We start from the raw sequence: 118,798 nt of genomic DNA, 5'->3' as shown, positions 1-118,798 counted from the left end.
GGAACAAGTCTGGAGCAGTTTGAATAATGTTTTTGACAGCCATTTGCCATGTATTTCGTGTACTCTTCCCCCATTATTTACCAAAAAGCAAGTAGTGCATGAATGCTTCTCATTCACATGATCTTCTGCCGATTTCAGTGCCAGACTGGTGGAGGGGAGAGTTTTAGGTCCTTCCCCTGCTGAGCCCCATCCTTTCCTCCCCCAAGAAAAAAATGAGCAGCTACATAAGTGTGGCAATGGCCATGTGAATGTTTTGATTTTTCTGCTTTTGCGGATGAGTAATTCTGCTTTGCTTTCCCAGAGTCCTTCCTGACAGCCTCTGCTTCACAGCAACATGACTTGCACAAAAAGCAAGCTTGCAACTCACCCCTACTAATGCTATTCAGTTGGCTTGTGTGATGCAGGTTATGTGCCGGAGCGGTGCCATTGCCTCCTCGTGTCCTTTGCGCTTGATGGACTCCAAGGGAAGCTGTAGTTGCTCCAGCCTGTAGGATTTGACAGCATGCGTTTGCCCACTTACCTCTTGGACTGCAAGCTGTGTGCTCAAGCTGCAAACCACTGTTGAAACCACTCTGTACAAGGACAAATCTTCTGTTCTCTCTCCCATTGCATGCGGTTGCAGGAGACCTGCATTGCTGCTGTGCTGTGCTTCCAGCCTGTTTTGATAGTTTTATCCTGTAATCGTATGCTCAGCTGCACACTAACGTGCATTTTTGAGCAAGGAAAGAGTGGCCGGGGCTCTGGGGTGTAAGCCAGCCTTGTATTTGAGCAGCAAGCCTTGCAATAAGGAAGCTAAAATGACTCTTAAGCATTCTTTTTTGTATTTTGCTGAGATTAGCACTTGGCTTAACTCCTTGCTTGTTTCCATAGCGACTCCATAGTAACTGTTTCAAGAACTCTGAAGTTTATTCAAGCGTTTCCAGGCTGACTTTTTATGAAAGTTTTCTTTTCTTCTGAGCTAATGGTGTGGCTGTCATTGACTCCCATTAGAATGGCTGCCAAATTGGTCCCATGCGGTATAATCCGGACTGGTGTGCAGAGCTATGCCAGCTGCACATTTGTAACCTGCCCTGGGCAAGCAAGCCCCTGGGGGGGGATCGTGTGACCTCTTGCTCATCCTCACTGGGCTGTGCCGAAACTTTTCCTCTCTAAACAACGTCAACAACATTGTGAATGTGATTTCCAGATCAAGTGAACAAAGCTCTTCAATTTGAGTGTTCAGATACCTTGATTAATTTCAGATATTCAAGTTACAGATGTGAGGAAGTGCATCCATTTTGCAGGAGTGACCCCTTTCTGTTCTGAGTTTTGATGAGCTCAATGGGGAACAAAGCTGCCACTGCTGGGAGTGGAAACTCCTTCTCAGGGCTGGTCTTGGAAGCATAAGCGATGACAAAGAAGTGTTTCTCCTGATGACTCACCTGTAGCCATGTCCAGTGTCTTCCTGTTAACCTGGGTGCCAAACTCTACCACCAACATTGCCACTTCCTGTGATACCTCACCAAAGATAAATCTTGTTTCTTCAGCTACAAAATGCATATTAATAATGGTACCTCTCCCTGGAGGTAACTGGTGCATGTTTGGCTAATGTACTCAGGCATTTATCTGAATTTCCTCACTGTAGCTGTAGCTCCTTTTCTCTGCAGGCTTTTTGGTTGCAAGGCTGTGGGAGGTGGATAGGCTATGTGAGCACCAGCTTCTTCTGTATTCTCCATCACGCCTTGAGGCAGGGTTTGAAGGGAGAACTGCAGAAGGAAGTACAGTGTGGAGAATTACAACTTTGAAGTCTTGTTTGCTTTTGCAAAGGGGGAAGGGAGGGTTTGTGACTAACCTTTATTGGGTGCAGCTCTACCAAAGGGTAAAAACAGTGTTACCTCAAGCTTCCAGGCTGTAAGCAATTGGAGCTGGTTTGTTTCCTCTGTACTGGCCAGAATCCATAGAAAAGGGCTGTGACATATTTGAGTATTGGGCCCTTGGTGCATTGAACTGCTGTCTGCGTGGAAATGAGATCATGTCTTGTCTTTCCTTGCATGAAGCTAGGATGCAGCAGGGATGAGCGAACAAGTGAGGCAGTTATGCTGACAGGTCAGGTATTTAACAGAGCTTGCTGCCAGTTTAGTAACATTTAGATCTTTGAGACCCTTTTCCAGTGGCATCTGTTAGAGAAAGAAAGAAAAGAGATAATGAGAAATAAATCTACTGTATTACAGAGACAATGAGCTCTGGATCAAAGTGGGATGGAGCTTGAAAGGTGATGTTTTCAATTTTGCTGGCCAGAGGGGTTGTGGCTCCAATGGCATGGGTAAACAATGAGAAAAGAGACAGTCTCTCTGGGAGTCAGTGTCTGACTTAACGAGCCAGCAGTTATTAAAAGAATACAGGAGAAGTGAACCGTGCTTTCTGGCTGGTAGCATAGCTTTTTTCTTCTTCTCCCTTTCTCTTGAAGATCAAAGGCCTAATTTTAGAACAAGCCCTATTTATGGACTGTTCAGCCACTCTGTCTGCTTTACTCTTGTTCTAGAATAGTGGAAAATAAATAGAGCTGGTGGGATCTCCCAGCATCCAGAGCTCATCCCTGATGCAAGGCAGGAGGGAAGAAAAAGACAAACCCCACAAAACAACAGACCTCAACCTTTCCTAGTAGAGGTTCTGTACGATTTGTCTCTGCAGAGGCAGTTCCCTTCCCCTCCCTCATCTCTCTCAGTCTTTCCTCGTGATCAGAGGCTGAACAAAACGTAACCTGTGACTGCTCTTGGTGTTCTTCCTGATCCACACCTTCTTGACGTGCTGTAGCTGCCAGGTCTGGGCAGAGTCCTCTTCCTGAGACTGGTGCTGAGTGTAGAGTTGAGTGTTGCTTTGTGTGTCTGTGCCTTATCCTCCCGTTCGTGCAGCCCAGCACCGTGTACTTTGTTGACAGTATCACCAGACTGACTTGATGCATCCAGAGCCTTTTCTGCCAGCTGGCTCTGGATCTCTGTGTAGACAATTTCGTGCTTCTCCTCAACAGTTCTTGGTGATTCCTTCCATTGCTTGGCTTTTCCATCTCCCTCTTATCCCTGTGCCCTGAGGCTGGTTTTCTGATTTTTCATAATGATGTTGCAAAGTAAACTTGGCCAAAATTTCAAGTGGCAGTCGCTTGCCTGTGGCAAGTAAGTGTGCTTATTTCTAGCTGAAACAGCACAGTGTTTCTGTAGTTTGAGAGTGAACCTCTAAGTACCCCATGAGAATGGCTTTTTTTGTTTCCTTCTTTTGTGTCAACTTTTTACCCAGTTTCCTTTGGATGATATTTCCATAGCCCCATATTACATGATACAATGACAGAATCCTGGAAAGACTTGTTGCATTCAGAGTGAACTCGTGAGAGTAATAAAGCCTGCGTCAAATTCAGCTCTGGTGGGTAAGGAAGCTGCTCTTGCTACCGGCACTCTGCTGCCAGTTAAAGGCATTCGTCATCTGAAGGCAGTCTGATGTCAGTGCTGTTGGCTGCCAGCTATATCTGTCTCCTCTCCAGGTTTTCTGATATCAAGGATCTGCACTGGTCTGAAACTTTGTCTTCAGGAGGGGTGAAGGGAAAATAATCTATGCAAAACCTCTCTGCTGGAAGTTGCGCAAGGGGTGTTTAGCTGGGGGCAGGGGTCTGTGGGTCTCTGCTCTACGCGGCTGAAGCTTAATTGGAAGAAAGCCACAGATAAGGGTGCACTGTGTGGAGCTAGAGCAGAGTTAATTCATGCAGAAAGAGCTTGTCTCGCAAGTGGGAGCACTGAGCAGAGGGAAGAAACCTCCTAAAACCCCCTCTTAACTTCCCAGGTTCCTTGGAGCGCTTTGCTGTGCGCTGTGCTGGTGGGAGCTTGTCAGGAAGCGGGGTGAAGCGGGGCAGGCTGCATAGCAACTACACTGCGCAGTGCTAACAATTCTCAAGTGGGACAGTAACAAAATCGATTTTTCTCCCCTTCAGCTTGGCAGCTCTCCAGGTGCCTGCTCTGGCACAATGAAGTGTGTAGCTGGGGAGGGAGGGACTTTGGGTTGATGTGGAGGGGGGTGATACAAAGAGACAGAAGTTTAATCATTGAACCGATCACCCTGGATGGATTTATTTCTGGACTCGATTCCCCAGGAGCTCCACTATCTCACCCTGAGGGAAATGCCTCAACTGAAGTTTCTCTAGCTCCAGCTTTGAATCAAGACCTGTTGCTTTGGAGTTACTCACAGCATCTCTGTCGCTACTGGCTCATCCATCTCCTTCAAGAAAATGTTTGCCGTCCACTTGCTAGCTTTCCATTTCACAAAGCTAAAAGAGGATCAAATCAAAAAGGTAAGACTGGCTAACTCTTCTTTCAAGATCTGTGTTACTCACATTACTGTTACTGTGGGGTCTACAGTGTGTGATGCAGACTAGAGAATGGCGTTGTCTACTACTAGAGCCAAATAAAGAAAGAAGGATTTGGAACCTAAACCAGCTGACCAGTGTGAAAATGGGTCTGGTTAAATGGTTTTCCTTGCACAGTTTTAAGTTCTCTGACAGTAAAGGAGCAAATGGTCTTCAGAAAGGAAAAGTGGTGCTCAGGGTTTTTTTTGTCTGGTATGATCTGGTGTAGTGCAGAGGGCAGAAAGGAAGCTTTTGCTGAATCCTTTTGCAAGTGTAATGTGAAAGGTGGGATTTCGAAAGCTTAGTAGGAGTAAGTCACATCATAGCAGAAGTAGGAAAACTCTTGGGATCTTTGGGCTGGGTCTTTTGGGGCACAAGAGACTATTCCAACTGCTGTTGGTGTAGGAGAAGTGCCAGTGCCTCCTCCCTGGTTGTCTAAACCTGGATGACCACCCTGGCGTTTACAGGTGTGACCTGTAATTAAAGTCAGAAAAGCTCAAGGTGGCCCAGATCTGAAGCCATCAGTACTGGGAGGGAACTGCCTAGTGGCTCTTCCCTCATCTCTACTTTCATGGCTGTGCTGTAATGGGCTTTTGGCTCTCCATCATAAGACCACAGGGGACCTGTAAGCTTCTTGGGTCAGGGGTCCTCCAATTTCTAGTCATATTCCCTGTGGGTTCTCTGTTCTCCTGGTGTCTCTATTGAGTGCTTTCTGGTGGCTGTTGCTGCCAGGCTCTGTGCTCTTGTTTTCCAGCCAGCTGGAGGAGGGGCTGCCTACAGACGCGTGGCAGTGCAGGAGATCCAAGGTCCCAGTGGGTAGAGCTGCCTGCACTGCTGAGCTCATCAGCAAAGCCAGAAACACAGGATTGTCTTCTCTGTGTTCCTTGCTTGTAGCTTGTTCTTAGGGGGACTTGCTCTTAGGGGGACTTCTTCGACTAACTCTGCTTTCAGGAGAAGTATTCCAAGAGAGTTCCTGGTATCTCAACAGCCAGATGTCCCTGACTGTCTCTCAGCTCATAGCGTTTTTATGCCCAGAGTTTAGTATGATCATAAAGGGGTCCAAATGTCCTTTCTTTGTGTGAGGGTCTCATCTAACGTCTCTCATCTAGATAGTGCTACTTCTTTTTACTCTTTGTGTGATTGGGTGAAATGAGCTCTTTGGAGAAACATCCTGAGTGTAGCTGAGGAATCACTTCCCTGAAGTTAGGACAGTGGAGAGGAGGGGTAGAAGGATTTTAGCAAAGCCATTAAAATATGAAATCTCTGTGGGAGGTGCAGACTAGCCTTTCCCCAAGGCAAGAAACCAGTGCTCTTTAGAATCCTCCTTTAAGCAGCCCTGGGTAGGCTGTGTACAGCAGAGTTGATATTTCCCTAGTTAGAAAGAAGGAATGCCTCCTCATCTCCCCCTTCTCGGGCAAATTTATTTGCTCACTGGTGGCAACAAGAATCCCTGCTTGAGGACAGTGCTGTTTGCGTAACTGAGGAAAGGCACTTCAAAACAAGGGCTGTCCTTGTGCTGTGGGAGGAAGGCAGCGAGACAGTTTGGTGTTGCAAGGCCTGGCCGTTCCTGTGCTCACAAGCATCTGAGCAAGCCCTGCTTAGGTTGTAAATCAGGCTGGAGAGTCAGCAGGCTTTCTGCCTCGTCTGTTGTCTTGGAGAGGACTGTCTCCTCCTGCGGTTGTAGGTAAACAGGGAGGGGAACTCAATTTCTGTGGGGAGCAGGGAGCTGCTGCATGCCCTCTGCAAACAGACGTGGTCAGGTTTATTACTATTTAGGGCTTTTTTTGCCCAAGAACTTCTTGTCACAGTTATTTGGGTCTATGCACGAGTGCTGCCTGTCTCCAGTCACTGTGTTGCTTTTCCTTCGGGTGTGCCCAGCAAGGCACTGCTGCTGCTTGGGCTGAGGTGATGAATCCTACACGGTGATGTGGCCTCAGAAAAGCTTTGGAGGAAATCAAGTGCTTGTGCGAAGGAGAGCTACAAAGACAGATCTAAATAAAGGGCTTTTCACGGCACAGCTGTATCCAAAGGCAGCTGCTGCTCTTTGCCAGTTGCATCTTGAACGTTCAGACTTTCTTCTGTGTGTGTACCTTTTGTTAAGTGCAGGGTCCTGACTCTTTCAGGTGGATGGATCATTGCTGACCATCAGTTTAAAATGGGGCTGTCAATAGCTAATTAGTTTGCCTCATTAATACAGGTGGCCAGTCCAAACTGTAGATGAGGCCAATTTATCTACAACCTGTGTTCTCTTCTGTTTAGACAATGCTGCCTTTTAAATCCTGCCTTGTTGCCAGAGGCACTTTTGGTGAATGTTCCTCCCGTTCACCAGACCTCCCTCTGTAAGTAGGATTGATGAAAGGGTCGGAACAGCTGAAGCAGTGCATTAGTGTAGCCTATGGTACAACAGCTGAGTGTTTCTACCAGCAAAACGTTGGAAGCTATCTCACCTTTGAGTGTTTCTACCAGCAAAACGTTGGAAGCTATCTCACCTTTCTACTCTGTCCACCACTTCTGGCCTTGAGTTTCATGTCATGAGGAGTAGGATGTTTCAGAGAGTGGACATCCAGTGGTCTGCAGCACAGAATTAGTGTGCATGTTCAGCACCAAAACCTGTGTCCCTAGTGGAAAAGCATTTGGATGTTGGCAGATTCTCCTTTTGCTGCATTAACCCTTTGTTGCACCCAGCTAGTTTCTGGGCCTCCTTATTTGCAGCTGTGTATCCAGCCCTGCAGGTAAATATCAATACAAGCAGCATGTGGTCCTGAGGAAGAAAACCTGAAGTTTTGTCCTAATCAAGCTGTACAGAAATACTGGTGAGCTTGTCTGCTAGATGATCTGCTAGTTTATGAAGTCATAGATGCTTTTGGTTCCCTTTGTGTTCAGCTGGCTTTTATTTTGTTGTGTTCTGTGAGTTATAGACCCTTAAGAAATGTTATTGTTTGCAACAAAAAATGTGTTTTAGATGTAATCCTAGAATCACAAGAGAATGGAAGGCAGAACTGGAGTGAGAAAAAGGCTTTGAGCTCCAGCCTGGCATGCCAACAAAGCTAATTGTCTGTGGAGTGAAGCAGTGGCTGAATAGATGTTTTCAGGTTGTGGCTGACACGCTTGGGTACTGACAGCATTTTCTGGACCTAATTCAGAGAGGTCAAATTCTCACCAGGTCAAGATACTGTGCAGTTCTAGTTCATTATTTGTATAGGATGGTGTAAAAACAGCTTGTCAGGAGTCTTAGGCAGTCTCACGGGCTTATGTATATTGGCAAGTTTGCTGAGCCATCAGAAAAGATGGCCAACATTTTGACAGCAAATCACCAAGGCTGCATTAAACATTTTCAAACCAAAATCATCACAAGGGTACATGTTCTGCTGATGTGCTGGAGCTTGCTTACATTGACAATCATGGGAATCTAGGTGTTGAGGCCAAAAATGAAATGAACTTGTAGGATCAGAGGGGAGGGGATGGTGGTGTAGGCGGTTTGTTACTTATGTGAAAAGAATTATTTTGCCTCCTTGGGATCTGCTTAACCTCACGTCCATCGTGTCCCATGTGGCTGGGAATGAGTGTAGTAATTCTTCTCCAGCCTAGAGCAGGGGTGCTGTTGGAATTGTAGCCAGGGGTTTTCAGAACCTTCATGTCAAACTGCACTCCTCCTGAGTAGGAAGCTAGCTGGGAAGTTCCTGCGTGTTCTCTGCTTGCAGAGCTAAAGGAAGCCTCTTCAGCAGACACAGGAGAGTCCTCCTGTAGCGTGCTCACTCCAGGCAGCTGCTGAGCAGGAGGAGGCTACATGCCCTGGGGGTAACACCTCTCCTCTTTCCAGGTTGACAGGTACCTGTACCACATGCGCCTCTCCGACGATGTCTTGCTGGACGTGATGGCTCGCTTCCAGGCCGAGATGGCCAAGGGCCTGGGCAGAGACACCAACCCCACGGCCACGGTGAAAATGCTGCCCACCTTTGTGCGCTCGCTTCCCGATGGCTCCGGTGAGTTCCCCTCCCCACCACAGCAGGGCTGGCTTAGGAGAACGACGTCTTGCTGTTAGTGTCCAAGGACGGCACAGCAAAGGCACAGGGCAGCCAGTGGCACCTTGGCTTACTGCCCATCTCACCTGGAGAAAGCAGGTGTGTATGGAGAAGACAGCAGCCTGGGGGAGTGCTGGCAGAGGAGTTTTTCCTGCACAAGCTGGATTTTGACCTGGTGCTGCTTGTTTGAGGAAAGGAGCCGATCAGTGCTCCAAAGCCAACCTCTTTCAGCTCTACATGTGGCTGTAGCAGGCTGCAGGAGCCGTGGCTGGGTACGGCAAGGGCAGCCTCTACAGCTCAGACGCTGCAGTGCACTGTGCTGCAGGTGTGGGGACGTGGGCAGTGCCGTGGCCTGCTGGTCGTGCAGCTGCAGGGTGCTGCAGGGAAACTCCTCGAATCGCAGAAGGACAGCAACGTTGTGTTCTCAGAGCTGTGACCGCTTCATGGCTTCTAGCAGCAGACTCTGCACTGCTTTATCGCTCCAAAAAGTGATCTGCTCCTGCCCTTCCTTGCCTTCTGCGTTGGGAGAACTGGTTTCTGGATGGGGCTTTAGCAGAAGACAGTCTGCTCTGCTTCTGCAGCTGGGTCCTTCTTTCCAGTTGTCCCTGAGACATGCAGTGGTGTCTCCTGGGAGGATGTGAGGTAGGATCCAAAGCCCCGACTTGTTTGGAGAATCACATACATCCAGAACAACTCTCCTGACTCAGATGGCTCCTGGCAGTGCAGGCTGACAGGAAATTATGGTTTTCCTAGGCTTAACCAGGTCTATGAATTTGTGTCTGCCTAGGGCAGGAGTCAGTGTACAGCAACAGTGCCAAAAACTTGAAGAGAACTGTTTGCTTTGTATCTTGTTTTCACATGACTTTATTCCTTCTGAAGGAAGGATTTTTCCTGCAGTTAAATGAAGAACAACGTCTTTAATGGCAAAAAGGGAACATTTGGTAGAGAGTAGCTGAAGATGAGGCAGCAGTGTGCCCAGGTGGCCAGAAGAGCCAACAGCATCCTGGCCTGGCTCAGGAAGAGTGTGGCCAGCAGGACAAGGGAGGTTCTTCTGCCCCTGTACTCAGCACTGCTCAGGCCACACCTTGAGTGCTGTGTCCAGTTCTGGGCTCCTCAGTTCAAGAGAGATGTTGAGGTGCTGGAAGGTGTCCAGAGAAGGGCAACAAAGCTGGTGAGGGGCCTGGAGCACAGCCCTCTGAGGAGAGGCTGAGGGAGCTGGGGGTGTTTGGCCTGCAGAAGAGGAGGCTCAGGACTGACCTCATTGCTGTCTACAACTACCTGAAGGGAGGCTGTAGCCAGGTGGAGTTGGGCTCTGCTGCCAGGCAAGCAGCAACAGAACAAGGGGACACAGTCTCAAGTTGTGCCGGGGGAGGTCTAGGCTGGATGTTAGGAGGAAGTTGTTGTCAGAGAGAGTGATTGGCATTGGAATGGGCTGCCCAGAGAGGTGGTGGAGTCGCCGTCCCTTCAGGTGTTGAAGCAAAGCCTGGCTGAGGCACTTAGTGCCGTGGTCTGGTTGATTGGCCAGGGCTGGGTGCAAGGTTGGACTGGATGATCTTGGAGGTCTTTTCCAACCTGGCTGATTCTATGATTTGGAGGCTAGTGCCTTGAAATGAAATTACAGAAAATCCTCTAAACTGCCTAGCTGGAACCGGGCTCTCTTCCTTTTGGTGCTACCTTCATCAAAGAGAAAAGAAATTGTAGCATAAAACCTCCTATCTTGGTGGCTGTCACTGGTCCTGAGGTCTTACATGGCATTGACCGTGTCCTGAAAGAGCAGGGAGCTTCTGAGGTCAGGAGGCTTGCAAAACTGCATGTAGTGTCATCGCTGTTGCAAAACTTCATGTTCCTCAAGGCCAACTCTGGGCAGTGCTCTTCTGACCCGCGTAACCTTTCTGCCGGTCAAGGTTATGCTGTGGGGTCAGGCTGGTCTAGGGCTTATTGACACACTGCCTATTTTAAGCATCACATTGATTTTTTTTTTCCCTATTTTTGCTCTCTTGCAAAATCCTTCTTGGTTATTTTATTTCCACAGAAATTTCCAGCTGGTTTAAACACCCCAAACTTGGCTGAATTTCCCCCACTTGCTATAGCCACCAGCTTCCAGATTTGTCACTGTTTCTGCTTTCAAATGACCCCTGCGGGGAGCATCATTAGTTTTTAATGGTCTGATAATGTCAGAGTTTACTGAGTAACCCGGTTTGTCTGCTTGCCTTTGTGATATCTGCCCGTGGTATCACAGGTGGAATTTCCTGCTTCCTTCCCCAGCAGGGCCAGTTCGGTAAAATTCATTCAGAGGCTTGGACTGTGGAACAAAGATCAAGCAAAGCTGTGCACAAGCTGCTGCATTTTTCTTTTGGGAAGGGCCTGCTGCCGTGCTTAGGCTAGATAATTGTTTTATTGTAGCAGGGAGGCCAAGCTGTCCTCCCTCTGAGGTCTCCTGCTAGAGAAGAATGTGTTTGAGCCAAGCCGACAGAACGAGAGTGCTTTACAGAATCACCTCAAGGCATTTGGAAACGCCTTCGTTGACTTGGGGTGGTAAATTAGTCTTGTCCTGCTTGAAAGCTGACTTCTGCAGCGAGGTTAAGTCTTAACATGTGTCTGCAAATCTTGCGTCCTTTTCTGGATGTAGGTAACGCTCTCCCATTTGCCTCCCTTTCAGGTGTATGGTTTTGCAGCCCCTGTGTGCTCTGATTGACTTGGAAGTCGCATTGTGCCCCTCCCGCTGAGAAGCTTGTCCCTCTGCAGCTTGAAAACATGCTGCTGTGGAAGGAGCAGGGTGGGCACAACCAGGCTGCCACATAAAAATGAAAGTAGCTGCTACATAGCAGCTAACAGGAGGGACATTGAGATGCTTGAGCGTGTCCAGAGAAGGGCGACGAGGCTGGGGAGAGGCCTTGAGCACAGCCCTACGAGGAGAGGCTGAGGGAGCTGGGATTGGTTAGCCTGGAGAAGAGGAGGCTCAGGGGTGACCTTGTTGCTGTCTACAACTACCTGAGGGGAGGTTGTGGCCAGGAGGAGGTTGCTCTCTTCTCTCAGGTGGCCAGCACCAGAACAAGAGGACACAGCCTCAGTCTGTGCCAGGGGAGATTTAGGCTGTAGGTGAGGAGAAAGTTCTTCCCTGAGAGAGTCATTGGACACTGGAATGGGCTGCCCGGGGAGGTGGTGGAGTCGCCATCCCTGGAGCTGTTCAAGGCAGGATTGGACGTGGCACTTGGTGCCATGGTCTAGCCTTGAGCTCTGTGGTAAAGGGTTGGACTTGATGATCTGTGAGGTCTCTTCCAACCTTGGTGATACTGTAATACTGTGACTTGATGCCTTTGCTTAGGATGGCCAGCTCAGCCTTCCTGGCAATGCTTCCAGGCCCACAGTAGAAGGACCTGCCGTGATGGGACAGGAGAGAGCCTGTGGCCATGGTGAGGCAGTCCATGGGCTGTGGCCTTCAGCAAGGCATCTGGGCCACGCTTCTCAGCCATCCCCCATGACAGTTGCCCTCCTGTGTTGCAGAGAAGGGTGACTTCCTTGCTGCTGACGTGGGTGGCTCCCAGTTTTGTGCCCATCTTGTGAAGGTGTTTGATGACGGGAAGCAGAGCAGACAGCTGGAGAGCAAGTTTTATCCCACGCCCAAGGAGGTCATACAGGGGAACGGAACTGAGGTAGGGCACTCAGGGTCTCTTGTGGTGATGGTGGTGTGCTTGAGAACACCTCTGCCAGGCACAGCCTGACTCTGTCCTCTCCTTTCTCCTGCAGCTCTTCGATTACATCGTCGACTGTCTGGTAGACTTCATGGAAACCAAAAACCTGAAGCATAAGAAGTTACCTCTCGGCTTTACGTTTTCTTTTCCGTGCAAACAGACCAAACTGGAAGAGGTGAGATGCAAACAGAAATACTATTGGCAACCCTAGCTCCTTGCAGAACCTAGAGAAGCTATTGCATGGAGTGTTACCCTGTGGCCTTTTTGTGGCTCCCTGTTTACATAGCTCTCTGAAGAAGGCTTGGATGGCCATTAACATGTGACTAGACTTGACTTCAAACGCTGATTTCTGACCTCAAGACAACATAGTCTCTAAGCTAAAGCTCTTCCTTCACTTAATGAGTACCCAGTTCCATAGTAACCACAAGCCCTTGTAAGAAGACTGTTAAACTCTAGAAGACATACTTCTGTGTCCTGAAGCATCTTTCTTTTTTTTGATCACCCTTATTTAGTTTCTCTTTTACACTTCATTCTAAATGGGAAAGACCTATAGCTGAGCCAGTTGAGAGGCTGCATGGGAAATGAATGGCTGATGGCCATTAATTTATGGCTTCCTATTCTAGCCTCTCTTTTGTTTTTAGGGGTCTGGGCTTTGGGTCCCAGTCCTGCAAATGCTTTGTGCTTAATGGTGGTGAGCATCAGGAAAGCCACACCACATGCTTTAAGCAAAGCACAGAGAGAAGTGTTTGATACTGTGATACTGTGTAAAAATGAGGCTTTATTACTGTGCCTCTTTAGCTATCTATCCTGACAGACACCCCAAGGTGAGATCTTCTGATGTGACTTATTATTGTAGCCCTCAGAGACACAGTGGGTTTCTCCACAGACTTGAGTTTTGATTGTCTTTCTGGCAGGTATGTGTGTTCAAGTTGGAGCTTTTGGGTCACTGGGCTGTTACTTTGCAGGGGTTTCTTCTTGGATGGACAAAACACTTCAAGGTCCGAGGAGTTCAGGACACAGACGTGGTCAGTTCTCTGCGCAAGGCCCTCCAGAAGCATAAGGCAAGTTTTGTTCCTGCAGAAGGTGAGCCTGAGTGGTCTCAGGTTGTTCTCCTTGTCAGATCAGCTCTTGGTGTGCGAGTTGGTTTTTGCAGGTTGTCCTTCAAGGACAGCCAGTAACAAATGTCCAACGTGGCTGTATGTCTACTGGAGCTGTCTCTCCCTCGTTGCTGAAGCCATGGAAGGGACTATGCAGTTGCAACTCGGGCTGCCCTTGGTCAGTCTAACAGTGCTGGCAACTGCACACTGACTAGCTGGGCTGGCTGTGACAGTGGACCAGTATGACTCCACTGTCTGGCTGAGCTAAAGGGAGTCTGTCTGGGACCTCTTTGGTAAGAAGTGGATGTATACCGTCTTTTGTAGCCTGGCTTGTGGTGGGTGCAGGTTGGGAGAAGGAAGCTATCATCTCAGCTTGGCACACTTAACTCTGCCAGGGCTTGCCTGTCCACTTCAGTCTGTGGGATGGAGTGGTAGCTGGTTGTCATTTTTAAGGTTAGCAGTAAAGCATGATTAAGTCTGCCCTTCAGCTTTGAATGCCATTATGTTTCTGTATTTTGGTAATCCTTGTTTCCTGTGTTTGGTGCTTGTGGTAATAGCCTTTAAGAAGTATGAAGCATCTTTCCATACTTTGACATTTTAATAGCAAAGAGGAAATTATTCTGTTTTCTCACATGGTGATAATGCAGCCTTCATTTTGGTTCACAGAGTCACACAGAATCACAAAATATTAGGGGTTGGAAGGGAGCTTGAAAGATCACAGGGTGTCAGGGATTGGAAGGGACCCAAAGAGATCATCAAGTCCAACCCCCCTGCCAGAGCAGGAGCATACAATCTACCTCAGGTCACAGAGGAATGCATCCAGACAGGCCTTGAAGGAGACCCCACAACCTCTCTGGGCAGTCTGTTCCAGTGTTCTGTGACCCTTACAGTAAAGAAGTTCTCCCTTGTGTTGAGGTGGAACCTCCTGTGCTGCAGCTTACACACATTGCTCCTTGTTCTACCACAGGGAGCAAGTGAGCAGAGCCTGTCCCCCCTGCTCCTGAATCCCAGCCCTCAGATATTTATTAAATCCCCTCTCAGTCTTCTCCAGACTAAACAGCCCCAGGTCCCTCAGCCTCTTCTCATCAAGCAATGCTCCAGTCCCCTAATCATCCTCATAGCTCTCTGCTGGACCCTTCTCCAGCAGATCCCTGTCCCTCTCAAACTGAGGAGCCCAAAACTGAATGCAGTAGTCATGATGAGGTCTCACCAGGGCAGAGTAGAGGGGGAGGAGAATCTCCCTTGGCCTGCTGGACACACTCTTCTTAATACACCCCAGGATCTCATTGGTCTTCTTGGCCACATCCAGTCCAAGCCCCATGTTGGAACAAGATCACCTAGAGTAGGTCACACAGAAATTCATCCAGGCAGGTTTGGAATGTCTCTAGAGAAGAAGACTCCACAGTCTCTCTGGGCAGCCTCTTCCAGGGCTCTGTCACACTCACAGTGAAAAAGTTTTTCCTCACATTTACATGGAACCTTCTCTGCTCCTGCTTGCACCACTGCCCTTTGCCCTGTCATTGGACATTCATCTCTTTCTCTGTATCAGCCTTGCTGCAACTAGCAGTAACAAAGGATCTGAAACTTCTTGCATGAAGCCTGCCCCCCTGCTAGTGTTCACATCTGAGTTACAGCAATCCTTTGATGACTTTGATTTTACCTTATCAAGAGACCTCACTATGAAAGAAAACTGCATAGCTTTGATGGAAAGGCTTTTTACTTGAGTGTGAGGTTGGCGTATGGCCTTATGAGGAGTGGCTGCATTTATCCATGTGTATTTTCTGTCCCATGTGGTGGGACGTGAACTGATCATGTAGCCCATGATGGGGTTGGTCAATGTAAAGAAGAAAAGACTCTGGGGGGACTTATAACTGTCTCCCTATATCTAAAGGAAGGATGGGGAAGGACTTTTCATAAGGGTCTCTAGTGACAGGACAAGGAGGGTATAGTTTTAAGATGAGGGAGAGTAGGTTTAGACTGGATTTTTAGGGGAGAAGATCTTCAGTATCAGGGTGGTGGGACTCTGGAATAGGTTCCTTAGAGAGGTTGTGGATGTCTCCTCCTTAGGGGTGTTCAAGGTCAGGCAGGATGAGGCTTGAGGAGCCAAGTCTACTTGAGAGGTGTTCCTGCCCATGGCAAGGAGGTTGGAGTGACTGATCTCCGAGGTCTCTTCCACTCTAAACCATTCTATGATCAGATCACGCAGCCCACAAGATAGATGTGTGCTAGAATGTCACACAATCCAAACCCATAACATGTTGCTCTTCTGGCAAACAAGATTGGATTAGGAGAAAAAAACCTGACTGGCCAAGCACTTGAGAATTCAAAGATACTTGGTGCAGGGTTGTGGGGATGGTGTGTCTCCAACTGGAGAGCATTCCTGAAGCAGACCTTCCAAGGGGTATGTCTGCCTGTTGCTTTGGCACACAGCAAGCTTTCTAAGCTGCTTTTTTTTCTCCTGCTAATTGCCCATCTTTATGCTGTTAGGACATAGATCTTGATGTCTTGGCTCTGGTCAATGACACTGTGGGAACCATGATGACTTGTGGCTATGATGATCCACGCTGTGAAGTTGGCCTCATAATTGGTAATTATTTCTGTTCACTAAGTAGTTGTTATTATTCCCCACCTCGTGTATTTAATCCTAACATATTTGGAGTAAAAAGGAGTGTCCCAGTGCAAGATAGAGCAGGAAGAACACAGGAAAAACAATGGTCAGATTTTCAAGCCTGACTGCCTTCTGTAGAGCAGCTGGTTTTATGCTGATCACATTGCCATCAAGTACCACAGTCCCCATTTCGTCTGGGCTCAGTTGTGACCAGCATACTAAACTTTTCTGCTGACTGTACAGAAAATGACCATTTGTCTGTTCAGAGAAAGCTGAATTCCTCTCATGTCTGGTAGTTAGGATCAGCTACACTTTCTACAGTGTCTCCACTTCATGCACTGTGGTGGCTTCTTTAAGGCACACAGAAGTAAACTTGACAAAGAAAAACGTTTTTAAATGAGTCAGATTAATTTCCAGATCTCTTTCACTCACTGTGGAATGATTATTGAACAAGTGCAGGTGGCTTGATAGCAGTAGCATCATCTGCTGCAAGGTTATATATATTTTCTCCCCAAGACAATAGGTTGACTTATTCCCTAGCATGTCAACTGAAGCCAGAGCAAACAGGTGACTAGTGCACACTGTCTCCAACACGCACAGGGACCGGCACTAACGCGTGCTACATGGAGGATATGAGGCACATCGACCTGGTGGAAGGTGATGAAGGGAGGATGTGCATCAACACAGAGTGGGGAGCCTTCGGAGATGACGGCGCTTTGGATGACCTCCGCACAGAGTTCGATCGGGAGATCGACCTTGGATCTCTCAACCCTGGAAAGCAATTGTAAGTGATTCCCTGGCTGATTTGCCTTGGCATTCTGAGTTCTCTGAGCGCATCACCAGCCTGTACCAGGACTCCCTTTGGAACAGGAATTGGATTAAGTGAGCTCAAGTTGAACCTGTCCTATTCAGACCTTTCTCTTCTGGGATGGGTGGGTACCCTTGACACTTCCCTGCCTCACAGGTCAAGGGGTTGCTGCTGCAGTTAGAAACAGGTGGTTACTCTGGTGTGATGCTGCAGAGGGGCAAAAGAAGATGAAGGTAAATGAAGGGCATATTTAAAGCCTGGTAGATCAAAACTGGTTCTACTAGTTCAGCAAGTCTTTTGAAAATTCTCTTTTAATCACTCACTTATCTTGAGGAACTGTTTCTGGTTCCCAGGAACTCAAAATGGCATCCCATCTACAGCTTAGCTCCCAAACCCCAGTTGTATGTGCTTAAATGTCCTCAACCTGCATAGGAACATAAGATGCTGGTACTTGAACTTTTTGTAGCTCTGGCTTGCTGGTAATGTAATCCTTCTTGTGACCCATTTCAGGTTTGAGAAGATGATCAGCAGCCTCTATCTGGGGGAACTTGTAAGGCTCGTACTCCTAAAAATGACTAAGGAAGGTCTGCTCTTCAATGGGAAAGTGTCAACAGCTCTGCTCACCAAGGGCAAGATTGAAATGAAACATGTCTGTGCAATGGAGAAGTAAGAACCTGCAATATGTTTTTTGGGGGTGACTGTTAGTCTTTCAGAAGCACAGCAATGATAGCAAACATTATAATTTGTCAGCACTGGGAACCATCCTGAACTATTCAACTTAACTTTGCTTTTGCCTGGGATAATAGTCTGTCTTTCTGTAAGCAGCAATTGGTGGGAGGGAAAGTTTTAGCCAAGTGGCTCAGCAGCAAATGTGTTGTTAAAATGCAGGTTCTTTATCATAGAATCAAGCAGGTTGGAAGAGACCTCCACATGAGTCCAACCTAGCACCCAGCCCTAACCACTCAACTAGACCATGGCACTAAGTGCCTCATCCAGGCTTTTCTTCAACATCTTCAGGGATGGCAACTCCACCACCTCCCTGGGCAGCCCATTCCAAAGCAAATCATTCTCTTTGGGAAGAACTTCCTCCTAACATCCAGCCTAGACCTGTTTAAACAACCTCTTTGGAGACCTGGGCACTTGGGGTGATTGTTGCAGTTTTCAGCTGCCATGATGTGTGAATACTGGGGTTGTGGAGAGGTAGGACAGATGCTGGGCCAGCTGATGGATGACTACTCATGTTTTGAAGAGGAATTCTTCTTATTGCTACTTCAGGAGTCATTTTCTTGTTGTCTTGAGTGGAGCTATTCTTGTGCTCTCCTCCTGTGGACTAAAGGCAAGGGAATGGATTGAAGCTTGAGGAGGGCAGATTTAGACTGGATATTCGGAAGAATTTTTTTACCGTGAGGGTGGTGGGACACTAGAACAGGTTGCCCAGGGAAGTTGTGGATGCCCCCTCCCTGGAAGTGTTGAAGGTCAGATTGGATGAGGCCTTGAGCAACCTGGTCTAGTGGAAAGTGTCCCTGCCCAATGGGATGGCATTCAATAGCTCCAAGTGCCAGGTGCTGCACTTTGGCCACAACAACCCCATGCAGAGATACAGGCTGGGGTCGGAGTGGCTGGAGAGCAGCCAGACAGAGAGGGATCTGGGGGTGCTGATCGATACCCGCCTGAACATGAGCCAGCAGTGTGCCCAGGTGGCCAAGAGAGCCAATGGCATCCAGGCCTGCATCAGGAATGGTGTGGTCAGCAGGAGCAGGGAGGTCATTCTGCCCCTGTACTCTGCACTGGTTAGACCACACCTTGAGTACTGCGTTCAGTTCTGGGCCCCCCAGTTTAGGAGGGACACTGAGATGCTTGAGCGTGTCCAGAGAAGGGCGACGAGGCTGGGGAGAGGCCTTGAGCACAGCCCTACGAGGAGAGGCTGAGGGAGCTGGGATTGTTTAGCCTGGAGAAGAGGAGGCTCAGGGGTGACCTTATCGCTGTCTACAACTACCTGAGGGGTGGTTGTGGCCTGGGGGAAGTTGCTCTCTTCTCTCAGGTGGCCAGCACCAGAACGAGAGGACACAGCCTCAGGCTGTGCCAGGGGAGATTTAGGCTGGAGGTGAGGAGAAAGTTCTTCACTGAGAGAGTCATTGGACACTGGAATGGGCTGCCCGGGGAGGTGGTGGAGTCGCCGTCCCTGGAGCTGTTCAAGGCAAGATTGGACGTGGCACTTGGTGCCATGGTCTAGCCTTGAGCTCTGTGGTAAAGGGTTGGACTTGATGATCTGTGAGGTGTCTCTTCCAACCCTGATGATACTGTGATACTGTGATTTTTAAGGTCCCTTCCAACCCAAACTGTTCTAGGATTCTTGGCTGCCTAATTGGCATGCCTTATAAATCTGAACCCCAGGAAGCAGCCTCTCAAAAATCTGTTTTCTCCTCTGGGCACCTTTTGGAATACTGTGGAAAAGAAATCACTGGTTTACAGAAACCAGTGATGATGATGCCTTGAAGGATTGTGCCCTGGTCTCCTCTCCTTCCTTTTCAGGCCAAAGTGCAATTATTGATTTCTGTGTTGCCTTAATATCTTTGCATTAGTTGATGTGTTCTTTTGGTTTTGGGATAGATATAAGGAAGGTCTGAGCAACACAAAAGAGATCCTTACAGAGCTGAACCTATTTCCCTCTGAAGAGGACTGCATTGCCGTTCAGCATGTCTGCACCATCATTTCCTTCCGCTCGGCCAACCTCTGTGCCGCTGCCCTTGCAGCCATACTGACCCGGCTGAGAGAGAATAAAAAGCTGCTAAGGATGCGAACCACTGTTGGGATTGATGGAGGGCTCTATAAATTCCACCCTCAGTAAGTAGCTGAAGAGGATTTGGTAATTTGGCCACATACTGGTGTTGCAGGGTCTCCATCTGCACGTGTATGTGTGGCTTTCCAGGGAGTTGTTGGTTTTGCTGCAGGACTGGGGTGAGGTCTGGTGGAGCGCAGAGGATCAGACCAGCTTAGTTACTACAAAGCTGTCTTAGGAGCTTCAGAACTTGGGGTGGGAACAACATGACACATGGGATAATGGTGTCTAGGAAAGAAATTCCTTAAATGAGTGCTGGGCCTCCAGGCACGCGCAATTCACTGTGGCTTTCCACTTTCCCTGCACCATGTCACACACCCTGCTTTGAATCTACACTTACCCAAACTGGAAGCTTTCTCAAACACCTCTCCCAAACTGTACGGTAGTCTGATTCCAGATGGAGACTCTTACCCTCTGAGATTGTGACTCTCCACTCTTGCCTGGCTTTTCTCCAGTGTCCCTCTTGCTGTGCACTGGCGCTTGTTTAGAGGTATCTCCATGTTCCTGTGAGCCTGCAGGTGCTGCAGAACGGCCAGAAATCAGGATCACTGTACCCATCTCCTAGACTGATTTCTAACCTTGTGCTACTCTCGACTGTGTTTCTGCACTGGCGCTGTTGGATGCGCGCACGTGAAGTAAACCATGACAAGAAACTCTCCTTTGTTCCTGTAGATATGCCAAACGCCTGCACAAGGTGGTGAGAAGGCTGGTGCCAAACTGTGATGTTCGCTTTGTCCTCTCTCTGAAAGGCAGCGGGACAGGGGCTGCCATGGTCACGGCGGTGGGATACCGGCTGGCCGCTCAGCGCAAGCAAATCGATGCTGCTCTCGCACCGTTTCTGCTGTCCCTGGACACCCTGAGAGAAGTGAAGAACAAAATGAGGACTGAGCTGGAGTATGGGCTAAAGCGAGAGACGCAAGCCAGTGCCTCAGTGAAGATGTTACCCACTTATGTTTGTGGGACACCAGATGGAACAGGTGAGGTCATTTCCTGATCGCTTGGATGTGGTTCACGGAAGTTGCTTGTCTGTTTTCCTGGGGAACTTGCCAGTTATTGTGGTGGTGCTTGCTGGCAAACTGGTGCTTCCTGCAATGTGATCTGGCTGGCCCTTCAGCCCCATGCCAGCGTGCTGGTGGGATAAATTCCATGGGGAGTGGTGTGCTGTCACTGGCACAGATGAAGTTTCTTGAGGACATGTGTCGAGAGTATGCTGTTCTGACTGATAAACACACAAGAGGCAGCTCCCAAATGAAATTCCTTTCTTCTCCTACAGAGAAAGGGAAGTTCCTTGCCCTCGACCTTGGTGGGACAAACTTCAGGGTTCTGCTGGTCAAAATCAGAAGTGGGAGAAGAAGATCAGTGCAAATGTATAACAAAATCTTTGCTATTCCTTTGGAGATCATGCAAGGGACAGGGGAAGAGGTAACCTCCACTGAATGTTTGACCAAGCCAGCTAAGGCTCATTGCATGGCATCCCTGTGAGATTTAAGTGTGTTCTCTTTTCTTCCAGCTCTTTGACCATATTGTCCAGTGCATAGCAGACTTTCTGGAGTATATGGGGCTTAAAGGTGCTCGACTGCCTCTGGGCTTCACCTTCTCCTTTCCATGTAGGCAAGCCAGCATTGATAAGGTAAGAACTGCAGCACAGAATGGGTCAAATGGCAACTGTGCATCTGCTTGGCAAATGATATAACTTTGGGTGAGGGAACTTCCTGGTTTGGATCTCCAAAGATCTTTTGAAAGCAAAAAGATCTTTTAAATCTTTTCTTCCAAGTAGACCTTTGTGAGGTTGAGAAGATGTATGTGTGTACATATATGCACATCTATTTGTACAAATCAGCCTTTGGAGGGATTTCACCTGGTTTATAGGGGGTTTATTACTCTGCTGTGCATATTAGTTGTTTCATTGGGAAGTTGTCATCCTATATGCATATGGGAGGTAGAACTTTTGCCTCTTCCATCTGGTAAGAGGTGGATGTTAGTTGGTTTTATTCTGTAAATATTAAACCCTTGTGATAGCAAAGTGACTACACATTTTTAATAGCTCAGGAATCTCTTGTGCTGCCTTAACTCTTCAGTGGAAAGGGATAACAGACTCCACCTCCTACTTGCTCAGCTGCAGTCCCAGGGTGTTTTCATGACTGTGCTTCACAGCTCTGTGTTAACTTCTGCACTACATTAGGTTCTTTTTATTGAGTGTCAGTGGGCAGAACTGAGCTTGCTTGTTCAGAAAAGCTTGGCTTTGCAATGAAGATCATATCTTCGTCTTTGCAGATCTGCAGTTACTAACAAATATGATTGAAAATAAAAATGAATAGAAATCTTGAGTATTCTGATGCATGGCTTGGATGGCAACACTCTGTGCTGGGTTAGGAACTGGCTGGAGGGCTGGACCCAGAGAGTGGTGGTGAATGGTGCCACATCCAGCTGGCAGCCAGTCACTACTGGTGTCCCTCAGGGATCAGTGCTGGGCCCCATCCTCTTTAACATCTTCATAGATGACCTGGATGAGGGCATGGAGTCAGTCATCAGCAAGTTTGCAGATGACACCAAGCTGGGGGCAGATGTGGCTGGGTTGGAGGGCAGAAGGGCTCTGCAGTAGGACCTTGACCGCCTGGAGAGATGGGCAGAGTCCAACGGGATGGCATTCAATAGCTCCAAGTGCCAGGTGCTGCATTTTGGCCACAACAACCCCATGCAGAGATACAGTCTGGGGTCGGAGTGGCTGGAGAGCAGCCAGAGAGGGATGTGGGGGTGCTGATCGATGCCTGCCTGAACATGAGCCAGCAGTGTGCCCAGGTGGCCAAGAGAGCCAGTGGCATCCTGGCCTGCATCAGGAATGGTGTGGTCAGCAGGAGCAGGGAGGTCATTCTGCCCCTGTACTCTGCACTGGTTAGACCACACCTTGAGTACTGTGTTCAGTTCTGGGCCCCCCAGTTTAGGAGGGACATTGAGATGCTTGAGCGTGTCCAGAGAAGGGCAACGAGGCTGGGGAGAGGTCTTGAGCACAGCCCTATGAGGAGAGGCTGAGGGAGCTGGGATTGGTTAGCCTGGAGAAGAGGAGGCTCAGGGGTGACCTTATTGCTGTCTACAACTACCTGAGGGGTGGTTGTGGCCAGGAGGAGGTTGCTCTCTTCTCTCAGGTGGCCAGCACCAGAACGAGAGGACACAGCCTCAGGCTGCGCCAGGGGAAATTTAGGCTGGAGGTGAGGAGAAAGTTCTTCACTGAGAGAGTCATTGGACACTGGAATGGGCTGCCCGGGGAGGTGGTGGAGTCGCCGTCCCCTGGGGCTGTTCAAGGCAGGATTGGACGTGGCACTTGGTGCCATGGTCTAGCCTTGAGCTCTGTGGTAAAGGGTTGGACTTGATGATCTGTGAGGTCTTGTCCAACCTTGGTGATACTGTGATACTGTGATATTGTGTGATACTGTGATTTCCACAGAGGGGAGGTTGTGCTGCTTAATTCTAGTCAAATATGTAGGATATTGAGCAACTGAAGTGGCTGCTGTTTTTATTGGATGTTTTTATGTCCGATGGGCTTCACAACTGCTTCTAAGTGAGGAAACAAGCTTGCTGTGTCTCAGCTTTCAGCTCACAGTTGAAAGTATAGCAATGGAACCTGGCTTTTTGTGGGGAGACCACTCAATGTGCTTTCCAAACCTACAGCATATCACTTAGGTCTTGACAAATGAGGAGGAAACAAATTCCACAGCAGTGGTGGCAAACTCTGCACTAGACTCTCACAGTAACATGTCCAATGAAATACATAATTAAAACATGGCACAAAAGGGGAGGGGTAACTGTTGGGCACAAGAGAAGGCTGATGATGCTTGGAATGTGAAGTTTTCTCTGCCTTCACCTTTTGTCTGTTTCCGTTTCAGGGGACACTTGTGGGATGGACAAAAGGTTTCAAGGCAACGGACTGTGAGGGGGAAGATGTTGTTGATATGCTGAGAGAGGCTATCAGGAGAAGAAATGTGAGCGGTCCTTTTCTGCTCTGTTTGGTGTATCTAATGCACCATCCTTCCTCCTCTGGGACCCTGCTACTGACTGTGACTTGTGTTTTAGGAGTTTGACTTGGACATTGTAGCAGTGGTGAATGACACCGTTGGGACAATGATGACATGCGGATATGAGGATCCCAACTGTGAGATTGGCCTTATTGCAGGTACAGTGACACTGAAGAGGCCACTCTTAGAAGAGAGCATGTTTGCAGGTGCTGGGCTTCACGACCTACTTTGGAATTTGCAAAACAGCATCTTTTTTTTTTTTGAGTCTGATATGTTGTGTTAATAGTCACTTGGGGTTTCTGGCAAATTGGTGTGGTCTTCAACAGAGAACGTCATAACACCTGCAGCAGGCACCATCCTGAATCTGCTGAGCTTCAGATCATCTTTCTGGTGGCACCTAGCAAGCATATACACAGTAAAAGCATCTGAAAATGGCCAAGCATGAATCCTTGTTTTGACAAGTGTATTGGTATTTACTGTGTAGCCTGGTCACAGGCTGTGCAATATCTGAGTGAATTCTTTTGGAGCTTTCTAGATGATTCCCCCAGCAGCTACCTCCAAGGTTTCAGCCATCAGAGGATGTAAGATCTGAAGCCACAATAGAAAATTAGATTCTTCTGGCTGGCTAAGTGCACCCTCTCTCTCTTTTTGTTTGGAGAACAGCTCCTTATATCAGTTAATGCAACCCAAGTGATGAGGCCTTGTTTACCATAACATTTCAGACTTGGTACTTGCTTGACTGGCTACTAGGCTCTGGCCAGTGTTTGCTTAGGCACGCAGGTTGTCATGCAAGCTTATTTGTGGTGCATTGCAACCAGACTGGCAGCAATGATGGATCAGCACTTGACAGTGACTGCCAAAGCAATTTCCCACCCAAAACAGGGAGTCTTCAATTCCTCTGTGCTGGGAACTTTCTGTGTGGGGCCATTTTTTCTTGATAATGCTCTGCTGTGCTGGGTTAAAGCAGTCTTAGCCTTACTCCTGTAAGAAATTGAGAGATCTTTGAAACTTGGGTTGTGGGGAATAGATCTTTTAAGATGATCACTGCATTCATCTTCCATCTGCTTCAGCTGCTGTTTCACTTTTTCTGGCTGAAGCCTTGCAATTTATTTCCTCCTAGGAACAGGCAGCAATGTGTGCTACATGGAGGACATGAAAAACATAGAAATAGTGGAAGGAAACGAAGGGAAAATGTGCATCAACACTGAATGGGGAGGATTTGGTGACAATGGCTGCATCGACAACATCAGAACAAAATATGATACAGAAGTAGATGAAGGTTCACTAAACCCAGGGAAACAGAGGTAAATATAATGGTACTGGTGCTAAGAGCCCAGTCAAGTCAGTCTTTTGAAGTGCACTGGCTGCTTTTTAGAATGTGCTTTTTGAGTGATGTCCCGGGTTGGGGGAGGTTCCCCCCGGGGAGAAGTCAACTCAGCACAACACAAAACCCTTCTTTTTTGAAAGTCAGGGAAAGATAAAATTGTATTTTCTTATAGTATAACAATGTAAAGAGAGATAATAACTAGAGAAGGAAGGAAGGGAAAAAACCAATACAATAACCTTAAGGGAGATGGGGAGGGGTCAAGCGGCGGCGAAGCAGCAGAAGCAGCAGTAGCCAAAACAGCAGCCGGGGAAGATAGGTGAAGCTGCAGCAGCAGAAGCCAGCAGGAGAAGGGGAGAACAAACTGTACTTCTAGACATTAAGTTCGTGATGCTCCAATGAAATTATATTAATTTATCTATTGTTGCCATTTATGTGGCCTATCCCTGGAATGTTCATCTCTCCCCTATGTCTGAGCTAGAGGATCAGCTCAAACGGCCACAAGTGAATAATCAGAAAGGCAATTTTAATATTACATCTCTTTTGTTGCACGGTAAGCAATGCAGTTACCCAGAAAAAATTCAAAGCCAAGCATTGTTTCTGTTACCACAGCACTGATCTCCTCTTAAGGTGATTTGCAAACAGTGCAGCTCTTCAGATTTCTCTGTTAAGTGTAGGCCTTGCTGTGCTCCTCCTCTTGGAGTGTTTTCTTAAAGGTAAAATACAATTTGTGCAAGATGATGAACTGAAATTGCCTGTTCTTTGTTTGGTAAAGACAACATTGATTACACATGACTCACTGATAAATGCATGAGTGGAACAGGGAAATGTTTTGCCTCGGTGTGAGTTCTGCTTTTAACACTGTGTTCTGTTTAATATTGCAAGGTTTTATTCTGATTCTGTTACTTTTTAACATCAGGAAATACCTTGTTTGCACTTGGAGTCATAACAACAGATTATTTTGATGACTGCAAGGTGGAGTTCAGTGGCTATTGCTCTGCAAGCTTTTCCTCCTTTTTTCACAGAATCAGTCAGGGTTGGAAGGGACCACAAACATCATCTAGTTCCAATCCCCCCTGCCATGGGCAGGGACACCCTACCCTAGATCAGGCTGGCCACAGCCTCATCCAGCCTGGCCTTAAACACCTCCAGCCATGGGGCCTCAACCACCTCCCTGGGCAACCCATTCCAGGCTCTCACCACTCTCATGCTGAAAAACTTCCTCCTCATAGCCAGTCTAAATCTCCCCACCGCTGGCTTTGCTCCATTCCCCTTAGTCCTGAGAGCCTAAAAAGTCCCTCCCCAGCTTTTTTGGAGGCCCCCTTCAGAGACTGGGAGCCACAAAAAGGTCTCCTGGGAGCATCCTCTTCTCCAGACTCAGCAGCCCCAACTCTCTCAGTCTGTCCTTACAGGAGAGGTGCTCTAAACCCCTGATCATCCTCGTGGCCCTTCTCTGGACACACTCCAGCATGGCCACATCCCTCTTGTAAATAGGGGCTCCAGAGCTGGAGTTGAGTTGATAGGACTTCTACTATGTATGCATTTAACACTCATCTCTTTCAAATCACTTTTTTTTCCTTTTAATGTCATAACAGGTATGAAAAAATGACCAGTGGAATGTACCTAGGTGAAATAGTGAGGCAAATTTTGATCGACTTAACCAAACAAGGGCTGCTGTTCAGAGGACAGATTTCGGAATCGCTCAGGAAAAGAGGCATATTTGAAACAAAATTCCTGTCTCAGATCGAGAGGTAAAGTTGTTAGGTTTACTTGATTTAAATCCCTTAGGGCTTCTGGAATCTCTGGAAAATAATCCTCAAGTATGTGGAGCCCTTTCTTTCAAGAAGTCCATTCTAGTTTTCTTCTTTGTGCACCTCCTGCCCCATCTCCAGAATAGAAGCCAAAAGCGAGGAACTGAGGGAGTTCCAGAATTATTCTGCAATGCTGTGAATTATCTTTTCCTGTCCACATAACTGTGCTGTCTTGGATGTCCTAGCATCATTATACTTGGAATGTTTCTTGTAGGACTTAAAATACTACTTACTTATAAAGTGCTTGATGTACAAATACTCAGTGAATATGTGGCTACCTCTGTGTATCTGCACATGATTGCAATGACCTTCCAGGCCATTTGGAAACTCTTTCTACTGATGAAAACCTTGGATAATAGTGTCTTAGCCATGAGATAAAAAAAAATAACATGTCAGGTAGCTGATCTGGCTCAGCTCCTTCATGACTTTGGGAGTTAGGTGAATAACTACTGTTTGTGCCTTCTGGAAATGTAGCCTAACATAGTAAAGGGCATGCCAGCAGCATGGTTTCAATCTGAATGCTGACTGAAGTCTGCCTTCAAACAGTTGGAGAGTTGTTGAAGCGGTCCCATGTCCTTTGAGTTATGGCTGAGTCCCAGCTGTAGGGCTGGTATTTGCATGCTTGCTGAAGCTTCCCCTCATGCCTTGCTGCTGCATGTACTTCCCCTGTGCAGTGACCGGCTCGCTCTCCTCCAAGTCCGTCGAATTCTGCAGCAGCTTGGCTTGGACAGCACGTGTGAAGACAGCATCATTGTGAAAGAGGTGTGTGGAGCTGTTTCAAGAAGAGCTGCTCAGCTCTGTGGAGCAGGACTGGCCGCTATTGTAGAGAAGAAGAGAGAAAACCGAGGTGTGGAGCACCTGCAAATCACTGTTGGAGTAGATGGAACTCTGTACAAGTTGCATCCACAGTGAGTACCTTGGAAGCACTTCCCTGTACCAGTTCTCTGTCAATATGGTAATAAATAAGAGAGGGGATTAAGATCTAACATATTCCCCTGCACCCTGACATTTCCCTTGCCTAGACAAAAGATCAAAAAATGCAAAGTCAAGTCCAAATAGCTCTGTCAGGCTCTTTTTTCTCTAGGGTGTTGGGTGAACTTGCTGTTACAATATTTCTTTTCCAATGTTTGAGGGGATTTTTGCAGTAACTGGGTGTCCCAGATGGAAAGCTGTGTTGAATTTTTGGAGCTGGGTCAATATTTTGTGAGCAAGGTGTGGAAGGAGATGCATTAGCTTTTGAGCTGAGAGAAGAGAGCTTCCTCTGATCTCTAAAGGCAAGGGACCTTTTCTAGTGGGAGATGTCCCTGCCTATGGCAGGGGGTTTGGACTAGATGATCTTTGAGGTCCCTTCCAACCTAAACCATTCTGTGATTGTGTGGGAGAGTCTAGCATCGTGCTGAACAAAACTAAGGTGGAGTAATAGAAATTAAAATCTAATGGTGTGCAGAAACCTGTCCCCCTCATGGTGTGCAGAAACCTGTCCCCCTCATGGTGTGCAGAAACCTGTCCCCCTCATGGTGCAGAGAAACCTGTCCCACTCATGGTGCACAGAAACCTGTCCCCGTCATGGTGCGCAGAAACCTATCCCCATCATGGTGCACAGAAACCTGTCCCACTCATGGTGCAGAGAAACCTGTCCCCCTCATGGTGCAGAGAAACCTGTCCCCCTCATGGTGCACAGAAACCTGTCCCCCTCATGATGCAGAGAAACCTGTCCTCCTCATGGTGCAGAGAAACCTGTCCCCCTCATGATGCAGAGAAACCTGTCCTCATGGTGCAGAGAAACCTGTCCCCCTCATGATGCAGAGAAACCTGTCCTCCTCATGGTGCAGAGAAACCTGTCCCCCTCATGGTGCAGAGAAACCTGTCCCCTCATGGTGCAGAGAAACCTGTCCCCCTCATGGTGCAGAGAAACCTGTCCCCCTCATGGTGCAGAGAAACCTGTCCCCCTCATGGTGCGCAGAAACCTGTCCCCATCATGGTGCAGAGAAACCTGTCCTCCTCATGGTGCAGAGAAACCTGTCCTCCTCATGGTGCAGAGAAACCTGTCCCCGTCATGGTGCAGAGAAACCTGTCCCCGTCATGGTGCGCAGAAACCTATCCCCATCATGGTGCGCAGAAACCTGTCCCACTCATGGTGCAGAGAAACCTGTCCCCCTCATGGTGCAGAGAAACCTGTCCCCCTCATGGTGCAGAGAAACCTGTCCCCCTCATGATGCAGAGAAACCTGTCCTCCTCATGGTGCAGAGAAACCTGTCCCCCTCATGATGCAGAGAAACCTGTCCTCATGGTGCAGAGAAACCTGTCCCCCTCATGATGCAGAGAAACCTGTCCCCCTCATGATGCAGAGAAACCTGTCCTCCTCATGGTGCAGAGAAACCTGTCCCCCTCATGATGCAGAGAAACCTGTCCCCTCATGGTGCAGAGAAACCTGTCCCCCTCATGGTGCAGAGAAACCTGTCCCCCTCATGGTGCAGAGAAACCTGTCCCCATCATGGTGCGCAGAAACCTGTCCCCATCATGGTGCAGAGAAACCTGTCCTCCTCATGGTGCAGAGAAACCTGTCCTCCTCATGGTGCAGAGAAACCTGTCCCCGTCATGGTGCAGAGAAACCTGTCCTCCTCATGGTGCAGAGAAACCTGTCCCCGTCATGGTGCAGAGAAACCTGTCCCCCTCATGGTGCAGAGAAACCTGTCCTCCTCATGGTGCAGAGAAACCTGTCCCCGTCATGGTGCAGAGAAACCTGTCCCCATCATGGTGCACAGAAACCTGTCCCACTCATGAGTAGGGTGAAAAGCAAATGGAAGAGAACCTGTGGAGAGCCAGTGGAAGATGTTGGCTTAGGTTATGGTTCTTTGCTAATAGATAAATACAAAGATCCAAGACCAGAATGCAGCTGCTAAAATGTTCTGTTCTGTCCTTTTCCTTCCAGCTTTTCTAGGGTCCTGCAGGAAACAGTGAAGGAGCTGGCACCTCAGTGTGATGTGACTTTCATGCTTTCTGAAGATGGAAGTGGGAAGGGAGCTGCCCTCATTACAGCAGTAGCAAAAAGGTTGCATAATGTTGGACAGAAGTGAAAATGAGAGGTCAAGTCATTTCAGCACTGCCAGGCGTGCGCACTAGAGTTGATGAGTGGTGATTCAGGATAGCTTGGCTAGGCACCAGTACACAGGTACCTGTTTTCAGGGAGCAGCTGGTTTTTGACCAACCAAGATTGTGGAATTTTGTTCTTTGTTAACTTGGATGAAGTGTTTCTGCTCCCCACTGGCATTATGTCTTGGCATACTGCAACCTACTTGGTTCTGTAGCTCTTGCAATGCGTCTGTAATGCACATGGGAGAGTGAAAACAAAACAAAATAAACCCCAACTGTGTCTTTTTGCAATGGTTCAATGAAGCTACTGCACTACAAGTGAAGTCTATCACCAGTTTCTTAGGGTTTTTTGGTGTGTTTTAGTTTTGGCTTGGCCTGGCTCAAGGGATGTTGAGATGCTGTTGGCACACCTGTCTAGTGGGCGTATTTCTTCAGCACTTCAAAGGTTTTACAATAAATCAACAGGTAAAATAAAAGTAATGGACTTTGGTCAGTGATGCTTCCCCCTCTGCTACCTTGGTTGCGAGTTTATCATGATGTAAAACTTTTCTGGGTGCAGCAGGCGTGTTTGATAGATGAAAGTAAAGGACAAAAATGTGATTCCACAAAACGTGTGTCAAAAATACATCAGTGCGTCTCAATGCGCATAAACCTCAATCCACACTGCCTGGATTCTGGCTGTGACTGAATTCTTTTGATGCTGGGGGCATGAGGGAATGTAGGAGCTGCTACAGGGTCTCCTATGTCTGTGTCAGGGCTACATAGAGATTATCAGCTCTGTCCTTGGGTCACCAATTTAGCTCCATAGAGGAAAAAAGAAAAATCACCTGAATTTTGCCTGTTTTCCCCCTTATCTCCTTGCCTGTTCATGAGAGGATAGTTTGTGCAGAGGAGTTTAGCCTTGGTTTTTGTTTTCTGCTGTGTGCTGCTCTGCCTATCTGTGTAGTCTGTAAATAAATGTGTGGTGCTGTGAGCCTTTTGCTTCTCTGTCTAGTGCCTCCTCTGAGTTGTGGGAAGAGCATGCAGGCAAGTGGGAGCTTTCTTTAAACCAGTCTGTAACCATACTCAGCAGCACAGCTGGCTTGTGGATGGAACACGTGCCCTTGTGTGACCAAGTGTCCCTCACCTGATTTCATAGAATCACAGAATGGTTTGGGTTGGAAAGGACCTCCAAAGGTCATCTAGTCTCACCTCCCTGCAGTGAGGAGGGACACTCTCTGCTACCCCAGGTTGCTCAGTCTTGTTGAGCCTGACCTTGAATATCTCCAGGTATGGGGCCTCGACTTGTTCTAGTGTTCCCCCACCCCCATGGTAAAGAACTTGTTCCTAACATCCAGTTTAAATCTCCTCTAATTTCAAACTATTGCCCTTCATCCTGTCACTGCAGGCCTTTGTAAACAGTCCTTCTGCAGCCTTCTTGTAGGCCCCCTTCAGGCTGCTATTAGGTCTCCCTGGAGCCTTCTCTTCTCCAAGCTGAACAACCCCAGCTCCCTAAGCCAGTCCTCATAGCAGAGGTATTCCAACCCTCCTCTGGACATGCTCCATCAGGTCTATGTCCTTCCTGTGCTGAGAGCTCCAGAGCTGGATACAGTGCTCCAGAGCTGGATGCAGTACACCAGATGAGGTCTCACCAGAGCAGAGCTGAGCCACAGGATCACCTCCTTCAACCTTCTGGCCACACTGCTTTTGATGCAGCCTAGGATGCCATTAGCCTTCTGGGCTAAAAGTGCATGCTGTTGGCTCACATCCAGCTTCTCATCCACCAGCACCCCCAAATATGGTACTGAGAAACCACAAATCTGTGGCCTGCTATTCTCTGTTCTCCAGTATTTATGTATCTCCTTTATTCTTCTTGGGTATTTGCTTCCTTTCAGGCTGGCAGCAGAAAATGGGGCCAAAAAATATGCTTTAAATCTAGTTAGGTCAAAAGTGACTATCATGCAGGGGATAAGCAGTTGGGTTTATGCAATGATCTGCAGTGAGACTGTCAGGTTTAAATTCAGCAGTGGCAATATCAAAACCTCAATGTACAGACCTTTCCTCTTTAGTAGTTTTGAAAAGAAATGTATCAACAGCTCTGTGTCTGTGTTGGAGTCACCAAACAGGTTAAAAAAAGAAGAGTATTTGGAGATAGTTTTCCACTTTTAAAGGATTTCCTCATGGTGCTGAGTGCACTGTGCTGAGCAGCTGGGAAAAGACAAGTTGTGAACTTGTATTACATGTAATCTTTTCCTCAGTGTTTGACTTCTCTATATTTCAGAATCCACAGAGCTACAGAAACCAAAGCTTGGGGGTGCAGAGTTATTTGGAACATTTTCTTCTTGGTGATGAACAGGTTAAATTTGGATGTAGAAATAAAATCCATCAGGTCTTGGGGTTAGATGGCACATAGAGTAGCCTAGGATAGCTCTTCTGCATTGGCTGTTTCTTCCCTCAGTACTCTGAAATCTTGTGCTACCTATGTTGTTCTGTGTCCTTTTTGGGAAGTGGATTGTGCTAACCTGCCAAAGTACATTTGTGGATGGCAGCCAGACACCAGTGGTGTTCCCCGAGGATCAGTCCTGGGCCCAGTCCTGTTCAATATCTTTATTGATGATCTGGACAAGGGGATTGAGTCCAGCATCAGTAAGTTTGCAGATGACACCAAGCTAGGAGCAGATGTGGATCTGTTGGAGTGTAGGACAGCCCTACAGAGGGACCTGGCCAGGCTGGATGGGTGGGCAGAGGCCAATGGGATGAGATGGAACAAGGCCAAGTGCAGGGTTCTACACTTTGGCCACAACAACCCCAAGCAGTGCTACAGGCTGGGGACAGGGTGGCTGAGAGCAGACAGGCAGAGAGGGACCTGGGCATACTGGTAGATAGTAGCTGAAGATGAGGCAGCAGTGTGCCCAGGTGAGCCAATGGCATTCTGGCCTATATCAGGAGCAGTGTGGCCAGTAGGACAAGGGAGGTTCTTCTGCCCCTGTACTCAGCACTGCTCAGGCCACACCTTGAGTGCTGTGTCCAGTTCTGGGCTCCTCAATTCAAGAGAGATGTTGAGATACTGGAAGGTGTCCAGAGAAGGGTGACAAAGCTGGTGAGGGCCCTGGAGCACAGCCCTGTGAGGAGAGGCTGAGGGAGCTGGGGGTGTGCAGCCTGCAGAAGAGGAGGCTCAGGGCTGACCTCATTGCTGTCTCCAACTCCCTGCAGGGAGGCTGTAGCCAGGTGGGGTTGGTCTCTTCTGCCAGGCAACCAGCAACAGAACAAGGGGACAGAGTCTCAAGTTGTGCTGGGGGAGGTCTAGGCTGGATGTTAGGAGGAAGTTGTTGTCAGAGAGAGTGATTGGCATTGAAATGGGCTGCCCAGGGAGGTGGTGGAGTCGCCGTCCCTTCAGGTGTTGAAGCAAAGCCTGGCTGAGGCACTTAGTGCCATGGTCTAGTTGATTGGACAGGGCTGGGTGCTAATTTGGACTGGATGATCTTGGAGGTCTTTTCCAATCTGGTTGACTCTATGAAACATGTCCCTATACACCTGCATTGAGGTGTTGTGGACCTGCCCCAGGACTCCCTCACAAGTGTGGTGCAGTGTCTTCTGCACTTCAGAACCTAAGTTTGTTCTGCACAGCAGGAATGCAGATCAGTGACAAAAGAAGGTACCCCCCTTGCATGGATCCCTGCTTTAAATCTAGAAATAAATCCTGCATTGCTTTGGTTTTTCTTTCCAGTCTTCCTTGTCAGTCCTCATCCAGAGTCAGTTTACCTCTCAGCTGCAGCTGCTCCTTTCCTGCAGTAGATTACGCCCACACAACAATACTGTTTTGCATCTGCAGTTTTTTTCCCCCTTGAGTCTGTGGGTGTCGTGGAATCTGATCACATGAATCTGAAAGTGCTCACAGAGTGCTCAGTGACCTACAGCTCTTGTCAAGGTCCCCAGGGCCCAGGACACGCATGCTCTTGCCTTTTCTGCAAGCTGAAGCACGCAGGCAGCTCCCACACAGCTCCGATACACATCTGCTGGGCAAGGAGTTGGCATCCCTGCTGGGAAGGCTGCTGCTTTCTGAGGGGGAATGAGCAAAGACTGACTGGGCAGCCCTGCACCAGGGAAGACTTATTTACTGCAGAATTTTACAAGGGGTGCAGACTTCACTTGTAGCTTCCCAGGCATCTCACAAACACACTGATGTTTTGACTGACTCTAACTAAACCAGACCATTCTCCATCTGGGTAATGATCCAGCATCATGTTCCTGATTATATCAACACGTGGAAATTCAAGGACTGTTGCAAAATTGCAATCTCTCTGGTATAGATTTCGAGCTGCTGAACCAAAACCCTTCCATGCACATCTCATGTGGTGATTTGGTTCAAAACCCCAGCTTAAAATAAGGCCTTCCATTGAATGTAACACAGGATCTAGTACAGTTCCTCACATCAAGTTGTTAGTTTGAAATAAAATGAGATTCTTCTGGTTTCATATCTTAGATGTACCTTTTCCACTGTTCTTTTGATAGCTTTGTGATGCTTCATTTCTGTTGTGTTTGGTGGTTCTTCACTTCAGTCAGCGCATGAGGTGGTACCTGCGTTTACTGCATTTTGTTTTGATGCTCCTCAAAGACACCAACATCCTTGTTCAGGTTTAGGTCCTACATTCGACTTGGAAAGTTGAAAGGTCTTTAAATCAGAGGTGCAACAGAAGTATTACTGGGTGGAGGTACCAAGATTTTCAGAACCCCCCACTAGATGGTTGCAGTTACCTTCTCATCTGCCAGGAAAGGGTGATTCTACCTATGTTCATCTTGCCTGCTAGAGAGATGTTTTGGTGGCTACAGATTTGGACAGCACTAGTGCTTGACTTGGAAAGACTCAAGAGAGATGTTGAAATACTGGAATGTGTCCAGAGAAGGGTGACAAAGCTGGTGAGAGGCTTGGAACACAATGCCTATGAGGAGAGGCTGAGGGAGCTGGGGGTGTGCAGCCTGCAGAAGAGGAGGTTTGGAAGAGGGGTGACCTCATTGCTCTCTACAACTACCTTAAAGGGGGCTGTAGCCATGTGGGGTTGGTCTCTTCTCCCAGGCAACCAGCAACAGAACAAGGGGACACAGTCTGAAGTTGTGCTGGGAGAGGTCTAGGCTGGATATTAGGAAAAAGTTCTTCCCAGAGAGAGTGATTGGCATTGGAATGGGCTGCCCAGGGAGGTGGTGCAGTTGCCATCCCTGGAGGTGTTGAAGCAAAGCCTGGCTGAGGCACTTAGTGCCATGGTCTAGTTGATTGGACAGGGCTGGGTGCTAGATTGGACTGGATGATGTTGGAGGTCTCTCCCAACCTGGTTGATTCTATGATAATCCAGAGAAAATGCAGTGGCAGGTTGGTAGTGACATATTCCCTTTATCACACTGACAAAGTTCAAAAGTAAATACAGGATTATGTGCAAGTCCTTCAGAGATCCTGATTAGCATAATCTTGCTTCTTGGAAAATCAATAGCACCTAGGATTAGAAGATTATTGAAAAGTAGTTTCATGATGAAATGTAGGTGAAAAGTATTGTTGTGATTTGGTTCTTTGTGTCTGGTGAAGTGAGCTGGCTTTTGTTCAAGGCTCTCAGGTGCCATATCACCGTAGAAGGGTGTGAGGAGGGAGGGAGTCAGGCAGAAGGGGAGATTTAGTTGTCCAGCTATAGGCAAACTTAAGAGTTACTCTAAAAATTACCTCTACTGCTTTGAACTGTCATAGAGGGCTTAGCCAGGTCATTTCTCAGACTTGTCAAGTAATACATGCCCCCCACACACATGAAAAAAAAACAATTCCAGGAGCCCTCTTCCTCTACATGACTATAGATCGTCTGTTGGAGTGAGAGTAGGAAGGGAAATCAGATGTCTGCTTTGTCTCAGCCTCACATTCATTCTGTAAAGCTGATGTAAAGCAAGACATTAAAATGTTAGAAGCTTAATGAATGTTTTCCTTCTCTCATTGATACTATCACATTGCAGGTGCACACTGAAGGTGTTGTAAATGTGTGCTGGGTGATGTCTATCTGAGAGGGAAATGCCAACATAATTTTGATATCGTTGTATGCTTTTAATATCCTTCAGGTGCTTCCTCTGCACTCTGTGTTCGAGGGCTTCATTCACACAGCCCAGGTACTCCTAGAGAGAGAAAAGGCTGTATGCTGTGAAGAGGGAACAGATGTGGTAAGAAATGGTAAACATGAGTTCCCCCAGAATAACCTTGCTACTGGCACAAGGAATTGGCTATAAAAAAATGGACAAAAGGCTCCATCTGGAGTGTTCCCTGTGCAGAAGCTGAGGACTCAAATGTTGAGGAACCTCAGCAAGCAGGATCTTGCTGGAAATGAAAGAAGGTCTCTTTCACCCTTGATCTTTCCTGAGTGGTTATAAAAACCCCCTACAGAATCAACCCAAAAAGCCTTTTGAACAAAATCCTCTTGGTTTTATCTAGAAAATCAGAAATTAAACCCAAACAAAAATCAAAACAAAGCTATATTAAATAATAATAAAAGAGGTAGAGGGAGACTGAGACTGTTTCACTGCCACTATGCTTTCTTTTCTCCTTTTGTTGGCAAGGATAAAGGCCATTTGGAGACCAGGGGAGTGTGTGGCACATCAGCAGTCCAAGCTTCCCCAAAAACTTGTTGTTGCTTATCAGAACAGCTTTAAAGTAAGTGGGGAAGAGGAATGACAGCAACACAAGATGTGATATACTAAAAGCAGTGAACCACAAGGACTGCTTAAAAGATTTAACCAAGTTAACCATTTTGGGTTTTTTATTGTTCTGTGGGCAGGATAAAAGGGGAGGGAGGCAATGGGTTGCTATCTATCGGGCATCCATTTTCTTTGGACTTGGAGGTGAGATGTAGCTCCCAGCCTCAGGCATTTTGGAAAGACTAGGGTTCAGTTCTGGAAACCACCAGTGGTGTTGATTCCACGTGCTTTTCTGGAGGGCTGATTCTGTTGTTCTTAATTTGCTGCTTGCTATTTGGATGTTCAGCTTGCCAAAGGTTTCTGTGCACCTGGGAAGTCCCTGTTCTCATAGGAGTGGCTTGGCCAGTGAGAAATCATACAGTGATGCTGGACCATCTGTTTAGCTGTGGGACTGGGACTGCTGCCTGCAGGGCCAGTGTGGAGGACTGGCCTCATGGTTGCAGGCTTTGTCCTCTCCTGGCAGCCAGAAAAGGCTGTCCTCTGTTGCCACAGAGAGATGGAGAGCGGGGAGATGCGGAGGGGCTAAGAGCCATGGGGTTGAATTTAGCACAGGGTAAGCAGAGGGAGAAAGGCACCTTATGGAGTGAGCTGAGATGCAGAGGCTGCAGCTGCGTGAAAGTGCAAGCAAAGCTTGGTTAGGATGCCGAGAGCCCTGATGGGAATGTAAGCAGTTAATGGAACAGATCAGCTGGTGGTAGACAACTTGGTCATAGAGGGGAGCTCCCTGCAGCAGGAGAAAATGGGTGGTAGAAGGGTAGGGAGAGAGAGTCAGTGAGGGTCTGAGCAGGCAGCCATGGAAGATGCTTTCCCAGCAAGCACGTCCTGAATACTTCAAAGCGGAAAGTTACGGACGCTGATTTGGGAGCTGCAGCTGATTCTGGAAACAAATAGGATAAATACTGGCATGAGAAAGAGAGAGAAAAAAAAAAAGTTGAAATGCCTGAAGGGCACATCTGCTGTGGCCAGCAATTCTGCAGGAAATGCACTGGAACCAGAGAGGGACGAGGAAGCTGGACGTAAACACGGTTCCCAGTGAAGCCAAACGCAAGCCACAGGCCTGGGATTGCACGCTGAGAATTTAGCTTTCCTTCCTTGGCTCTCCAGTGAAGTAGCTGAGTTTAACCTGGGCCCAAGTCCGGCTGTGCTGAGCGAATTGTAAAGGTGCTTTGCATTCAGAGCTCGGGAATTCTGCTCTAGAGACCTTTCTGCTGCTTTCAAGTGTGCGTTTGCAGAGCAAGGCAGCGGGGCTGGAAGTCTAAAGCCCAGTCTGTTAGTCTGAAATGTGAATAATTGCATGGTCATTACATTTTGCACAAAAAGGAATTGACTCTAAAAGCAGCTGATATGTTATCATGATTAGAGCAGTAGCAATGCCTTCTTTCATCACAATGAAGTTACATTGTTGGAGAGCATAATTGACATTTTTTATTGAAAGATTAAGAAGAATTTGTTTACAGCTTGCAAACAAAGAGGTTTTAATTCAACAAACTGCAGCAGGAATAAGCAGTAAGTGGCATTTTCATCTGCTGGCCGGCTAATGCTTTAGCTGCAGAATGCTGTGGATAGAGAAGTATGAAGGAATTTGCAGCTCCATATCTGCCCAGTAAAGCGTGCACCACGCTGGCAAATACCAGAAAGCTGACGAGGAGAAACCTTGAGTGCAAAGAAACAAAGGGGCTGTAGTTAATATTAGCACCTTTTAGGAAGACCCCCACGGTTTCTGGAGATCAGCTTCATGACGCCTGTTGTTCAAAGGTCAAGGGATGGCATTTCTGAGGATGCTTTTGCCACTGAGCCCTCGGGATAACACCTGTCAACTCAACTGGGTGCTAAAGTAGGTATCTGGGTTATTTTTGCTTCTCTGGGTTTACTGCTTCATGGTCTAATAGACTCAGGAGCTAAGTGGTACTGGCATTTCAAAGTGGCATGTTGTGATTGGAAGGGGGTGCTGTGTAAGTGTTTGGAAAGCAGATCCAAATGAAGCAGCATCGTCATCCGACTGCGGAGAGGCTCTTTTGCTCTTTTAAATGTATTTGGGATCCTGTTTGTGCTGGTGGTTGTGTCTTACTGTCCAGACTGCTCTGCAGATAAAGCCAAGGGTATGTGAAAAATTCAGTTTTATTTTTAAGCAAATTCCTCTTTTGCAGTTGCAAATCGTTTGGATTTATTGTCCCAGCTCTGGTCAAGGTTTAAAGAGTCAAAGTTGAACCCTCTTGTTGTGAATATGCAGTGCTGCAGAGGGAGGCAAAAAAAATTACATGTAGGGTACTTGGGGTGCTGATGGTGCTCTGCCAGGAGAGTGCTCATGCCACCACCCTGGATAGCATCTGTTAATCCACATGCAATGACACTGCTGGGCAGGGGGAAGGGAGGGGGCGACCAGGCTGACGCTGAAAAGCAGGAGACCTCCTCACCTACACCTTACCTGCATCCTTGCAGCTTCATACTGGTGACCTGAGTCAGTAGCATCTAAGGGAAGGTCAGAACACAGCTGAGGGTATTTCTGGGTCTTGAATGTTGACTGATAGCCACAAGCTGTTCTTGCCATTGTCTGTCCAAAGCTTGGTCACAGATAAAAGTTGTGATGAAATAATTTCTTTGTGCGGGTGTCAAATGCCAAAGCAGAAATATATATAACTCTGCTGGGGGTCAGAGATGCCCTGAGCAAGACCATGCCTCTGTCAGTGCTGGATCAGGTCCCACATAGGACTGGTGAACTCATGGCACCTGTCAAAGGCTCTGGCAGGGGACAAGTTGTAGTGGCCTCAGATATTTGAGCTTTTGTGAGGATGATTTTGCTTTGCCAAAAAGTTGATACTTTCCCTAGGGCATGAAGAACAAGACAAGCAGAATGGGATGGTGAATTGCTGCTGTAAATAGTGCTGCTGGAATCTGGAGCCAGAGCTGTTGACCAGGAAGTCCATAGAGCTGGGCTGCCAATTTACAGCACTGAGATGGTGGTGAAAATTATTTCATTTAGGTTTACAAAGAAGTGATTCTCCACCACCCATCTCTTGTATCTGCACTGTGAAGCTAGACTCTCAGGCTTACTACCAGGAAAGGCTCAGAGGGATGAAGAATCATATATAATTAAACTATGCATTTTCTTCCTGACAGATGAAGTTTTAAACCCCTGTTTATTCTCTCTCTGCTGTTTTCTGATGTGTGTGTGTAAAAAATCTGAGAAAGAAAATATGAGTCCAGAATCTCTTTTAGATTTGGATTTGATCTGATGTGGTGGGTTGACCTTGGTTGTCTACCTGTCACTGGCCAACCCAGCTGATCTCAGTCTCCTCCTCAGCAGGATGGGGATAAAAAAGAGAAGGGAAAAGCTGGGTTCTGGGGACATAGATAGAAGAGTGCTCACTGGTCACCATCACAGGCAAACAGACTTCACCTGGGGAAAACTAGTGAAAAAAATTTGTGGAGGGTGATGAACAAAGACAAAATGAAAATAACATCTTTCCCTGTGTAGAAGAGTTACCAGTGGGCACCAGTACCCACGAGTATGGATGCCTGTCCCACGGCAGTCTTCTTCTGGGCTGTGGGGAAATCCAGCTCAGCATAGCTCCCACCTCTCCTCATAGCAAGCCCTTAGTCCTCCTGCTGCCCCTGGGCATGGGCCCCCAAAAGGACCTGAGAAAGCTAGAGTGACATGAGGACCCCAAACAGACTATGTAGATGCACTGGGGCTGGCCTTGTTTGGCTTCTGATCCTATCCTAAAATGTTCTGTGACAGCAGCCTGTAAAATCGCAGCAGCCAAGATGTTGCTTGGAGGTGCCCTTCGCATCTGCTTTCAGTCTCTGTTGAGATAGGTTTGGACACTGTCTCAAAAAAGCTATCATCAAATTATCACAGAACAGCTCAGAATCTGTGGTTGCTCCTGAGCGATGCTCTGCTTCAAGCCAGCGGTTGTGACCATCTTTCTGTAGTGATTTCTAACATGAGTAACTTAGTTTTTCAAGGCTTGGTGGCATTAAGCTGAGGGAGAGCAGGTTTAGGCTGGATTTGAGGAAGAAGTTCTCCAGTATGAGGGTGGAGAGGCTCTGGAATAGGTTGCTCAGGGAGGTTGTGGATGCCTTCTCCCTGAGTGTTAAGGGCCAGGCTTGATGAGCAGCTGAGTCTACTTGAGAAGTGTCTCTGCCCATGGCAGGGAGGTTGGCGTAGGTCATGTCTAAGGTCCCTTACAACCTAGCCCACTCTATGATGATCTGTAGTATCCCAGCTGCTGGATGGCTCTTTTAAGAGAGCATCTGCCTGTGGCTGTGTGGTTTTCAAAGGCATACTGAGGCTGGGGAGATGTGACAACCTACAGTTCTGCTTCCTTTCTTGTTGACAGCCCCCTGTGATGACAATGTGACATGACAAGGGGTGCTCCTGCTATGGCCACACTGACGGAGCCAAACACCCTGGATGTGCCTGGCTACTGCTGCTCTCCATTGTGCAAAGTAAGTGCCTGCTTCACATCTCTTCTGGGATAAAAGGCAGGGGGGTCGGCTTAACTCTGGAGAGGGCTCTGTGCTGTGAGGATATTAACCTGGCCTGGGAGGAGAGTCTTTCTCACACTGATTCTTGCTGGAAAATGAGCACAAACCTAGAATGAATGACTGCAAACTTGTGGGTGCAACTGCAAACTGATTTTTGCCTGGCATCAAGCATGGGATTAAGGAGAAAGGTACATACTTAATGGAAACTGGCTTCTTAGCTTGAATTAAGAGGTATCACCTTGTTTTGTAGCAAGGAGTAGGAGGAGTAGGCAAAAGAGAGGGGCAGGTGCTCTTCTCCATGCTGAAAGAACAAGCTTTTCATCACAGTTTTACTGCTGGCATAGCAAAGATGTACTGCAGTTTAAAGGCAGTGATTTGGACTGTGCTGTTCACATGTTCTTGGGATGGTGTGCGCAGGAACCAGCTCCTTGACAGAGGCAAACTGCTTCCAGCAAGGATGGATGTGCTTGTAAGTCTTCCCACACAGTAGGGATGCTAGAGCTAAGCTTCAATGAAGGAGCTCTATGATCTATGAGGAGCTGAAAGGAGGTTCAGGAAAGCTGTCTCTGTGTAGTACAGTAGGAGGTGCTGGAACGTGTCCAGAGAAGGGCAACAAAGCTGGTGAAGGACCTGGAACAGAAACCCTATGAGGAGAGGCTGAGGAAGCTGGGGGTGTTTAGCATGGAGAAGAGGAGGCTCAGGGGGGACCTCGTTGCTGTCTACAACTACCTGAAGGGACATTGTAGCCAGGTGGGGGTTGGTCTCTTCTCCCAGGCAACCAGCAATAGAACAAGGGGACACAGTCTCAAGTTGTGCTGGGGTAGGTCTAGGCTGGATGTTAGGAGGAAGTTCTTCACAGAGAGAGTGATTGGCATTGGAATGGGCTGCCCAGGGAGGTGGTTGAGGCACTGTCCCTGGAGGTGTTGAAGAAAAGACTGGATGAGGCACTTAGTGCCATGGTCTAGTTGACTGGCTAGGGCTGGGTGCTAGGTTGGACTGGCTGAGCTTGGAGGTCTCTTCCAACCTGGTTGATTCTGTGATTCTATGATCAGGTTGTATTTTCCTTCATTTAAGTAACTGTAACTGCCTCCTCACTGAAGGGAACTCAGACATCCTTTAACTAATCTTGAACAGCCTCTTCTCAAAAGAAAATATGTGACTCAACTGCAAACACATTAAACTTAGCCCTTGGCTTCTGAAACTTCAAACTAGTCTTCAAATGCAGTCTACATTTTACCTTTTGCCTTGACACTGTTTCTACTGTTTGTTTTTTTTGGCACTGAACATTTGGTAAAGTATCAGAAATCTGCATTTGAGCTCATTTCAGTTTGCTGGAGTGAAGACATGTTTTAGGTCAAGGGAGGTGATTCTTCCCCTCTACTCCACTCTGCTGAGACCCCACCTGGAATACTGCATCCAGTTCTGGAGCCTCTATTACAAGAGGGATGTGGAGATGCTGGAGCATGTCCAGAGAAGGGCCATGAGGATGCTCAGAGGGCTGGAGCAGCTCTGCTCTGAGGACAGACTGGAAGAGTTGGGGCTGTTGAGTCTGGAGAAGAGGAGGTTCCCAGGAGACCTTCTTGTGGCCTTCTAGGATCTGAAGGGGGCCTACAGAAAAGCTGGGGAGGGACTTTTTAGGCTGTCAGGGAGTGCCAGGACTAGGGGCAATGGAGCAAAGCTGGAGGTGGGGAGATTCAGACTGGCTGTGAGGAGGAAGTTCTTTGCCATGAGAGTAGTGAGAGCATGGAATGGGTTGCCCAGGGAGGTGGTTGAGGCCCTGGAGGTGTTTAAGGCCAGGCTGGCTGAGGCTGTGAGCAGGCTGATCTAGGGCAGGGTGTCCCTGCCCATGACAGGGGGGTTGGAACTAGAAGATCCTTGTGGTCCCTTCCAACTCTGACTGATTCTATGATTCTAAGTGCTGCACCTCTTTGTCATAAAGGACAAATCATTGACATTAGGTTCACCATCTTAACATTATTGCTCTTTTATTGCCCTAGGAACTGGGTTTGTTGATATTCTTCTGTGTACATATAAATATGTGTATGTGTGCATTGTTGCTTCATATGTATATAGCCTGTGATAATGGCTTACTACCAATGCACAAGGAAAAGGAGTTGTTTGATGCAGCAGTTCTCCCTCCATGAAAAAAATGTTGAAATAATGCAGGATCCCAATCTGAAACAGGAAACTGGGGTGGCTATTGCTTGCCTTTCCAGAGATGTGACATGAGTTGCAATTCCAGCACTGGGGAGAGAGAAGTTGCTGTGGAGAATACCCAGGGCAGGAGAGGAAAGAAAGGGATGAGTTTGGATAGGTTACACTTGTATTTCATTTTTAGTGTGTGAGGGAAGAGCAGAATAGACTTGTATGTGTAATGGGCAGGCTGGATCTCTGTTGGAAATCACAGCGGGATGGAGATAACTCTCAACTCAATTCGTTGTAGCTTGTGTTAATATGTGACCCAACACTTTGCATGGACAGGAATGCAGAGAGGTTGTGGGGTCTCCTGTTGTTGTGGGGTCTCCTGTTGTTGTGGGGTCTCCTGTTGTTGTGGAGTCTCTCTTCAGAGAAAGAGACTCCACAGCCTCTCTGCATTCCTGTCTGAATGTGCTCCTGCGTGAGCCAGAACCTGCCTGGATGTGCTCCTGTGTGACCTGCCCTGGGTGATCCTGCTTTGTCAGGGAGCCTCAACTCAGTGATCTCTGGAGATCCCTTCCAACCCCTAACATTCTGTGATTCTCCTGTTCTGCTCTGGCTGCTTACTTTTAACTTGATATTGCTTTAACCACGCTCCTTTGGCTGGGATGGGTGGGTGATGGCAGTATGGCCACTGGCAGTGTGTGTGGACATAGGCTTAGAGCTGCACCCCATAGATCTAGCAGTGATGCAGCCATGCTATCCATGTAGGCTCATCTCTGGGCAGGGGGAGATGCCTGTAATCATCCACCAAGCATTTTTGCACAGCAGTGACTGCTTTCTCTGCTGGGTAATGAAAGCTTTTTGGGAAACAGTTGCCTGCATTATCCATCAACCCCACAGCAAAAAGGGCTGTCTCTTTAGGTTAGTCCCCATGCTGCATTTGGGGATGCCTGCAGCCCAAGAGAGACTGTGCTGTGTGAAACCTGCCCCTTTGCATAGCAGCCACATATTGGAGCTGTCAGGTATGCTGCTATGGGGAAGGAATTCATCTTGGGCAGTGTTTGGGGTTTCGAGTTGCTTTTAAACACTATGAAGTACCAGAGAGCAGGTTCAACTCTGTGGGCCATAGGGAAACACCTCTCCACATTCTACCTCACATCTGGCCACCAGGGGAGGCTTGGCTGCAAACAGTGATACTCATCCTCCTCGCAAGTTGTGACACCTTAGTTGTGTTGCCTTTAGTGCCCTCTCATGTGCTTTGGGATTTTCTTTATTGAACTACTGCACAAGAAACCACTAAAGAACTTGGAATTTGTAGCAACTTCCTCAGCTGCACAAAGTGGCTTTGTTATGCAATGCAGAATCTAGAGGCGCTTTTGTGGTGGTGGTGCTCCTGGTTGCTCCTTCCTCTCTTCTGAATGTACATGAGGAGTTGGATAAGGAAGTTCTTTGAGATGTAGCTCGTGCAGCTCATAGGTTTTGGAGGTATCAGTTAACTAAAGATGGAGTAATTGGATTTGCCTGCTGCATAATGAAGCCTGCCATCACTAAGAGGTTTAACAAAACCAGCAGCCAGGCCTCACAAATAATGAGGCTTTATCATAAGCCATGAGTTTTGGGCTGGTGTCTGTCTGCTTTCTGCTTTACAACTCTTGCTTTTGGGGGGGGTCACGTTCTCCATGTCCCTCTGATGTTGAAGAACAGCAGCTGCATTAAAGAAATAAAAGCAAACACAGCTGCATGATGCCCAGATGTGAGGGGCTGAGACAAGGAGCATCTCCATCTGTGCTAGGAGTTTCTGTTCTCATGTAGACAACACTCTTCCTTTGCTGGATGTGCTGTTTTTCTCTGCTCTCCTCCCATGATGGCTGTTTGTGATCTTTGATTCCATAGTGCACAGCTGACAGAAAATACTGTCTCCTTTTTGGAGGTCACTGGGATTTAAGTCTGGAAAGCCAGAGCCCAACCTGATGTCATTTGCCCCTCAAATGCTCAGCCCAGTGCATGGTGCTAAGTCCTTCCAAAAGGACTTTATAAACACAGCTGACCCTCTCCCTGGAGCAACTCCAACAAAACAAGGGTGATATTTGTGCCTGAAACATGACTGGGTATTGCAGCAACCCTCTGCAGAAATAGAGGACAAAGTATATAGGATGATTTCTTGCATTATCTTCAATATCATACAGACTGTGCGACCTGTTCCCTCCCTGGGGAACCCAACGGGGACAGTGTTGGGGCTGGGCACAGACCTGTGCGTGCTGTGCCCTTGCCAGCTGCTGTGGCATGTGACAATAGTGGTGTGAGTGTGTGTGTGCATGGTGGTGACACTGCCTGACAGTCTGGGTATGCTGCCAGGCATTCAAAATGCTGTTTGCTTTTGTATAAAATTATTTGCCTTTAAAGATAAGCTATAATTTTGATAATGTACATTAAAAAATGTATTTATATATCCCATGTATAAAATAAATATTAAGCTACCTTATAAGTTAAAAAGAAAACTCAGCTGTTAGCTAGGTACTACTAGCAGTCCTCAGCCTTTGTCACCAGGGCTGGAGAAGGGAGGTCCTGCTTCCCTGGGGCACAGGTGGCCACATTGATGACCTGGACGAGGGGATTGAGTCCAGCATCAGTAAGTTTGCAGATGACACCAAGCTAGGAGCAGGTGTTGATCTGTTGGAAGGTAGGAGAGCCCTGCAGAGGGACCTGGACAGGCTGGATGGGTGGGCAGAGGCCAATGGGATGAGATTTAACAAGGCCAAGTGCAGGGTTCTGCACTTTGGCCACAACAACCCCAAGCAGCACTACAGGCTGGGGACAGAGTGGCTGGAGAGCAGCCAGGAGGAAAGGGACCTGGGGGTACTGATATACAGCTGAAGATGAGCCAGCAGTGTGCCCAGGTGGCCAAGAGAGCCAATGGCATCCTGGGCTGGCTCAGGAAGAGTGTGGCCAGTAGAACAAGGGAGGTTATTCTGCCCCTGTACTCAGCACTGGTCAGACCACACCTTGAGTGCTGTGTCCAGTTCTGGGCCCCTCAATTCAAGAAGGATGTTGAGGTGCTGGAACATGTCCAGAGAAGGGCAACAAAGCTGGTGAGGGGCCTGGAGCACAAATCCTATGAGGAGAGGTTGAGGGAGCTGGGCCTGTTTAGCCTGGAGAAGAGGAGGCTCAGGGGTGATCTTATTACTGTCTACAACTACCTGAAGGGGCATTGTAGCCAGGTGGGGGGTGGCCTCTACTCCCAGGCAACCAGCAATAGAACAAGGGGACACAGTCTCAAGTTGTGCCAGGGTAGGTATAGGCTGGATATTAGGAAGAAGTTCTTCACAGAGAGAGTGATTTCCCATTGGAGTGGGCTGCCCAGGGAGGTGGTGGAGGCACCGTCCCTGGGGGTCTTCAAGAAAAGCCTGGATGAGGCACTCAGTGCCATGGTCTAGTTGACTGGATAGGGCTGGGTGCTAGGTTGGACTGGATGATCTTGGAGGTCTCTTCCCACCTGGTTGAATCTATGATTCTATGATTTCCTCTGACCACTGCGGCTGGAGCAGTGCCTGGCAGTCTCACACAGTCCCTGGCTTCAAGCTGTGCTGGTGTTTTGAGGGCATGCATAACCTGCAGCGCTGTCCTGGCTAGGACTGTTAGCTTGGTGAGACATGCTGAGCCTGCCGGGCTCCATGATTCCCAGGGGAAGAGCTCATCTGTTGAAAATCTACTGCTGGCATCCTGTACCAGGAGCATAGAACACGTTACAAGTGCATGCTGCATGGCCTTTGCTGGCTATGGAACGAGGTCCCCTCGAGGCATTCCTGGCTAATCTTGTTTCTTCACAGGGGAAACATGAGCTGGAGCATCGTGGCTGGCTGTGTGGTAGAGCCTGTTTGCTATGCCTCCAGGCAAGGTGAAATAGCATAATACATTCCAGCTGAATCGCTCATCAAATCGATATCTCTGCTGCTGTTAGATTTTCTTTGTAGCTTCTGCACCAAGTTCAGCACAAATGTACATTGATTTGTTGTGTGCAAACAGTTTCCTACTCTGGAATCACAGAATGGTGGATGTTGGAAGGAACCTCTAGAGATCATCTAGTCCAACCCAACTGCTAAAGAAATTTGCCTAGAGCAGGCTGAACAGGAGGGGGAGCTTCAAAAGCTGCTTTAAAATTCCCTTGTTAGTCAGAGGTGGTCAGGAACTGGAAATGTACTGTTTCTTAGAGATGGTGCTAGAGAGGAGTAGATTGAGACTGGATGTTAGGAACAAGTTCTGCACAATTAGGGTAATGGAACACTGGAACTGGTTGCCCAGGGAGGTAGTTGAAGCCTCATCCTTGGAGATACTCAAGGGTCTGGCTCAACAAGGCTCTGAGCAACCTGATCTTGATTGAGCCAGCACTGTGTCCAGGTGGCCAAGAGAGCCAATGGCATCCTGGCCTGGCTCAGGAAGAGTGTGGCCAGTAGAACAAGGGAGGTTATTCTGGCCCTGTACTCAGCACTGCTCAGACCACACCTTGAGTCCTGTGTCCACTTCTGGGCTCTTCAGTTCAAGAGAGAGGTTGAGGTACTGGAAGGTGTCCAGAGAAGGGCAATGAAGCTGGTGAGGGGCCTGGAACACAAACCCTATGAGTAGAGGCTGAGGGAGCTGGGGGTGTGCAGCCTGCAGAAGAGGAGGCTCAGGGGGGACCTCGTTGCTGTCTACAACTCCCTGAAGGGAGGCTGTAGCCAGGTGGGGTTGGTCTCTTCCGCCAGGCAAGCAGCAACAGAACAAGGGGACAGAGTCTCAAGTTGTGGCAGGGGAGGTCTAGGCTGGATGTTAGGAGGAAGTTGTTGGCAGAGAGAGTGATTGGCATTGGAATGGGCTGCCCAGGGAGGTGGTGGAGTTGCTGCCTCTGGAGGTGTTGAAGCAAAGCCTGGCTGAGGCACTCAGTGCCATGGTCTAGTTCATTGGCTAGGGCTGGGTGCTAGGTTGGACTGGATGATCTTGGAGGTCTCTTCCAACCTGTTTGATTCTGTGATCTAGTGGAAGATGTCCCTACTCATTGCAGTGGGGTTGGACTAGATGACCTTTGGAGATCCCTTTCAAACCAAACCATTCTATGAATCTTTCTGTCCCTTTGCATTAAGTATTGGCAAAGGAAAATGCAGTCTGGATAAAAGTGGATTGATAATTTTTCAGAACACAACTAAAAAGTTAATTTATTTTCCTTACAAAAGTAGAAAGCATCTAGCAAGTAAGTACATCGAAACTCTGTGCTGGCTCTGATTAAAACCAAAATCCTCTCATTGCATGGGAGCCCAATCTGAACACAAACTTGTACAGAGCAGCATACAGTTAATGAAAAAATAGGGAAAGAAAGAAAAAAAATGCACTCTGGAGAACTGATGCACTGAATTTCTTCAGTCAGCTAAAAGACTTCAGCACAGCTAAACCTGGACAATAAGATTAGAGTGCAATGAAAATAGCTGCAAGTCATCAGGTGTCACGTTGTCATTTGTCTTAAAGGAAAGTGGCTTTCAGAGTAGCCTCCTGGATGCCTGGCATTATGCATTAGGTGCTGGTAATTAATTGGCTGCTGAATTGATCTTTTACAGTAAAGCAGAAGGAAAAACCCAGGGCTGGATGGCAAGGAGATACAGAGGCAGCTTTCTCCTTTGGTGCTGCAGGGCTGGCCACTTAGAATCGTAGAATCAGTCAGGGTTGGAAGAGACCACAAATATCATCTAGTTCCAACCCCCCCTGGCCACAGCCTCATCCAGCCTGGCCTTAAACACCTTCAGACATGAGGCCTCAACCACCTCCCTGGGCAACCCATTCCAGGCTCTCATCACTCATGCTGAAGAACTTCCTCCTCACGGCCAGTCTCAATCTCCCCACCTCCAGCTTTGCTCCATTCCCCCTAGTCCTGGCACTCCCTGACAGCCTGGAAAGTCCCTCCCCAGCTTTTTGGAGGCCCCCTTCAGATACTGGAAGGCCACAAGAAGGTCGCCTGAGAGCCTCCTCTTCTCCAGACTCAACAGCCCAAACTCTTTCAGTCTGTCCTCACAGCAGAGCTGCTCCAGCCCTCTGAGCATCCTCGTGGTCCTTCTCTGAATACGCTCCAGCATCTCCACATCCTTCTTGTCATAGAGGCTCCAGAAATGGATGCAGTATTCCAGGTCCCCACCTGGGTCTCAGCAGAGTGCAGTAGAGGGGAAGAATCACCTCCTTGGCCCTGCTGGCCACTCTTCTCCTGATGCAGCCCAGGCTCTGGTTGTCTTTCACTACTGGCTCATGTTGAACTTCTCATCCACCAGCACCCCAAAGTCCCTCTCCTCAGGGCTGCTTTCCAGCCAGTCACTGCCCACCCTGGATTTGTGTTTGGGATTGCCTCAACCCAGATGCAGGACCTTGCCCTTGGTCTTGTTGAACCTCCTGAGCTTGGCTTGTGCCCACCTCTGCAGCCTGTCCAGGTTCCTCTGAGTGCCATCGCTTCCACCCAGCCTGTCTGCTGCACCACACAGCTTGGTGTCGTCAGCAAACTTGCTGAGGCTGCACTCAATGCCTCTGTCTGTGTCACTGCCAAACATGTTGAACAAGACTGGTCCCAGGACTGATCCTTGAGGGACTCCACTTGTCACTGGCCTCCACATGGACATCAACAGCCATCAACAGCCACTCTTTGGGTGCAACCCTCAAGCCAGTTCTTTATCCATCTAGTGGTCCACCCATCACCAGCTTGGAGACTTGTGCTGGGCAGTCTGTGCTCAGCTCTTCCCGGGTTCTCCAAAAATAACACCTGTGTGCCAGCTGCTGGCTTGGCAATGCAAAGAGGACTTGCAAATGGTTTGGGTGTTCATAAGGATATTTAACTGTCTTTCCAGCTCTCTGGCAGGAGGAAAGCTTATTCATCCCAGCACTGGCTACAGAATCAAAGATGGTTGTGCAGTCTTTGCAAGGAACAGTTTAAAAACACTAAATGTTTAAACACGACAGCTGTTTTGCCTTAGATGGGCTTTAGCTGCTTCTCTCATAGCTTTTAGGTTAAAAAGGGTTGGTTGGCTTGTTTTTCTTGAATGCCATGCTCAGTAGCTGAGGATAAACCTAATAATTTGCAACACTCGTTTTAACCATCCCTTAACTTCTCCTGACTTTGTCATATGAACCACCTCCTGCTTAAACATAGACTTTATGCTTTAATTTATTTGGCATTCTGTAATGTGGCCTTTCAGTATCTGAAGGGGGCCTACAAAAAAGCTGGGGAGGGACTTTTTAGGCTCTCTGGGAGTGACAGGACTGGGGGGAATGGAGCAAAGCTGGAAGTGGGTAGGTGCAGACTGGATGTGAGGAGGAAGTTGTTCAGCGTGAGAAGGGTGAGAGCTCTGGAATGTGTTGCCCAGGAAGGTGGTTGAGGCCCCATGGCTGGAGGTGTTTAAGGCCAGGCTGGCTGAGGCTATGGGCAGGCTGCTCTAGGGTAGGGTGTCCCTGCCTATGGCAGGGGGGTTGGAACTAGGTGATGCTTGTGGTTCCTTCCAACCCTGACTGATTCTATGATTCTAATGTGCGTGGATTTTATTTTCATTGCACCAAGAGGGCTTCAGAGTAGTGATGTGCTGAACTTGCTGCTTTTTGTAGCTTAAATAAAACTCCTTTGCGTTGTTCTTGGCGAGTTTTGAAATGTGCTGTAGTGAAAATGGTCACTGGACGTAAAAGCTACCTGAATGATTTGTGACACTTTCAATTCACTTCTAAATCACAATTCTGGCAGATGAAGAAAATAAACCTGTCTTCCTCATGTGTGTCATTAAGGCAGGTGACATGTTCAAGAGAAGATCACTGTAGTTGCAAGCAGTTGGAATGCTTAGGGCTTCCCCGAGTTTTAGCTGGCTGATTCAAATTCCCTGAGAGTCAAAGGGGATGGTTTGAATTGTTTTCCTTTGATCAAAGATAAGTTGAAAACAACTTAAGCTTGTGTCCAAGTAGTTTTAACTGAGGAAGCACTCCTCCCCTCAGTTGCCTTCCTGTAGTATTGTGTGTTTAGGTGTCTGAGCTGGAGGGGATAGAGAGGACTTGTAAACCTTGTGTAGTGGCAGCTCCAGAAAGGCAGAGTCTGTGGGCATCGAGCAGTGCCAAGCTGTGTTCATACAGCAACAAAAGACCAATGTAAATGCACACGTGCAGGAGGAGTCTTCTTCCTTCTGAATCTTGATCTGGGCTGCTGCAAGGCAAATTTTGGAGGAGGACATCTCTAGTAGCCAGGACTCCAGTGCCCATATTGAGAAAGCAGGAACAGGGATGTCTTGTTGGTGTGGTTTGCTGTCCCCTGGTAGCAGTGGTTGATGACATGGGGAGAGATGTTGGTGTCCTAATTAAGCTCAGCAGCCTCAGGGTTTCTGGTTGTTAATGGAAAGGGAGTTGATGATGCATATCCAGTAGGAGAACTGTTAAAGCAGTGCAGGAATTTTGGCATTCTTTGGAATAACTTATCCAGATCTAGCTGCTGTGATGGATAGAAATGAATTCAGGCTGGAGCCAGTATGGAAAAGAGCTGCTAAAGCAGCCTGGGCTTTTCAGGGAAAGCAGAAACCAAGAGCTGAGGATGTATATGGTTACTTTCCCTTGTATTTATAGAAACCAACCAGCAGAGAGTGAGGAGAGCAATTTCAGCTGAAAGACAAGGATTAGCAGCTGACAGATGGATTGAAAACAGGAGCAGCCTGGGCCGGGAATTAAAGATATTTTCTAACCGTCAGGAGAGGAGGAGCGTGGCTGAGCAGTGAATTACATCAGAGTGAGAGCTCAGCCAGCCTGTGCAAGGGATTGGGTGACGCTGTTGGGACGAAGCCGGGACGATGCCACTCAGCCCCACGCTGCGGTGCCACCCACGAGCTCCAGCTGCGCCCGGTCGCAGGGCGATGCTGCTGTGCCTGCAGCCTGCTCCGGGGAGCTTGTTAGCATGCCAAACAAACGAGCAGCAGATCAGTGAAACTGACTGACGCAAGTCTCACCGAGAATGAGCTTAAACCTAACGCCGTGAGGTGGAGAAGGAAATCCTGCCCACCCTGCTTGGAGCCACTACGGCAGCCTAAAGGAGGATGTGGCTGCCAGAGCAGCTCTCTATTTTTTTGGCCGGTGCAACCATTTAATTAAAGTGGCACTGAAAAGGAAGCCGGAAACTCAAGAAGCAGGTTTTTAATCGCTTGGACTTTGGTAGACAATCTCTATGCAAAGCACGCCTCCGGCATCATCGCTGTTTGCATGGGTGTGTGCTCCTGTCCCCAAGCACAGACATGACACAGGCACAAACCTGTGTCACCTCGGCATCTCTGTTTGGCTTTTTCTGAGGGGCATTTTGTTGCTTTGCTTGGAGAATCACAGAGTTGTCTCAATTCAATAAGACTTTTAAGATCAAGTCTGACAAAGTTATCTAACTCCACCACGTCTGATACTAAACTTGCCCTCAGCATCACATCTGAAATACATTCAGGGATGCGGGTTCAAGCAGCAATCTAGGGAGACTGTCCCAGGGTTGGACTTGATGATCTATGAGGTCTCTTTCAACCTTGGTGATACTGTGATACTGTGAACTCTTTCAATGAAGAATTTTATTCTAATACCCAACCAAAACCTCCCCTGGTGCTACTGGGGGCCAATTTCTCTTGTCCTATTATATGTTATTAGGGAGAAAATACTGATCCCTACCTAGTTACAACCTGTAGAGCCTGAGTTGGTCTCCCTTCAGTTTCCTTTTCTTGTCGCTAAACAGCCCCAGTTCCCTCAGACACTCCTGCCAGGACCTGTTCTCCAGATCCTTCCCCATCATTGTTGCCCATCTCTGGACCTGCTCCTGGACTGCAGAACCCTTAGAGGCTTCACAGTGGTGGGTGAAGGCCTCACACCTCCTTGGGGTGCTGGGGAATGCACCCCAACGTAACAGAGAAGTGGGAAGCATGCAGGGGGAGGAGAGGTTCTATCAGCGTATTTGATGTGGGATCCCCAAAACCACAACTGCCAAAGTGATTATGTGTTTTCGGGCTAGGCTGGGTCCTGCTGCCTCTGGAGGAGGCACCGCTGCACCCGAGCACGACAAGCTCAGAGATAATGGAGGTTCCCGCAGCTTCCCTCTTCTCTCAAAGGCTTCTGAGCGCAGAGGCTCTTCTGACAACACCTTTGGGGTTCGGTTCGTTTGGGGTTTTGTTTGCAGTTTGCTCTTCCCGTCCCGCAGGGGCAGCAGCCTCTCTCCAAGGCTGCGGTAAAACTCTCCTTTGGAGCCCAGCAGGCTGCTACCCCTCCACTCCCCGCCCTGTCCACCAGAAACAATAGCGGGAGGGCCGGAGAGCAGCTGGCAGCGGGAGCGGTGCCGTGGGCGGGCCCGGGCCGGCCCGGGGCAGGAGGAGGAGGAGGAGGAGGAGGAGGAGGAGGAAGGGGAGGTGCTGCGGCGGTGGCGCGGCGCGGCCATCCCCGGGCGCCGCATCGCTGCGTGCGCGAAGCCGCCCGCTGCAGCCGGCAGGATGATCGCTGCCCAGCTCCTGGCCTACTACTTCACGGAGCTGAAGGAGGATCAGGTCAAAAAGGTAAGATGGACCTCACGCGGTGGGCCTCGCCTCCCCCTCAGGCCACATCACCTTCTCTCTTTTTTTTTTTTTTTAATTTTTTTTTTTGGGTCCCCTTGGTTTTGTTTCTTTGTCCCCATAGCGACCCAGCTGTATGGAAAAAAAGGGGTATAAACCTGGTTTTAGGGCCACGCAGGCGGCCCCACCGGAGCATCCCCGGTGCGGGGGTTGGAGGCTGCCGGGCATGGGCGATGCCCGGCGGCCTGCTGCGGGTCGGGCCGCGGAAACGGAGCTTGGCAAAGCCAAACCGAGGCTGAGGGGCTCAGGCCATGAGGCTGCTGCTGCTGGTGGTGATGGGCCTCCATGCACCAACATCCCCTCGGAGGGAAGGTTTCCTTCTTCCCCAGGGTGCCTGGGGGTATCTGTCACTCCGGCAGGGGGTTGATGAAGACGAAGAGCGGGCAGCTTTCGAGTTGTGTCACTGCAGGTTCTGAATTGACAGGAAGTGGTTGTCAGTTGTGCTTAAAAAGAAGAAGTCTTTCTGTCAGCTTCTTTCCCTTCAGCATTCGGTGGCTGCTGCTGTGTGGTTGGCATAGCCCCGGGATCCATCACTGCCCTGGGGAAGGGATGCAGAGCAGGGATAAATGAGAACGTGGCGGTTGGGTCTGGACTGAGCATGTTGCAGAGCCGTAGGAAGCAGAGCGCTTGGGGCTAAGGTTGTGGGGACAGAAATTGGCAAGATAATTGCCCTGAGCCCTGTCATGGAGCAGAGCTGATGTCAGGAAGCAGAGGCTTCCTTACTGCTTCCTTACTGCTCCCTCCTCTGGTTGTGCTGTGTGACCCACACAGACACATGGCGGAGCGCCTGTTGAGGGCATCCCTAAAATATTTTGGAGAGACTCAGCGACTTGTAGTGGCCTCAGGCCTTGTCCTCACAGGATGAGAGCACCTCTTCGCTTTGGGCTTTTGGCTATACCTGGGGAGAGAGACCTTGGTTCCTGCATGCGGGTGACTCATCCCGCATCACTCATGCCCACTTCTCTGTCGGATAAAACCCGAGACAGCATTCCGTACTTTCCACATTTACTTCCATGTCTGCTTTACTGCCCAGCGGTTCTCAGGAGGAGCTGATGACTGCGCGTAGCTTCCAGCTTTCTGCACCTTCTGGCCCTATGTATGTGGCTCTTCCTTTTCCCCAGCCCCCCCCTCCTCTCCTCTCCCTTTCCCGGCAGATTTGTAAGTGCTGCTTCTGGCGCCAGGCTTGCATGCCTGGGTAAAGCCTTCTCTGTCTGGTTCTGCCTGTTATATTTAGAAACCCAAGATAAGCACAAGGGTGCTGGGCTGGCCGAGGGGCAGCAGAAAGGCTGTGTGTGGAAGGCGTAGTGGTGGGAGCATGCAGGCATGGATGGGTGGATGGGGAGGGGGGATGCTCTGTGGTGCTGCCAGGGGTTATTTATTGCAGACTGCTTTGGCACCATGAGGCTGCTATTGTCTGCTGCCACAGCTCCTCGTTCAAGCTGTAAAGTGTTCTTATGGATCAATCCGGTTTTGTCTGGAAAAGAAAAAAACCCAATGAAATGAAAAAAAAACCAAACATCAAACAACCCAAAACCTCAAACAAACCCAGAAATAAAACCCAGGCTACTGGTTTTGGAGGATGTCAGACGTCTTTTCCTGTTTATATCCCTTTGGAGCGGATATTGGGCCCACTCACTTTTGGCAGCTACTCAGGGAGGGTTTCTGCGGCAGTCAAGAAGCTCTCCCCCCACTGCTCTGCTGCCCCGAGGCCGCTGGGAGCTTGTGGACTCCGCTCCCTGGTTCCCCGCAGGACAAAGGGGTCCGTGCCCCATCCCAGCGTGCCGTTTATGGGAATACGTGCCTGCATGGCTTCCTTTCAGGTCCCTCCCTCTCCTCTCTGCTTCCGGGAGAGCAGCACTTTTTAGCTGGTACGTGCTTGCAGCCGGGGGATGCTGACTGAGATGTTCCCCCAGCTCACCACTCGGCTCCGTGGACCCCCTGGCCACACTAGATGCTCCTCTGGCTCACTGACCCATGGCAGTGGTTGGCTTGGCATTTGGAGGCACAGGTGGCAGGGTCACCTTGAGGATGCTGCTGTGGATCACACGGGGGCTGCACAGGGGTTAAAAGTACCACTGAAGTGAGTTTGGGAAGGCATTTGTGTGCCGCACCAAGGCTGGGCATCCTTCTTCCCTTGTGTGACCCTTTTTTTTCTGATGCTCATCCCTGCATGGCACTAATGATCAGTGTAGCATTTCTGTGGTGGGAACACTGATGAGGGGTACAAATGGGGCAGGTAGCTTCATGCCCTCAGGACAGGATCTAAGAACCAGTGCTTCTGTATTGGTTTTGCTGGAGTTTGAACACTTCCTTAGGACTGAGAGTATATTTTTTTTTCAAAATTTGCAGCTTGTGGAACATTTTTCAAGAAGAGTCATAGCAAGCAGAAGGAGTAGGCAAGGTGGATGTGTAGTGATGAAGGTGTGTGTTGTCCATCACATGCTGGCAGCCCTGTGACCCTACAGCCTGTGCAAAGGGACATGCTAGGCACACACACATGTGACCCTGCTGTGCAGAAGCAAGCTGTTGATATATGATCATAGAACCATTGAGGTTGGAAGAGGCCTTTGAGGTCATCAAGTCCAACAGCTCACTTAGAGCTCACAATCCCACCACTGCTAATGAGCCGCTACCACCATGTCCCTCAGCATCATATCCACGTGTCTCTTAAACCTTCAGGGGTGGTGACTCCACCGCTTCCTTGGGCAGCCTCTTCCAATGCCCGTTCCTTTTGGTGAAGGAATTTTTCTGGTTATCCAACCTAAACCTCCCTTGGCACAGCTTGAGGCTGTTTCCTCTTGTCCTGTCACCTGTTGCATGTGAGAAGAGACTGACCCCCCCACCTTGCTCCAATCTCCTTTGAGGTCATCGTAGAGGGCAATATAATATCCCCTCAGCCTCCTTTTCTTTAGACTAAGATACCTTATGGCTAAGACTATGATACCCTATACCATATAAGAACACATGAGTGGTTTTACTCTAGGCAGGATAAATCAGCCATCTGATGTTAAAAGTATCCATTCCCTGAGTCTTTGATCCTCTGAGATGGTAGCAGGAGCTCAACACCCTCACTGTGACAAGAGGACTTTGCACAGTTCACACCGAAGCCTTGATTTCTGCAACAGGCTGGCTTCCATCCTCAGGGATATGGGCATCATGCAGCTTCCCTGGCATCAGTGCTGCTGTTCTGCGTGCAGGAGAGCTGTTGTAAAACTACCTTTCAGTACCTTTTGTTTTCAACAGGTTTGTACCTGCAGGAGCTGGCCCCAGCAAAGGGAGCGTCTAGGTGTTGCCTGGTTTCTCTCTGTCACAGGAACAATATCTTTTTGTCCTATTACCTGAGGATAGAGTAAAAAGCCAGAGTGGCATGTGAATGTCATTTAACCTTGACAAGATTGTGATGGGATATAAAATGTAGCAACTGGCATCAAAAAAAGCCCTGTAGCGCTGACCTGCCTAGTATAAAGGCTTTTTAGGAACCAATCTGGTAAACCATAAGTAAGCACAGTTTAAGGGTGTCTAAACTACTTGTTTTAACAAGCCCTGGCTCCTGGTGGATCTTCCTGAAGCTTGAAAGGAGTATGGAGTATGATTAGCTCTGCAGATAAACGTTTATGTGGTGAAAGCTTTCGGTACAAAGGCTGTGTCAGTAAAATAGGTGCTAGTGATTTCTGAAATGCTTCTGGGAGTGCTCTCTTCTTGGATACCATTGACTGTTGTCAGTGTCTGGGGACTGAGGCATGCGTTTAAGGAGTGTCCCTTCATGCTGCCTGTTCCATTATGTGCTCACAATTAGTCACAACTTCCCATGGAGGTGGCTGCCATGCCTGGATTTTTCAGGGACTTCTTATGCCCAAGCATAGAAACCATCTTTCCTATGTGATCAAGAAAAAAATGATGTGCATATGGTTCAGATTATGAAAACCTATTTTTAAAAGATTGCTCACAGATTTTGTCTGGTTGGATTTGTTTTGTTTTTAAGCAAAAAAAAAAAAAAAAAAAGGGTGGGGGTGGGAAGTGATTGAGCTCTTGTAGGGCTCCTGTAGTGACTGTCTGGGAGGATGATGCCCTTCCAGAAGAGGTGGCTCTGAGATGACATCTAAGTAAATAAAGGAGCATTTTTTTTCCTCCTTGCCCACATGTCTGCCTGCCTGAAATTCCTCCTGCTCTCTGCCATCCCACAAGAAGGGCTGGCACTCATCTCCCACCGCAGCCTCAGTGGGGCTGTGGGTCCAGCTGTCTCCTGTCTCTGTCCCTGGCAGCACCCCCGCCATGGCTTCTCTTCAGATAAGGCTGAGATTTGCTTTCTGATCAGCTTTTATTGCAGACACAGTAGGGAGTTATTAAACCTCCATAATCCAGCCTCTAGCTCCCTGCAACACCACACCCCCCACCCCCCCCCCCCCCCCCCCCAGTTATTTATGGCTCTTTGCTGAGGGCTTTCCCTCCGAGGGCTGCCTGTGCTGCCAGCACAGGAGAGCTGCGCTGCCAGAATGACTAACCCTATTCCTGCCTGGCAGACAAGAATTGATGGCTGTATCTTCTTAGTCGTGGAAATTGTAGCACACAGGAGTGATTTTTGTTCTAAAGGGAGGTTTAGACCCAGTCTCCCCCCCCCCCTTCTGCCCCATGAGTCTCAGCGGTGAAGATGGCCTTGATGCGACGTGACACGATGCGACACGATGCTCTCTGTGCAGGAGGGTCCAGCCCAATTATGTAAGGGCGCTGACAACGCTCACTGGGTTTTCACAGGAGGAAAAAGAGCGCTCCCTCCTGTTTTCCCTGGCTGCTGAGGGCAGCAGAGGGGCAGAGGTGGGGAGAACAGCGGGTTTGTCTGGTCCTGACTCTGCAAACACCAAAGCCTGCATTCGTAACAGGGCTTTTAGTCGGGGGGAGGGAATCCTTCAGCTCTGTTTGTGGGAGGAGAATGTGACAGTGGGGCTTGGCACAGGGGTATTTAAATTACAGAGTGAAGTCTGAGTGTGTGAATGATGTGTTAGTGTAGCTTTCACTGGGAGATTTGGGGAATCAGTGCTCTGAGCAGCAACGTGGACTGTTGAGAGCTCAGCCTTAATAAGAGAAGTTGTTTTTTTTTTCCCTTCCCCTTAAAAGGGAATAGCCTCATGCTCTGACATCATGACTTGCACTCTGCTGAGAAAAAAACAACAGGGCAGGATTTGCTGTGGAGGAGAGACCTTTTCACTCAGTCTGACATTAGCCTCTACATCCATCCCCACAGCATCTGTGGCTGCAGAGGGCATGTCCTGTCTAGGCTTTTGTTCTTGGAGTGGAATGACACCAGTGACTGGCTGTGGTGGTTCCTGTGAGGGGGCTGTCAGCCCATTTAGGTAGCACAGGGATGTGCTGCCCTGGGTTCTTGCACTTGTTCTCTGTTACAGAGAACCTGAGCTCAGCTTTTCTTCTGCCATTTAGCTGTATGCCTGCACTATCACTTCAGGCAGCAAATGTGTAGTATCATTTCATATTGTTGCACTGTAACTTCTGCTCAATGTCTAGTTGCTGACTATTTTGCTCCTCCTTTGCAAGCAATGGCATCAAACACTTCACAGCTTGTGCAGCCTCTGCCTGTGGCACCCATGTTTTAGGCCTGCCTGGAGCCCAGCTCTGCAGTTCAGGATCAGCCCAGAGAGCTGAGCCCAGCAGCAGCACCATCCATGCCTTCCTCCCTGCCTGTGCAAATGCTTGGTCACGGTGGGAGGGCATCTGGCTCAAGGAGATAGACTATCTTTGGTGCAGGTCTTGTCTATGTTCAGCAGAAGTATGTAATGCAGGAGCAATTAGGTTGAGGCTGTTTTCATGGTCAGTTTAGGGTTTAATTACATTTTGATTGTCTCCATTTCCTCCACAAATGACATTGTTCATCGCTTCCTGTCCCCAGGTCCCCAGTATACCAGTATAAGGAGTGCTCACGTACATACCTTTCGCATGGGGTGTTTTATCATGGCATTGATCCTGTAAGACATAATGCCAACTGGGAGAGGAGCTGAGGTTGCTCCTATGCCTCTGGAGAAGCAAAGGAGACACAAAAGCTTTGGCACAGCGATGACAAAGGATTTAAAATGGAGTGGCTTTTCCAGTTTTGCCAAGGACAGAAAGGCATGGGCAGGGTTTTATTTTCTTAGTCCTGCTAAGCTGCAAGCAAAAGTGATCCCAAAGGTGTGGCTTGGATCTGGGCTGTTTGTAGAACCAAATTTCTAAGATAATGAAACAAGGCAAGAATAGACTGGCAACTGAGGTAAAAGGGGTGGGACACATGCGTTTAGCAATAACCCCCCAAGGCCAAGTTGTGTTTTTGAGGCATCAAAGCATGCCTCACTCTTCCTGATGTTGAAGATGGGTTTAATATTAGGGTAAGCAATGTTAAAGGAAAGGTGGAGCCACCTCCTTTTTTCCCAGGAAGGTAAAGAAAATTCCTGTCTTAGGAAGCCACAAGGAAGAGGTCAACAGTTTTTAATATGATGTTTTGTCTTGAGGAGGATGCTACCTGCCCAAAATCAAGTTCTACCTCTCCTCATCCTCTGGCTGTGATAGCTTTGGAGTGGGAAAGGGGAAAAATGTCTGCTGCCTAGAAATAATTTCTCAGCCTGGCATACAGTCCTGAAGGCACTGTGGCAAATCTTCACAATGAAGGTTTTAGCTACAAGGTACCTCTGTGGACTGTAGTAACATTGGCACAGGTTGCTCAGGGAGGTGGTTGGGACTTCATCCCTGGATATACTCACGGTGAAGCTCCATGAGTCTCTGAGCAACCTGGTCTAGTTGAGGATGTCTCTGCTGACTGCAGGGGGAGCTTGGACTAGATGGCTTTTGGAGGTCACTTCCACCCCAGACTATTATTCTATGACTCTGATTCACATCACCTCAGCTGGGACAAGATACCAAAAGGTAGATTTTTAGCTGCAGCTGGTTCAGCTCACAGCCAGTGAGGAGAGCTGAGAAGTGGGGACATGAGCTGGAGACAGTGGTGTGAGGTTATGGATGAATGATTTGTAGAAAAGGGGAGGTGGAATGATGTGAAACCAGGACTTGCCTTGGAAAGGCACTAGGCTGGAGTGACTTCAGCCCACCTAGGTCCTAGCACTTGCGCATTTTCCTTGGTTTTGAGTCAAAAGCTGAGGCAAGCAATGCGTGGCTGTGTTTACAGCTTGTGGCTAGAGCCCTGAGGTCAAGCTGGAGCTGTGCACTGTTCTTGCAATTGGAGAGAGGGTTAGCCCCACTTGTGCACCTAGGGCAGCCTTTCACTTCACGGTGGTGTTTGACTTTCTCCCCAGATTGATAAATACCTTTACGCCATGCGGCTCTCGGACGAAACGCTGATAGACGTCATGGCTCGCTTCAGGAGGGAGATGAAGAACGGCCTCTCCAGGGATTTTAACCCAACGGCTGCAGTGAAGATGCTGCCTACATTTGTCAGGTCCATTCCTGATGGGTCAGGTAAGAGCTCAGTGTTTGTTTTCCGTAGTCAAACTACTGTGCTTCATGGGAAACCTGTTAAAAATATCCCAAAGCACTCCACGAACGAGAGCAACTTGGTTTCTGGCGAGCCCAGAGAACATTTTGAAGACAGCCTCCCTCCTGTGTGCAGGTCTGTTCCCACAGATGCTGGAGGATTTTGTGATCCCTCTGGCAAATCCATTTAGATGATGCCAGTGGAAGAGCCCTTCTTAGTGATCAGTCCGCTAACAGTCAGTACATTTATGCTGAGGTTTGTCTGACAGCTTTACATAGGAAGATTTTTGCTTTATGCAGTTGATGCTGGTGATCTGGAGTCTTAACAAATAAAGTGGCTTTTAGTGGTTTTCTATCTGACTCAGCATCCCTTCTCCCCTTTTTTTTTGTTTCCACAGTGGGAATCTGAACTCAGATATGCTGAATTTGGGTTTCCTGGCATTCATTCTGCTTTTTGTAGAATCATAGAATCAACCAGGTTGGAAGAGACCTCCAAGATCAGCTAGTCCAGCTTATCCCCCAGCCCTGTCCAGCTGAGACTGTGTCCCCTTGTTCTATTGGTGGTTGCCTGGGGGAAGAGGCCACCTCCACCTGGCTACAATGTCCCTTCAGGTAGTTGTAGACAGCAATGACGTCACCCCTGAGCTTCCTCTTCTCTAGGCTAAGCAACCCCAGCTCCCTCAGCCTCTCGTCATAGGGTTTGTTTCACCAGCTTTGTTGCCCTTCTCTGGCCACGTTCCAGCACCTCAACATCTCTCTTGAATTGAGGGGCCCCTTAGAGCAAACTTGCAGAGCTCAAGGAGGCTGCAGTGTGTGGCTCCAAAGGTCCTGCTCTGGTCTCCTTAGCTTTTTCCATCCAGGTAAAAGGCATGTTTTTTCTGTGCTCACTGCACCTGATAAAGCTGCCACAAAGGGCTATCACAAACCAAAAAGATGTGTTGGTGTTTGACACCAAAATGATTTATTTTAGTGTTTCTAAAAAAACCCACCATGCATGTAGTATGTAAATAGAAACAACATCTAGTGGTGTTTATTTATTTAGTTGTAACACTGGATTTTCTACTCCTGAAGCATGAATTTGGTTAACTGGGGTTTGGTGCCTACCACAAATTATGTCCCTCTGTGCAAAAATGGTACAGTTTCAAGACCTCCATTACACAGCTATCTGTTTTAAGGCCTTCTTTGAGATAAAATCGAGATTTTATTGGGTAAAAAGAACATGATTCCTGGTGCTTTGTGCGATGCTGTCTGGCACATGGAAATCATAGAGTCATAGAATGAACCAGGATGGAAAAGACCTCCAAGATCATCCAGTCCAACCTAGCACCCAGCCCTATCCAGTCAACTAGACCATGGCACTAAGTGCCTCAGCCAGGCTTTTCTTGAACACCTCCAGGGACAGCGACTCCACCACCTCCCTGGGCAGCCCATTCCAATGCCAATCACTCTCTCTGCCAAAAACGTCCTCCTAACATCCAGCCTAGACCTCCCCTGGCATAACTTGAGACTGTGTCCCCTTCTTCTGTTGCTGCTTGCCTGGCAGAAGAGACCAACCCCCACCTGGCTACAGCCTCTCTTCAGGTAGTTGTAGACAGCAATGAGGTCTGCCCTCAGCCTCCTCTTCTCCATGCTGCACACTCCCAGCTCCCTCAGGCTCTCCTCACAGGGCTGTGCTTCAGGCCTCTCACCAGCTTTGTTGCCCTTCTCTGGACACGTTCCAGTACCTCATTTCCCTTGAATCAAGGAGCCCAGAACTGGACACAGTACTCAAGGTGTGGCCTGACCAGTGCTGAGTATCTGCCTTTGATACATCTGCTTTGCTGTTGTTTTCTGCCATCTTAAACCTTTTTAGCTGAAGTGCGACTTTCTGTCTTGAAAAAAAAAAGACAACATAGGGAGAACAAACTTGAATCCTGGATTTCCCTAATTCAGCACTGCTGACCCTGGAAATGTGGTGTTGAAATTCACAGCCCGTTGAGAAAGCCAGGAGCTGCCACACAGCTGGGTCATGGGCAGGGGTTGCTCTAAGGGTTTGCAGGTGAGGTGTCTTGAGGGCTTTGGGTGGATCCCCATCATTCTTACTAGCTCTGAAATCCTTGTTTTTTCTTTCACACCTGAGTTCAGCTGAGTACCGAGTACAGCTGAGTACCTGTCTCCAGCTCCCTGCTCCAGCAGGCACTGCACTTCAAGAAATCTGAGCTGCCTGCAGTGAGTCAAGTGATTTTGCAGATTGTTGCATGGCACAAACTAGGGACACTTTGTCATGCTGTATGGCACAGGGCAAAAGGGATCTGTGCCCAGCCAGGAGAGGTGTGAGAGACTGCAGAACGCTGTTGGGACTGAGCATGAGCCAGAGCCGTGGGCAGCCTTGCTTGAGCACAAGCGTGTCTGTTTCAGACCATGCATTACTCACCTACTATTAAAAACAACCTGGTGTGCACAGGGTGCTCTGATCTTGATCCTGTGACTTTTTGGCTCCTGCCAGCCTCTCCAGGACAGGCATGCTATGGGCATTGTCTTTGCAGCATGGATTAGAAGCAAGGCAGTGCTTTGCCCCAGACAATCCATGTATAACATGACGGTGATCCGTACGTGCAGGTTTTGAACGTCCCTTACGAGCTGTTAGAAATGTGGGCAAAAGCATTTCATTAGTTCCCAGAAAAAACATGTTCTGGCCCCAGCTATGAGCAATATTTGCTGTGGATGGGTGCCGTGGCATTTCTTTCCCTGACTCACCTGCATGTGCCTGCCACATCCAGCTCAGCTGTCACATGTGTATAGCTAGGGCAGATGTGGCGCCTCCTTTCCTCTTCCCCCAAAAGACTCTGGGGGACCCCTGTGGATGTGTCCATGTTGTTGTACTCAAAGCATGGCTTCAGCCCCCAGCTGACAACACTGTCTGCCTTCAGCTGTCCCTCCATAAAAGCCAGAGGCTGAAAGCCTGCTCTTTTCTCTGTCCTGTCTCTAATTACTGCCTTGTAAGCTCTTTCCTCCAAGTCTGATTATTATTATGAGAGCTGACTGTTCAGAAAAATGCTGGTTTTGCTTTCAGATCTGTGCTTGTGTACTTGATTAACAAGGAGCTTTTGAGCAATAATTTTGGAGACTCTGGAGATGTTGGTGTTAGCAGGAGTTATTTTTACTTCATTCAGAGTTGTTTAATTTATGAAAGCCAGAAAGTTTTGGTTTGTTTTTTTGTTCAGAGTGCCCAGAATGGTATCTCAGGCTGATTTGAAATGCTCTCAAAGGCTCTTCCTAAATAATTTATGGCAGGTTTGATTGTGCCTTGGCGTCACAAAGCACAGCTTAAATGCTTCTACTTGGGTTTAATTCATGAAGTGCATTGAAAGAAAATTGCTTTACAGTCCAGTTCAGAGCTCTGTTTTCTCTTTAACTGGAAGGGATAACCTTGCAATGAGCTTTGTGGTGCTGGAAATCAAACACAGTGATCTGATAATTTACTGCCAGGGAAGACACTTCTGAAGTACAGTATTTGTTTGAGGTGTGTTCAGGCTTGGAAAAGGCCCATCTGGTCCAGTGTTGATTTTTCCCTTATTTATTGAAGGTAATGGCTTGCATTTGACAAATGATGCTCATATGATAAAGCTTATTTGGGTATTTGGATATTTGGCTTAGTGAGATACTTGTGGGAAGTGTTTTGCTTCCGGTCTTGTTCTGGTGAAGGGGGTTCTGAGTTACTCAATTTGTTATCCTGATCCACATAAACAAATCTTCACTTACAGCCATGTTTTAAAGGACATTTGCACTGGAGCAAAGCCATGTTTGAAGCTATGCTGTTCAGAAGCAGGCAGGGAAATGCTGCAAAATCTGTATCTCAGCAGACCTGGAGGTTGTCCATGTCTTAAGCAGCAGGGAGGAAAAGCTGAAGTGCAGTGCAGTAAAATTAGGAGGATTGTTAGGAGCTGTAGGCTCCCACTCTTGTTTTGCTGTATGGACCTTGTTGGTCTTTGTGGTCTTTTGCACAAGGGTGCACTGTTTGCTGTAGGCCACTGCAACCTTGGAAAACCAGAGGGGCTTGTGCAGTGCCTTTGCCTCTCTTGGGCTGTTCCTGCTAGAGGTCCTGCCCCAAGGGATGCTAATCAGCTTTGCCAAGTGGGAGGGTGTAGTGGGTTGAGGAACTTCCCCTCCCACTATTGAAATTTACCACACCAATTCAAACGTCTTGGAAGTAAGATAAAGCTATATTTACAGCAAAGCTAAATCTACAAGCATATATATATATATATACACAATATATTTACATGTATTTACAATTATATACAATTTAGAAATAACACAGAAATCCAAATTCTCTCCTGGACAAACAAAAGAAGCCCCAAAGGGACTCAAAGCCACTCTCTCTCTCTCTCTTTCTGTCTTTCACAAACAGAAAACAAAACAACCAGCAAAGCTTACTTTATTATCTGTTAGTGGAAGATACTACAGCAAAGGAGAAGTGTAAGGAGCAAATGCCCTGAGGCAAAAGAGGAATAAATTGTTTGACTTTTTATCCCTTTTAGCAAACCAACAAATAATGTAGACTTTATCATTATATTTTTTTACAACCAATGATCTAATTTCTCTCATTAGAATATTCCAATTAGCCTCAAACCAGCACAGAATCATAGAATCAGTCAGGGTTGGAAGGGACCACAAGGATCATCTAGTTCCACCCCCCTGCCATGGGCAGGGACACCCTACCCTAGATCAGCCTGGCCACAGTCTCATCCAGCCTGGCCTTAAACACCTTAGACACAGAGGGGGGTTCCTGGAGATGAGGTGTGATGAGTGATGAGGTGGAGCAGTTCAGGCTTTAGGATTTTTGATCTGAGATTGGGCACAGCAATCTTGGAAGCAAGGCTGGGTCTGGAAATCCTTGGGCTAAATTGTGTGCCAAATATTGGCTCAGAGAGCTGAGCTGAAGTTTAAGAGTTGAGTTTTGACATGTCAAAAGGTGTCAGTCTTCCCAGCTGGTAGATGTCTTTCCAGATTGGATTTAAGTGGAAAGGAAAAGAACAGTGATATCAAGAATGGCCTCCCCAAAGTTAGAGTTTAAAGCTGGAAGGAAGAATAGAGAGGCCAAAGAGCACTGTAGGATGAGACTGGCAATGCATGTGGCAGTGCAGGATGTGGGCAAGGCAGTTCGTCCTGCCTTGTGGCATGGGACTCCTCTGACTGCAGAAAGGTTCAGGTCGATGAGGAAACCAGGATGAGACAACACTGTTCGCCTTTGCTTCATCCCGCTCCGAGCCGCCTCGGTGAGCCTGGGGATGCTGTGCACAGATACAAGTGCTTCCAAAGAGCCTCGCTGATTAACTACAGCCTGGCCACGCACTCCTCTCCTGTGCACACTGCTTCCCTAAACATTATCTTTGTGCAGACTTTAATGATTGCTGCCTTTGTTTGCTCCCTCCTTGATAAGGTGAGATAGCACAAGTGGTTCAGTCAGTTATATTTGCTGTGCTCTCCAGGGGGTGCTGGAAGTGTCACTCCTCACCTCCACCAGGCATCTCTGTTGCCTGAGTCTGAGGTGGGGGGAGGGGAGTGGATTTGGCTTCAGACCTTTGAAATCCATATCCCTCTCTACCACAGAGGGAGATAGAAGTATCCTAACTGTTTCCTTGACTTCTGGGCAAGGAATCCCAACTTCTGAATAACTCTTGTGGCAGCACGGTGTCACCCCATGACTTTTCAGGCTGTCATTTCTCTGACTTGTGTTATCTCACTGCAGGGTGCAGTGAATCTCAGCTTCCAGGGGTGAAATAAGTGATTCCTGCTTTAACTACACCTGTGTGTAATTTGATTTCAGGGTAGTGCACAGTCCAGCCACCATTCACTGTTATTTGCCAAAATGACAGAGACTCATTTACAGCAAAAGGCTGTTCATCGGTGGTCTGACCTCCCTTTTGCTGTTTCTGATTTCAATGTCTTTCTGTCTTTCTCCCAGTATCTTTTCTCTGCCCACTTCCTCATAGAGATCTGGGTACAGGCTGTGCACTGTGAGACCCTTCTTTTTAGATAAGGCCTCATTGCAGTTATGTGTGTATCAGTGGTGGTTGGTGCTGCTGTTGCACCAATTTCATGTTAAATTATAGGGAATCAGGTCAGTGTTTCACATGGACGTGCTGCAGTTAGGACTTCCTTGCTGCATAGCCACTGGATATTTCCCTGAGTGTTACACTTAACAGAGCTTGATGTTTCCCAGATCCATTGTACATAGAATTTTTAATCACTTGTGTCTTGTTTTCCACGTAGAGAAAGGAGATTTCATTGCACTAGATCTTGGAGGCTCTTATTTCCGAATCCTGCGGGTGAAAGTATCTCATGAAAAGAAGCAAACGGTACAAATGGAAAGTGAAATTTATAATACACCTGAAGACATCATGCATGGCAGTGGAACACGGGTAAGCACCTCTTCTTTGTGATCATAGAATGAGAGAACTGTTGAGGTTGGGAGAGACTTTTTGAGATCAGCAAGTCCCACTCACGGTCCCACTGCCGCTACCACTAAACCTTGTCTCTCAGCACCACATCCACACGACTTTCATGTCCCTCCAGGGATGGCTACTCCACCACTTCTCTGAGCAGCCTCTTCCAGTGCCTGATAACCTTTTCTGTGAAGGAATTTTTCTTAATATCCAACCTGAACCTCCCCTGGCATAACTTGAGGCTGTTTTGCCTTTGTCCTGTCACTTGTTGTGTGTGAGAAGAGACCAACCCTCACCTTGCTCCAACCTCCATTGAGGTAGTTGTAGAAGGCAATGAGATCTCCCTTCAGCCTCTTCTTTTGAAGACTAAACAATCTTTGCTAAAGGTTAGCTCATACTGCCAATTAAGAGGAATACCACCAAAATGACCTTAGCATCTTAACAGTTGCACCTACACCATCTACAGGCTCAACTACAGCTCTTTGTAGACACTGAAAACAAATAGGCAGCAGTTAGTCTGATAAAGCATACATGGGTGCTACAAATCTGCTGTCACTGTGTGGCAGACTTTTGACTGAGTTAGAGGGGAAAAATGGCCTAGAAGTACTCCTATAGTAAAGTTACTTTTCATGATGAAGAATGGACAGCAGGAAAACAACTTAGCTTCTGTAAGCAACAAGTGTGACTAGCCTTTCAATTGTAACGTTAGATGAGGGATAGCAATACCCCTGACAGCCACATATCTGCCCTGGCAGTCTGAGCAACTCAGCATTCATGAAAAGTAGAATTACATGAGAAAAAATGACAGGAAGCTGATGGAATGTTTTGGCACAACTTCAGCTTATTTTTTGCTGAATAAATGATAGGGTGTTTTTCTTTTTCAGTCTTTTCCCATGTTCCAAGAGTAGAAAATATTTGAATCCATTTGTTCACATTTCAGATCAGGTTCTCTGGAATAATTTATTTTCTATTTTTCATGGTCAGGAAGTGGATCACAATGAAAATTTTGCTGACAGATTTGTCTTGGTGTCAGTGCAAGACAAAACAGGTTGTGTTCATTGTTGGAACCAGCAAGGTTTTACACTTCTTGGTAGAAGGAGGTGCTGTTAAGAGTCTCAAGCTTGCAGGAAACTTAGAGCTTGTTTCAGAAGAATAAACTAGAGAGGAAAAAAAGAGACAAACTATGAAAGCAGCAGCTCTATCCTTAATATATTTTCAGTAGTCACCTTAATGCCTTTAACATATGTATCTAGAACTGTCAGTGGGTGTAAGAAGACAATCCAAGCTTGTAAGAAACATTGCTTTGATATCTGAACCACAGCAATAAAATATCTTCCTTGTAAAGACTTTTCCTAACAATATTGCTTTGTTAACTGGCCAAAAAGTCATACAGTGGCTTTCCTGCAAAACAGTTTTGGAGGAGAACTGAGCTGAATTTTCAGCAGGTTTGGTATTGCTTGTCCATGAAAGGAGTATGAGGAACTGGAGAACCAGGGGGCAATTATCTGTTCCTGGGAGGTAAGGCAGGCTGACTTCAGGGAAGTCTTGGTGGAGACATGATAAAGGCAGTAAGGAGAAGCCAGAAAAGGAGATGTGAACTCTGCATTCTTTCCAAAGCTTTGTTATGCTTAGGTTTTAATTTTTAAATATCCAAAGGCCATTTGGCAGCAGCGTGGAGCTCAGACTGATAGGCTTTGTCATGGCTTTTAGACTGAGAGAGAGGCAAGCAAGGCTTCCACTTACCCTCAGAGGGACAGCTGCTGCCAGTATTTCAGTCCTAGGAAAAGAAGAGGACAACTAGAAGCATTATCAGAACTGCATCCAGGTTCAAAGTTGTCCCATGACAATATCCAGCCACAACTAAACACTTGCTGTGAGAATTCACAGGGAAGAATGGCAGATGCCCAGGAGGTGCAGGGCCAGATGATGATATGGTGCTTAGGACTGATGTGTAAGGTTGAGATTCTCCAAAATCTGAGCCAGGTTAGTGGAGTACTTGGCCTGAACTGCCCATGCTGGGTAGGCTACTAAGATGATGTTTTTCAGCAAGCTGTATCATTAACTTCAATGAGTTACACTCTCAAAGCTTCATACATAATCAGCTTATTGAAAGAATTATGATTTATGACTTTGTGCTTTGCTATCACATTTTGATATTGCACTCAAACCTCTCTTCTTGCACATCTGCCAGGCGCAGGCTGACAGCTTGGCCAGTCGGAGTCAGTTCCCTGTCCAGGAGTCAAGGGCAAAACTGTCATTGACTTCAGCAGTGCAATAACAAGTCTAAAATTCGTAATCAGCCTGTCTTCTGTGTCAGCATAGCAAATGGGAGTGTGCCTGAGGCTTTGTTGTAGTGGTGTTTTTCTGTTCTGCTGCCACTGGAGGTAGGTTATTCTTCTGACGCTGTGGTTTCTTTGCTCCTTAAATCTTCCCTGTTTTGGGCTTGATCTTGAGCTCAGATCTCCAGCTGCTTGCCAAAGTTTGCTGGCTGCTGACCAAATGGATCCTTGTGGAGATTTCTTGGAGCTCAGCCTGAGCAGGCAGCTCCATGGCCTGCTCAGGATGTAATGAAACCTGATATCCTATTACTCAGCATCTCATGGTTGTATTGATTGAATCTATAAAAGTATAAAGCCTGGATGGTCCTTTCCTCTTGGCTGTGCTGTCCATTCTGTCTCTTTGACTTTGATACAATATTTGGCTCACACCATTGCCTGCTCCACACCTGTGGGTGGGCAGGAAGCTGGATTTATCCTTAAGTCACTTTGCCCTACTCAAATGAAATCTGAAGGTACTTTGTAATACTGCCTCTGCTGTCCTGTTAAGAGTTGTTGGGTATTTGCAAGGTTTGGATGTCAGTCTGGGCACAGGCACATACAGATGTTTCCTCAAATCCTCTTAGGGAAGATCTTACTGCTGCCAAGGGTAGTAAAATTGATAAATTGCCCTCTTTCTTTCCCTGCCTTGAGCAATGCCTTACCCCGTGCTTTGTTATCAGCTGCAGCACAGCCAGGCCATGCACCACTGGCCAGACACTGTTGCTGTAGCATCAAGAATGTGGCTAACGGTGACCTGTGCTTCCCTGTGCAGGCTGTGGCATGGGTCCTACTCCCTGCACAAAGCCCCTGGAGTATTGCTTGCAGCAAGCCTGCTTGCTAACTCCCAGCAGGACTGCATGGACAAACAGCAGCAGGTGCATGGACTTTCTGGAGTGAACTGGAAATACTGAGGCAACTTTTCAGCTGGACTTGCAAAGCAGGTCCTGTCTCTTCTCTAAGCAATCGTGGCTTATTGCATGAGAGGGATTTATGTAGCAACATCCACAGTCAGTATTTCTGCTTCCTGCTCTGTGCCTTCCTGAGGGGTTTGAGGTTAGCCCTTGATTATCATCTAATCCTGGGAGCATCTGAAACTTCAGTAGGATTGAGTGTTTAGCAAGAGACTTTGAGATGGAAAGCATAATGAAACCATACACCTCTGTTCCTCCTGGAGACGTTGTCAAACTTTATTACTTAGCTATAGTTCATTTCTTCCTCACTCTCTCATCAGCAGAGCCGAAAACGATCCTACAGAGGTGCAGCAGTGTAGGTAGCTTGCCCATGCTGCTTCACTGCAAATATCCTTGGTTTGCCTAGGACAAGGAATGACAACACTTTCCCTGGAAAACTACTGTACTTCTGTTTAATCAAATCTGACCTCATTTTGTGACTGGGTTTAAGATCCTCTGTTAAACTGTAACACACCTACACCCACACACCACTTCTTGACCTGCTTTGAATAGCAAAATATTCCTCTTCTTTTTTTTTGGGGGGGGGAGGGTTTAGTGATTGTTCTTAATAAAGCTGCACAGGCTAATTGCAACTAACAGGTTTTTGTACTCCCTTCCAATTATCCCCAGTCTTCTGGGCAGTTCTCCTGAACTAGTCCTGCAGAGAGGGTTGGGTTTTGTTTGGGGTTTGGTTGTTGTTTGTTTTTTTTTCTTTGCAGGGAGTTAAAACGTGAAGCACCATTTATCTTCTGAGGCAGGTGCTAACTTGTTAATAGTTTGATGTCTATTTGTGATATGGGTCAGTTCAAGGCGTGTCTGACTTCTTGATACTTATAGATATAAATGTGTATTTTCCTTGCTTCAGTTGCCAAGGCTTGATTTAGGCATTGAATGTTGCAAGCGACCTGAGGGGCTTGGTTGGAGAGACATCCCTTGCTCACAATCTCCCTCTTATGCCTGGCTCCTGGCCTGGCAGGTGGGCACACATGGTGCTATTGTCACAGAGTGCCAACAAGGTAGAAATTGGTGCCTACAAGCCTAGTGCAGGCTGCTTGCATAGTTCAGCCTTAGCAAAACATGCATGGAATGTTCCCACTTTGAGTTGTTTCCCAGAACATGTGAAATACTTGGACAAATCCTCTGGGTTTTCTTTTTGTTTGTTTGTTTGTTGTGTGCTTTAGGAGTAGATTTGAGAGATGATGTCCTTTTGGGTGGCTGCTGCAAAGCAGTGGCTTCTCTGATCTCAACACTGAGTGAAGCAAACGTTGATCTTTTTTGGCTAGCTGTAAAGTGCTTAACCTGAGGTGGGACTGGATCCTTATGTTTCTTTGAGCTGCTCCTCGTTACTGCAAGGTTAAAAGAGCATTTTTGTTCTCAGATGTTAAGTAGAAGAGTTATGTCTGGCTGGAGAGCCACATGATGCTTGTTTCAGGAAAAGCATTTTTGTGTGAGTGTAAAAGGAGAGTGCACTTAATAATTTATTGTTAGAGGAGTTCATATACACTGTCTGAGAGCATTTTCAGAGCTTTGGCACTCAAATGTCTTTTAAAATCTGGAGCAGAGATTTTCCCCTTGCACAGTACAGTTTTCATAGGTAGCTTGAAGTGTTTTCTCCCTGAAACTGTTTCTAATGACATTGTTTTACGCTTTCCTCTTTTCTGCAGCTTTTTGACCATGTTGCTGAATGCCTGGGGGACTTTATGGAGAAGCAACAAATCAAAGACAAGAAGCTACCAGTTGGGTTCACGTTTTCTTTCCCCTGTCGACAATCCAAGCTAGATGAGGTAAGAAGATTTCACAATTTTCTTACCTTGCAGGAGAGCTAGGATATAATTAAAACATTGCCACCAAAGCAGTGTTCCAGGCAGGTCTCATTTTGGGGATAAATGAGTGCTGTGTTTCACTGTCAGACCTAATGTTCCTGTTTACATTCAGCCTGGTGTTGACAGATGACAGAGACGTCTAATGTTTTGTAGGAGCTCTCCCAGTGTTTTGGTTTACCATATAAACACAGCAATGGCTTTTCCTGCCTCCTGTGTAGGCTTTTTCACCTCTCCATGGGGTTTAAGTGGTGTAACCCAGCCTGGCAGCTCAGATTTTGCTGAACTTCACAAGTGTGTACACTGATTTGGGTCAGGGTCTCTCTCCTGAGCACCCAGTCGAGGGTGATTGGGCAGGGCACCTGGAAGCATGGTGCTCTAAAAAGGGATGGAAATAACCATGTTTGAAGTGACTGATGAGATTCCCTTGACAAGGCTGCCACAATACTCTCTTCCTTTTGCTCATTATCTCACAAATGACTCAGCAGCCTCCTGGCGCAGCATCGCTATGGCGACGGTGTAGCAAAGTAATGCAGGAAAGTTAAATCCAAGCACAGTGCTGAGTGGCTGCACTGTTAAAGCACCACCTGCTTTTCTAGCTTGCAGGTCTCTAGGTTAGCCTGGTGCAACAGCTCCCCAGATGTTGGTGCTGAGGAGGGCCAGGTGAGACATGATTTTTATTACATTTCATACTTCTTGAGCGATGCTGAAAGCTGAAATCAAGGGCACTGACTAGCCCAGGGTCTAAATGCAGTCAAGAACAGAGAGCTACCTTGTCCAGAATTGGTTTTGGTGCAGCTCTCCAGTCTGGCTGTGGTGCATGATGAGGCTCAGGCTGCTGGCTGCAGCACAGTCATGCTGGGTATGTGGTTGTAAAGCTGAGTTGCCCTTGAGGAAGTTATTTAGCTGCATGGTACATGATTGTGGGCTGGTTTGCTCAAGCCAGCTGGGATGAAATCATGTTTACATGGGGTAGGGGCGAGCAGGTAGCATGTGGGATGGCTTGGGGACACCTGTAGAGACTTGGAGATGAGCAATGGTAGAGTGGAGAATAGTAAGAGACCAGGGCCAGTGTCTCTTACTTAAAAAAAAACGAACCACAAACCCCCTCTCTTTCTGAGAGTTTTTGTGACAGTTGTAGTGTCTGATAAATATGTTTTTCTGGATTCTGTGGCCAGATTTCTTCCGGGATTGCTGCTTCTGTGAGGCTGTGCTTGCCCAGGTGCTGATTTCCTGTGCTTGGTGAGGAGAAGGAAGCAGGGTTGTCATTGAATTCTCCAAGGGGGACAAGGTGGCACTGCATGGTTGGGTTCTGCTCAAATCTCCTGCACTCCAAGGGCTCCTCCCGGCTGCCAAGACCTTGCTGGCAAATTTAGAAGTCCTGCCAGGCTGAGAGGAGCTGCTCTTTGGCAGTGTGGTGTGACCAGCCTCCTGAATAACAAATGCACACAGGGCAACAGGCCATTTAAAACTGTGCCTGCAGAGTGGGCTTTGCCCATGGTTTCCCTGTGCTGCAGCATGGGGCTTTGCTGGGTTTCTAAATGATGCTAATGTGAGCAGCACATGATAACACTTCAGCAAACTGAGTTTATGGTCAAGTGACAGGAGGATGCCTTCTGTTCTGGAAAGAGCTGCCCTAACTCCTCTGTCTCCTGTTTCTATCCCAGTTGGGAGGACAATGCACAAGATGTGTGGTTGCTTTTGAAGCTGAGATAAGGGCAAAGGTACAGCTGGGCAGTGGCTGCTTGTGCCTGTTAGGCTTCAGCTTTCCTGGTTTGTAGCTTGGTGGACTCCTGTTGTGACAGATGTGAATATCGTAATGCATATGAAAAGCTGAGCTGGTTTGAGCCATCTTTCCTGTTGACTGTTCTCTGTGCTCTTTTCTTCCTTTGTTTACTATTTACTTACATCCTGAATGCTCTGGGTCAGCCAGGCATTATCTAAATAGAAAATGTAGTGGTGGATTTGTGGGTCATTTATGGCAGTTGGCAGATAAGGAATTCCATACCATGAGGGTGGTGGAACACTGGAACAGGCTGCCCAAGGTGATGGTTGAGGCCCCATCCCTGGAGATCTTCAAGATGAGGCTCGATAAGGCATTGAGCAAACTGATCTGGTTGAGGATGCCCCTGCAGACTGCAGAGGGCGTTGGACTAAATGACATTTAGAGGTCACTTCCAACCCAAACCCTTCTATGATTTCCTTTTGGATCCATGCTGTGAGTCGGAGGCATAACATTATTGCATTTTCAGTATTCCCATTTACCTCAACACATGAATGTGATCCCACAGTGAAACAAGCCCTGGGAGCTGGGAGTTCAGACCGCAAACGTATTGCAGCCCAGTCCTGGATGCACAAACATCACATCCCTCCTGTTTCCTCAGTCTTGCACAGTCAGCTTTTTCTGAAAGCAGTTGATTTCCATGGCCCAAAAGGATTAAATGGTTTTCCAAGAAAAACTGTTGAGAAGTGAAAGGGAGAGGAGCAGGCTGAAAGTGCAAAATGCATGCAAACCATTTTCTGGCAAGGGAGGGGAAAACAATTTCCTATCTTTCTGCTTACTGTAATGAAAATGAAGGACTGTCAGTTGTCTCAGGTTGGATTGGTCAGGGCAGGTAAGAAAAGAGACCCGAGGATGTGTTTGAAGTATAAAACCTTGTTTTTAAGGAGAGAAAAATAAAATAGTCAGTTTGTGTCTTTTAGTGGCATCCTGTTGAATATTGCTCTCTTGTCTTGCCAGGGTATTCTGATCACCTGGACAAAGCGCTTCAAAGCAAGCGGAGTGGAGGGAGCAGATGTCGTGAGGCTGCTTAACAAGGCCATCAAGAAACGTGGGGTGAGTTGTCCTTCATCCTTTTTGTAACTGCATCACAGCACTGGTGTTTCTTTGCCAGGGACTACTCTTTGTGTCACTGACCTGACTTTGTGATCTGAGTGCTGGTGCAGCTCTGCTGTCATGCACAGAGATCACAGAATCACTATGGTTGGAAAAGACCTTTAAGATCATCACATCCAACCGTTATCTAACTCTGCCAGGGCCACTACTACACCATGTCCTTGAGCACCATATCTAGATAGCTTTTAAACACATCCAGGGATGGCAATTCAAGCACCTCCCTGGGCAGCCTGTTCCAGTCTTTGATAACCCATTTTTTCACATGTAGGTTTGCCATTTTCTGGGAAAACAGACTGACATCAAAGCTGCTGCATGGAAGCTGTGATTTTCCTCCTAGCACAAAACTGAGTTACTTTAGTGTGGTTTGTCACTGGCAACCATCAGCAATTATATCCCTCTCCAAAACCAGAAAGTGCTGCGTGTCAGTGCTGCAGCTTTTCAATGATACTAACACATCCCATTCCTGAGAAAATGCTTCTTCTGGCCTGGGCTCAACTGAGTTGTGCAGCTGTCTTGCTTGAGAGTAGGAGAGGAGCAGAGTAGAAGCAAAAGGGGGATTTTAGACTCAGTGAGCCTCAGTGGCTCCCTGCAGTTTCTCTCTGCTGATTTTATGGAGGGTGAAGGTGACCGGGTTGCTTATTTAAACAAAAAAAAAGCATGAGATGGAATAAATTTGGAGTTGTGATGTTTGCAGCAGGTGATGTGGTGATTACTCAGCATCCAAATTCATCAGAAACTGTGCTGCGTTTGCTCTGCTTGGGCAGTTGTGGACTCTTAAGCAAACCTGAGTTTAACTGTCACGAAACGGCATTACTGTAGTAAGTTACTGCCATCAAACTGGTATAAGGTAGATTAACATACTGAAGGAGCTGAAAAGGAATGAGAACATGTAATTCAGATAGCTTACTAGTTGCATTATTTACTTATTTGTGTACTAAACTCTTCACTTGAATTAAAGCTGCTGGTTGTTTTAATTCTATGAGCAGTCTACATCTTGGGAAGCAGGTCAAGAGAGGTGATTCTGCCCTTTTACTCTGCTCTTGTGAAACCCCACCTCAAATACTGTGTCCAGTGCTGGTGCCCCCATCACAGGAAGGACACAGAGCTGTTTGAGCGTGAAGATAATCCAAGGGCTGGAACACCTCTGCTATGAGGACAGTCTGAGGGAGCTGGGATTGTTCAGCCTGGAGAAGAGAAGTCTCCGGGGAGGACCTTAGAGCTGCCTTCCAGTACCTGAAGGAATCCTACAAGAAGGCTGAAGAGGGACTTATCATAAGAGTGTCTAGAGACAGGACAAAGCAGGAGGGTTTTGAGCTGAGAGAGAGTAGCTTTAAACTGGATCTGAAGAAGAAGTTCTGCAGTATGAGAGTGGTGGTACTCTGAAATAGGTTGCCGTGGCAAGCTGTGGATGCCCCACCTTGACTGTGTTCAAAGCTAGGCTGGATAAGGCCTTGAGCATCCAAGTCTAGTTGAGAGTGTGCCTCTGCCCATGGCAGGGAAGTTAGAGTAGATGGTCTTTAAGGTCTCTTCCAACCTAGGCCATTCTATGAGTTTCTAGATTGACTTCTTAAGTAACTGCTTCAAATTACTCCATGATGTTTAGCTGCAGAGTTGCTTCTTCCCTGGTGTAGAGCCCTTTTCTTCTTTGCCTAAAGATGCTTATGTGGGAGCAGCTCCTTGCTTTCTAGAATGAGGCTCCTGCTGTTTTGTTGGTTGCTTGGTGTGTTAGTCTGCCCTTGCTCTCTTCTCGGGTAGGTGGGATTGGCAACCAGCAGATGGAACAGGTGATACTTGAACAGATGAGCTGTGGTATTCAAACCAGTTATTTGTCTCCTGTTCCTTCTGAAATCAGCTGCTCTAAGCAAACTTTTGCAGAGAAGCCATGTCATCCTACTAATGTTTGCTTCCTCCCTCAGGACTATGACGCAGATATCATGGCTGTTGTGAATGACACTGTGGGGACAATGATGACCTGTGGTTTTGATGACCAGCGCTGCGAAGTTGGCTTGATCATTGGTAACACACATTGCTACTGTGGCATGCACGTGGCTTTTCTCCCTTTGCCTGTTCTCTTTGGTTAGCACCTTCTGATGTCCTTTCCCTAAAGGCACTGGCACCAATGCCTGTTACATGGAGGAGATGCGGCACATCGACCTGGTGGAAGGGGATGAGGGCAGGATGTGCATTAACACGGAGTGGGGAGCCTTTGGAGATGACGGCTCGCTAGAAGACATCAGGACCGAGTTTGACCGAGAGATTGACCGTGGATCCCTTAATCCTGGGAAGCAGCTGTGAGTGAGGCAGCTGTTTGTGAGCTTTGCCACTTCTGTTTTCCACTCTGTACTCCCTTTCCACTCGGGTCATGGATTCGACGGTTCAGGAGAGCTTGACCTTGCCCATGGCTGAGGCAGAGAGGCAGACTGCGGGCTGCACTGGCTGGGTGGTGGCACAGCTGAGCTTTGCCTCCCAGCGCTGCCTGTGGATGCATGGGTGACTGCTTCTGTCCTCTGCTGCAGGTTTGAGAAGATGGTCAGTGGGCTGTATATGGGGGAGCTGGTAAGGCTCATCCTGGTGAAGATGGCCAAGGAGGGGCTGCTCTTTGAGGGGAGGATCACCCCTGAGCTTCTCACCAAAGGGAAGTTTGAGACAAAGCACGTTTCTGCCATAGAAAAGTGAGTACCTAACCCTTTTCACTCTGAATTTCAGTGACTCTGAATTCCATCATCTTTTTGCTTTATGGGGAGATACACTTGCTTTGGGGTTGGCTGGCATCCTCCAGCACAGGTGCAGAGCTGGCATGTGGGCACCCCCAGCAGACAGTCTGTGTCCTCCCCACTGATACTTCTCTCTTTCCCTGTATTGGGAGGAACTCTGAAAGCCTACCGGTTCCTGCAGTGACAGGGTATGCACCATGTTACCTCTTGCCCTGCTCACAAAACTCAGAAGTTGCTGCCCTGCAGCGCCACATGGGAGTGACTTGGCATAGTGCCTCTGAGCAAATAGTTGTGCTGCTCCTTGCTGTATCCACGGGACTGCTGGGCAGCAGGAAAACAAGCCTGACAAGGCAGAGCATTCAGTCCCGTAGGCAGTGCTGGGTGCTACACAGTAACCTCTGAGCTATGTGCCAGTTGGTTTCTCATGGTGTCATCACCCCTTTGGTCAGTACTTACTGACTCTCCCCCCTTGGAGCTTTTAAAATTCACATCACTAGGATAGTTTGTGCTGTAGTCACTGTGATGGCTTTTGCTTTTGAAATGCTGCTGAGTTTGGTGCACATGTTTAGAGGTACTGTTGGTGATTGCTGGTGCAACACCAAGGGAACAGTAACTTCTACAGTGCCTGTTGTCCCTTGCCCTGTTGACTGCAGTTTCTGCAGACTGTCTTATCTGAACAGCTTTCTATTAAACGTGTTCATGCCTCTTAACCACAGAGGTTGTTTGTGTAATGAACCAGTGTTATGGTGAACACCAATGAGAAAAATGCAATTAGAGAGGAGTTCAGGTAAGAGCAGAATTTGCCCTGAAATCCTACCTCACTTCCTGAAAAGTACTTGGGTTATAAGTAGGGAACACATCCCTGTGCAGCTTCTCATTTCTAGCCCATGCTGACAAGATGCAGAAGTCCTCAAAAAGATGTATGGGGTGCAGTTAATAGTGACAAGATATACTCCTCGTGTTTTTGTCTGGGAAGTGACTGAGCTGGACATGGGTAAGTTTTGCCAGAAGCTTTGCTGGGTGCCAGTGAGGAAAAATGCAGTGTGAGAGGCAGAAATTTAGTGAGGTTGTAAAACACTGCAAAAAGACCCATTAGGATGAAATCACTTAGAAAACATTTGCTTTTCTTGGTTTTGTTTTGTTTTTCACACTGGGCTTAATTTATTGAGAGATATGAGGAAGCAAGTGTGGGATTAGGTGGACACTCAGGCCTGGGCTGGTGCTTTCTGCTCCAGAGAGAAGCTGTTTGAAGGTTGAAGCATTAGTTGAAAAGGCATTTTAATTCCTCTGGGCCTGTAAAAGTGTTTGGAGGCTGCTGAAGAGGAGGCTCAGGGGTGACCTCATTGCTGTCTACAACTACCTGAAGGGACATTGTAGCCAGGTGGGGGGGTGGCCTCTTCTCCCAGACAACCAGCAACAGAACAAGGGGACACAGTCTCAAATTGTGCTGGGGGAAGTATAGGCTGGATGTTAGGAGGAAGTTCTTCACAGAGAGAGTGATTGGCATTGGAATGGGCTGCCCAGGGAGGTGGTGGAGGCACCATCCCTGGAGCTGTTGAAGCAAAGCCTGGATGAGGCACTTAATGTCATGGTCTATTGGACTGGCTAGGGCTGGGTGCTAGGTTGGACTGGATGATCTTGGAGGTCTCTTCCAACCTGGTTGATTCTATGATTCTATGATCTTTAGGGGCATGCACTGAAGGAGCTGTCCTGAGGGTGCTGCTGTGCTTTGGATCTGGTGGTATTGAACCAACTGCATCCCCAAGTGATGGCAAATGCTGTGCTCCTGAGGGATGCCCTAGCTCCACAGGATGGGGGTGGTCCTGGTTCTGTGCTTCCTGCATTCACTTTCAGAGTGCAGGAAGCTCGCTGGGTACAAGATTTGGACTGATCATCTGGTACAACCAAAATGTAGTCTGTTTTGGAGAGAAACTTGCATGCAGTAACGACTGGAGAGACTTTCAGGTACCTATGGGAGTAATCCTGCCCATAGCAGGGCTGCTATAGTAGCTGGAGTTGCATGGTTTGTAGGAGGCATGTTTGCACCAGGCTTTAATGAAAAGCTGTTGCTATCTCTGCATGAATGCCTACTTAGAGCATTTTATTTCAAGCATTCTGGAGCTTCTGAGTCAAGATACCTAAGAAGGTGAGAGGAGGCCACAAAAATTATCTGTGGGCTGGAACCCCTTTGCTTATGGGGACAGGCTAAGAGAGTTTGGACTGTTCAGCCTGGAGAAGAGAAGGCTCTGGGGAGACCTTCTTGTGTCATTTCAGTGCTTCAAGTGGCTGATCAGAAAGCTGGGGAGAGAGTTTTAGCAGGGCCTGTTGTGACTGGACAAGAGGTGATGGATTTAAAGATTTATATCTGTAGGGAAGACATTGTTTTTGGTGAGAGTGATGAGGCACTGGCATGGATTGTCTAGAGAGGTGATAGATGCCCCATTTCTCCAACCATTGCAGGTCAGGTTGTTTAAGGCTCTGAGCAACTTGCTCCAGTGAAAGATGTCCCTGCTCAGTGCAGTGAGTTGGACTAGATGACCTTTAAAGGTCCCTTCCAACTCCAAACATTCTATGATTAAATTTGCTTTCAAACCTCAGGCAGAGATGCCCATAATTGGATGTGCTTCAATCCTGCATTTTGTAGCTCCTCCACTAAGGAGCACCTTTTACTGCTCTCTCTCCAGCAAGCTGGAGATGGGTAGGCTCAGACTGGATGTGAGGAGGAATTTCTTTACTGTGACAGTGGTGAGAGACTGGAATGGGTTGCTCAGGGAGGTGGTTGAGGCCCTATTGCTGGAGGTGTTTAAGGCCAAGCTGGATGAGACTGTGGCCAGGGTAGGGTGTCCCTGCCCATGGCAGGGGAGTTGGAACTAGATGATCCTTGTGGTCCCTTCCAACCCTGACTGATTCTGTGGTTCTTTTTACAGGAGCAAAGAAGGTTTGAACAAAGCCAAAGAAATTTTAACGCGCCTGGGGGTGGAGCCGTCCCACGAGGACTGCATCGCTGTCCAGCACGTCTGCACCATCGTGTCCTTCCGCTCAGCCAACCTGGTAGCCTCTACCCTGGGTGCCATCCTCAACCAGCTGCGGGACAACAAAGGGGTCGGCCGCCTCCGGACCACCGTAGGGGTTGATGGCTCCCTCTACAAGATGCATCCACAGTGAGTTCTAGGGGTCCTGGTGGATGGAAGCTTGAACCATGAGCCAGCAATATGCTCTGGCAGCCAAGAAGGCCAGTGCCATTCTGGGATATATTAGAAGGGCTGTGTTAGTGGGTGGAGAGAGGTTCTCCTTTCCCTCTGTTCTGCCTTGGTGAGGCTGCATTTGGAATATTGTGTCCAGTTCTGTGCCCCTCAGTTCAAGGACAGGGAACTGCTTGAATGAGTCCTGCACAGAGCCATGAAAACGATTAAAGGAGTGGAACATATTCCTTATGAGGAAAGACTAAAGGAGCTGGGGCTCTTTAGCTTGGAGAAGAGGAGCCTGAGGGGTGACCTCGTTAATGTTTATAATATGTAAAGGTTGAGTGCCCAGATGATGGAGCCAGGCTCTGCTTGGTGATGCCCAAGTACAGTACAAGGGACAGTGGGTGGAAGTTGAAGCATAGGAAGTTTCATGTAAACATGAGGAAGTTTTTCACTGTGAGAGTGACAGAACACTGAAACAGGCTGCCCAGGAGGGTTGTGGAGTCTCCCTCTCAGGAGATATTCAAGACCCATCTGGATGTATTCCTGTGTGACCTGCACTGGCAGGGGAGTTGGACTTGGTGAGCTTTCAAGATCCCTTCCAGCTCCTACCATTCTGTGATTCTGAGAGTCCCTCTGCTGTTGCTGTTAACACTCATCACCTACCATGGCCTTAAGGTTTGCAAAGGGTCAGGCATGTAACCCCAGGATGTTGCCCAAGCATGTGCTTGGGTGTGATATGAGGGCTAGGGATTTGGTCTGAGATAGGAAGCTTAGTGGACACGAGAGATGTCTGTAAGGGAAGAAGTAGGGTGAGATTTTAAAACAACACCACCACCATAGAGAAAAGAGGCAAAACTCTGAGTGATTGGAAACTGCAACATCAATGAAAACTTTGGTGGTTTGAGGTCTGAAGGGACCTCAACAAACTTCTTGAAAGGAGAGTTTCTTTGTACAGAAACTACTTTATGCCCATGGGTTGGGCTTTGGGGAGATCTGTGTTAAAGCACTTTGATATCCATTTTCCATTTAAACTCAGTTGTTTTGAAAATCACTGTGCTGAACCCTCTTCTTTTTCTGCAGTCTTTTCTGGAGCTATACTGGGAAACCAGGTTAAAAATGATGCTTTACACTTCTGTGACCATTTGAAAACTGCCTTTATCTCGGTTTTCCTCATGTTGAAAGTTAAATATGTAATCAAACAGCTGCTTAGATTTATGTAGAAATCAGAGAAGTTAAGCTTTTTAGATGAGGGTGTACCTGGAAACCGGGTTTGGTATGAGTATTCTTCTCTTGGAGAAGAGGAGGCTTTGAGGAGACCTAAGGATGGGGAGAAACTGTTTACAAAGGCCTGTGGTGATAGGACAAGGGTCAATGGCTTCAGACTAGAGAAGAGCAGATTTGGATGGGATGTTAGGAACAGGGTTTTTACTATGAGGGTGGTGGAACACTGGAAGAGGTTGCCCAGGGAGGTGGTTGGGGCCCCATCCCTGGAGATATTCAAGATTAGGCTTGACAGGGCACTGGGCAACTTGATCTAGTGGAGGATGTCCCTGCTGACTGCAGAGGAGGTTGGAGTAGATGACCTTCAGAGGTCCCTTCTAACCCAGACCATTCTACAATTCTATAGCTCACGTTAAAAATAACCTCAGTGCCCAAGCTGTTATGGTGTGAATGTTTTGGGAGTGGCTGCTGGCCTGGGTGTGCTGGGAGAACAGCACCTGTGTGAGGGTTTTCAAGTTCAGAATGAAGAAATGAAAGAAACAGGCAGTGTGCAGGTTGTGGTTTATGCACACCTGGTAGAAGGCTTGTATTTACTAAATAGTAACTGGTGATAAGCAGTCAGTTTCTAGCCTCAGCTGGATGATTTAGCTGTGGGTACCAAAGAGGAGCAGAAGCACAGCATATACTGTGATGCTGGAACATGTCCAGGGAAGGGCGACAAAGCTGGTGAGAGGCCTGGAGCACAGCCCTATGAGGAGAGCCTGAGGGAGCTGGGGGTGTGCAGCCTGCAGAAGAGGAGGCTCAGGCCTGACCTCTTTGCTGTCTGCAGCTACCTGAAGGGAGGCTGTAGCCAGGTGGGGTTGGTCTCTTCTGGCAGGCAAGCAGCAACAGAACAGGGGGACACAGTCTCAAGTTGTGCCGGGGGAGGTCTAGGCTGGACGTTAGGAGGAAGTTGTTGTCAGAGAGAGTGATTGGCATTGGAATGGGCTGCCCAGGGAGGTGGTGGAGTCGCTGTCCCTGGAGGTGTTGAAGCAAAGCCTGGGTGAGGCACTTAGTGCCATGGTCTAGTTGACTGGCTAGGGCTGGGTGCTAGGTTGGACTGGATGATCTTGGAGGTCTCTTCCAAGCTGGTTGATTCTGTGATTCTGTGACATACTGGATATACCTTGGCATTGGAGCTGGCTGGGGGGGGCTGAGTGTTGTTTATGAGGCAAATGTTGAAAGGACAAATATGTTTGAAGTTCCATTTTCATTATCTCTTCATTTTGCTGAAAGCAATACTTTCCTTGGTTGAAGAAAACTGAAATGTTGGCAATTGAAACTGTTTTCAGGAGTGCTCTTTTTCCATCTGGGAAACATGGACAGGTCTAGGCTGTGTTTAAGTAACGTATGTGGGCAGTTCTTGGTTTTGAGCTGTTTCCCCACTCCATCTCTACCAGAGAGTTCAGGACAGCTTGATGACCCCAGGGGCACAGAGCATTGAAGCCAGGGGGTTTCTTTCATTTAGGATCAGGTTCAGGGGGTGAGACTCTGATACTTCCCCCTGCTTTTTGCTGGCTTCTCTTAGAAGTGGAGGAGGAAAGAGGCCGTAGGAAAGAAATGCTCTTCTCTGACAGTTTTCCTACTGGGAAGAGAGTAGCTGGTTTGGGTTTGATGAGGCTCCTCACTCCTCTTGCGGCCAGCCCATGTTAGCGGCATAGATTCTTAGGGCCTGGAGGCTGGAGGTGTGTGGAATGCAGACAGTGCACTTGCAGCCTTCCCTGCCCACAGGTACGCCCGGCGCCTGCACAAAACCACCCGGCGCTTGGTGCCCGACTCGGAGGTGCGGTTCCTGCTGTCGGAGAGCGGCAGTGGGAAGGGAGCAGCCATGGTGACAGCGGTGGCCTATCGGCTGCTGGAGCAGCACCGCCTCATCGACGAGACCCTGGCTGAGTTCAAGCTCACTCATGAGCAGCTGCTGCAGGTGAAGAAGAGGATGAGGGCAGAGATGGAAGCGGGGCTGAAGAAGAAGACTCACGAGACTGCCAAAGTGAAGATGCTGCCCACTTTCGTCCGCAGCACGCCGGATGGGACAGGTTAGGGGCATGGCCTTGCTGGCGTGAGGGCATGGCTACAGGGTGCCCAAAACATGCTCCCAGCAGTGGGATGTGGGTTTGGTGAATAGATCTGGTGCAGTGAAAGAAACTCTTCTGAACTGTGCAAAGGAGGAAATTTCAGCCCTTGTCCTGGTTGCTGGCAGCCTGACTCTGTGTCCTTACCCCAGGGTACAAGCAAGCCATGGCCTTGGGGGGGAGAAAACCACAGCTGCTCTTGTAACCCAAACTTATCTGAACCCTGTTTGCACAACTTGAGCAGTTCTTTGCATTTCAGGGAGCAGGTGTGTTGAGTCCTCTTTCCCTTGTTAGTTTAGTACAAAGGCAAAAATCAGACATGCAAAAAAGGCTGGAATAATCAAAGCAGCATCTAAAATCCTTTTTTGATCTTCCCAGCTGAGCTTCTAAGAGATTTTTATATCTAAGTGCTTTCTGGGGAAAGAAGTTTTTTAGATATTGCTAAAAGACACACATGTCTTCTTTTACAGAGAATGGAGACTTTCTGGCACTTGACCTTGGAGGAACAAACTTTAGAGTTTTGCTGGTGAAAATCCGTAGCGGTAAGAGGAGAACAGTGGAGATGCACAACAAGATCTATGCCATTCCCATAGAGGTGATGCAGGGAACAGGAGAAGAGGTATCTGCGTTTCTCTTCTACAGCACTTCTAAATACCTTCTGTAGACCTTGTAACATGTACAACTTCAAATGCCTGTCTTTTCTCTTTGCAGCTGTTTGATCACATTGTTACCTGCATTTCTGACTTCCTGGATTACATGGGGATAAAAGGCGCACGTCTTCCTCTTGGCTTCACGTTCTCCTTCCCTTGCAAGCAGACCAGTCTGGATGCTGTAAGTTCCCTAGTATCTGTTGAATCTACTTTTGTGCTTATGCTAAGCCTGATTTCTCTGTTCATGTCAGCTGTGTGACACTTACAGGGAGGTTGTACCAGGGGAGGGTTCATGCTCTGGCCCTGACCAGTACAGCTGCTCCTATAAATAGTTCCTTTAAAGGTAATAATGCAAATTCTGCTCAGCCTCTGTGTCATGGTTTAACCCCTGGCAGCAACTGAGTACCATGCAGCCATTTACTTGCTCCCACCCCACAGTGGGATGGGGCAGAGACTCAGAAAACAAAGGTAAAACTCATGAGTTGAGATAAAGACAAGTTTAAGGGAAGAGAAAAGGAAGGGACAATAAGAATAACAGAATATACAAAACCAGTGATGCACAAAACAACAGCTCACCACCTGCTGACCAAGCCAGTCTGTGAGCTGCAGCACCCCTCAGCCAACACCTTCCAGTTTATATACTGAGCATGACATCATATGGTATGGGATACTCCTTTGTCTCACTTGGGTCAGCCATCCTGGCTGTATCCCTTCCCAACTCCTTGTGCACCCCCAGCCTCTTGTGGCAGTGCAGTATAAGCTGAAAAGTCTGTGACTTAGTGTAAGCGCTGCTTAGCAACACCTAAATCCAAAACACAGGACTGTGCCAGTGCTATTAGGAAGAAAATTAGCTTTATTCTAGCCAAACCAGGACAGTGTGGCTGTTACAGATAAGAGCACTACATGCTGGTGATCCCCTTTTTTAAGGTATCGCTGTTTTCCAATTGTATAAACTTGCTGAGCTGTGACACTTCCCTGCTTTTGTGAGCGGTAAGCAAAAGTCCTTCCCTGCTGCCAGTGTCTGTTTCCCAGCTGATCTAGTCTGACTGGATGGAGTGAGTGGATCAGGGCCTGCTCATGTCACTGTAACCATAGAATCATAGAATCAACCAGGTCGGAAGAGATCTCCAAGATCATCCAGTCCAACTTAGCACTCAGCCCTGTCCAATCAACTAGACCATGGCACTAAGTGCTTCATCCAGGCTTTTCTTGAACACTTCCAGGGACGATGCCTCCACCACCTCCCTGGGCAGCCCATTCCAATGCCAATCACTCTCTCTGACAACAACTTCCTCCTAACATCCAGCCTATACTTTCCCTGGCACAATTTGAGATTGTGTCCCCTTGTTCTATTGGTGGTTGCCCGGGAGAAGAGGCCACCCCCCACCTGGCTACAAAGTCCCTTCAGGTAGTTGTAGACAGCAATGAGGTCAGCCCTGAGTCTCCTCTTCTCCAGGCTTAACACCCTCAGCTCCCTCAGCCTCTCCTCATAGGGTTTGCATAGCCTGCAGCATGTCCCTGTCAAGTGTATCCTTTTTCTTTTCACTTTAACATTTAACTTCTTCACTGCCATTTACTTCCACCAACTCCTCCAGTGCAGCTATTGTTTTCTGTCTAGTTAACACTGGCCCTGAAGATAGACATGTTTTCTGTCACAGTGTAGGCTTGTGGGTTTTTTTAAAGCTTCTTGTTTCTGTCACACTTTTTAAAGTGGGTTGCATTGCTCTGGACCTTTGGGGACCAAGCATGATTAGTAGCTTTAGATGCAAATTCCACATACAGAAAGGATTCCTTTTCATAGAGACTCTTTTGTATAGCTTCACACTAAAGCATTTGAAAGTTCAAGTGTACAAAATAACATTTGAGTCTTACTGAAAATTAAGAAGAATATTCATAGGTTCACAGAATGGGCTGAATTGGAAGGGACCTTAAAGATCATCTAGTTCCAATCTCCATGCCATGGGCAAGGACATCTTCCCCTAGACCAGCTTGCTAAAGGCCTCATCCAATCTGCTATGGGGCATCCGCAACCTTTCCTGGACATCCTGTTCCAGTACCTCACTGTACAGGTTTAACCTTGAGCCTGACCCTAGGTGGTCTTGACTCGTCCCCAGGGGTGGGTCTGAACACTACCAGGTGATGGTTAGCTCACTCCCCCTTCCTGTCTAAAGATCCATAAATGCAGGGGGTCTTCCTGTTTCTCTCTGTGCTCTCTGCTTACCAGCATCACCATCCTGTTCCTCTTTGTTTTACCACGTGGCCATGACCCACGAGGCAGACAAAGCCATCACCATCAAAATTGGGTTGTATTTACACATTTTGTATTTGTTTCCCCTTCCTTATACCTTTGTAACTTCCCTACCTCAGATACCTTTTAATTTATTGTTAAACTTTTCTTCTTAACTTTCAAATTGAGTGAGATTTACTTATTTGGGTGTGCTTACCTTTTCCTCTCTCATGCTTACCTTTTCCTCTCTCTACATCTAATTCCTTTCTTATGGGAAAGAAGGGAGAAGAGGGAAGGGCACTCTATAAAATTGTTATTGGTTCTATCAAATATGTTTGAGTCTCTGGGAATTTAAATTAGAACCAAGACACTCACCAGCCTCAGTGTAAAGAATTTCTTCCTAATCTCCAGTCTAAATCTGCCCTCCTGAAGCTTCATATCTAAGGAAGGACAAAATAAGCAGGGATGTTAAGAACAGAATTCAAATGTCCAGCTCCAAATTGGTTTCATCTTGCTCATGGTAGGAAGCTTGGTCAAGCCAAGGGAGACTTTTGAGTGAGATTGAGAGAGAAAGTTGTTCAGCTGCCCAGGGAGGTGGTGGAGGCACCGTCCCTGGAGGTCTTCAAGAAAAGACTGGATAAGGCACTTAGTGCCATGGTCTAGTTGACTGGATAGGTCTGGGTGATAGGTTGGACTGGATGATCTTGGAGGTGTCTTCCAACCTGGTTGATTCTATGATTCTATGTTGGTGGATACTGGAGAACTTCCTCCTTAAGCTGAGGACCCCTATGAGTCCAGGTACTGACTGGCTATGAATATTCATGATCATGTGCTGGGACTGTGGTCACCTGTGAGAAGTGTTGTGATTTTGTGCTTGATAGGCTGAAGAGGTGGACAAAGGCAGGAAATGATCAGAAATGTGCAGCGATCATCCCTTAGAGGACTGTAGGATTATGGGGGGCAATCCAGTGCACCAGGAAACTTAATTATCTATTTTCTTCCTTTTCAGGGTATCCTTCTCAACTGGACAAAAGGCTTCAAAGCTACAGACTGCGAGGGAGAAGATGTGGTGTATTTGCTTAGAGAAGGAATTAAGAGAAGAGAGGTGATTTGTTGTTGTTTTGTTTGCCTTCTCCTTCCTTTACCTTCCTCCTCCAGACATGACAGACCTCCTGGATCAGGTTTTGTGTGCCTTGAGGACACAAGTCTTTTCATCTAGTCCTGCATAGGAGGTGTGTGGCTTGCTGGCTCTTGCTTGGGTGGCAGTGCTGGCTCTGATGCTGACATTTAGCCTGACCACCATATAGGACAGTCTAAAGGGTATACAGTGAAAATGGAAGAGTTCAGCTACCAAACAAAAATTGCTACTTAAAGTGAACTACACTGAGGATTTTGTTTCATTGCTTGGTGTTTTGGTGGGGGGGATTGGGGGTTTTTTTCTGTTTTTTTGTTGTGTTGTGTTGTTGTTTTGTTTGGCTTTGGTTTGGTTTTCCCAGAAGCTTCTAGCATTCCAAATTCAACAGATCTTTCAAGGCTTCTTTCAAACCCTGTGGCAAGTTTCACTGCATCCCAGCAAAGAGAAAGCAGGAGTTTTCAGTATAAGGATTGCAAGAATGTACCTCAGTGCACTGTTAATGTCAGGTTTTTTTCCCTTCTCTCAACCTTTGATCTTGAAAAAGCCTCAAGCCAGCTTAGCTGAAGCTTTCTAGGAAGGGAAGAAAATTAGTCTGTGGAGAGCATTAATATTGCAGAGTTTTTGTCAGTGCGTGAAACCTTAAAACCCTTTGCTACTGAATTTGCTACTGCACTGCTATAATACAGAGTGGAGATACCATGTGTCTATATGAGGTCTATACTTAAGTATAGCTAAACCAAAGAGAACAGCCAGGAATGTACTTTACTCTGAAGACATGGTCTGTTGTAAGAAGAGCATGGGAAAAGCCTTAGCTACCTGCTGGTAGATTAAATTCCTATTTTTCTCCAGTGTGAAATCAGGCTGCTGCTTTCAATTGTTTGTTTCCAGTGTGTTTTGACAGCATCCCCTTAGATGTGCTCCTTTTGTGTCCCCTTTGGTGGGTGGGGTTGCCCCAAACCCAGAGTTCTCACTCTTGTATTTCTGTCTTCTTAAGGAGTTTGACTTGGATGTGGTGGCTGTGGTGAATGATACAGTGGGCACAATGATGACTTGTGCTTATGAAGACCCAAACTGTGAAATCGGACTCATTGTGGGTATGTCAGAGCTGCTTTTTTGTTGGGCACTTTCTAGCCTGTATTCTGATGGAGGCATCCCTGTGGTTAACACAGCTAGGGTATCTGAGAGTGAAAGATTTGGAGATAGCAGCTATCCCTTCAGAAGCAAGCTGAATATCCTGTGGTGGTTTGGGTGTTACTCACCCCCCACACACACTTAAGAAAATCACCCAGACTAGACTCAACGGCTCTGGAAAATTGAAGGAAGCTTTTTATTTACAGCTTAGCACAGGATACAAGCAGGTTTTTACAATCTATGTACAGCTATAGACAGAAATAGACAAGTTAAAAAGCAATACAGAAACACAACAGCCCTCTCAGAAACCAGAGTCCCCAGGAGGGGCTTTCAACCACTCTTCTCCCTTTTTCCCACCCTTCCACCTTACCCCAGACTTTGCCTTACATTTATGGCAGTTTGGAGGGTTGGCCATGGGGGTTAGGAAGCAGAAGGATTAGTCAGGCAGGTTAGAGAGAGAAGTGCAGCCCAAAAAGCCCAGAGAGAGTCTCCCTTATCTATGTTTGTGTTCTTGTTCATATACATCTCAGCAAGCCATGAGTGCAGTAGACATCACCATTGTTTCCTTTTCACAGCCTATAATCTAATTCTCATAGCCAAAACATTCTAGCTAGCTTCAAAACTAGCACATATCCCTTCAGAAGCAAGTTGCATGTGTGCCACACACACACCAAATCCCTTCAGAAGCTATCCTTTCAGAAGCAAGTTGTGTGTGTGCCAGCTATCCCTTCAGAAGCAAGCTGAATAAAAGGTTTCAAACTTCAACTGCCAGCTTAGTTGTGTCCACAATCAGTTGAGATAAGCCCAGGCTGTAATGCTGAACAAATCCTGTCTGTTTTCTCTGGGAAAGGCACTGTGCTTCTTGTGAAGCAAGCAAACATATGTAAGGCTCAGGCAGCTTCAGCAGCTCTCAGAGTGCGTTCTTTTAGCTCATAAGAATCTCCCTGCTGGGATGCTCAGGTGGCCCTTGAGCATGTGTTCTCTCAGAATAAACATGTAAAGCACAGCCACAATTCCCAAGTGACACATGATGGGAAGCTCCGAGAGTCAAAGTGCAGCCACTGACAGCTGAACTAATTCCACAGGTGACTGCCAGTGCCTTTGGAAGTGCACACTTGAGGTGTCTGAGGCACTGGGTGGTGTGAATTCCCAAAGTTCTCCAGAGAAACGTGTTTTCAGTGGCAGAGAAGGGAACAAGCCACTTGCAAGCTTTGAGAGCGCTTCCAGTTGCGAGGTGGCTTGTGGGAAAACAAAACACCACCAGGTTCTCCTCCAAACAGCTGGAAAATATCCAGGATGAGTCAGCACAGTGCAGCGTGGGTTGGAAGCCATGCCTGCACGGAGTTCCCTGCAGGAAGGACAGCATGTCCTTGGGGCACCAAGAGCATCCTCTGAGGACTGCCTGCTGCAGCCCTACCAGATAGGCTTTCTAGCCAACATGTCTGTGTGCAGAGCATCGGGTCAGAGGTGGCCTTGGGCACTACTGGGATAATGAGACTGAAAGTGTTGGGTCTCTGACAGCTCCCTCTGCCTTGCCTGAACTGCCTTGGCCAGACTGACAGCGCTTGTTGGGAGGCCTGCATCAGCTGGCATTCCTACTGCACTCCCCCGTGCAGGGAGGTGGGTGAATTTTCCTGCTGTTGTTTGGCAGGGAAAAATATTCCTTCAAGGGTGAGTTCACATCATGCTGGTACCCTGTGTCTCTGCCCATGGCAGAGAGAGCCTGCCTACAAGAGCTTTGAGTCTGCATTGCTGAATACTTTGGCAACTGCCACTTGTGAGACCAAGCCTCTGCTTTTCATCTGCTGGCAGCAGGAGATCATCTAAAAGCCTGTCAGTGCAGCAGCCTGTATTTAATTTGGTATCCACATATTCAGGCAGCCCTTACTTAGCTCATTCTAGACAAGAGGACTTGGTGTTAGAAGGCTGACCAATGCTGACAGTCCAGAACTGGATTTAGTCTGCTTTGGTCCTGGTAACCTGGGACTTGATTTGTGAGCCCAGATTTCTGGCACTGCCCCAATCCCTGTGCTGTGTGGCTCAGCAATCCTGCAGCAGAGAAGTACTCTAAGAGGATCTATTTTTGCTCAGACTTCATTGATGTAGTACTGTAAAAAATCACAAAGGAAACCAGACTTGCTGGTGTGATTGGTGTAGGATCTGTCATGCAGGGTTAAGAGAGAGTTTGGTAGGCAACTTCAAGAAAACTTTTGCTCCAGGCAGCAATAAAAGCTGCCCTTCTTTACTGATAAAGCTTTTCTCCCTAAGGCCTCTGAGTACATGGAGAGCTTTGTAATTACCATGCTCCTTAGGATGCCCTTTAAGCAGAATCAGATACGGCATCATTTCAACATGGAAGTAACCTTCCTGATGGAAAAACTATTTAAATAATTTGAATCAGAGCAAAACCAAGCAAGAACTGAAAAATATCCTGCAATTAGCTGGTAAAAAACTCAGAGGTTTTCTTTGCCTGATGCCTCAGAACTTGCTGAGGCTTTCAATTCAGCAAATTTTCTCCTGAATTTTGTAGGCCCACAGGCTTTGTGGAAAGGGATTCCTAACTTCAGTATCTGTCTGGTTGCTTGATATGTGTTTCAGTTCACAAGCTCGTGAGGGTTGGTGTGCCAAAACTGCTGCAGTGCTGCTCCTCCCTGTAGGACAGGACCCTCAGCCCAGCTGGCCTGGGTGAGCCTCTTCTCTGAGCCACCCTGAGTGGTGCACTGTAGCAGAATTATTGGGTTCACAGGCTCACAGGATGTTAGGGATTGGAAGGGACCCAAGGAGATCATCCAGTCCAACCTCCCTGCCAGAGCAGGATGATACTATCTAACACAGAGCACAGAGGAACATATCCAGACAGGCCTTGAAAGTCTCCAGAGAAGGAGATGCCACAACCTCCCTGGGGAGCCTGTTCCAGTGCTCTGTGACCCTTACAGTAAAGAAGTTCCCCCTTGTGTTGATGTGGAACCTCTTGCTGCAACTTACACCCACTGATCCTTGTCCTATCTCAGGGAGCAAATGAGAAGAGCCTGTCCCCCCACTCCTGGCCTAGCCTGGGTTGTTGAAGAGTTGGGGTTTTTTGTGACCTTTCAAATGACAATTTGACTGCATCATTCAGAAAAACCACATTCAAGACCCCCCTGAAGGCTTTGTCAGGGCTGTCATGCTCGTTCTAGTGTTTTGTCCAAGCAAAGAGTAATGTCAGTGTTTCCTCCTGCCAGGAACTGGCAGCAATGCCTGCTACATGGAAGAGATGAGGAACATAGAGATGGTGGATGGTGAGCAAGGACGGATGTGTGTGAACACCGAGTGGGGAGCGTTCGGGGATAACGGCTGCCTGGATGACATCAGGACAATATATGACAAAGCAGTTGATGACTACTCACTAAATGCTGGAAAGCAAAGGTACTGAGGGATAAATGGAGTGCTAAGTATAGGCCAGGCTGCCCTGAATGCTTTTAAATGAGAAGTGGCTTTCTCCCAGCTGGGGAAGGGAGAGGTTGAGTGGAAAATGCCTGCAGCCCTGCCTCTCTCTTCTGTGTTTTTTTCTGGTTGCTGTCTGCCGTTTTTTTTTACAGCTATACTCTGCCATAGGAGTGCAGCAGGGTTTTTGTGAGAACTTCCAAGAGATTACTAAAGACCCTTTTTTCTCACCCTGTGTTGTACTGAGGGTGTTAAAACGACTTGTCGTTCTTTTGTCTTGGTCTCAGCTTAATCTTTTTTAGATGAACTCTCTGCATCTAGAAATAAATCCTCATGCTAGCCCAGCCAGCATGGTTGGAGCTTGGAGCTGCTCACTGTAAATCCATCAATTGTGAAGCAGTTACAGTTAGCTCTTGTTTGAGACGTGTTTCTGGATGAAATGTCATGTTAGAGGACCTACTTGTCTTTCTTGATCCCCTTTTAGGGGTTCAGCTCTTGTTTGGGCAAATGCTTCTGTTTCACTTCATGAAGGCTAACATGGAGGTGTACCCAACAACAATAAAAGTGGGCTGAAATTGCTTCCTGCCCAGACCATGAGTTTTCATAATTCCTCTGCTGCAATGCTTTGATGCCAGAAGCTTTTAAAAAGATTTTGTGACTAGAGCAAATCTGCCTGAAAACTTGAGGGATGCAGACAAATTGGCAGGACCCCTGGGAAGCTGTTTAGAAGTATCAGTTCAAACAGACCAGAGAAGCAGATGCTGAGTGAGCCTGAAAAAGAGCCAGAGTTGGCGTGGAATAAGCAGCCAGGGGCAGTAGCAGAGACTGCCAGGAGGAATAATTTATTTCAGAGAGAATGAGGCACTCAAGAGGGACAATACTTGCTGGGTATAAGCCTGAGAGAGTTCACAGTATTAAGTGGACTGTATGGCCTGCTTCCAGTGGGACAGTGTGCTGGGCTCCCCTCCATCTAGGGCAAAATCCCTACTTTTGACTTCAGGAGGTGAGATAAAGTTTACATCACTGAATGCCCTTCTCAGGAAATGGAGAAATGTTCATTTGTCCTTGGTAAGGACACAGCTCGCAGACCCCAAAATGCTCCATTCAAACCAGAATGAAACTGGAAGGTGGTGCAAAGCAGACTCCTACCCTCCTCAGCACAGGGCTGTGCTGTACTGGTGCTGAGCATCACTCATGGTATGCTCCTTGTGTGCTGGGAAGAGGTCTTCAGGTAAAAGATAGTCCTCCTCTAGCCTGTTTGCAGGCCTGCAACTGTTTGAGTTCTGTGTACAAAGAAAGTTGGGGGCAGGGGAGGTTCAGGGCAACTTGGTTGATAGCAACATAGAATTATTTTGGTTGGAAAAGACTTCTAAGATCACTGAGTCCAACCATTGACCAGACACCACCACGGCCATTAAACCATGTCCCAGAGTGTCATGTCTACATATTTCTTGAGCACCTCCAGCAAGGATGACTCCTGATATTTGGGCTACTGGTTCCTTAATGGAAACCAGGTGCTGGAATTAACTGAAAAGCATAAATCAACCCTAGCTTGCTGGTTTGCAGGGCAGTGGTCCTGTGAACATGCTGAGCATACCTTTTCACAGCTTTTACCTCTCAACAGGGTTTTGCAGCACAGGACTCCCTTAAAAGCACTGCACCTTGTAGTTATCCTGTAATTCTGCTGCAGGGAGCCACTGAGCTTTTTCTGTTGAAGGTCTCAGCTATGCTTCAGGAGGGCTCCCAAATGATGTGCCATAGAGACGAGTTCTCTCGGGAGTCCTTTCAAGGATGCATGGCAAATTTGGCTTTTATCTGGACACCATTCTGCTCTTGGGCAACGAGTTTTCATTTCTTCCATCAGGGCAAAATGCCAGTGGTATTTAACAACAGCCTGTCTGGGAAAGCATGGTAGTGGGGAATAGATGAAGTGTTTGTAGGTCATAGAATCCTGGAATAACCCAGGTTGGGAGTGTCTTCCAAAGGTCATCTAGTCCAACTCCCCTACAGCAGGCAGGGGCATCTTCAACTAGGTCAGGTTGCCCAGAGCTCTCACCTTGAGTATCTTCAGGGATGGGGCCTCAACCATTTCCCTGGGCAACCTGTTCTAGTGCTTAATCACCCCAACTGTAACATAGAATCCTATGTTACCTCAATCCTAACATAGAATCATAGAATCAAACAGGTTGGAAGAGACCTCCCAAATCATCCAGTCCAACCTATCACCCAACCCTGTCCAGTCAACTAGACCATGGCACTAAGTCCAGTCTAAATCTCCTCTAATTTCAAACCATTGCCTCTCATCCTATCACTGCAGGCCTTTGTAAACAATCCCTCTGCAGCCTTCCTGCAGGCCCCCTTCAGGTACTGGAAGGCTGCTATTAGGTCTCCCTGGAGCCTTCTTTTTTTCTTTAGGCTGAACAACCCCAGCTCTCTCAGCCTGTCCTTGTAGCAGAGGTGTTACAGTCCCCTGCTCCATCAAGTCCATCTCCTTCATGTATTGAAGGCTTCAGAGCTGGACACAGGTGGGCTCCCAAGGCTTCCCATGCAGTCTTCATGCTTTTTGTCTCCCATTTATTTCTAGGAAATGGCTATGCTGTGTAAATCAGGTTGCATGTTTCACATCCCCACTATGCTTGAGCAGGATTCCTAGAAGGTTCCTAGAGTGTGTGGAGGACAACATCTTACCTCAACTGTTACATGAGCCTACCAGGGGTGCAGCCCTGCTGGACCTGCTGTTCACAAATAGAGAGGGGCTGGTGGGAGATGCGGTGGTCGGAGGCTGCCTGGGGTGCAGTGGCCATGAAATTATAGAGCTTTCAATATATAGTGAAACCAGGAGAGGCAGCAACAAAACCTCCACACTGGACTTCCAAAGGGCAGACTTCAGCTTATTTAAGGAACTAACTCAGAAAGTTCCTTGGGAAACAGCTCTTAAAAACAAAGGGGTCCAGGAAGGTTGGACCTACTTCAAGAAAGAACTCCTGACCCTGGAGGTGTTCAAGCAAAGCCTGGATGAGGCACTTAGTGCCATGGTCTAGTTGACTGGATAAGGCTGGGTGCTAGGTTGGGCTGCATGAACTTGGAGATCTCTTCCAACCTGCTTGATTCTATGAAGGCGCAGGAGCAGCCTGTCCCATTGTACCAGAAGATGAGCTGACAAGGGAGACAGCCAGACTGGATGGGCAAGCAGCTTCTGAAGGAATTAAAGATTAAAAAAAAAAGGATGTAACACCTTTGGAAAAAAGAAGAGGTATCCCAGGAAGTGTTGAAGGATGTAGCTAGGTCATGTAGGAAAAAAAATAGAGAGGCAAAAGCCCATTTAGAATTTAGGCTGGCCCAGTGTATTAATGGCAAAAGAAGGGGCAAGGGCAACATCAAGTCTTTATTAGGTGGAGAGGGGAATATAGCAGCAAAGGATACCTGGCTGATAACACAGCTGTGATGCTGCCATTGCAAATGTGAGTGGCATCCCCTCTGAGCTGTGGCTGCTGTCTTTGGCTGCAGGTATGAGAAGATGATCAGTGGGATGTACCTGGGGGAAATAGTCCGCAACATTCTGATCGACTTCACCAAGCGAGGCTTCCTGTTCAGAGGCCAGATTTCAGAGACGCTGAAGACCAGGCACATCTTTGAAACCAAGTTCCTTTCTCAGATTGAGAGGTAAGAGCATGGCACAGGGGGGTGGTTAGTGTGAAATAGCACGGTAGCACCTGTTTGGTAACGCTGATGGGCAGTGGAAAGCGTGGCTTGGCTCTCCAGAGGTAATTGTGGTTTCAGTAAGAGCCTGCACATGTGCAGAGAGACTCTTCACAGCATCATCTGAATTTGTAGTAACGCTTGCTGCTAGATCATAGGAAGAGCTGTCAAGGATTCCCTTACTGTATGATTTTATTTGCTTGCTTGGAAATCAAACTGTTTTCCTGTGCCTCTTGTGCGTGTCTAGCTGTAATCATTGAACTGAATGAACACTATCTGAATGAACATTTCTTTACTGCATGTCTTCGTGCTTTTATTGCTCAGACACTGCATTTTAAAGTAATCTCAAAGCCTGTTGACTCTTTATGAGAGGAAAAGCCTCAAGCTGGTCATGAAAAGTATTTTCCTGAGGTGCCTTTTGGTAGGAAAAGTGAAGGAGAGACAACCTGAGTTTGGAGCCTCCCTTGCTGCACGGCAGCATGGTGATGGGATGAATGAATTTGCATCCCCTGGGATGCCTGGTGTAGGAATACATGGATGCAGCCTTCAATGCAGTGAGATTTGTGACAATGGCTTGGACCTTTGATTTAACACAGTGCTCTTCTGCTTCTGCAGCGACAGGTTAGCCTTGCTGCAGGTACGAGCCATCCTCCAGCAGCTGGGCCTCAACAGCACCTGCGATGACAGTATCATTGTCAAGACCGTGTGTGGAGCAGTGTCAAGGAGAGCAGCTCAGTTGTGTGGTGCAGGAATGGCTGCTATTGTAGATAAAATTAGGGAGAACAGAGGATTAGAGCGCCTGGAGATAACGGTTGGTGTGGATGGGACTCTGTACAAACTACATCCACAGTGAGTATGCACCTCCTCAGCAGTCATTTCCTATCTGTAGCCCCTTGCTTGTATGTCCTTTCTCTTGATTCACCAAACTGGTGTCTCATGTTGCCAGGATAAGAGTCAGGGAGAAGAAGTCTTAAATCAGGGGTGATCAGGGCTTTCTAAAGGGCAACGAGAGGATCAAGTAGAACTCTTGAAGCATTCTTGGGGCAACGATAATAAACTGCAGGGGCCACAGCTTGCCAAACAAGTTGGAAGCTATACAATGAGAGAAGGATCCCTTGGCTATGCAGAAGCAATGACAGAGCAATACTGAACTGGCTGGTGCTTCTTTGGAGGATGTTTCTGTTCAATGTGCAGGGGAGATAGGCTGCTGCAAAGCAGTGGCAGATGAGGACAAGAGTCTGAAAGAGCTGGTGGGAGGAGGAGAGGACTAGAGCTCATCTCTGCTGTGCAAGGAGGGCTATGGGTGGGAAGGAGATGACTGTACATGGTCTTTTCTTTCATTTTTGCTGTGGTACTGGCAGTCTGGGTTAACCCCACACTGACAGGGGTGGGATGCTGCTCACGCTGCTCCCAGACTTCAAATCCACCCAGCATTTTAGTTTTTGTCCCAGTGAAACGCCGCAAAAGCCCATGACTGTGCTAAGCTCTGCGGGTGCTGTGGGACCTCCCTCACCCACTGCCATTGTTTCCTTTCTCAGCTTTTCAAGGATCATGCACCAAACTGTCAAAGACCTGGCACCCAACTGCGACGTGACCTTCCTGCTGTCGGAGGACGGCAGCGGGAAAGGGGCAGCGCTCATCACAGCGGTGGGGTGCAGGCTCCGCGATGCCGAGCAGAACTGAACTCCGCAACCCTGGCCCCCGATTCTGTCTTGTGAGCACTTTCTCATAAAGCAGCGACTGCATAGTCAGAACTGGTAAAGACCCAGAACTCACTGCTTTATCGGGGAAAAGAGAATACAACTAATGACATAAAAACTAGGATACAAGATAGAATGTGTGCTGTTAATAATATCTCCTGTTTCTGGACCCCAATCTGCATGTTTCTTATTCACCTTGTTGGTACCTTCCCCATCTGTAGGTCATGGAAAAAAAACCAACAAAACCCAAACAAAACCAAAACCCAACCGTCTATAATTTCTGCAGCTGTCAAAACTCGGTTGTTGTCTGAGGTGAAATTGCCCCCAAGTGATGTGCGTTGAGAGCTACCGTTGCATCGTACCACACATGTCCTTTGCAGCACCCCTGTCAGGCGCACTGCCAGCACGCTGACCACCAGACCTGGGTGTTGATGCTTTTTAGTGGAGGGGAAACAACAGTTCCCTCCTGCATATCTACCTGCTGTTGTTTGGTCCAAAGCAATCGTGAAAACGTTGCCGGTGCGTCAGCGCCCTGCACGCACGTAACTCTGTTAGTGGGACTTGGCAGCACGACTTACTCGCTTCCTTGATGCCTGTGTTGTCATGGTAGAAGTGAATGCCCTTGTCCCACAGATCTGGTGCCACTGGTATTTCCCATTGCTTCTGTGAGTAGTGCTGTGTTACTGGGTGAAAATTAACCTGTCATGTTGCAGACGGAGATCCATGGAGAGTAAAGCAAAGTGGTTGGTGATTGGGGTAATCCAAATACCCAGGCCTGGGAAGTCGGTGGATTTATGGTCCCTACATGGGCTGTGCTGTATTCTTCTGTTTAAGAGTTATTACACAAAAAAGACCCAGTGTTATTCTATCTCTTCTTGTTAGTGTAGATCAGGGCCCTGCAGCTGCCCTCCTCCTGACTCTGCAGCTGGACGGGGTCACTCGGACTGTGTGCTTCCGTCTCTCGCCTTAAATGGGTGTTTGATTCCTCACAAAGCTTTAACCTTTACCACCGTCAAGCAGCCACTGAAAACACTCAGCTACAGCTAAATCATCAGAAAGGAATAAGAGGGTTCGCTTTTGGCCCTGCCTTTGAGGTCCTGGGTGTTAAACTAAACAAGCCACAAAGCCAAAATCAGACCCGGCTTATTCCGAGGCCTAAAGCGACAATGAAGATCATATAAACACTTGGTGTATCCTGTCCTCTGTCAAGTCGATGCCATTATTCTACCAGTTGCAGTACTGAAATTGAGAACAGTTAGGAAGGCAAATGTCACAACACTTTCTGCAAAGAGGGAGACCACACAGTAAGTCCTTAATTCCCACTCTTCCACCAAAAAAAGGAATTTAAGCTGTCTGCATGGTTTTCCCTGCTGCCTTGTCCTGCAGGAAGTAGATGGAAATTTGTGGGCTACTCCTCTTTGTCCTCGTTCCACTCCCCTCTAAGATTTGGATTGCCCTGTCGATAACATTTCAATATGCATTATGGTGCACTGTGAGTGAGTGTTTGTAAAGTAACCTGTGAGTCACAAACAGTCATTGCAGCTTTAAGTGTGTGTCTACCTGAACAATTGCATGCCTAACTGGTTTTGCAAAGGTAGAGAGTCTTTTTACTTTGCACACTAGTAGCTCCAGTACTAGTGCTACGTGATCCTTGTGAAAATATTAAACTTTTTTTGATGTGTGTTAACTGGTGTTTAGTGGTTCTTTCTGGAAGAGGTGCTGTTGGCTGGTGGCTTTAGTGCTTTGGGAAGAGCTATTGTGTAGGGAGAGCTGCAACCTAATCCCAGTGGTGCCTGTGTTTTGTGTGTGTGTTTTCATTCCCGGGCATTCAGGGTCAGATTCAAACAGTGTGGCTTTCACCCAGGTCCCCATGCCTCGTTTTTCCTAATGTGGTTCAGCAGAGGCACAGAGCTGACAGCGTCCAAATCTCAGGGGCATGTAGTTTGTCTGGGTGCATCTGCTGCCCAGGGGCCTGCAGCGCAGGAAGACCTCAGCCCACTGCACCAAATCCAGTGCGATTATGCGATACACAGTGATGGATCCGTTGCGGTCTCTGTGTCCCCACAGATGCCCCACGTGCATAGGGTCAGTGTTTGCAGAATCATGGTGTCAGGTGCTCAGACACTGTGGGTTTGCAAATCCCCTCTTAGAGTTCTCTACGAAAGCCTCTTTTGCATACGCTAAATTTGTGTGTGCTTCTCTGATAACCCATTTTGTGTTACAGCTTGAATAGTCTGATGTGCAGCTATGACCCCAAGTAAGAGACAGAAGAAGGTGAGAAACTTTCTGGGCAGAGGGAACACGTTGCATTTTAGTTGCTTGAAGATTTGCAAGTCTCATGCCCTGCTGTTGGCAGCGCTGTAGGGGTGGTGTGAGCCGTGCCTGACGACCTGGGTTTGGAGCTCTTCAGCAGCCGAGGGCTAGGCTCAGTGCAGGATAGAGTATGACTGAGGAGGGGAAGTTACACTTGTTCTCAGGGTGACTGTGCATTTTGGAGATGCCGGCATAGGTCGTTTTGTTCATTGGATCCAGCTCATAACAAATAGGGAGTGAGTTTGTGTTTCTAACAGCGCAACTTTTCCTGCTTGTGCACCGTAGGCAATGTGCTCCACAAGGCATGGCAGTTCTTTTCCAAAGGGAGACCTGCTGAAGTTTCTATTTCCAGACTACTTTTTCCCCCTGGGAAACTGTTCCAAGCGAATCACAAGCTATAACCGTCTGAAGAAATGTCTCCGATGTTATCCAGGCAATGACTGAGATGTCTCACTTAAAGCTTTTAGGCTTGGCGAATGAACTCATGGTCTTCTTAATTGTTAAGCTGTAACTACTGCAGTATGAACACAAACAAAGCCTTGTATTTCCTGGGGAAAAGACCATTTGCATACCGCTGTTGTAATGTCATCTGCTCCTTACTCCTCGAGGTGCGGGTTCTCTCAGAAGCCTTTTGAATGGGTTTTAAAACATGCAGACTTTTCTTTTGTTTTGTTTTCTTAAGAAAATAGCAGAAGGCAAAATAAAAGTGTTTCTGAACTTCTGAACCCCGTTCTGTGCTTTTTTTCTGTTCGTTCCTTTGCTGTCAAAATGAGATTCTTCAGATCGTTTCCTGTGCTGGCTGCAGGCACTCTATGGCTGCTCAATGCAGGAGTTGACTGTGCAGAGGAGGGATTTATGGCAGACCCGGAGGTGCTTCGCTGCTGCCTGGTGTTAAATCCTGTCTGTATTTGTATGGAGAATTGCACATGTTTACTATGGAGCACGGTGTTCCTGTTACCTCATAGAACACAGAAGGTAATGTCATCTGCCTTGGCATGCCTTTTATTGCAGCGTCTCCCAGGGGCTCAGAGCATCTCTGCTTTCTTAACTGTTGCTGTTTCTAGAGGATAAACTTCTCAGGATCTGCAGTGTGAGTCCTTCAGGGCACAGAGAGTTTCACTTGCAACCTGAAAAAATCATCCTCTGCTTTCTGCACCCAGACAAGACAAAGAGATGCCCTGAGCTGTCAGAAAGTGTCAGTGCCTGTCAGGAACTGCACAGGGGGAGACACTGCCAGCATATGCTTGACTCTGGGGAATCTGAAATCGGCTCTGGCTGGCTGTTACGGAAAGAGTTGAAGAGGGAGGGGAAGATGGGATGCTGATTATAGGCCTGTTTGATCTGATTAGAAAACTGCAGGACTTAAAGGGTTTAAAGACCATGGGATAGATACAGCATATGAAAGTGAAGTGTAGCTGTCCTTCAGCAGGGTACATGTAGATTGGACATTAGGAAGAAACTCTTTCCTGTGAGGTTGGTGAGAAACTGAAATGGGTTGCCCAGACAAGTTGTGGACACCTCATCCCTACAAGTGTTTAAGACCAGGCTGTATGAGGCTTTGAGCAGCCTGGTCTGGTGAGAGGTGTCCCTGCCTATGGCAGAGCAGTTGGAACTGGCTGCTTCCCAACTCAAGCCATTCCAGGAATCCAGTTTCTCAGAGCAAATTCTAGTCCCATTCCAGAGATGTGTGCCTCATGGAGCATCCCTCTCAAATGGTTTTGAATCTGATCAGAAGAAAGACTTGCTTGTGGCTATCTGTCAATGCATCTTTGTGCTCCCCCTCTGCCCTTCATCGCCCCAGTGGCGTAATCTCAGGAAGAGCAGGCTGGACAGGATAACACCTAGATTAGAAACCACCTGTTGGAATGATTTAAAACAATGAACACTTTTTTTTTTCCCAGAAGGGCACACAACCCTGTGTTTCGCTGTCCTGTTAACAAGACAAGTTTGTCTGGCCTCTGTCTAACATAGCTGTTCTCCACAGCAGCCAGGGAGGCAAAAAAGATGAAGGAAACAAGGAAAACGGATCTGCTAGTTCCTGCATTGAAACAGACTTGGGAATTTAAGCCTCACAACACTTGGTAGTTTTGCTTTCACAGAGCAAAGAGGAAATATTTCATATAGGTGGATCTTTTCAGCATTGTAGGAGCTGTTTGTATGCTCAGGTATGGCTCAGTGACACTTACATATAAATCTGTCCAGAAAGGTGAAGGTGAGTGTGAGGTGCTACTTATCACACCAGTAAACACTGTATTACTTAGAATCATGGAATGGTTTAGGTCGGAAGAGACCTCAAAGATCGTCTAGTTCCAAACCCCCACCATAGGCAGGGACACCTCTCACTAGAACAGGTCGCTCAAGGCCTCATCTAATCTGGCCTTGAGCACCTCCAGGGAGGGAGCATCCACAACCTCCCTGGGCATCCCTTGCCAGTGTTTCGCCAAATACTTGCCAGTGTTTCACCATGTATTTCTATATGATGTTTATATTTCAGCTTCTCCTGTCTTGCATGCCTGCACATAATGGCTCAGGCTTTGAAGATGGCATATTTCAGCCTTTAGTTTCATACCTCAGAAGAGAACAACAAGGAAAAATATGAGGTAAGTCTGGAAAGGAAGATGAAGTGTTTGGGAAAGGGCAGTAGTGGGTCAGGTTGTGGTTAGGGCTGAGAAGTGGTAAAGGAAATGGATTTGTGTTGGATCTATGAGCACTGATGAAGCCAGTGAGCATCTCACTATTCAGAGAGAGCTTCATTTGCCAAATTAGGCACCACAATGAACTATGTGGAGTTGGAGAGATCATTTGGGCATGGTTTCATTGGAAAATGGCATCATGTTTTGGTATGAGGTTATAGAAATCCATGCAATGACAATTGCTTAAAGAAGAGTTTCTCACTTTTAACAGGCATGAAAATCCCAGAACTCAGAAAATTTGGAGAGCAGACTTTTCAGTGTGGATGTGTTGGTATTTGTCTTTGCCATAAACAAGCTTTGCTCTGTGGTCTTGCCTGCCTTGGGGCTGTTGAGCCGTGGGACTTAGCTGCCCCAAGGGTCCATCCAAACTGGGCTAGCCTTTCTGCTCCATGACCTCTTTTCCAGATTTAACTGTCTTGGTGGAACAGCAAGCAGGATGTCACCACCTGGAAGACAATAACTGATATTCTACTGATTGGCACTGCCTCAGGTCTGCTTCACTGCTTTTTTGAGGTCATGAGCAAAATCTCTCTGTTCTATATTGGAGTTGGTGTGAGGGAGGGTAGGAATCGCCTCCATACTGGGTGATATTTGCACCTACATGGATGTATTATCAGTATTATCAGCAGACTGCTCTCAATGCTGATGGCATCTGAAGAAGTCCATAGGAAACAGTAGCTCCAGGAAACAAAAAAAAGACCTGCCTCAGCCTGCTGCCTTGAAATGGTGTATTAGAACAGAGCCAGAAATGAGAGGAGAAAATCAAAGTGTTTGCTGGGTGAGAATAAATGATGTAAAAGCCTGGATGAGGCACTTAGTGCCATGGTCTAGTTGACTGGATAGGGCTGGGTGCTAGGTTGGACTGGATGATCTTGGAGATCTCTTCCAACCTGGTTGATTCTATGATTCTATGATTCTCTTTCTCATTCAGTTGAGTTTCTATACTGAAACTTGTGGTTCTTGACTTCCTGTGGGTTGTCTGGTAAAGAGATGGGGACATCAGTCTAAGTTTGTCTTTCTCAGTTGCTTTCATGCATGGACACCACCGGAAGGCTAATTTGAAGCCAGAACGGAACCTGTAAATATAAGGAAAGAAATTAATTAGTGAAATTATGAATTTTTCCCCCTTTCATTGCACCTCTGAATAACCATGGACATTAAAGGTTTGTATTGAAATTAAATGAGTGAAGAGCTAACTGTAAACCTTGGAGGGAAGAGAAATAGGAATTGCTGATCAGACTTCCTTATATTTTCAGTAAAGGTGTGCTTGGTAGATGGTGCTGACCATGCTGATAACAGCAGCTGTGAGAAGCAGAGCATCTGAGGAAAATGTGTCTTTACCTACTGGACAGAACATGAATAGTTAAGGGAGGAAGCTGCCTGCTTTCTGAGGGAAATTTATGGTAAATATAGATTTGGCTGCAAAAAAGCCTCTTTGGCAAGCTTAAGGGAAGGATGCTGTTTGAAAGGCTCTCAAGGAGTGACCCTCCCAGCATCACTCTGGATTTAGGTGTTTCACTGGTGGAGTCCCAGTGAAACCGCACTGGAGGTCCTGGAGGAGGTGTGCCCATAACCATCTGTTCCCCTTAAAGCTCACTGCTAGGCCGAAGAGAGCTGCGGTGAGGGAGAGGTGCGGCAGTGGGAGGAGTGGGCAGGATTTGGCATGGAGCGCCGCAGAGCAGCTCCCCACGCTCGGCTCCTGCCGCACCAGCATGCCGAGGGCAGCCTGCTCTCAGCGCAGAGCAAGAGAGACATCTCTTGGCACCACGGGGTTGTGCTCTCCAGCTGCTCTTCCCTGGCAGCGTGCCTGGGACAGCACTTTCAGCAGGTCATCCCTGAGCTGCTCCTGCTCTCCCTGGGAGGTACCTGCCTGGGGGGCTCAGGGCTATGCTGGTAGTGTGGTGGCTCAGGAGGAGTGGGGAGGGACTGAGCCAGCACAGCATTAGGTCAGCGGTTGTGCTCCAGGGCTTAGAGATTCCTCTGTCCTTCCTTGGAAATAGCCTGTGTGTGGAAAAGGGTGCAAATGTGGCTGTGCTGGTCATACACCTGCTACCAGGGGTTGAGTCAAAACCTCACTCACAGAGTGGTGGCTAATTTCACATGATTAGACAGAGTACAGATTAGTTTGGCTGCCTGTTCTGTGGACTACAGCTGAAAAGCACAGTTCTTGCCTGCAGAGATCTGTGATTTTTTCAGGCTGATACTTTAGTTCTCTCTGTGCACAGAGATCTGTGATTTTTTTCAGGCTGAGATTTTAACTCTCTCTGTGCACAGAGATCTGTGATTTTTCAGGCTGAGATTTTAGTTCTCTCTGTGCAGAGAGATCTGTGCTTTTTCAGGCTGAGATTTTAACTCTCTGTGCACAGAGATCTGTGCTTTTTCAGGCTGAGATTTTAGTTCTCTCTGTGCACAGAGATCTGTGCTTTTTCAGGCTGAGATTTTTGTTCTCTCTGTGCATGCTACTCACCTCTGGTTCAGACAGCAGTATATGATAGGATTGTACATCGTTGAGCTCATGGCAAGGAGGAAGATTGCAAGGTAAACCTGTTGAATATACTTCTGCTGGTAGATGTCTTCCTTGAAACTCCCCAGGATGAAGTAGATGTGATAGGGCAGCCAACAGACAGCAAAAATGATCACAACTACCACCATGGTCTTCACAAACTAGGACAACAAAACCAGTGTGTTATTTCTGGGCCTTTGGGTGATTACCTGAGCTTGCTGGGAGAACGGGAAGTGCTACTTCTGCTTTGGATCTCTTCTGCCCTCCTAAAGTACTGAGTATGGTATGTAGCTCTGTCGAAGAAACTAACCCTGAAGGAAACTGGGAACAGAGAGAGTTAGAGCAAGTCTCCCACTACACCAAGTGGATTTCATGCAGACGAGCTGCTATGTCAGAGAGATGAGGTAGGGAAATGTGGTTACTACTGTTACAGGGGACCCCCCCTGCCCTGCCTCAGCCTTTCCAGAGTTTTTTGCCCCAGATATTTTGTTGACCTTCCAAGCCCAACCCCCACCCAGATTTTGTATGAAATGCAAGCTGCGGTTTGGAATTGGAGCCAGCAGGGCTGATGTGCTGAGGGTAATGATTTTAATAAGTCTCACTTCTGACCTTTTTTTTGGCATTAACTTGGTGTTCGTAGTGGACTCTGTTAAGGTGGTTGCCTGGAGCTGCACTGCTCCACAGAGTAACTCCTATGATGCTGTATGCAACAAACATCACCATTAAAGGCAGCAAATAAATCAACACGATCACTGCGATGTGATACCTGAAAAAGAAGAACAAGCACAATGTGTGTTTCCTGAAGGGCTGCCTTTCAGCAACTGTCTTTAGGTCACAAGTCTGGCTCCCACTAACTGCAACCTAAAAGCATAAAGAAGCAGAAACTTTGCCCACAAGCATCATTACAGTGACTTCGGTAAGCAGCAAAAGCTCATCTCTCTTGTGCTGTGGTGCTTAGTCTTTGGACTGGATTCACTGCTCTTTCAAGACAGAGGGATATCATTTATCTTTATCTGAGGTTTATAGTCCATGGTGCTGTTCAGCCATGAACTTTGTCATCCCACTGCAGTCAGGAAAGGGAGAGGTTGGGCTGTGAAAATACAAACCTTTACATTACAGGTATGGAAAAGGAGTGTTCTGAAAACTACAGAGTAGTTGTCACTGACGCTGTTTAAATAGCTCCAGGGATGGTGATGCCACCACTGCCCTGAGCAGACCATTCCAATGTTTGAGAACCCTTTCAGTGAAGAAATATTTCCTAATATCCAGCCTAAATCTCCCCTGGCACAGCTTGTAACCATTTCCTCTAGTCCTGTCACTTCCCACCAAGGAGAATAGGCTGGCTTGCTCCAACCAGCACAGTTGGTCCAGTTCTGGGCTCATCAATTCAAGAGAGATATTGAGGTGCTGGAAGGTGTCCAGAGAAGGGCAACAAAGCTGGTGAGGGGCCTGGAACACAAACCCTATGAGGAGAGGCTGAGGGAGCTGGGGGTGTGCAGCCTGGAGAAGAGGAGGCTCAGGGGTGACCTCATTGCTCTCTAGAGCTACCTGAAGGGAGGCTGTAGCCAGGTGGGGGTTGGTCTCTTCTGCCAGGCAACCACCAATAGAACAAGGGGACACAGTCTCATGTTGTGCCAGGGGAGGTCTAGGCTGGAGGAAGCTGTTGGCAGAGAGAGTGATTGGCATTGGAATGGGCTGCCCAGGGAGGTGGTGGAGTCACTGTCGCTGGAGGTGTTGAAGCAAAGCCTGGCTGAGGCACTTAGTGCCATGGTCTGGTTGATTGGACAGGGCTGGGTGATAGGTTGCACAGGATGATTATGGAGGTCTCTTCCAACCTGCCTGATTCTATGAACTTCTCTTCAGGGAATTGTACAGAGCAGTAAGATCTCTCCTCAGCCCAGACTGAGCTCCCTCATCCCTCAAGAGTAACTTGATGAATGCAATAGTGCCAACTCCAAAATCTAGCTTGGCTGCTAACAGGGTGCACCAAGTCTGCAGATAGCAAAGCAGGACCACTGCCTACTTCCAGCATGCAGAAAGTCATTGACAGTCATTGTAGTCATGTTGCTGGCTGGTTTTGTTCGTGTGTGCAGACACAGTTACAGATCACCAACAGGCTCCCTGGTTACTGCTCCAGCTGAAAGCACTGGCATCTCCTTCAGCTGTGTTTTAGCTTGTCCTTTCCTAGCTTTCCATGTTACCTCACAAGCTTCTGCTGGCTCCCTCATGCTGGGGGTTGACTATTTTAAGCAACCACCGTTTATGGGGAGGGAACAACCTGCTCACTCAGATGCAGCAGCTGTCAAATGAACATAAACAGTGTGAAAATGAGGCTTAGGCAGGAGGGCTCTGGCACATGCTGCTGGCAATGACCCCAAAAGGCTGGGTGCAAATGGTCTTTCTCAGTGTGACAACGCTCTGGAATTACTCACCTCCATTAGCAAGTGGGGCCACCAGCTTTGCAGAGTGCTGGCAAAATGGGTGTTGGGGCACTTGGTGGGCTTTGCTCCTTGCAGTGGTTGCAAGTATCAGAGCAAGGACTGCATATTATTGTATGTGTGAAACGTGGCAAGCTTGTCTCTGCCTGTTTTCCACCTTGTCCTATTGTCCTCTGCCTGGAACCTCTTTCCAAGGTCTAATACCATGTGCAGAGCACAGCAAAGCCCTTTTAGAGTTCCCATCCTAGGAAGGGGAAGAGAAGATGGGAGCCTAAGCCTGAGCATATAGCAAAAACACCCTTTTCATCTTTGTGCTAGTTTGAAGCAGGCTAGAATGTTTTGGTGAGAAGAACTAGATTACAGGCTGTAAAAGGAAAACAATGGTGATGTCTGCTTCACTCATAGGCTTGCTGAGATGTATAAAAACATAAGTCAAAACATAGATAAGACACTCGTCACCACTCTTGCTTGAGCTGCTGGCTGAGCTGCATCTTACTCTCTAACCTCACCCTCCATTTTTTTGGACTAATCCACTTTGCTTCCTAACCCCCCTGGCCAAACCTCCATTCTTCCTTGGGACTGGGGTAAGGTTGAGAGGGGCAGGGGGAAGGTGCAGGGGTGGTTGAGAGCCCCTCCTGGGGACTCAGGTTTCTGGGAGGGGAGTTGTGTTTCTGTATTACCTTTTGTCTTGTATATTTCTGTCTATAACTGTATCTACTGTAAATATCTGCTTGTATATTGTGCTAGCTGTAAATATAAGCTGCATTCATATTTCCAGACCCGGCTGAGTCTAGTCTGGGTGATTTTTAAAGTGTGGGGGGGCAGGGAACACCCAAACCATCACAATCTTTCAGTTTTCCTACAAAATCAACCTGCTCCCAGAAAAAGAAATTTTTTTTGTGGTTAAGGTCCTTTATTTTGGTTGAACTTCTACAAATTCGGCCCCTTCATATCCAATATTTCTCAGGCACTGGCAGTCACAGTAGTGCATTGAGTGGGGTTTTAAGCTTGTTTCTACCCTAATTATACCCACTTTGCCTGCAGAAAAAGGATTTTCCTTTGCTTTGAAGTCAGGAACTCATGAGGGCTGATTTTACTCAGCTATGAAGGATTTGGAGGACCCACAGTCAATGGAGGGACCCATTTCTTGTCTGCATTTCTTTTTTTCCTTTGAGTTTCTTACTATTTTTTTCCTCACTATTTGGGCTAGCCCATAAAGGGCTGCACATGGCTTTTTCTTCCTGGTGTGTATTGCAGGCATTTGTCCCAAGAGATCCATCCTGCAGGATGATTTCTGGGGAGTGCTGCTTCCAGTTTCCTTTCTAGAGAGCTGCTGAAACCTGCAAATCTGAAGCTGTTCAGGCAGAGCAAGCTGGTGAGTAGTGAGGTGTTGTGTTCAGGAGCTGCTGCTTCTCTTCAGCTGGGGATCTCAGAAAGAATTATTTGCCCTGTTCAGGATCAGCCTTTCCAGCCCATGGACACTTTGTTGGCACGCTGGGAACCTCTTGTTTCAATCCTTCCCAGACTCTGGATGTGGGCGAAATAAATGCTTTTCAAATGAATGAGGTAGTCATCAGGAGTTTGTGTATAAGTGTTTATCTACTCTCCTTCCTTCTCAGCTGACAGGAGCCTAGCACACTGTGTTCCACAGCATGTGCCACGGGGTACGACCAAGGAGCCAAGGAAGGAACATCACCCAGCATGTAAGAACTCCATGCCACTTTTTGCTTTTCTGTGACTGGTGTCTGGAGACAACTGACCACCAGTGGCTGAATATACCACAGGTTGGCCAGACTTCCATGGATCTCATGGAACTTGCCACATATTAGGGTGAAACCTAGTTAGTTTGGTAATAACTAACCACAGGAGGCATCCAGCTGTCTGCCAGAGATGAAGACCAAGAAGGGAGAAATGTGTGTGGAGATGGGCAAAAGCATTCACAGTGAACAATGGAGGGAGAGAGCCTAACACTTGGGTTTAGTTAGAAACACTCTTTCCAGGTTGTTAATCAATTTGTTCCTTTTCCACAGTCCTTCCATTACTGCTCCATGTAAAGATGCTGTGCTTGATAAATCTCAAACTGCTCTGTGTATCACATACTTTGAATAATGACAAATCACAGCACATCCCCAAAATGAAGGGCATGGCTTGTTTCATCTGGCTGAACTATCTTACTGTGAAGCAGGAGGAAATTGCTGTGAGGGTTAGAAGCTTTTGGGAGTGCAGATGTGTGGCCAGATAAGTTAGTCTGTAAAACTTTAGGATGTCTGAAACATGCCCCTCAGTTTGGGGTTTTTTTGTTGTTGTTGTTGCCTTTTTTCCCCACAAAACAACATAATTTTGGAGCTAATTACATGGCTTCTCAGCATTAAAGATAACCAGTTTATTCCTGCCTGATGGAGGGAGAAAATCCAAAATACTTGGAACCAAATTCTTTAGAAACCTTTTGTGCTGGTTTCTTTTTAACCCAACAAGGTCTGTATGGCTTCTAGACCTTATAATATTCTAGATCTTCTTCTGTATCTTATAATCTTCTATCTAGTAGAAAGGGACTTGAGGGTTCTAATTGACAAGCAACTGAATATGAGCAAGCAGTGTGCCCAGGTGGCAAAGAAAGCCAGTGGCATCCTGGCTTGGATTAGAAATGCTGTGTCCAGCAGGAATAGGGAGGTGATTGTCTCCTTGTACTCTGCTCTCATGAGGCCACACTTCCAGTATTGTGTTCAGTTTGAGGCACCTCATTACAACAGAGATGTGGAGGAGCTGGAGTGAGTGCAGAGGGCAAGGAAGCTGGCAAAGGCCTGGAGAATAAATCTTATGAGGAGTGACTGAAGGAGATGGGGCTGGTTAGTTTGAAAGAGAGGAGGCTGAGGGAAGACCACATGGCTGTCTACAGCTACCTGAAAGGACATTGTGGAGAGGTTAGTGATAGGACAAGAGGGAATGGCTTCAAGCTTTGACTGAGTACGTTTAGCCTGGACATAAAGGAATTTTTTTTTCCCAGCAAGAGTGGTCAGGCATTGGAATGGACTGCCAAGGGAGGTGGGTGAGTCACCAACCCTGGATGTGTTTGGATGTGTTGCTTGGGGCTGTGGTTTAGGGTGAACCTTGTAGAGAAGGGATATGGGTTGGACTTGGTGATCCTTTTCCAACCAGAATGTTTCTGTATCCATTTTTCAAAGCAGGAGAGGATGGGCTGCCTTAGCCTCATATTCTCCTTGTGTGATTCCCCCTTCCCCAGCCTCTCCCAATACTTCCTGTAACCAACAGTTTGGAGATGAAAGGAATTTCCCAGCTGACAACTGCACGAATTGGAAGTTTTCTTGTTTCTCTTACGTGAGCTGGTGCTTGGACCCAACATCGCCGGGCCAGACGACGATGCACTTTGTCGTCCCATTGTCCATCGTGATCTCAGCGTAGAAGCACTGCGGGAAGGCGAGCCCGAATGCCACCAGCCAGATCAGCCCTATGATGACTCTGGTGCTTCCAGCAGAGAGCCTGGGCTTGAAGGGATGAATTATCGCCATGTACCTGCAAGAGAAATAGGTAAATGCTTTTACAGTTGCATTGGTAAACTATACAACACATTCAGCAAGTGAGAAAAGTCACCCGGGTGATATAGTGAGCTTTATTTATGGAGATACTTTGATAGGTTTCCAGGCTATGCATAATTAGAAGGAGCTAAATCTTTTCTAAAGAGAATGATTGCAAGTCTCTGGGCAGAATGGATTAAACCCATGTGGATGGTTGCTTCTGGTGTGAGGAGGAGGCAGTCATCTATGTCTTCTGCATATGGTTTAGAATCATAGAATCAACCAGGTTGGAAGAGACCTCCATGATCATCCAGTCCAATCTATCACCCAGCCCTGGTCAAACAACTAGACCATGCCTCATCCAGGCTTTGCTTGAACACCTCCAGGGACAGTGACTCCACCACCTCCCTGAGCAGCCCATTCCAATGCCAATCACTCTCTCTGCCAACAACTTCCTCCTAACAGCCAGCCTAGATCTCCCCTGGCACAACTTGAGACTGTGTCCCCTTGTTCTGTTGCTGCTTGCCTGGCAGAAGAGACCAACCCCCCACCTGGCTACAGCCTTCACAAGTACTCTCCTTACTTTGATTTTTTTTTTGTTCCCTTTTTTTCCTCTCATATTTTGTTTTGTTTTGATTGGTTGGTTTTGTTTGCTTGGTTTGTTTTGGTTTGTTTTCTTTTTCCTGACTAATTTTTCAAAGGCATTGTGTGTTTGGTCTGAAATGTTGTGCTGTGCACCGCTCATGTCAGTTTGGAGTTTAGCACTGTTTAAATACTGTGCTCTTTTCTCCTTCCTCCACCAAAAAAGCCCAACTCCTAATTATTTCAATCTCCACTGACACCCTGTGTTATCAACACAGCAGTCTGGAGTCTCAAGTATCCTTTATCCTGAATTTTTCCCCCACTGATTTTTAGTGATGGAAAACTCTTGTGCCATCTACCTCTGCCCATAAACACTGGAGAGCTTGCAATGGAAAAGCTGACCTTTTGGTCCCACACCTGCTCACAGCCCTCATGGCACATCTGACTATTAGATTACTTGCAAGCCCAGAGCACTCTCTGGTTTTAAGTTCCCTGTGCAGAAACGTGTGGTAGTGTAATGAGTAGATAATCAATTATGCATTTCTTGTCATGCTTGCCGTACGCTTTGCCGTGGTTGTTGCAAAGAGGCAAAACAGAGTGGAAAATGCCAATTGCCTCCTAGTTTTCCTAGTGCAAATCTGACAGACTCTGTGCTGTCTCTTGGCCAGGGCATGGGGAGACAACTCTGCCCAGCTGCTGCTGCAGAACAACAGCAGTGTAAGCCAGAGCTACAAGCAGCAGAGCCTTATTTAGCTGTAAAATTGTCATGTCACCTTGCTTTTCTGTAGCTCATCCTAGGCAGTAGTACACACTGCTCAAATCTGGTCAGGGAGGAATCAAGGGGGGAATATTCTCCAGAATGTTTGCCCACAGAAGTGACCAAACTGACCACCTGTGGCTCTTGGCTCATAGAACCATAGAATCAAACAGGTTGGAAGAGACCTCCAAGGTCATCCAGTCCAACCTAGCACCCAGCCCTGTCCAATCAGCTAGACCATGGCACTAAGTGCCTCAGCCAGGCTGAACACCTCCAGGGACTGTGACTCCAGCACCTCCCTGGGCAGCCCATTCCGATGCCAATCACTCTCTCTGTGAAGAACTTCCTCCTAACATCCAGCCTAGACCTCTCCTGGCACAACATGAGACTGTGTCCCCTTGTTGTATTGGTGGTTGCCTGGGAGAAGAGACCAACCCCACCTGGCTACAGCCTCCCTTCAGGTAGTTGTAGACAGCAATGAGGTCACCCCTGAGCCTCCTCTTCTCAGGGGTGACCTCATTGCTTGTTGGACAGCAAGTCTTGGGTCTAAACAATGCTATGTGCTGTGCTGTGCTGCTGCAGCAGCCCATGTTGCAGGTTCCAAAGGGCTCTAGGTGGAGGTGAGCCATGCTTTTAGGAAAACTCCTGCAAGCTGGGAGATGTACCACATCTGCTCTGATCTGCTCTTGCTGTGTGGCAGAGCTTGCCTTCCTGCTGCTCATGCTCCCTGCACCCTAGCTGTACCCCCTTCCCAGGACATCTGGAGCATGCTGTCACTCTTTCTCCAGTGCCTTTCCTAGGCAGACAAAACAATCTGAATTCTGGACACTCCTGTACATTTTCAGAAGAGGGCCTAGGAGGCTTTGCTAACTGGAGTATGAAACTTGAGCTGAGTTCTGCCTGGAGTGCTGCCGAAACAGCTGCTCAATTACACAGAGCAGATTAAAACAGGGAAACAGAGTGGCCCTAAACCCAATGGAAAGCAGTATCACCACGGCCTTTTCCATGGAAAAGATGACTTACAAAGCTGTCATTCCTTGCCCTCCTTCCTCACAAGAACCCCCTTCAAAAAGACATTGTTTGATCGAAGTTAAACAGTGGAGCTCGAGTGGACACAAGTTCTCTTAACAATAAATGAGAGCTGTGAGTTTCCAGGAGACAGTGTTAGGATCTATTTTAAGGTTAAGTAAAGAATAGCTAAATATGGTTTGGAGTGAGATGCCAAGTTTTCTTTCTGATCTGTGCCATGTGATGGAAGAGGGTTTGGATGTATAGGTACTTTCAGCAAGAGTCCCCCAAGGAATGAGAGTGGGGAGCCGTGAGGACAGGCTGGGATGGATTTATCTAAAAGTAATATTCTCTGGCAGACCACTTGTCTAACATAGCAGTATTGACAGCCCTTGATTTAAAGCCAGAAACAGCAAAAGAGCCTCAAACTGAGCTGCCATTGCTTCTAAATAGGGATTTGCTTTCATCTGGACAACTGCAGGTTGATGAAACACATTGCTCATCCCTGTGCTTATTAGTGATCCTTCCAGCGACCGCTGAGGGATTTGGTTTAGTCAAGGACTTGTCAGTGTGAAACAAATGATTGGACTCGATGATCTTGAAGGTCTTTTCCAATCTGAGACATTCTGTGATTCTGTGGGACACTGCCCTGATCTGCGCCGTGTTCCTGGCTCCCATGTGGGTGTCAGCAGGTGTTACACACACGGGGTAAAGCCACCTATTCCCTGAGAGCTCTCTGGCTTGGTTTGTCTATCCTGTATTTCCCTGGGTGTGCTGGGGTAAACTGAGCTGCAAGCGGGGGCGGGAGTCATGAAAGCAACCTCGATGACTCACGGAGCAATGCTTCTGGATGGCTCCAGAGGGACTCTTGGCTCTGTTCCCGAGGGAGCTGGAGGGGCCCTTCATGGATACACATGCCAGATAAGGAAAGAAGGAAACCTGAAGGAAACTGCAAAGTCAAGAGGAGGGCCTGATAAAGGGCCAGGAGGTATTTCTGGACGCCAGGTCCGGCTACCTGGGGAAAGATCTTAGCTGTGAAGTCACGGCAGGGGCACGGAAGGAGAAAGATACAGGTGTTCTCTGTGTTCCACGGAGCGTGGAAGAAGCAAGGGGAAGATAGGAAGGGTGGAGGGATGGAGGGCAGAGAGCCTAGAAGGGAGCTTAACCACCTCCTTTTACATGCTGTAGTCATTAAGAGAGGAAATTCCCATGGACTTTTGGCGGCTTTCTAGTAAAAAGAAAATCAGTGTCACGCTACTTAACAATGAGCTGTAAACAACACAGTCAGGCTCCACAAATTTCAGCTTGAGTAAAAGAGACTTGGCAGATACAAAAGAGTTATTGGGAAAATACCAAATTGCCTCAGAAGTCAAACAGCATCACTGTAATCACTTTCCTTCCCACCCCCCCACCCCCCCCCCCTGCCCAGAATAAGTCATTCTTGTGAACCATTGGAGCAAGACTCTGCTATTGCTGATCCTATTGCTATTATTTCTGGTGGTTTGATGAACCCACAAGCAGCACTGCAGGCGCTGGCACTTCCAGCATCCTGCAGCAGATTTGTACCTCTCCAGTTCTGTCCAAATGAGAGCTCCTTCTGGTGGCTTACAAAAAAGGGGTGTGCAGGAACAACTGAGAAACAATTAATGCTCAATACCAGAAGTATGATAAAGTAGCAACCACTTCCACTCCTTACACATTGAAGTGTGATTCAGGCCAGTGACAAGGCAGAGGAGCTGTCCTTTCATGCCACGACTAGTATCTGACCCCACAGTCTTATTTGCCTGGTACTCCTCCCACTTTGCTGATAAGGTGCCTGATGTGGTAGGTGGGGGAACAATTACACAAAGTATTGCAATAACTTTTTATAACTTAGAGGGAATTTTGGGGTTTTTTTTGGACCTTATCTTCTCCATTCACCTCTTACCTCTCTGCAGCCACAGCTGTCATGGAGTAAATGCTCACAAACATCGCGGTGATGGGGAACCAGTTCTGAAACCTGCAGAATTCCTCACCGAAGTACCAGACGTTGTGACTGGCGTAAATAAAGTTGAAGATGGTGTTGAAGGTGGACATCAGCAAATCCGAAAGGGCCAAGTTGACGATGAAGTAGTTGGTAGCAGTCCTCATTCTCCTGTGGGCAAGAATAATCCAGATGACGGTGATGTTGCCAACGATGGAGGTGATAACGATGAAGGAATAGGTGATAGCCCACAGAGCAATCTGCCATCCTGGCTGGGTAAACTGGGTTACCACCGTCCAGTTGCCGCTGTCCTCGAGGGTGTCAGCCTGTGAGGTGTTGTTAGCATTTAAAATGGAAAATGTGCTCATGGTTTTTGCCTTTGGCTAAGGGTAAAGTAAAGTCTTCTGGCATCTGCTCATTTTCTTGCAGTGGATGCTGGTGTTATGAATGCCCATGCATATGCCTTAGTGCTGTTAGAAGGACAACCGGATGAGATGTCTCATGTCCTCTCCTCCTGTTTTCCAAGTGATGCAATGCAGTTCCAGGAAGAGATGAATGATACCGAGGGCCTCCTCCTTGCCTAGCATTTTAACCTACATGTGAGGAAAGAGCTAAGAACAGCTCTTCCCCTGGAACTTCCTCTGAAAAAGAAAGGAAAAAAGAAGGGGTGGAGGGAGGGGGGGAAAGAAAGAAGATGTTTTCCAACTCGGTGATAGGCAATGTCTTCTCTTAGATTATTTTTAGAGCAAAGAAAATAAAAATGGGAGTATCAAGCCAGAAAACACTTCAAGTGGAAATCCTTCTTCTTCAGGGTGTTGGTTTTCTAAGGCACCAGGTGTCTGAGCTTTCTGCAGCAGGACACAGGGTATCTGGTTGTCTTTGCCTGTGTAACTGTGAAGTGTGAGGCAGGAGTGGTACTGGGATAAATTCTCTGCAGGTTTTGTGGGAACTTGGAAAGGAGGTGGAGTCTCCTGCAAGCAAAAACTAAACAACCAATTTGACATCAAATGAGATGTGGCGAAGTGGTGCTTGGAGGTTTTGCCCCCTCACTGTTTGTTTTGAAATAACCTCTGGAATGGGCATGCTGCTGCAGCAGGATTTTGTAAGCTTAAATGCAAGAGTAGCTGCTTTGCCAGGTTTGCCATTCCTCCATTCCTGCAATCCTTTGGTTTCCAGGAACATCCCTAGCTCCCTGCAAGCCTTTATAGCAAGAAATATATTCAGTGTAATTTTAGCCCAGTGGTTTTGCTCTCTGCAAGAGGATAATTTGGAGGCTTATCTGCATTTCTAATTAATTTGACTTTATGTAATTTATTTTATATGAATATTATATAATAGCAATAATTTTTGCATTATCTAATATAACCTGGCCAGGCATATTTAGTAGATTGGGTATGATTCAGTTTGATTAAATTACAGCTACGTGTCCTGGTGGTGCTTGAAGAGTCACAGGTGGATGATGCCAGGAGAAAGGTATCTGTGGGGCCAGACTTCAGCTGGGTTTTCTAATAAAGGTGCAGTGAGAAGCTAGCAACCAGGATCTCATCCAGAGCTCCAGAAATTCTTCTCTGGTTGCTTGCCAGCAGAGAAACATCCAGAGGAGCCTTAACTCCCAAGTTCCACACACCTGAACAAAAAAAGGGCTGCACAAAAGGCATTCCCCTGGGCTGCTTCATCCCCTTTCCCAGTGTGTGCTACAGGCTATTGCTGGCCTCATGCATACAAGGAGCAGTATCTGGCCCTTGTAGGAAAGAAGAACCCTTGACTCCCACCTCTGCTATGCACATAGTGCTCTTGCTTATGCTCAGCTTCGCAGTAAGTGACATAAACATAAGCAACACGTCGAGGCTGAGATTTCAAAGAGTACTTGGCAGTAGCTTAAGCCTGCTCTGCCATAAGCTAAAAGTGTTCCAGGTATTAAAACCTGTTTTCAGACATCAAAACGTTGGCAGTGTTTTTCCAGCTCCCCTAATTCCTGGAGCTGCAGCTGTGCCAGGCTCTTCTCTAATAGGGCAGCATTTACCAGTTCAGGATCCTTTCCATCAGCTCAGCCCAGGCCTTCTCCTTGCTTTATTAATTTCTGGAGGCAGCCTTCAATTAACCCATCTCTGAGACAGTATTAACCAAGTGTTGTTTTATCAAGATGATTACCTGTAGTACTACATGCAATATCTCCTTCTCCTCACGATGGACTTCCCTGCAGGTAACCCCACTCACTGACTTACCCAGAAGCTGCAAAACTACACTTGTACCTATCTTCTCATGTGCATTGCAAACCTCTTCCAGGCTTCTCTTGAAAGGCTTCCACTGACACCTCATTAAATAGCTTATGA

At 47.6% G+C, this 118,798-nt stretch overlaps 3 protein-coding genes across 3 annotated transcripts; 2 read left to right on the top strand and 1 right to left on the bottom strand.

Moving 5' to 3' along the window:
* The first annotated feature begins 4,054 nt into the window (after positions 1-4,054).
* Positions 4,055-30,643, top strand: LOC135176228 (hexokinase HKDC1-like). The gene is made up of 18 exons (XM_064145093.1): positions 4,055-4,312; positions 8,187-8,349; positions 11,893-12,041; positions 12,136-12,255; positions 13,046-13,141; positions 15,665-15,764; positions 16,386-16,569; positions 17,104-17,259; positions 19,204-19,437; positions 20,105-20,409; positions 20,706-20,854; positions 20,943-21,062; positions 23,314-23,409; positions 23,501-23,600; positions 24,563-24,746; positions 26,362-26,517; positions 27,252-27,485; positions 29,510-30,643. The coding sequence occupies exons 1-18, from the start codon at positions 4,250-4,252 to the stop codon at positions 29,652-29,654; spliced, it is 2,754 nt and encodes a 917-aa protein (XP_064001163.1). The 5' UTR covers positions 4,055-4,249; the 3' UTR covers positions 29,655-30,643.
* Positions 30,644-53,399: 22,756 nt separating this feature from the next.
* Positions 53,400-101,713, top strand: HK1 (hexokinase 1). The gene is made up of 18 exons (XM_064145091.1): positions 53,400-53,537; positions 60,887-61,049; positions 67,320-67,468; positions 72,425-72,544; positions 75,321-75,416; positions 77,393-77,492; positions 77,584-77,767; positions 77,993-78,148; positions 81,118-81,351; positions 84,370-84,674; positions 85,181-85,329; positions 85,422-85,541; positions 88,597-88,692; positions 89,717-89,816; positions 93,075-93,258; positions 96,784-96,939; positions 97,591-97,824; positions 98,514-101,713. The coding sequence occupies exons 1-18, from the start codon at positions 53,475-53,477 to the stop codon at positions 98,656-98,658; spliced, it is 2,754 nt and encodes a 917-aa protein (XP_064001161.1). The 5' UTR covers positions 53,400-53,474; the 3' UTR covers positions 98,659-101,713.
* On the bottom strand, positions 98,965-116,833 carry TACR2 (tachykinin receptor 2). The gene is made up of 8 exons (XM_064145572.1): positions 116,430-116,833; positions 111,959-112,153; positions 106,794-106,950; positions 106,149-106,345; positions 104,572-104,757; positions 100,592-100,728; positions 99,254-99,358; positions 98,965-99,047 (listed from the first exon to the last, which is right to left on the bottom strand). Exons 1-8 carry the CDS (start codon positions 116,831-116,833, stop codon positions 98,965-98,967), a joined length of 1,464 nt encoding a protein of 487 aa, XP_064001642.1.
* Positions 116,834-118,798: the final 1,965 nt, after the last annotated feature.

The sequence above is a fragment of the Pogoniulus pusillus genome, chromosome 6, assembly GCF_015220805.1.
Source record: "Pogoniulus pusillus isolate bPogPus1 chromosome 6, bPogPus1.pri, whole genome shotgun sequence".
In the NCBI taxonomy this organism is placed as follows: domain Eukaryota; kingdom Metazoa; phylum Chordata; class Aves; order Piciformes; family Lybiidae; genus Pogoniulus; species Pogoniulus pusillus.
This window is presented reverse-complemented; position numbering and strand designations above follow the sequence as displayed.

Bases quoted from the DNA above. Each gene is read 5' to 3' on its own strand.
- TACR2 (XM_064145572.1), bottom strand. From the start codon at position 116,833: ATGAGCACATTTTCCATTTTAAATGCTAACAACACCTCACAGGCTGAC. The intron at 106,346-106,793 runs GTCAGAAGTGAG...TTGTTGTCCTAG, and splicing joins AAGTTAATGCCAAAAAAAAG to TTTGTGAAGACCATGGTGGT. The intron at 99,359-100,591 runs GTCAGCTCTGTG...ATTTTCACCCAG, and splicing joins GCCCCTGAGATTTGGACGCT to TAACACAGCACTACTCACAG.
- HK1 (XM_064145091.1), top strand. From the start codon at position 53,475: ATGATCGCTGCCCAGCTCCTGGCCTACTACTTCACGGAGCTGAAGGAG. The intron at 77,768-77,992 runs GTGAGTGAGGCA...CCTCTGCTGCAG, and splicing joins CTTAATCCTGGGAAGCAGCT to GTTTGAGAAGATGGTCAGTG. The intron at 84,675-85,180 runs GTTAGGGGCATG...CTTCTTTTACAG, and splicing joins CAGCACGCCGGATGGGACAG to AGAATGGAGACTTTCTGGCA.
- LOC135176228 (XM_064145093.1), top strand. From the start codon at position 4,250: ATGTTTGCCGTCCACTTGCTAGCTTTCCATTTCACAAAGCTAAAAGAG. The intron at 13,142-15,664 runs GCAAGTTTTGTT...TTATGCTGTTAG, and splicing joins AGGCCCTCCAGAAGCATAAG to GACATAGATCTTGATGTCTT. The intron at 17,260-19,203 runs GTAAGAACCTGC...GTTTTGGGATAG, and splicing joins CATGTCTGTGCAATGGAGAA to ATATAAGGAAGGTCTGAGCA.